Source organism: Stenella coeruleoalba (genome assembly GCF_951394435.1).
Source record: "Stenella coeruleoalba genome assembly, chromosome: 11".
NCBI classification, from domain to species: domain Eukaryota; kingdom Metazoa; phylum Chordata; class Mammalia; order Artiodactyla; family Delphinidae; genus Stenella; species Stenella coeruleoalba.
Window position 1 is genome coordinate 64,051,388 of NC_137157.1, and position 144,179 is coordinate 64,195,566.

A 144,179-nucleotide genomic window follows, 5' to 3' on the forward strand; every position below is an offset into this window, starting at 1 on the left:
CAAAGAAGATATACAGATAGAAAATAAGCACATGATGAGGTGTTCTTCATCGTATGTCATCAGGGAAATGCAAATTAAAACAAAAATAAGAAACCACTGGACACCCTTTAGAGTTGGCAAAACCTAAAATACTGACAATACCAAATACTGGTAGGGATGTGGGGCAACAGGAATTCTCATTCACTACTGGTGGGAATGTAAAATGGGATTGTCACTTTGGAAGACAGTTTGATATTTCTTACAAAACTAAAAATACTCTTACCATAATCTAGCAATCATGCTCCTTGGTATTTACTCAAAGGAGCTAAATACTTATGTCCATACAAAAACCTGCTCATGGATGTTTATAGCAGCTTTATTAACAATTCCCCAAATATGGAAGTAATCAAGATATCCTTCAGTAGGGAAATGAATAAATTGTGGTACATCCAAACAATGGAATATTACTCAGTGGTAAAAAAAATAGCAAGTCATGAGAAGACATGAAGAAACCTTAAATGCATATTACTAAGTGAACAAAACCAACCTGGAAAAGCTACATACTTTGATTACAAATGTATGACATTCTGGAAAAGGCAAAACTGTGGAGACAGTATAAAGGTCAGTGATTGCCAGGGGCTAGGGTAGGGGAGGGATGAATAGGTAGAATACAGAGGATTTTTAGGGCAGTGAAACTACTTTGTATAATACAGATGGATACATGTCATTATACATTTGTCCAAATCCATAGACTGTACAACACCAAGAGTAAACCTTAAGGTATAGTGTGTACTTTGGTTGTTCATGATGTGTCATTGTAGGTTCATCAGTTGTAACATCTGTATAACTTTGGTGGGTGATATTGATAGTGGAGGAGGCTATGCATGAGTGGGGGTGGGGATAAATGGAAAATCTCTGTATCTTCCTCTCAATTTTGCTGTGAACCTGAAAATACGCTAAAATATAAAGTCACAAAAATTATTAAAATAAAGAATAAATAAGTTAAAAAATAGTCTACGTTCAAGTGTTGGAAGTCTCAATATTGTGAAGATATTAATAGTCCCCAAAGTAATAAACTGAATCTCCACCCTAAGAATGTTTTATTAATAAACAAAAGAAGAAAACAAGGATACTTTATTGTGAAATAATTATGCTATCTTCTCAATTTTGATATAAAATAGTTAAAACCTTAAAATTGTAACTAAAAAGCAATAACAACAACAACGTGCTTGGAACATGCTGTCTTTTGAAATATTTTCCCCTAAAATCAAAAAGAAAAATTCAATTTATTTAAAAAAAATATGCTCATGTCTTATCATCAAAACATGAGGGAAATATAATTTAAAAGATAAAGGAAGATGATATAATTAATCAGGAGTAAGAGATAAAGCAGGGGTTTTTGGTGCTTCACTCACAACTCCTCAGATTTTACCTTCTGAACATTGAGGTACAGGTTGTCCTGACAGAGCCCACATTTGATCTAACATGTGGTGTCAGAAACAAATGCTAGAACAAAATAGAAATTAAAATATTTTGAATACTGAGAGGCAAAGAAAGTACCTTACTTCAGTAACTATCCCAGGGACTGGGACTACCACTATTGCAAATGTTTACTCTTTCTAAGACAGCAATATTTTAAATATCACTTTCTGAGAGATGCATCCATGTGTATATATGGCTTTGGCCCAACAAATATGGCAAAACATAGGGCCAAAATTACTTCTTGACAGATTATTTTTCTCATTTGTGTCTTAGTAAACAAGTCATGTCTTTCAGGCAACAAGCAAAGAGTGACTGGTATCCTGGTTACCATAAAAGCAAAATTTGCTCCATCTGCTTACCTTCCCCCAGGCCCCTGTATGTCTCTGTTATGGTCTTTGACAATGGTAATGTAGTTCTAATCGAACAATGAATTGAGTTTATTCAGTTTGCTTGAAATAACTTACCTGGTGCTAGCACAATTGTTTCTTCTAATAATATTTTAGGTGTTTGGCTGATGCTCTGATAATCTTATGGGTTTTATTAATTCTTTACAGTATTCAACAGTGGAGCCTATGAGAGATTAAATCAGCTTCTAAAGTTCAGAAATTCCACTGGATTTCATCTCAGGATACAGCTGCTAGACTTTACCTGAAACCACAGTCTTGTACAAATCCTACCCTATTCTGGATATAATGGATTCCCCTCACTTCCTTACTGATTTCTCCTAAGAGTTTTCTCCTTTAAATTATATACATATGAACACCCCTCTCAGTTTCTGTTTCTCAGGATCCCAACCTAAGACACCATCTAACCCTCAGTCAATCTTTCCAACCCCACCAGAGGGCAAGTTGTTACCCAATTGGTGAGTTAGGGAGAAGAAGCACTGCTCAACTCCACCTTTCTCCTCTTTCCCATTTGTCCATAGAGAAGGTACATGCTAGTTTATTCCTTTGGCCATGTGATAAAATTAGTGGAGCAAGTTCACCCTGTTGAGACATGTATGTTAACCTGTGCTATCTATGGTGGGATGCATAAATAAGCCTAATTCAGGGGGAGTGGTAGCTATACTTACAACTCAGTAGAGCATGTATGTGTGTGTGTGTTCCTTATGGTCAGTCAATGGGATGTCAAGCTCACTGAGTTATTCCTGAGTTTGCAAATGTTTTTCTCTGTGATTAGGCCATCCATATTTACTAATTGTTGTTTATGTAAATTAGTCTCCTGTCCTTCTACATAGACTGAGAGCTAGGAGTACTATCTTCTTCAGTGTTTACATTTCAAAGAGATAGTTCTCAGGACCTCGAGAAAGACAGGCAAGAAGCTGAGAGAAGATTTACATTCATTTTAAAGAGGCAGAGAAAGAATTTACAATTTCAAGTTTTTAAAGCAAATGTTCTCAGAAAAGGGAGATCAGGGCCAGCAAATGCTCTAAGAAAAGGGAGGTCAGGGACCTATATTCAGGAAAAACCTATTTAAGGTTTAGTCAAGCTGACTAAGGTTTAGTCAAAAACCTATTTAAGGTTTAGTCATTAAGATTATATTTGTCAACACACACATACTTGCATATAAGGAAACTTCTAAGATAATGAGGTCAAAAATTTGCTTCTGGCTGAACTCCAAGGAATTCAAGGAATCAACTCAGCTGTATCCTGGGCTTGCATGATCAGGTACCCACCCAAATTGTATTTCTATGTACTTTTCTTAGGATTCAGAGCAGCCCAAGTTTATAAGAATCTAAAAAAGGATTTTGAAATCTTAGACAGGGAGACTCCTGGCACATACACTAATATACTTTTTTTTTCCCCCCAATACTGTCATGTAGATAGACAAGAGCTTTTCTTCAGAGAAAAGAGTTGTTGCTCTTTTCCACCTGCATGGTTTATTGAGACATTCTGTTAACAGGTCAGAGCACCTAGAGGGCTCTCTCCACTGGGGAAGAGGAGAGCTAGGTCTGCCTTGGTATCTCCTGAGCCACTTATCTCTACTCTTTATCTCTTCCTCTCTGTGTCTCCTTTGCTCTGTACTTTGAGCTTTCCTGCAACTCTGCTCTTACAGTGAGATCATCCTTCCCCCATCCATCTCCGTCTCTCCCTCTTTGATCTGGTTTTTCTCTATTTACTAACATGCTCTGATCTGCCCTCAAAATTAACTCTTGTCCTCTCCTTGAGAATATTGAGGGATTAAAACTAAGGCAACGAATAACAAATAAGTCTGTCATAACCAATGTATGCTGAGCACCGCACATAAGTTATATAAATAACTTCTTAAAACCATATAAGAGAGGTATTACTATATGCCATTTTATGGATCAGAAAATTGAGATAAGGAAGCCTTAAAGACTTTCCAAAGATCATACAACTAGTAAGAAACAGAACTAGGACTTGATGACTTGACCCCAGGTATGTCTCAGGCCATAGGAAGAGACACAGGAGAGGTTCAGGAAAACAAAATCTATTGTACTCAGAGGTACTAGAAACAGTAGGCATGGCACACCACACAGGGCCATGTGGGGAAGCACCAGCACTGGTGAGGAGGCAGAAGGGGAGAGAGAGAGAGAGCGTGGCCTAGAGCCTTTACTGGGGTTTTCACTAGAAGGCAAGGCAGGGCAGGAACAGTTTGGAACTGGCTAGGTTGAATAATTTTGGGAGGCTCCGTGCTATAGGGGTGGTCCCTGGTTGCCTGGTACCTGGCCCTGGGATGGTTAAGGTAGACGAATATTGTTTCCTGGCTTGTAAGGGCTACATAGAGGAGATATGGCTGTGAATTGGTTAGTGTGTATATTAAAGGCATTCTCCATGCTAATTCCTTTGCTATCTCTCTAAGAATTAGCTATCCCTGATGAGAGGCAGACTCTCCACAGCCAGAAAGTTTAATGTCAAAATATCACATTATACAAAAAATTAAAAATATAAACAATACACTGAGCCAGCTCCTTACTGGCAGTTCTCAAAGCATATTTTACAAGCCAATTAAACATCTTTGTCACTGAATCTGAATGAATTCTGCCAATGTGTCTACTGATTGGCTCATTGGATTATGTTCACAGGTTAATTGGGACTTGGTAGCTAACAAGGGCTTGATTGCTGGGTGAAGAAACAATTGGAGAAAAGTCTCAGTCTCCCTTAAGTAATTAATTGCATCAGCCATAAGACAGGAAGGCCAGAATGAACCAGCTGACTGAGCCAACAAGTTTGAATAGTGATCTTGAGGCTGAGTTTGTGTCTCAGTGTCAGGTCAGAGCAAGCGAACCTGGGCAAGTTCTGGGTTAGCATAAGTTGGCTAAATCTGGTATGAGAACACAGAATGTAGCAAGGTCTGAATATAACACTCTTAAATAGAACTTAATTATGGATCTGTAGAGGGGAATAAGTAATCATGACCAATTGAGACAGGTGCCTTTCCACAGTAGAACATCTGGGGTATCTCTGGACTAACTTCCTTGTGCTCTAATTTCTAAATTTTAAAACTTTAACATATTTTTAAATGTTTTAACATCATGTGACTTTTCTAGGAGAAGAAGAAAAAATAACCAAAAAAATTCTCATCTTAATTAAAATAGTGCCAAGTCTCTGGTTTCCTTGTGTCCCTCCATCCAAGGATGTTTTCCTTCACACATTCAGCCAGCACCTTCAAAAACCTCAATTTCAAACACTCTCCTACCACAGTCACCTCTCTGTCTGATTCATTTAATTTAGTGTTCCTACACCAACCATTTTTCATATGCATTGAGAACACTAATCCTTTATGTCGACCACATTTTCATTTCATACCACTCATATCCTTACTTCTCTCATTACACAGGCAAGATTCATTCATTTAATCACCAAGGAAATTTCTTAACTCCATAACCCATCTCTCCTTTTATTACATCACATGTCTGACATAAATGCAATGACTGACTTACTCTCCACATATACCAAACACGAGAAAAATCACATAAGAGTGACCACTGGACTCAAATTTATAACCAAAAATCTGGACTATACTTCACCACTGCAACTAATCCAAAGTAGTTATTTCAAACACCAGTCTCCCCCTGCATACACCCACTGATGACTTTACCTTTCACCTAATTGACAATATAGAGGCTATAAATAGGAAACTCCCTACCCTTCCAGATACAAAAACTTGCCTGTATCTTTCTCCACACTCTTTGCTTTCCTTCCTCTAACAGTGGGTCAAGCATCCCTATTCCCAAGGTAAACTCCTCCACTTATTCTCTGGCTCCTATTGACATTCCCCTTTCAATAAATTCAGCCCTTCCACCTACATTAGCAACTTCTCTCTGCATCTGCAAATGCTGTAATCTATCATCTATCTAAACATTTTATTAAAGACTGAGCAGCATCAGCTTGATCTAGAGTTGAGGGTGTAGAATGTAAGAAAATCAAAGATACTATTGAGTCTAGAGAGTTAGTGAAGGTGGTTCAAAACTTGAACTTGGATCCCAGAGTCAAGAAATAATGTGTATAAAGGATTTAAGGCCCAGAGGAAATAGGCAAAAAATGAGGTTCAAAATGCTAATTTTATTCCAAGGGAAAGTTTCTTCTTTTTGAGAAACACAGCACCATCACCAAGTTCACCATCCTCAGGCTATCTGCTGACCCCCACATCCAGGCTCTGCGTTTTGTGCTATTCCTTGGGGTTTACTTCCTAACCCTGATGAAGAATCTGGTGATGCTGCTGGTGATCAGTGCTGATTCCCGTTTCCAGGTACCTATGTACTTCTTCCTAGGACAACTCTCCTTCCTTGATATCTACTGCTTCTCAGTCTCAGTGCCCAAGTTGCTGGAAAATCTCTTGTCTAAAAAGAAAGCAATCTCAGTAGCGGGTTGCATGGCCCACATCTCCTTCGTTTCTGCCTCTGAGGGCGTTGAATCCTTCCTGTTCCTAGCAATGGCCCATGACCACTATGTTGACATTTGTCATTCTCTGGTATTCAGTCAGGTGATGAGAAACCACCTGTGTGTGGGACTGCTGTTGGCCCAGTGGGGCCTGGGCTTTCTGGATGATCACATCAATATCTTTGGAGCTGGCTCTTTAGAGTTCTGTGAGACCCACACTGTCTCCTATTTCAGTTGTGAGCTGCCCTCCCTCTTCCCTCTAGCCTGCTCCACCAATCTCACTGTGCTGGCCTGGTCTTATGTCACACACAGCCTTGGAACTGTCCTCCTCGTTTTCTTCTCCTGTGCTCGCATTGTGTCTACCATTCTGAGCATCAACTCCACCACAAGCAAACACAAGGATTTCTCCGCCTGTTCCTCCTACCTCACTGTAGTATCTTGTCTAAGTCTTAGATTTTTCACTTGAGCAATTGGGTAAAAATGGTGGCATCACTTACTAAAATCAGCATGATTGGGGGAAATGCACAATAGAAGGGTGAAAATTAAGGATTTGATTTTTTGTTAGTTTGGCTAGTTGCATTTTGGCTAAACTGCTTAAGATGCTTATTAGACATTAAAGTGGAATGTCAAGTTGTACGTATTATTTTGACATTCTGGGGAGAGGTCAGGGCTAATATTTGGCATATATGTGGTATTTAGAGATATAAGAGTAACATAGAACATCTAAGGAAAATGAAGTGAAGAGGAGATCCTGGGAATGAGATCTGGAGCAGTCCAGCATTTCTAGTTCAAGTTGAGAATGACCCAGCAAGAGAAACAGGAGCAGCAGCCATTAAATAAGAAGGAAAATCAGGAAATTTTTGTGTCACAAAATCCAAGGAAAGAGAATGCTACAAGGAGGATAGAGAGGTCAGCTGTGTTGGATGCCACTGAAAATTCAAATAAGAAGAAAGCGAAAAATTACCATTGGGTTTTGCAACGTTGGTTTTAAAGGGGTTGACAGTATTGACAAGAGAAGTTTCAGCTAGCTGGAACAAGATGAGGAGAGAATGGCAAGTGAAAAAGTACAAAGAGCCCAAAAGGACATTTTTGATACCCCTTTCTTCCTACTACACAAGAGCACAGCTCCTCTTGTCTTCACTTCAAGACATTCTCTTCCCTTATAAAGCTTCTTTCTTGGGCTTCCCTGGTGGCGTAGTGGTTGAGAGTCTGCCTGCCGATGCAGGGGGACACGGGTTTGTACCCCGGTCTGGGAAGATCCCACATGCCGCGGAGTGGCTGGGCCCGTAGCCATGGCCGCTGAGCCTGCGCCTCTGGAGCCTGTGCTCCGCAACGGGAGAGGCCACAACAGTGAGAGACCCGCGTACCGCAAAAAAAAAAAAAAGTTTCTTTCCTTTTCTACCAGGAACCTTTCAATAGCCTTCAACCTTCCCGGTGGCCTCAAGAGCGTATCCTCTAGCCACATTTCCTAGACCACAAATTTAGGATTAAAGAGCTAGTAGACAGGGGACAGAAATAAGAATAAAGCAGAATAAGAGAAAAATCAAACTACTTGAGCCAGTTCCATTCTCCAGCTGAGCATTTAAGACTCCTTCTTGAAGAAATGGCTTCTCAGACCAAGTTCAATCTTGTTAGAGAATATACAGGGTAGAAATAGAATGGGAAGAGGAAGAGGTGCATATATTTTGTTGGAATTGAGCTTAATTAATTGCCGAATTTGAAGCAAAAGGGTAGAACTTGGATTGCATATTACCCCCCATAAAGATATTTTTCATTGAAAATATAAAAAACATATCAAAAAAATGTAAAATCAAGACAACTGACCATTCTGTTACTACCCAAACAACTCAGCTGTTTATTTTTCCATTGTTAATTCCACATAAGCCCCTATTGTGTGCATATTTTTATATAATTTAATGAATTTATACTAATCATGTATTCTGAGTTTTTATTAGATATCATGAATATGTTCTTTCTGTCTCTCCTCTATAATTATCACTTTAATCATTAGATAATATTCTGTCATTTGTTTCTACAAAAATAAAGTAGCTATTCTCCAGTTATTAGATCTTTTAGGTTGATCCTTGTGTCACTGTCTTGAAAATAACCCTGGAATATATATTTTCATACACAGTTTTTTCTCTTCTTTGAATCATCTGTTTAAGAAAAAATTTCCAAAAGAGAGAACTTAGATTTCATGTTGCCAAAATTATTGTACCAAATATAATGCTACCAATAATGTAAAAGGTCATATAAGACTCACCAAATCTTGCCAGCACTGGTTATTACAATTTAAAATAGTTTATTTCCATATAAATAGATGTAGAACAGTATCATCATCTGGCTTTAATCTGCAAATAGAGTGGAGGATTCCCATATATATTTCTAGTACATGCATAGGATTTTAGGCTACTCATGCATTCACCACTTTAATTTTGTCCGAGGAATTGCAGCAGCTCCAAAGCATGGCAGAGAGAACCTGCATACAGACAGGATACAGAAAGCTTCTAGAGTCGTTCAGTGCCAGATGATGAATCCCAAAGGGTAAATACTGTAGAAGGATATGGAAAGAGGGAAATTTTTAAGTATTGAGAAGACAATTAAAATAACAAAATGTGTTAGGTAGAAACTGGGGAGACTACCCTGTGCCCAGCAGCATGTTTAGACTAAACGAAGAAGAATCAATTGCCTTGTTAAAGATCATGAACTACGTAAGTTAGTTCTCATCAGAAATAGAGTTCATACATTAGCAAATTACTTTTGTTTTCCAATCAGTTTTATTCCATTATGGACATGTTGTTATCCCTACTTTTTCCAACGATGTAACCAATCCTCTCTGAAGTGAACTGACAAATCCAAGGTTCCCAAACTAAACCACCTGGTGTTGGAATTAGGACCAGAAACTCGACTTTAAGGCCTATTTCTATATAGTTTGTCATGTAGACCTTGGGAGATAACTCAAATGAGAAAACAGAGATTCAGATTCAGATTTTCCTCCTTGCCCAAAGTCTGACTGCCTGCACAGTAGCTGAGGCTCACGTCAAGGTCCTCTGACTCTGTACAGCCCCATTACCATCCATTCAGGAAAGCCACAGAGACCTCAAACTAGCCCCTTCCTTCAAAGAGGACACAGGCCAGAGTGTATGTAACATCTCACTGCCAGTGCAACTTATGGTCTTACCAGTGGGGTTGCCTATGGATCATATGATTATTTATTTCATTAATTCTTTTACTTATTCAATAACCAAAAATATTTTTATGATCTCCTATGTGTGGTGCATTAAAAATAGAACAAGCTTATGCAAAATCTAGGTTTGTGGTGTTTTCATACGTTTATTCTATAAACCTTTACTAAGTGCCAGGCACTGTGCTATAAGCTCTGAGGAGATGATGAAAAATACTGACATTGTCTGTCTTCACAGAACTTACTCAAAAATCAGACAGATGTGAAACAAATGCATTCAGTCACTTAGTAAATATATACTGAGCCCTTTTCACATGTTAGGCACTCTTTTATGTGCTAGAGATACAGTAATGACCAAAACAGACAAAATCTTTGAGTTTACATTTCAGTAGAAGAGAAAATTGATAATAAATGTATTTTAAAATAGCAGGTGCTGGTAAGTGCTGTGAAGACAAAGAAGGGTAATAAGACAGAGGTAGTCTGCAGGGAGTGGGGACAGGTTGAGGGAGGATGGGAAAAACTTTCTTACATACTCTAAAAAGGTTTTTTTTTTTTTTTTTTTTTTTTTTTTTTACAATTATAACTAGAATAATAAAAGAGAAACAAGTATACCAAAAGAAAATTACTGTGTCGGGATGGACAGTGAGGGCTTCCCTGAGGAAATGACCCTTGAACTGAGACATAATGGTTCTTAGCAGGTTAGGAAGAAAAAGAGAAATAGGGATGATGGGTGGGTTAGTGAGTGATGGATCTAGAGGAAGGAGTTATAGGTCACTTCCCCCTCCCTGGGACCCAGTCTCCTCACCTATAGAGGGCACTGGGCCTCATGACCTCTAGTGGACCCTTCAGATCAGAGAGGCATAGGTGCATGATTGACCATGCTGAATGAGTGCAGGGACCCTTTGTGAGTTTTTCTTTCTCTCTTTTCATTAAATTTTTCTGGTATATGAAACTCTGTCCGAGAGCATCTTCTCTTATGAGTGGGCTGTCTCTGTGTAAGCTTGTTGATGGTTCTTTAACTCATATATTCAGCCCAAATAATTTTCCTGAACTTCAGGACTCTAGCTTCAAGTGCCTCCTGGATGTCTCATCACTGTCTCATAGGCTCATCAAACACAACATATTCAAAACTGAGTTTATCATCTTTCCCGCAAACATACTTCTTTTCCCAGGTCACCTTTTTAATCAATGGGACCCCTCAGTCATCAAGGACAGAAACCTGAGAATCATTTTTTATTCACTTCCTTTTACCCTATCATCTAATGGATGATGAAATTCTTTTGGTGTTTTGTATGTTTGGTTGGTTTTGGGGGTTTTTGTTTCGAGAAGTATCAATGTACGTTCTTCTTTTTATGGTTGGTAGAATTCCCCAGAGAAGCCATCTGGTCCTGGACTTTGTTTGCAGGGGATTTTTTAAATTACAGATTCTACTTCACTTCTAGTGATAAGCTGTTCAAATTATCTATTTCTTCTTGATTCAGTTTTGGTGGACTGTATGTTTCTAGAAACTTGTCCATTTCTTCCGGGTTGCCCAATTTGTTGGCATGTAATTGCTCAGAGTATTCTCTTATGGTTTTTTGTATTTTGAGTATCAGTTCTCATTTTTCCTTTCATTTCTTATTTTGTTTATTTTGGTCCTCTCTCTTTTCTTCTTGGTGAGCCCTGCCAGAGGTTTGTCAATTTTGTTTACCCTTTCAAAGAACTAGCTCTTGGTTCTATTGATTATTTTTCTAGTTTTTTAATCTCTATTTTATTTATTTCCTCTCTGATCTTTATTATTCCTTCCTTGTGCTGAATTTAGGTTTTGTTTTTTCTTCCTTTTCTGATTCTTTTAGGTGGTAGATTGTTTATTTGATATTTTTTTCTTGTTTTTTAAGGAAGGCCTGTATAGCTGTGAACTTCCCTCTTAGGACTGCTTTTGCTGCATCCCATAGACTATGATCATCCCACAGAATTTGTATGGTTGTGTTCTCATTGTCATTTGTCTCAAGGTATTATTTAATATCCTCTTTGATTTCATTGTTGACCCATTGGTTTTTTAGTAGCATGTTATTTAGTCTCCAAATAATCATTTTTGTCTCATTTCTTTTTCTGTGGTTTACTTCTAGTTTCATGCTATTGTGTTCAGAAAAGATGCTTGAAATAATTTCTATCGTCTTAAATTTGTTGAGGTTTGTTTTGTGTCTATCCTAGAGAATATTCCATATGCACTTGAAAAGAATGTGCATTCTGTTTTTTTCTGATGTAATGTCGTGAAAATATAATTAAGTCTAACTGTTCTATTGTGTCATTTAGGATCTCTATCTCCTTACTGATTTTCTGCCTGGAAGATTTGTCCATTGATGTCAGTGGGGTATTAAAATCCTACTATATTGTATTCCTGTCAATTTCTCTCTTTATGTCTGTTTGTGTATTGATATTTGCTTTATATATTTAGGTGCTCCTATATTGGGTGCATATATGTTAACAAGTGTAGTATCCTCTTCTTGTATTGATCTTTCTATCATTATATAGTGTCTTTCTTTATCTTTCTTTTTGGCCTTGGTTTTAAAGTCTTTTTTTGGTCTGATACAAGTATTGTGACCTCCACTTTCTTGTCACTTCCATTTGCATGAAATACCTTTTTCCATTCCCTCACTTTCAATCTATGTGTGTCCTTTGCCCAAAGTGGTATCTTGTAGGCAATATATCATAGGCTCTTATTTTTTTTAATCCAGTCTGCCACTCTATGTCTTTGGATTAGAGCATTTAGTCCATTGGTATTTAAGGTAATTATTGATAGATATGTATTTATTGCCATCTTAAACCTTGTTTTCCAGTTGATTTGTATTTCTTCTAGATGGTTTCTTTCATTTTCTATTTGTTTTTCCTTTTGTGGTTTGATGGTTTTCTTTTGTATTATGCTTGTGTTCTCTTCTTTTTGGTTTTTGTGAATCTATTGTATGTTTTTGATTTGTGGTTACCCTGTTTTTCAAGTATGTCAACCCATTACTATATCTACTTGCTTTAGACTAGTAGTCATATAGGCTCAAATACATTCTAAAAAAAAAAAAAGAAAACGAAAACTACATTTTTACTCACCTCCCCCACATTTTATGATTTGATATCCTCTTTTACATCTTCATGTTTATCCTTTTGCTGTTCATTGTAGTTATCATTGCTTTCACAAGTTGTTTGTTTGTTTTTAAATCTGTGTACTGGCTTATTTAAGAGATTTACTTTCCAATTGTGATTTTCTCTTTTCTATAGATTGTTTCTTTTCTAAAGATGACCTTTCAATATTTCTTTTAAGATAGGTTTAGTATTGCTGTATTCTTTTAATTTTCGCTTGTCTGAGAAATTCTTTCTCTTCCTTTCTATTCTAAATGATAAACTTGCTGGGTAAAGTATCCTAGGTTGCAGGTTTTTCCCTTTCAGGGCTTTGAATGCAACGTTTCTGTATAGAATCAGCTGATAGCCTTTCAGGGCTTCCCTTATAATTAACTCTTTGTTTTTCTCTTGCTGCCTTTAGAATCCTCTCTTTAACTTTTACCATTTCAATTACAATATGTCTTTGTGTAGGTCTGTTTGGATTCACCTTGTTTGGGACCCTCTGTTCTTCCTGTACCTAGACATTTGTTTCCTTCTTTAGGTTTGGGAAGTTTTCAGCTATAATTTCTTCAAATACATTTTCTATCCCTTTTCTCTTTCTTCTCCTTCTGGGATCCCTATTATGCATAGATTAGCATGCTTTATATTATCCCATAGGTTTCATATCTTGCTTTCATTTTTTTTTTGTCTTTCTGTCTGTTTTGATTGGGTGATTTTCATTTTTCTGTCTCCCAGATCACTTATTTGTTCTTTTGCATTATTTAGTTTGCTATTAGGTTGGCTTTTGTCTCAGCAAATGAGTTTTTAAATTTTAATTGGCTCCTCTTTATAGTTTCTAGCTCCTTTTTACAGTGATCTGTATTTCTATCGATAGCCTCTCTTAATTCCTTCAGTATTTTTATTACCTCCTTTTTCAACTCAAGATCTAGTAGACTGGATAGGTCTGTTTCATTGTTCTTTCAGGAGGATTCTCTTGTTCTTTTAATTGGGAATGGTTCCTCTGCTTCTTTGTTTTATTTATATTTGTCTGACTCTATGAATTTTGGAGAAACAGTTATCTACTGTGGTCTTGAAGGGCTGTTTTTATATGGGAGCATCCCTGCGTAGCCTGCATGAGTCTAATATTTTTGGCATGAGGGCTGTTTTTAATATGGATGCCTGCCACGTGTTTCCTCAGTGTGTGCTGGCTGTTATCCCCTTGATAGGAGGTGTGATTGGTGTTGTGGTGACCAGAGCCTGCACCGTATGTTAAGCAGCACGTACTCTTTGCTAGGTGGCTTTCACAGCCCTGCTGGGGGCAGGGTCTGCTCCCCAGTTGGAGTAGAAGCCCCCAGATCCTTTTCTGAGCTGTGGTGTGAGATAGGCCCAACTGGAGTACTCCCACTGAGAGAGGAGTCACTGAGTATTCCTCTGCAGGAGCTGTCCACAGGGAAGTGTGTACGCTTTGTGGTGTCACCTGTCATCTGATGTGCAGGCTCACAAAATACACTGTTGTTGGCACTGACCTCAGCCCCATCTCAACCAGGGGAATGCAGGCAATAGGCCCAGATGTCCCTCAGGTGCTGTATTCACAAACCACCAGTGCAAATCTACCAGTACAGATCTGAGGAACTCAGGCATTGGGCCCATCTGTGGGAGCTATGGAATCAGCCCAGACCCCAGCCCCACCTCCACGTGCACGTGCTTGCAAAGCCCACAGCTGCTAACACTGGACCCACCCCAGCCACTGGGGCACCAGTAATCCTCTCGGATGTCCCACAGGCCCTGCGCTTACAAAGCCAGTGGTGTAAATTAACTGACTTCAAACAGCCTCTGGGACACAGCCCAAATTTCAGTCCCACCTGTGCATGTGGGCAACCCACCAGCGCTTGCACACTCCCAGAGCTCATAGAGGTGGAGCCGTGCCCACTGTGAGCAAGGTGAGAATGAGGCTGCAGTGGTGGAGCCCCGCCCCTCACCTCACACACCCATTAACAATGGGGCTTCTATGGCAGACCCGAGCTCCGTCCTGTATACACTCTTGGTTGTGGCCCAGATTGAACTACAGTCTCTTCAGGCTGTCTCTATGCAACAGACCCCAGTCCTATTCCTGGATCTGTCTGCTGAAGCATGAGTTTCAGCACCCAGCCCCTGCATGCACCATCAGATGCGTGTCTCAAGCTGGGCAGTGCAGTGAGGTGGCCAGATTGTCTGTGCTGCTCTCTCTCCATTCTGCCTGCCACAATCTGGCTGCTGTACTCTCCTCTGAGTCTCTGAAGCTCCCTGTCTGTCCCAGCTGATCTCCCAGCAGAGGAAGGGGGTTCCCAGGGTGAGAGAAACTTTCTCCTTCACATAGGAGACTTTATATGATGTGATTTTTCCTATACATGCTATAGATCACATAACTTATTAAATTAAAAAAACAATTATTTACTAGAGTATACAATTAAAAGTTATTTATATCAATATTGCCTATGCATGCCAATGAAATGAAATGCTAACAATAGAATTACATACTACAAATATTGACTTTTCTGATATTTATCAGTAATTTTGGTATTGTTTTATTAAACCATAACACTTGGGATTTGTATGTATCTTTTATAGAAGGCACTCAAAACACTTCATAAATATTGAATATCATTTTGGGTACAAGTGACAAATGCAATACCAGCCCACCTCCACATGAGACCTTATAAAATATAGGCAAGCTCCTTGAACTCACTATGTCTTTTTGCATCTCAAATCTTCCATTAGGGATCATTTTCTCACGTCTAAATTGGATCCTTTAGAATTCTCTTTAAGTATCCGTCTCTCAGTAAAGAAATGTTTTTGTTTGCCTGAAAATGACTTTATTTCCCAAAAGATAATTTTTCTGGTCATAAAATTCAACGTGTGGTCTGAGTTGAAGTTTCTATTTTCACAGAAAGGATATTTATTTCATTCTAATTGTTACCTGGGTGTCAGCCCCACTTTTTAAAATTGGAGTATAGTTGATTCACAATATTATATTAGTTTAGGTGTGCAGCATAGTGATTCACTATTTTCACAGACTATATACTCCATTAAAAGTGATTAGAAGATAATGCTTATAATTCCCTGTGCTATACCATATATCCTTGTTGCTTATCTATTTTATGCATAGTAGTTTTTTATCTCTTAATCCCAAATCCCTAATTTGCCACTCCCACCTTCCCTCTCCCCTTTGCTAGCCACTAGTTTGTCATCTATATCTGTGACCTGTTTCTGTTTTACATTTACATTCGTTTGTATGATTTTTTAGATTCCACATATCATACTGCTTGAGGGGTTTCAGACAAAAAACAAACAAACAAACCATGGCATGAATTCAGACCTCAAACTTTTCTGAGCACCAGCTGTAGTTAAGAATTTTCAAGAAATACCCTCCTCTTCATTTAACCAACTCCAATGTCAAAAGACCCAATTTTATCATGGCCCCTGTCCACATGGTGAATTATTCCTTATTTATGATTACACACATGTTGTTGTCCCTATTTATAACAATTATATAGTTCTTGCTATCTGCTAGGCATTCTAAGAACTTTATTTTATTTAATGTTTGATATATTTATATTTGTATAGCATTTTAAAAATGTTTTATTTTATATTGGAATACAGTTGATTTACAATGTTGTGTTAGTTTCAGGTATACAGCAAAGTAATACAGTTATACATATCCATATATCTATTCTTCCACAAATTCTCTTCCCATTTTGGTTATTACAGAATACTGAGTAGAGTTCCCTGTGCTATACAGTAGGTCTGTGTTGATTATCTATTTTATATATAGTAGTGTGTATATGTTAATCCCAAACTCCCAATTTATTCCTCCCCTCTCTTTTCCCCTTTGGTAACCATAACTTTGTTTTCTAAGTCTGTGAGTCTGTTTATATTTTGTAAATAAGTTCATTTGTATCACTTTTTTAGATTCCACATATGTGATATCATGTGATATTTGTCTTTCTCTGTCCACCTTACTTCACTTAGTATGATAATGTACACATCCATTCATGTTGCTGCAAATGGCATTATTTCGTTCTTTTTAATGGCTGAGTAATATTCCTTTCTATATATGTACCACATCTTCTTTATCCATTAATCTGTTAATGGACATTTAGGTTGCTTCCATGTCTTGGCTATTGTAAACAGTGCTGCAATAAACATTGGGGTGCAAATATCTTTTTAAACCATGGTTTTCTCCATATATATGGCCAGGAGTGGGATTACTGGATCATATGGTAACTCTATGTTTAGTTTTTTAAGAAACCTCCATACTGTTCTGCATAGAGGCTGTATCAATTTATATTTTCACCAACAGTGTAGGAGGGTTCATGCTTCTCAACAGCCTCTCCAGCAATTACTGTTTTTAGACATTTTTGATGATGGACATTGTGACTAGTGTGAAGTGATATCTCATTGTAGTTTTGATGTGCATTTCTCTAATAATATGCGATGTTGAGCATCTTTGCATGTGCCCCTTGGCCATCTGTATGTCTTCTTTAGAGAAATGTCTATTTAGATCTTCTGCCTATTTTTTGATTGGGTTCTTTGTTTTTTAGATATTGAGCTGCATGTGCTGTTTGTAAATTTTGGAGAATAATCCCTTGTCAGTCACATTGTTTGTGAATATTTTCTCCCATTCTGTGGATTGTCTTTTCATTTTGTTTGTGGTTTCCTTTGCTGTGCAAAAGCTTTTGAATTTAATTAGGTCCCATTTATTTTTGTTTTTATTTCCATTACTCTAGGAGACAGATAAAAAAGATATTGCTGCGATTTATGTCAGAGAGTGTTCTGCCTATATTTTCCTCTAAGAGTTTTATAGTGTCTTGTCTTACTTTTAGGTCTTTAATCAATTTTGAGTTTATTTTCGTGTATGGTGTTAGAGAATGTTCTAATTTCATTCTTTTATATGTAGCTGTCCAGTTTTCGCACTACCATTTTTTGAAGAGACTGTCTCTTCTCCATTGTATTATTCTTGCCTCCTTTGCCGTATATTAATAGACCACAGGTGTGTGGATTTATTTCTGGGCTTTCTATACTGTTCCATTGATATATGTCTATTTTTGTGCCAGTACCATACTGTTTTGATTAGTGCAGCTTTCTAGTATAGCCTGAAGTCAGGGAGCCTGATTCTTCCAACTCCATTTTTCTTTCTCAGGATTGCTTTTGCTATTTGGGGTCTTTTGGGTCTCTGTATAAATTTTAAGATTTTTTTGTTCTAGTTCTGAGAAAAATGGCCTTGGTAATTTGACAGCAATTGTACTGAAGCTGTAGATTCCCTGGGCAGTATGGTCATTTTGACCATACTGATTCTCCCGATCCAAGAACATGGTATATCTTTCCATCTGTTTGTGTCACCATTGATTTCTTTCATCAGCATCTTATAGTTTTCAGAGTACAGGAGTTTTGCCTCCTTAGGTAGGTTTATTCCTAGGTATTTTTTTCCTTTTTATTGTGATGGTAAATGGGATTGTTCCTTGAATTTCTCTCTCTGATCTTTTGTTATTAGTGTATAAAAATGCAACTGATTTCTCTGTATAAATTTTGTATCCTGTAATTTTACCAGATTCATTGATGAGCTCTAGTAGTTTTCTGGTAGCATCTTTAGAATTTTCTAAGTATAGTATCATATCATCTGCAAACACTGACAGTTTTACTTCTTTTTCAATTTGGATTCCTCTTATTTCTTTTTCTCCTCTGATTGCTGTGTCTACAACTTCCAAAACTATGTTCAGTAAAAGTGGGGAGAGTCAACATCCTTGTCTTATTTCTGATCTTAGAGGAAATGCTTTCAGCTTTTCACCATTGAGTATGATGTTAGCTGTAGGTTTGTCATATATGATCTTTATTATGTTGAGGTTTGTTCCCTCTATGCCCACTTTCTGGAGAGTTTTTATTATAAATGGGTGTTGAATTTTGTCAAAAATTTTTCTGCATCTGTTGAGATGATCATATGGTTTTTATTCTTCAGTTTGTTAATGTGGTGTATCACACTGATTTATTTGTGGATATTGAAGAATCCTTGCATCACTGGGATAAACCCCACTAGATCATGGTGTATGATCCTTTTAATGTATTGTTAGATTCGGTTTGCTAGTATTTTGTTGAGGAATTGTACATCTATGTTCATCAGTAATATTGGTCAGTAATCTTTTTTTGTGGTGTCTTTGGTTTTGGCATCAGGGTGATGCTAGCATCATAGAATGAGTTTGGGAGTATTCCTTCCTCTGCAGTTTTTTGGAAGAATTTCAGAAGGACAGGTGTTAACTCTTCACTAAATGTTATAGAATTCACCTGTGAAGCCATCTGGTTCTGGACTTTTTGGGGGTTTTTAAATCACAATTTCAATTTCAGTACTTGTGATTGGTCTGTTCATATTTTCTATATCTTCTTGGTTTAGTGTTGGGAGATTGTACCTTTCTACGAATTAGACCATTTCTTCCAGGTTGTCCATTTTATTGGCATATAGTTGCTTGTTATAATCTCTTATGATCCTTTGTATTTCTGTGATATCCGTTGTAAGGTCTCCTTTTTTATTTCTAATTTTATTGATTTGAGCCTTCTCCCATTTTTTCTTGATGAGTCTGGCTAAAGGTTTATCAATTTTATTTATCTTCTCAAAGAACCACCTTTTAGTTTCATTGATCTTTTCTATTGATTTCTTGGATTCTATGCCATTTTTATTTCTGCTTTGATCTTTATGATTTCTTTCCTTCTGCTAACTTTGGGTTTTGTTTGTTCTTCTTTCTCTAGTTGCTTTAGTGTAAGCTTACATTGTTTGTCATTTTTCTTGTTTCTTGAGGTAATATTGTATTGATATGAACTTCCCTCTTAGAACTTCTTTTGCTGTGTCCTATAGGTTTTGGATCGTCATGCTTTTGTTTTCATCTCTCCAGGTATTTTTTTTTTATTTCTCTTTGATTTCTTCAGTGATCCATTGGGTTTTGAGTAGAATATTGCTTAGCCTCCATGTCTTCTTGTTCTTTACAGTTTTTTTTTTCTTGTGCTAGACTTCTAATCTCATAGCATTTTGGTCAGAAAGTTGTTTGATATGATTTTGATTTTTTAAAATTTACCAAGACTTGCTTTGTGTCCCAGCATGTGATCTCTCCTGGAGAATGTTCTGAGTGGACTTGAAAAGAATGTGTGTTCTGCTGCTTTCAGATGTAATGCTCTATAAATACCAGTTAAGTGCATCTGTAGTCTAATGTCATTCAAGGCATTTGTTTCCATATTGATTTTGTATCTGGATGCTCTATTGATGAAAGTGAGGTGTTAAATTCCCCCACTATTATTGTGTTACAGTCAATTTCTCCTTTTATAGCTGTTAGCATTTGCCTTATATATTGAGGTGCTCTTATGTTGACTGCAAAGATATTTACAATTGTTATATCTTCTTCTTGGACTGATCTCTCTCTTTTTTTAAATTTTTATTTATTTTTTTAACATCTTTATTGGAGTATAATTGCTTTACAATGATGTGTTAGTTTCTGCTTTATAACAAAGTGAATCAATTATACATATACATATGTCCCCATATCTCTTCCCTCTTGTGTCTCCCTCCCTCCCACCCTCCCTATCCCACCCCTCTAGGTGGTCACAAAGCACCGAGCTGATCTCCCTGTGCTATGCGGCTGCTTCCCACTAGCTATCTATTTTACATTTGGTAGTGTATATATGTCCATGCCACTCTCTCACTTTGTCCCAGCTTACCCTTCCCCCTCCCTGTGTCCTCACGTCCATTCTCTAGTAGGTCTGCGTCTTTATTTCCATCTTGCCCCTAGGTTCTTCATGACCTGTTTTTTTTTAAGATTCCATATATATGTGTTAGCATATGGTATTTGTTTTTCTCTTTCTGACTTACTTCACTCTGTATGACAGTCTCTAGGTCCATCCACCTCACTACAAATATCTCAATTTCATTTCTTTTTATGGCTGAGTAATATTTCATTGTATATATGTGCCACATCTTCTTTATCCATTCATCTGTTGATGGACACTTAAGTTGGTTCCATGTCCTGGCTGTTGTAAATAGAGCTGCAATGAACATTTTGGTACATAACTCTTTTTGAATTATGGTCTTCTCAGGGTATATGCCCAGTAGTGGGATTGCTGGATTGTACAGTACTTCTATTTTTAGTTTTTTAAGGAACCTCCATACTGTTCTCCATAGTGGCGGTATCAATTTACATTCCCACCAACAGTGCAAGAGAGTTTCCTTTTCTCCACACCCTCTCCAGCATTTATTGTTTGTAGATTTTTTTTTCTTTTTTTTGCGGTACACGGGCCTCTCACTGTTGTGGCCTCTCCCATTGCGGAGCACAGGCTCCGGACGCGCAGGCTCAGCGGCCATGACTCACGGGCCCAGCCGATCCGCGGCATGTGGGATCTTCCTGGACCGGGGCACGAACCTGTGTCCCCTGCATCGGCAGGCGGACTCTCAACCACCGCACCACCAGGGAAGCCCTGTTTGTAGATTTTTTGATGATGGCCATTCTGACTGGTGTGAGAGGATATCTCATTGTAGTTTTGATTTGCATTTCTCTAATGATTAGAGAGCATTCTTTCATATGTTTGTTGGCAATCTGTATATCTTCTTTGGAGAAACGTCTATTTAGGTCTTCTGACCATTTTTGGATTGGGTTGTTTGTTTTTTTGATATTGAGCTGCATGTGCTGCTTGTAAATTTTGGAGATTAATCCTTTGTCAGTTGCTTCATTTGCAAATATTTTCTCCCATTCTGAGGGTTGTTGGACTGATCTCTTGATCATTATGTAGGGTCCTTCCTTGTCTCTTGTAATAGTCTTTATTTTAAAGTCTATTTTGTCTGATATGAAAATTGCTACTCCAGCTTTCTTTTGATTTCCATTTGCATGAAATGTCCTTTTCTCCTCACTTTCAGTCTGTATGTGTGCCTAGGTCTGAAGTGGGTCTCTTGTAGACAGCATTTATATGTGTCTTGTTATTGTATTCATTCAACCAGTCTATGTCTTTTGGTTAGAATATGTAATCTATTTAATTTTAAGGTAATTATTGATATGTATGTCCTTATTGCAATTTTGTTAATTGATTTGGATTTGTTTTTGTAAGTCCTTTTTCTTCCCTTCCTCTTTTGTTCTCTTCTCTTGTGGTTTGATGACTAACTTTAGGGTTGTGTTTGGATTCCCTTTTCTTTTTTTGTGTGTGTATTTATTGTAAATTTTTGGTTTACAGTAACCTTGAGGTTTTGATATAGCAGTCTATATATAAACAATATTTTTTTAAGTTAATGGTCTTTTAATTTCAGACACATTTCTAATATCCTGCATTTGTACTCTCCTTTTCTCATCATTTCTAGTTTCAATATCATATTTGTGTGTGGATGATTTCCTACATTTAGTGTATTTTTGCCTTTTTCAGTGAGCTTTCCCATTTGTAATTTTCTTGTTTCTAGTTGTGGGCTTTACTTTTTCTGCCTAGAGAAGTTCCTTTCACATTTGTTGCAAAGCTGTTTAGGTGTGCTGAATTCTCTTAGCCTTGCTTGCGTGCAATGTTTTTGATTTCTCCATCAAATCTGAATGAGAGCCTTGCTGGGTAGAATCTTCCTGGTTGTAGTTTTTTCCCTTTCATCACTTTAAATGTATCATGCCACTCCCTTCTGTACGGCACAGTTTCTACTGAAAAATCAGCTGATAATCTTATGGGAATTCCCCTGTATGTTATTTGTTGCTTTTCCCTTGCTGCTTTTAATATTTTCTCTTTGTCTTTAATTTTTGATTAATAAATGTCTTGACAAGTTCCTCCTTGACTTTATCTGGTATGGGGCTCTCTGCACTTCCTGGACTCGTGTGACTGTTTCCTTTCCCATGTTAGGGAAGTTTTTGCTTATTATCTTTTCAAGTGTTTTCTCAATCCCTTTCTTTCTCTTCTCCTTCTGGAACCCCTATTAATGTGGATGTTGTTTTATTTAATGTTATCACAGAAGCCTCTTAGACTGTCCTCATTTCTTTCCTTTCTTTTTTCTTTAGTCTGTTCTGTAGCAGTGATTTCCACCATTCTGTCTTCCAGCTCACTCATCTGTTCTTCTGCCTGATTTATTCTGCTATTGATTTCTTCTAGTGTATTTTTCATTTCAGTTATTGTATTGTTTATCTCTTTCTGTTTGTTCTTTAGACTTTCTAGCTCTTGGTTAAACATTTCTTGTATCTTCTCAGTCTGTGCCTCCATTCTTTTTCCGAAATCTTGGATCATCTTTGCTATCATTACTCTGAATTCTTTTTCAGGTAGATTGCCTATCCCCACTTCACTTAGTTGTTCTTCTGAGGTTTTATCTTGTTCCTTCATCTGGGACATACTCCTCTGCCATCTCTTCTTGCCTACCTTTCTGTGACTGTAGTTTCCATTTAACAGGCTGCAGGGTTGTAGTTCTTCCTGCTTCTGCTGTCTGCCCCATGATGGATGAGGCTGGGTTAAGAGGCTTGTGCAGGCTTCCTGGTGGAAGGGACTGGTTCCTGCCCACTGTTGGGTGGAACTGGGTCTTGTTCCTCTTCTGGGCAGGGCCGTGTCAAGGCATGTGTCTAGTGGGTAGCTGTGGGCTCAGGAATAGTTTAGGCAGCCTGTCCTCTGATGGCTGGTGCTATGTTCCCACCCTGTTGGTTGTTTGGCCTGAGGTGTCCCAGCACTGGAGCTTACAGGTTGTTGGGTGGGGCCAGGACTTGGTGAGAAAATGGCAGCCTCCAGGAGGGCTGATGCCAATGAGTACTCCCCAGAACTACTGCCACCAGTGTGTTTGTCCCCACAGTGCACCATAACTGCCCCCCACCTCTGCAGGAGACCTTCCAATACCAACAGGTAGGTCTGGTCCATGCTCCTATGAGGTCAGTGCTTTTCCCCCTGGGTTCTAGTCATATGAATCCTTGTGTGCACCCTCCAAGAGTGGAATATCATTTCCCCCAGTCCTGTGGAACTCCTGCAATCAAACCCTGCTGACCTTCAAATCCAAATGCTCTGGGGGCTCCTCCTCCCACTGCCAAACCCCCAGGTTGGGGAGCCTGATGTGGGGCTCAGAACTTCACTCCTGTGGGATGAAATGATATAATTATTTTCCAGTTTGTCGGTGCCCCACCCAACAGGTAATGGATTTGATTTATTGTGATTGTACCCATCCTACCATTTCATTGTGGCTTCTTCTTTGTCTTTGGATGTTGAGTGTCTTTTTTGTTAGGTTCTGTTGTTTTTAGTTGATGGTTGTTCAGCAGTTAGTTGTGATTTTGGTGTGTTCATAAGAAGAGTTGAGCTTATGTCCCTGTACTCTGCCATCTTGTCTCCACTCCCCGTCTCTAAGATCTTTATATATATTAACTAATTTAATGCTCTGAACAACCATATGAGATAGTTACATTATTATCCTTATTTTACAGATAAAGAAACTGATGCAAAGGGAGGGAAAGTGCCTTCTTCAAGGTCATTGGAAGAGCTGGGATTTAAACCCAGGCAGTTTGGACCCAGAATCTATGCTCTTAACTGCTAGGCTATAATGCTTCTGGATTCATTCCAGTGAAAGTGTAACATTCTCCCTGTTGGAGTTCTCCTATTAGGATCATTTCTATTAGAATTTTCCTATTAGACTCACTAGCCTAGATGGTCTCTACGTTTTATCTCCTGCCCTTGCATCTAGCTGGTTTGGGTAGATGCTTAACTTCTAGGATTTCTGCTTTCACTTCATTTGTGAACTGTGAAGAGCTAAAAATGTCATCTTGGCAACACATTAATTTTTTAAAATTCAGCTTGTTAGTTATTTAAACCAAAAACATTGTTTGAGTCAATTAGTGTACTATATTGTCAGAAGTAGAAGTCATCTCCTCAGTCAGTAATTCTTGATACTTTCTAATCCTACCACCCCAATTTCTGGCCCAGGTGTCTCTGGCTTCCAAATTTGTCACTGACATTTTTAGTATTTTATACTGAAAGGTAAGGAAGGTAAGGAAGATGTATCAGATGTATCAGAACCTCGTTTTCAATAAAACAATTTAATTAAATAAAAAAATCAATAACTGCATTATATTGAATTACAATACTCATACTAATTTTTTCAAAAATAGAAATTAATCCTTTGGTGTCAGCTCCTTATTTATTTTGGAGGTAACAAATTTACTCCTTCAGAGATAAAGGGTCTTGGTAAAGAACATAACCAGCCACATATCTTATTTAGAATATCTGATTTCCCTAGAACTTCATCTTTAAGAAGCCAACATCTGAGAAATATTTAGAAAGTGGAATTAAGACAACTTGATAACCCATTAGATCTGATGAATGAGGGAAAAGCAAGAATCTGGCATGCTTTAATTTGATTTGGGTTAATGTGAACTCTTTCATAATTATGGAACTATTAGACTTTTTGTCAGGTTTTTCTGTTACAAGTAATATTGTTCTTGACATCTTTGTGCCTAAATACTGGTCTGTATTTTAGGTTCTTTGCTTTAAAAAGAGTCCCAGAAGTAGAATCACCAGCTCAAATTGTTTAACATGATATCCACATTGCTCCTGGCCATACCTGGGCATGAAAGATGGAGTCACATAAACTATTTGGAAGGATTTGGCAGAGGGATGCTTGCTTTCATGAGCTACTATTAGATATGTGTTCCCTCCCTTATGACCTGCCTTCATTTACAGGAAACCCCAGGAGTGTTTATTGGTTCTCTAATCATGTCCTCCCAAGTTCCATAAACTTCCAAGAGCAGTTGAATGGGAGGTATTGAAATGGCCCTAAACCACTACCACTGATGTCAGTGCCTGAGAATATTTTGCAATATTCAGTATTCTGATCCAGAAAAGTGAAATTCTCTACTCACTGAGATCTTCTACTTAGGACAGAAATAGGTGTTTTTTCTTCATACTGATTCCACGTTTCTTGTTCAGGATTAGTCTTAGTGTTTTTTTATAGATTATATAAATGGAATCTATTTTTCTGTTATTGTGATTGTATTTCCAGTGATTGTTACTGGAAAACAGAATATATAATAGTGAAAACAATGATACCATATACATGATATTTCTGATACACTGACAAATATATATGTACTAGTAGTGTCCTGGGAAAATGCTTGGTGTTTTCCTTTACTCTTACGCTCACGCTTCTGTGACCAGATGTGTGGGTTTTTCCCCACACTGACCAATTCTGACACCAGTCAGCTGTCCTACAATTCAATTCAATTCTGATACTATCTACCTATGGTTAGCACAGACCCCAAAGTTTAAGGGCTCAGTCCCACACGACTGCCCTCCACCCAGACTTCAGATATCAATCACAATCCAGGTTGTCACCTGTGCTTCTGACCCACCAGCTATAAATCAGGGATTCCCATGACCCCCTCCTTGGATTTGATAATTTGCTAGAGCAGTTCACAGAACTCAGGAAGACATTTTGCTCACTAGATTACTTGTTTATTATAAGAGAATACAACTCAGGAATAGGCAGATGAAATAAATGCATTGGGCAAAGCATGTGGAAAGTGGCACAGAGCTTCCATGACCTTCTGGAGGCCACCCACAGGCATCTCCACAAGTTTAGTTAGCTGAAAGCTCTCTAAACCCCATACTTTAGGAATTTTTATGGAGACTGCATCATGTAGGCATGATCAGTTAACTCATTTTCCAGCCCCTCTCTCTTCTCCAGAGGATTGGGTAGGTAGGGCTGAAAGTTACAAGCTTCTAATCATGGTTTGGTCTAATGACCATCCCTCATCCAGGAGCCCACCAAGAGTTGACACACCTATGAGTCTGGAAATTGTAAGAGATTTAGGAGCTCTGTATCAGAGACTCTTATTGCTCAAGAAATTACAGTCATCCTCCCTTATCTGTGGTTTCACTTTTCATGGTTTCAGTGACCCACATTAAACTGTGGTCCAAAAATACTACATGGAAAGTTCCACAAATAAACAATTCATAAGTTTTTAACTGCACACCTTTCTGAGTAGCATTATGAAATCTCGTGCCATTCTGCTCTGTACCAGCCAGGACATGAATCATGCCTTTGTCAAGCTTGTCCATGCTGTATACACTACCAGCCCATTAGTATAGGAAAAATCATAGTACAGTTGACCCTTGAACAATGCAGGGACTAGGGGCATGGACCTGACACAGTAAAAAAAATCTGCATCAGCCTTGCATATCTGCAGTACCAAATCCATGGATTCAACGAATCAACTGCAGATTTTCTAGTACTATAATACATATTTATTGAAAACTAATTCTCGTATAAGTGGACCACCACAGTTCAAACCGTATTGTTCAAGGGTCAACTGTATATTTAGGGTTCAGTACTATCTGGGGTTTCAGGCATCCACTGGAATTCCTGGAACTTATTCCCCATGGATAAGTGTTTAAGAGCCTTATATCAGTAATTGGGGTCAAAAACAAAATTTTGGTAGAAACATGGGGGCAGACCAATATATATAATGTACATATTACATATACTATGTATTTGTTATTTCACAAGTATTTATCACACACACACACACACACACACACACTCATTTTCACGGTGTTGTTTCTCTAACCCAAAAAGTGTATATACCCATTTAAATAAAAAAATCTTTCAATATTATCAATCTTTTCCTGCATTATTTCATTATAACATTTAAAAATATGTCCAAACAAGAGGAAACATAACTTCCTTACCTTTATAACATATAATACTGTGAAACCAAATCAAACATATAAATTAAACATGTACAATATTACGACTCATAAAACTCCAAGTAACTACCTTAATGGGATGGATACTATCATTTGCTGTATTTGCTTGCTTTGTTTGGCCAATTTTATTCATTTGATTCTGAGCATAATGGTTTATCATTTGAGTCACTGTAATTATCATTATTTTTAACAACTGACTCTTTTTATCTCCAATGTGCTATTTTGATTAAATAGTTTAATGTTATTTCAGTGAAATACTGAATAAACATTGTTTAATTAAAAGACTTTCATTCATATTTAATAATGCAGTTACTGCTAATTACCTTTATTTTTTACTGCACTGTGATGTCTTTCACCCTTCACTTCACCCAAGAAATGAATAGTCATCAGTATTTTCTCTCAATTGCCTATAACAATTAAAATATCCCCTCACTGTGGAAAAGTCTTTTAACTGTAAATTAGCACTGTAACAGAGGAACACATTCTAACTAGTAATTAGGAAAATAATTAATCATTAATAAAACAACGGGAGAGGATTATTGTAGGGTTTCTACATTGAACATGCAAACCTAATGGCCGCCAGAGTGCTTAACATATCAAATTAACTTCCATTGTTATTCCTTCTCTGATCTGTGGGTTACATGTAATTATATTGCTTTTTCACCAAACATTTAAGGTTTTCTAGCTATTTTTATTGATTTGTACTTAAATTAGAGACCATCATGCTCTGTATTATTTCAATCCATTGGAAATTTATTTAGATTTTTAAAATATTTTTATTTTATCTTGGAGTATAATTGATTAACAATGTTGTGTTAGTTTCAGGTGTACACAGAGTGATTCAGTTTTACATATACATGTATCTATTCTTTTTCAAATTCTTTTCCCATTTAGGTTATTACAGAGTATTGAGCAGTGTTCCCTGCACTATACAGTAGGTTCTTGATGGTTATCTATTTCAAATATAGCAGTGTCCTGGCTTATGGTGAACTTTAGAAAATGTTTCCTGTGCATAAGAATGAAAACAGCATTCTGCAGTTGTGAGCTACAATGATTTGTGTATGTCAATGAAGTCAAGATGTTACTCATTCTTTTCCAATCTTTCACATACTTACTGGGTTTTGGTCTACTTTTCTATCAGATGGTTATTAAGGGTGGGGTTTGTCTATTTCTTTTTTTAGTTACATTTTTACTTTATATATATATGTATATATATTGAAGTTTTGTTATTAGGTGATCTATCAGTCATTTGTTGTTGCACAACAAGCATCCACAAAATCTTAGTGGCATACAGCAGTAACTACTTAGTTAGTTCTCACTCATGGGCATACAGATCAGCTGAGGTAGCACAGCTGCAGATTGGCTGGACTTGGTTCCTGGCTGTTATCTATTCCAAATGTCTCATTCTGGGGCTTAGGTTGAAGGGGCAGTGCCTTCCTGGGGCTGTTAGTTTCATCATGGAGGTTAGAAACTCTCAGAAAGACAAATGGAAATATGCATTCCCTCTTAAGGCCCATGCTCAGAGCTGGCAATCTGGCACTTCTATTTACATTCCATTGGACAAAGCAATTCATTCCCATGGACAAGCCTAACTTCAATGGAATAGAGAAGTGTATTTCTCTATGGAGGTGGTGAGGAAGGGTTAAGTAGTAGGTATTTGCTGAACAATGATCTAATCCACATGTGCTTACAATTAGCATTTTTATATGATCTTATTGGATAGACTCCTCTATCATTGTTAAATGTGTCTTATCTCCAGTAATTTTTTTTTTGCTTTAATTCTACTTTGTTATTAATATAGTTTCACCAACTTCCTTTAGGTTAGTGTTGCTTGATATATAATTTTCCATCCTTTTAATGTCATTCTAAGTGTCTTTATATTTCAAACATGTCCCTTATAAGTAGCATATACTGGAGTTTTGTTTTTTAATCCAATATGATCATCTTTATCTTTTAATTGGAGTGTTCAGTAGATTAACACTTAATATAATTATTCATACATTCTGGTTTAAGTTGACTATCTGACTGTTTTCTTTAAGTTCCATATGTTCTACGTTCCTTTTTCTATCCTTTTATTTCCTTGCTTTCAATTTACTAAGAATTTTTATTATTCTATTTTTCCCCTTTACTAACTTGTTAGATATAAATTTTTTTCACTATTTTTAGGAGTGGCTCCAGAAATAACATGTGTTCTTGTTTTATTCAAGTCTAATGTAGAGTAGTACTTCTGTTACTTTCTAAATAGCAGAAGGACCCTAGAACCTTTTAACTGCATTTCTTTTTTTTTTGCCTTTTATTCTACAGCTAGCATATATTTTGATTATATATATTATTTATAAACAGTTGAACCTTGAACAACATGGGTTTGAACTATGTGGGTCCACTTATACATGGATTTTTTTCAATAGGAAATTCTACAGTACTAAGCAATCTGTAGTTGGTTGATCCAGGGATGTGGGACAGCAGATGTGGAGGAACCCAACTGCATATATGTAGGGCTGACTATAAGTTATATGTGGATTTTCCACTCCACGGAGGGTCAGTGCCCCAACTCTCTCTTGATTCAAGATCAACTGTATATATATATACATATGTATATAACTTCTGTATGTAGATAACTGTATATATATATACATATATATAATATCACAAGATATTGTTGTTTTTTTAACATCTTTATTGGAGTACAAGATATTGTTGTTATTTTATTATTACTGTTGTTATTTCATGCAGTCAATATTCTTTCAAATTTACCCATGTATTTATCTTTTATTTTTTTATTGAAGTATAGTTGATTTTCAATGTTGTATTAGTTTCAAGTGTACAGCAAACTAATTCAGTTATTTATATATATGTATAGATATTCCTTTTTAGATTCTTTTCCATTTTATAGGTTATTACAAGATATTGAGTACAGTTCCCTATGCTATACAGTAGGTCCTTGCTGTTTACTTATTTTAGATATAGAAGTATGTGCACGTTAATCTCAAACTCCTAATTTATCCCTCCCTGCCCCACTCTCCCCACTCTCCCCTCTGGTAACCGTAAATTTGTTTTCTGTCTGTGAGTCTTTTCCTGTTTTGTAAATAAGTTCATTTGCATCATATTTTAGATTCCACATACAAGTGATGTCATACGATATTTGTCTTCCTCTAACTTACTTCCCTTAAAATGATACTCTCTAGGTCTATCCATGTTGTTGCAAATGGCATTGTTTCACAAGTCCAGGAAGCACAGAGAGTCCCATACAGGATAAATACAAGGAGAAACAAGACACATATTACAAGACACATAATACAAGACACATATTAATCAATATCAAAAATTAAATACAAAGAAAAAATATTAAAAGCAGCAAGGGAAAAACAACAAATAACACACAAGGGAATCCCCATAATAACAGCTGATCTTTCAGCAGAAACTCTGCAAGCCAGAAGAGAGTGGCAGGACATATTGAAAGTGATGAAGGAGAAAAAACTACAACCAAGATTACTCTACCCAGAAATGATCTCATTCAGATTCAATGGAGAAATCAAAAGCTTTACAGACAAGCAAAAGCTAAGAGAATTCAGCACCACCAAACCAGCTTTACAACAAAAGCTAAAGGAACTTTTCTAGGCAGGAAACACAAGAGAAGAAAAAGACCCATAAGAACAAACCCAAAACAATTAAGAAATTGGTAATAGGAACACACATATCAATAATTACCTTGAATGTAAATGCATTAAGTGCTTCAAACAAAAGACACAGACTGGCTACATGGATACAAGAACAAGACCGATATATATGCTGTCTACAAGAGACCCACTTCAGATCTAGGGACATGTACAGACTGAAACTATGGGGATGGAAAAAGATATTACACGCAAATGGAAATCAAAAGAAAGATGGAGTAGCAATACTCATATCAGATAAAATAGACTTTAAAATAAAGACTGTTACAAGAGATAAGGAAGGAAACTACATAATGATCAAGGGATCAGTCCAAGAAAAGATATAACAATTATAAATATTTATGCACCCAGCATAGGAGCACCTCAACACATAAGGCAAATGCCAATGTTCATAAAAGGGGAAACTGACAGTAACACAGTAATACTGGGGGACTTTAACACCCCACTTTCACCAACGGACAGATCATCCAGACAGAAAATAAATAAGGAAACACAAGCTTTAAATGACACAATAGACCAGATAGATTTAATTGATATTTATAGGACATTCCACCTGAAAGTGGCAGAATACACTTTCTTCTCAAGTGAACACAGAACATTCTCCAGGATAGATCACATCTTGGGTCACAAATCAAGCCCTGATAAATTTAAGAAAATTGAAATTGTATGAAGTATCTTTTCCAACCACAATGCTATGAGACTAGATATCAATTACAGGAAAAAAAATCTGTAAAAAATACAAACACATGGAGGCTAAACAATACACTACTTAATAACCAAGAGATCACTGAAGAAATCAAAGAGGAAATCAAAAAATACCTAGAAACAAATGACAATGAAAACACGACGACCCAAAACTTATGGGATGCAGCAAAAGCAGTTCTAAGAGGGAAGTTTATAGCAATACGCTCCTACCTTAAGAAACAAGAAACATCTCAAATAAACAACCTAACCTTAAACCTAAAGCAATTAGGGAAAGAAGAACAAAAAAACCCCAAAGTTAGCAGAAGGAAAGAAATCATAAAGATCAGATCAGAAATAAATGAAAAAGAAATGACAGAAACGATAGCAAAGATCAATAAAACTAAAAGCTGGTTCTTTTAGAAGATAAACAAAATTGATAAACCATTAGCCAGACTCATCACGAAAAAAAAGAGGACTCAAATCAATAGAATTAGAAATGAAAAAGGAGAAGTAACAACTGACACTGCAGAAATACAAAGGATCATGAGAGATTACTACAAGCAACTATATGCCAATAAAATGGACAACCTGGAAGAAATGGGCATTGTTTCATTCTTTTTTATGGCTGAGTAATATTCCATTATATATACTTATATACACCACACCTTCTTTATCCATTCATCTGTCAATAGACATTTAGGTTGCTTCCACGTCTTGGCTATTGTAAATAGTGCTGCTATAAACACTGAGGTGCATGTATCTTTTTGAATTAGAGTTTTCTCCAGATATGTGCCCAGGAGTGGGATTGCAGGATCATATGGTAACTCTATATTTAGTTTTTTGAGGAACATCCATACTGTTCTCTATAATGACTGCACCAATTTACATTCCTACCAGCAGTGTAGGTTGGTTCCTTATTCTCCATACCCTTTCTACCATTTATTATTGGTAGACTTTTTAATGATGGCCATTCTGACTGCTGTGAGGTGATACCTCATTGTAGTTTTGATTTGCACTTCTCTAATAATTAGCAATATTGAGCATCTTTTCATGTGCCTGTTTGCCATCTGTATGTCTTCTTTGGAGAAATGTCTGTTTAGGTCTTCTGGCCATCTTTAGATTGGGTTGTTTTGTTTGTGATATTAAGCTATATGGGCTGTTTGGATAGTTTGGAAATTAATCCCTTGTCGGTCACATCATTTGCAAATATTTTCTCCTAATTTGTAGGTTGCCTTTTCATTTTGTTTACAGTTTCTTTGCTGTACAAAAACTTTTAAGTTTAATTAGGTCCCATTTGTTTATTTTTGTTTTTATTTCCATTACTCTAAGAGACAGATCCAAAAAAATATTGCTATAATTTATGTCAAAGAGCATTCTGCCTATGTTTTCCTCTAGGAGCTTTATAGTATCTGATCTTATATTTAGATCTTTAATCCATTTTTAGTTTATTTTGTATATGGTGTTAGAGAATGTTCTAATTTCATTCTTTTACATATCCAGTTTTCCCAGCACCACTTATTAAAGAGACTGTCTTTTTCCCATTGTATATTCTTGCCTCCTTTGTTGTAAACTAATTGACCATAAGTGTGTGGGTTTATTTCTGGGCTTTCCATCATGTTCCACTGATTTATATGTCTGTGTTTGTGCCAGAACCATACTGTTTTGATTACTGTAGCTTTGTAGTATAGTCTGAAGTCAGGGCGCATGATTCCTCCAGTTTCATTCTTCTTTCTCAAGATCGTTTTGGCTATTTGGGGTCTTTTGTGTTTCCGTACAAATTAAAAAAAAAATTTGTTCTAGTTCTGTGAAAAATGCCCTTGGTAATTTGACAGAGATTGCATTGATTCTGTAGATTACCTTGGTTAGTATGGTCATTTTAACAATATTGATTCTTCCAATTCAAGAACATGGTATATATTTCCATCTGTTGTTTTGTCTTCAATTTATTTTACCAGTATCTTATAGTTTTCAGAGTACAGGTCTTTTGCTCCCTAAGTAGGTTTATTCCTAGGTATTTTATTATTTTTGCTGTGATGGTAAATGGGACTGTTTCCTTAAGTTCTCTTCCTTTTTTGTTGTTAGTATATAGAAAATCAGGAGATTTCTATATATTAATTTTGTATCCAGCAACTTTACTGAGTTCATTAATGAGTTCTAGTAGTTTTCTGGTAGCATCTTCAGGATTTTCTATGTATAGCATCATGTCATCTGCAAACAGTGACAATTTTACCTTTTCTTTTCCATGTTAGATTCCCTTTATTTCTTTTTCTTCTCTGATTGCTGTGGCTAGAACTTCCAAAACTGTGTTGAATAAAAGTGGTGAGAGTGGGCATCCTGGTATTGTTCCTAATCTTAGGGGACATGCTTTCAGCCTTTCACTGTGGAATATGATCTTATCTGTGGGTTTGTCATATATGGCCTTTATTATGCTGAGGTACGTTCCCTCTAAGCCCACTTTCTGGAAAGTTTTTATCATAAATTTATGTTAAATTGTATCAATAGCTTTTTCTTCACCTATTGAGATGATCATATGGCTTTTATTCTTCATTTTGTTAGTTAATATTATTCTTTAATTTGTTATCACATTGATTGATTAGCAGATATTGAAAAATACTTGCATCCCTGGGATAAATCCCAGTTGATTATGGTGTATGATCCTTTGAATGTATTGTTGGAGTCCATTTGCTAGTATTTTGTTGAGTATTTTTGCATCTATGTTCATAAGTGATATTGGCCTGTAATTTTCCTTTTTTGGTGATATCTTTGTCTTGTTTTGGTATCAGGGTGATGGTGCACTCATAGAATGAGTTAAGAAATGTTCCTTCCTCTGCAGTTTTTTGGAATAGTTTCAGAAGGATAGGTATTAACTCTTCTCAAAATGTTTGGTAGAATTCACCTGTGAAGTCATCTATTCCTGGACTTTTGCTTGTTGGGTGTTTTATAATCCCTGATTCAATCAGTACTGATAATTGGTCTATTCATATTTTCTATTTCTTCCTGCTTCAGTCTTGGAAGATTGTACATTTCTAAAGATTTGTCCATTTCTTCTAGGTTGTCCATTTTATTGGAGTATAGTTGCTCATAGTAGTATCTTATGATCCTTTCTTTGTATTGCTGTGGTGTTAGTTGTAACTTCTTTTTTATTTCTGATTTTATTGATTTGGGCCCTCTCCCTTTTTTTCCTGATGAGTCTGGCTAAAGGATTATCAATTTTGTTTATCTTTTCAAAGAACCAGCTTTTAATTTCTTTGATCTTTTCTATTGTTTTCTTCTGTATTTCATTTATTTATGCTCTGATCCTTATGATTTCTTTCCACTACTAACTTTGGGTTTTGTTTGTTCTTCTTTCTTTAGTTGATTTAAGCATAAGGTTAGGTTGTTTGTTTGAGATTTTTCTTGTTTCCTGAGGTAAGCCTGTCTCACTATAAACTTCCATCTTAGAACTGCTTTTGCTGCAAACTGTAGGTTTTGAATCATCATGTTTTCATTTTCATTTGTCTCTAGGTATTTACCTTTTCTTATTGATCTTCACTCTGTCTTGCTTCTGGCTTGATTCATTGTCCTTTTTCCTGAAGGACTGTTATTAAATGTGCTGATGATGAATTCTCCAATTTTTTGATTGTCTATAAGTATCTTTCTTTAGCCTTTTTTTTAAAGAATATTTTTACTGGCTGTAGAATTCTTGACAAATATTTTCTCCCAGTGCTTTGAGGATCACATGACTTTGTCCTTCAGCTTCCACTGAGAGGTTAGCTCTAAGTTTTAGTATTGCTAATTAGAAGGACTATATCATTTTATTCTAGCTGCTTTTGTTATTTTGGTCTTGGTCAGCTATTTCATTATATATTTTGTTGTGGAATTCTTTGTATTTATCCTGTTTGGAGTTTAGAGATCTTCTTAAATCAGTAGCTTGATGGAAGCTTGTGTCAGATTGGGATAATCTTTAAATATTGCATCTGCCTAATTCTCTCCTCCCTCTCCTTCTGTGCATTAGATGTTTCCACCATTCGCTACATGTCTTTTATGCTCTTCTCTATATCTTCTGTCATGTTTTTCTCACTACTTAAGTCTGGATATTTTCTTCCAACCCATCTTCATCAAATCTCTCTTCTGTTATATCTAATAGCTTATACATATCCATTAAATTATTAATTTGGGTTATTTTTGTTTTCTGTTCTAAAACTCAAATGTGGTTTTTTTTAATAGATTTCAAGTCTCCTGAAAATGTCCATTTAGTCATCAAATTTCTTAAACATATTAGTTATATGCGAGTCCATGTCAATATCTGGATCTCCTATGGATCTATTGCTTTCTAATTTTCCTATTATTTTCCAATCATGTGGTATTGCCTCCTGGCATCCCTGATTCTTTTTTTAAACTGAATTCTGAGCATTTTGTTTAACAAATTATAGAAATAATTTTACCCTATGTGATATTTTCTTTCTTCAGAGAAGATATAGCAATGAAGGTAGATGAAAGATAACCTTAATCCAATCAGATTTATGCTGCTTTGAAACTGACCATCAGCCTTTAATGATAGCTGGTCTATTTCCAGTTTATACTTACTCTCTTAGCATGTAGCTCTTCTGAGGTCCTAACTAAAAATCTGAAGTGCTTACCAGATCCTCTCTTCTTTGGTGGTGTTAAGCACCAATTTTTGTCCTCTCAGACTTATAGGACAATTAGCATTTCTGCTCAGATGCCACTTACTGTTCTGATTTTTAACTACTCTGCTTCTGATTTTGTGTTAAAAATCAATGGACGACTTAAGGCAGAAAGCAGTATCAAATGTCATCATAACTTCTCTTCAGTTATATTGATCCCTCAAATTTCAGCTGTTTTGGTACATCTCTGGTACTATCAAAATTCAAAAAAGTATATACTTATACATTTACATTTGCTTAATTTTTAAAGTTGTTTTGGGGAGGGAATTTGGTCTTCAATACACTAGTCTGCCATTACCAAATACGACATCAAATTTAATTGCTTTCACTTTAATTTGGCATCCTTGCCATAATCAGAATGCATATCAGGTGCTAAAATCAGATTCCACTATCCAAATGATTTAGAATTAAAATAGTTTTATATTGTTTTGATGTGAAAACAATTAAAAGTTGTTCTAAAGAAATACAGAAATATCCACTAGACCAGAGAAAAAATACCTGATCTAGGAGCTGCTGATAGGAATACTCCCGTTGAAATGGCGATTAAACAACCTAATTAGAGTCTCCTAATTTATGAACACTAAAGATAAAAGTCATAGGCTCAATGTTAGAGAAACAATATCCATGAGGAAAGTGGATTAGGGCTGCCTCTAATCTGAATGTACTCCAATTCCAATCCAACAACCTCTCTCTTTTTCTTAAACTAATCTGACATTCTCCTTGTCCCTTAATGACCATAATGTGATATCAATCATATTATCAATAAAAAAGCAAGTTAGGTGTCCTCCTTTCTCATCCTTAAAATGTCCATTTCTTACTCCTATCTTTTAACATACACTAATAATTCCGTAATAACAGGAAAAGAATAATAGTTTGAGTGGTCAGTCTTGTTTAGTATCTAATTGTAATAAAAAAAGCCTCTGATAATTCACTGTTAGTATGATGTTAGATGTCAGCATATAGCCCATGTTTTTATCAAGTTATAGTGATCCATTTTAGTTGTAAAGAGATATTATCAAAATAGATATTGAACTTTGTGGATTTTCAAAATTTATTGAGATTATTATATATTTCTTCTTGTTGGACCAATTATAAAATTTTCTAATATTAAAAGATCATTACATTCCATGAAAAAACCTATTAATTGATACACCATTTCATAAACCATTAAATTAACATGTATTTGAGAAGTGTTAACATATATTTATAATTAAAAGTGATTGATATTTAGGTTTCAGTATCTAGATTTTCGTAACTTAGTTATTTTTCTCAATTTAATTTTTTATATTGGAGTATAGTTGATTTACAATGTTGTATTAGTTTCAGGTATACAGCAAAGTGATACAATTATACATATACATATATCCACTCTTTTTCAGATTCTTTTCCTATGTAGGTTATTACAGAATATTGAGTAGAGGTCCCTGTGCTATACAGTAGGTCCTTGTTGATTATTTTATATATCGTAGTGTGTATATGTTAATCCCAAACTCCTAATTTATCCCTCCTACTGACCTTTCCCCTTTGGTAACCATAAATTTGTTTTTGAAGTCTGGTGAGTCTGTGTCTGTTTTGTAAATAAGTTCATTTGTGTCATTGTTTTAGACTCCACATGTGATATCATATGATATTTGTCTTTCTGTGTCTGACTTACTTCACTTAGTATGATAATCTCTAGGTCTATGCATATTGCTACAAATGGCATTATTTCATTCTTTTTTATAGCTGAGTAATATTCCATTGTATATAGGTACCACATGTTCTTTATCCATTCCTCTGTCAATGGGCATTTAGGTTTCTGCATGTCTTGGCTGTTGTAAATAGTGCATGTATCTTTTTGAATTACATTTTTTTCCAGATATATGCCAAGAAGTGGGATTGCTGGTTCATATGATAGTTCTATTTTTAGTTTTTTAAGGACCCTCCATACTGTTCTCCTTAGTGGCTGTACCAATTTACATTCCCACCAACAGTGTAGGAGGGTTCTTTCTCCACACCCTCTCCAGCATTTATTGTTTGTAGAATTTTTTGATGATGACCATTCTGACCAGTGTGAGGTGATACCTCATTGCAGTTTTGATTTGCATTTCTCTAATTAATTAGTGACACTGAGCATCTTTTCATGTGCCTTTTGGCCATATGTATGTCTTCTTTGGAGAAATGTTTGTTTAGACCTTCTGCCCATTTTTTGAATGGGTCATTTGTTTTTTTGATATTAAGCTCATGAGCTGCTTGTATATTTTGGAGATTAATCCCTCATCAGTCACTTCAATTGCAAATATTTTCTCCTATTCCATGGATTGTCTTTTTGTTTGGTTTATGGTTTCCTTTGCTGTGCAAAAGCGTTTGAGTTTAATTAGGTCCCATTTGTTTATTTTTGTTTTTATTTCCATTACTCTAGGAGACAGACTGGAAAAGATTGCTGCAATTTATGTCAAAAGTGTTCTTTCTTTGTTTTTCTCTAGGAGTTTTATAGTATCCAGTCTTACATTTAGGTCTTTAATTCCTTTTGAGTTTATTTTTGTGTACAGTGTTAGAGAATGTTCTAATTTCATTCTTTTACATGTAGCTGTCCAGTTTTCCCAGCACCACTTATTAAAGGATTGTCTTTTCTCCATTGTATATTCTTGCCTCTTTTGTCATAGATTAATTGACCATATGTGCATGGGTTTATTTCTGGGCTTTCTATCCTGTTCCATTGATCTATATTTCTGTTTTTGTGCCAGTACCATACTGTTTTGATTAGTGTAGATTTGTATTATACTCTGAAGTCAGGAAGCCTGATTCCTCCAGCTCCACTTTGTTTCTCAGGATTGCTTTGAATATACAGAATCTTTTGTGTTTCCATACAAATTAAAAAATTTTTTTGTTCCAGTTCTGTGAAAAATGCCATTGGCAATGTGATAGGGATTGCACTGAATCTGTAGATTGCCTTGGGTAGTATAGTCATTTTGATATTTATTCTTCCAATTCAAGAACATAATATATCTTTCCATCTGTTTTTGTCATCTTTGATTTCTTTCATTAGCATCTTATAGTTTATAGAGTACAGGTCTTTTGTTTCCTTAGATAGGTTTATTCCTAGGTATTTTATTCTTTTTGATATGATGGTAAATGGGACTGTTTCCTTAATTGCTCTTTCTGATCTTTTGTTGTTAGTGTATGGACATGCAACAGATTTCTGTGTATTAATTTTGTATCCTGCAACTTTACCGAATTCATTGATGACGTCTAATAGTTTTCTGGTAGCATCTTTAGGATTTTCTATGTATAGTATCATGTCATCTGCAAACAGTGACAGTTTTTTCACCTAGAATTTTATTAGTTTTAGATTTTACATTTAGGTCTATGAGTTGATTTTGCATAAGGTGTAGGGTATTGGTCAAGGTCTTTCTTATCTATGTATACATACAAATGTATGTGTGTATATATATATATATATATACACACACACACACATACACACATATATAATACATATATTATTTGCTTCTAAATGTCCAAATGTTCTAGCACATTTCTTAAAAAATACTGTAATTTCTCTGTTGAACTGTTTTGTAGCTTTATCAAAAATCCACTGACCATAAATAAAATGGTTTATTTCTGGACTCTCAATTCTGTTTCATTGATCTATATTCCTATCCTTTTGACATTATCATACTGTCTATAAGTCTTGAAATTAGGTAGTATGAGATCTTCAACTCTGTTCTTTTTCTAATTTTTCTGTTTGTGTATTTTAAGCTATTCTGGTTCCCTTGACTTTCCATATAAAATTTTTGTTTGTTTGTTCTTGTGGTACGCAGGCCTTTCACTGTTGTGGCCTCTCCCGTTGCAGAGCACAGGCTCCAGACGTGCAGGCTCAGTGGCCATGGCTCACGGGCCCAGCCACTCCGCGGCTTGTGGGATCTTCCCAGACCGGGGCACAAACCTGTGTCCCCTGCATTGGCAGGCGGACTCTCAACCACTGTGCCATCAGGGAAGCCCAAGAATTGACTTCTTAACAATGCTGAATCTTCCAATTCATGAATAGTGTATGTCTCTGCATTTTTTAAGATCTTTGGTTTTTCTCATCAATCTTTTGTAGTTTTTAGCATATACATTCTGCACAAGTTTTGTAGGTTAATACCTAAGTACTTCACTTATTTTTGATACTATCGTAGATGGTATTTTTTAAATTTTGAATTAATTGGGATTCCTTTTATTTCTTTTTCCTCTCTGATTGCCATGGCTAGGACTTCCAAAACTATGTTGAATAAAAGTTGTGGGAGTGGACATCCTTGTCTTTTTCCTGATCTTAGAGGAAATGCTTTCAGCCTTTGACTGTTGAGTATGATGTTAGCTGTAGGTTTGTCATATATGATCTTTATTATATTGAGGTTTGTTCCCTCTCCAGTTTCTGGAGAGTTTTTATCATAAATGGGTGTTGAATTTTGTCAAAAGCTGTTTCTGCATCTGTTTAGATGACTGTATGGTTTTTATTCTTCAGTTTGTTAATGTGTATCACACTGATTGATTTGTGGATATTGAAGAATCCTTGCATCCTTGGGATAAATCCCTCTTGACCATGGTGTATGATCCTTTTAATGTATCATTAGGTTCGGTTTGCTAGTATTTTGTTGAGGATTTGTGTGTCTATGTTCCTCAGTGGTATTGGCCAGTAATCTTAGTTTCTTGTGGTATCTTTGTCTGGTTTTGGTATCAGGGTGATGGTGACCTTGTACAATGAGCTTGGGAGTATTCCTTCCTCTGCAATTTTTTGGAATAGTTTCAAAAGGATAGGTTTAACTCTTCTCGAAATGTTTGATAGAATTTGCCTATGAAGTCATCTGGTTCTGGACTTTAGTTCGGTGGGAGTTTTTAAATCACAGTTTTAATTTCAGCATTTACTTGTGATTGGTCTGTTCATATTTTCTATTGATTCCTGCTCAGTGTCAGGAGATTGTACATTTCTAAGAATTTGTCCATTTCTTCTAGGTTGTTCATTTTATTGGCATATAGTTGCTTGTAGTAGTCTCTTATGATCCTTTGTATTTCTGTGATGTCAGCTGTAACTTCTCCTTTTTCGTTTCTAATTTTATTGATCTGATCCCTCTCCCTCTTTTTCCTGATGAGTCTGCCTAAACGTTTATCAATCTTTTTATCTTTTCAAAGAACCAGCTTTTAGTTTGATTGATCTTTCTATTGTTTTCTTCTCTATTTCATATATTTCTCTTCTGACTTTATTCTACTAATTTCGGGTTTTGCTTTCTCTAGCTGTTTTAGGTGTAAGCTTAGGTTGTTTATTTGAGATTTTTCTTGTTTCCTGAGGCAAGATTGTACCACTAAAAACTTCCCCCTTAGTACTGCTTTTGGTGCATCCATAGGTTTTGGATTGTCGTGTTTTCATTCTCATTTGTCTCTAGGTATTTTTTATTTCCTCTTTGATTTCTTCAGTGATCCATTGATTCTTTAGTAACATATAGTGTAGCCTCTACGTGTTTGTGTTTTTTACAGTTTTTTTTTTCTTGTAGTTGACTTCTAATCTCATAGCATTGTGGTCAGAAAAGATTCTTGATATGATTTCAGTTTTCTTACATTTACCAAGGTTTGCTTTGTGTCCCAGCATGTGATCTATCCTGGAGAATGTTCCATGTGCACTTGAGAAGAATGTGTATTCTCCTGCTTTCGGATGGAGTGTTCTATAGATATCAATTAAGTCCATCTGGTCTATTGTATCATTTAGGGCCTGAGTTTCCTTATTGATTTTTTTCAGGAGTCTGTCCTTTGATGTAAGTGGGGTGTTAAAGTTCCCCGCTATTATTGTGTTACTGTCAAGTTCTCCTTTCATAGCTGTAAGCATTTGATTTACATATGAGTTACTCCTATGTTGGCTGCATATATATTTACAAGTATTGTATCTTCTACTTGTATTGATCCCTTGACCATTATGTACTGTCCTATTTGTCTCTTGTAACAGTCTTTATTTTAAAGTCTATTTTGTCTGATATGACTATTGCTACTCCAGCTTTATTTTGATTTTCATTTGCATGGAATATCTTTTTCCATACCCTCACTTTCAGTCTGTGTGTGTCCTTAGATCTGAAGTGGGTCTCTTGTAGACAGCATATATACAGGTCTTGTTTTTGTATCCATTCAGCCAGTCTATATGTCTTTTGGTTGGAGCAGTTAATCCATTTGCGTTTAAGGTAATTATTGATATGTATGTTCTTATGGTCATTTTGTTGATTGTTTTGAAGTTGTTTTTGTAGGTCTTTTTTTTCCCCTTCCACTTTTCTTCTCTTGTGATTTGATGACTATCTTTAGTGTTGTGTTTGGATTGCTTTTTATTTTTTGTGTACGTATCTATTGTAGATTTTTGCTTTGTGGTTACCATGAAGTTTTGATATAGCAGTCTATATATAAACAATATTGTTTTAAGTTCCTGGTTTCTTAATTCCATATGTATTTCCAATATCCTGCATTTGTACTCTCCTTATCTCATGATTGTTAGTTTTGATGCCATATTTGTTTGCAGATGATATCCTACCTTTCCTGTATTTTCACTTTTACCAGTGAGCTTTTCCAAATTCATAATTTTCTTGTTTCTAGTTCTGTGCTTTTCTTTTCCACCTAGAGAAGTTCCTTTAGCATTTGTTGTAAAGCTGGTTTGGTGGTGCTGAATTCCCTTAGCTATCCTCTTCTGTAAAGCTTTTAATTTCTCCATCAAATCTGAATGACAGCCTTGCTGGATAGAGTATTCTTGGTTGTAGGTCTCTCCCTTTCATCACTTTAAATATACCATGCCACTCCCTTCTGGCTGCAGAGTTTCTGCTGAAAAATCAGCTGATAACCATATGGGGGTTCCCTTGTATGTTATTTTTTGCTTTTCTCTTGTTGCTTTTAACATTTTCTCTTTGTCTTTAATTTTTGATTAATAAATGTCTCGGCAAGTTCCTCCTTGACTTTTTCCTGTATGGGGCTCTCTGCACTTCCTGGACTTGAGTGAGTGTTTCCTTTCTCATGTTAGGGGAGTTTTCAGTTATTATCTCTTCAAATATTTTCTAAGGCCCTTTCTCTGTCTCTTCTCCTTCTTGGACCCCTATAATGTGAATGTTAGTGCATTCAGTGTTATTCGAGAGGTCTCTTAGACTGGCCTAATTTCTTTTCAGTCTTTTTTCTTTATTCTGTTCTACAGCAGTGGTTTCCACCATTCTATCTTCCAGCTCACTTATTCATTCTTAGGCCTCATTCATTCTGCCGTTGTTTCCTTCTAGTGTATTTTTCATTCCAGTTATTGTATTGTTCAACTCTTGGTTTGTTCTTTAAATCTTGTAGCTCTTTGTTAAACATTTCTTGTGGGGAATTCCCTGGCAGACCAGTGGTTAGGACTCCATGTTTTCACTGCTGAGGGCCTGGATTCAATCCTTGGTCAGGGAACAAAGATCCCAGAAGCTGTGCAGTGTGACCAAAAAAACATTTCTTGTATCTTCTGGTCTGTGCTTCTGTTCTTTTTCCAATATCTTGGATCATCTTCACTATCATTATTCTGAATTCATTTTCAGGCAGATTTCCTATCTCAACTTCACTTATTAGCTCTTCTGGGTTTTTATCTTGTTCCTTCACGTAGAAAATATTTCTCTGCCATCTCGTTTTGTTTAACTCTGTGTTTGTAGGCTCCATTCTGCAGGCTGCAGGATTGTAGTTCTTCTTGCTTCTGGTGCCTGCCTCCTGGTGGGTGAGGTTGGTCCAGGGGCTTGTTCAGGTTTCCTGGTGGGAGGGACTGGTGTCTGCCCACTGGCGGGTGGGGCTGGTTCATGTCCCTCTGGTAGGCAGGGCCATGTCAGGTTGCATGTCTAGAGGTAGCTGTGGGATCAGGAAAACTTCACGCAGGCTGTAAAGGGTGTGGCACTGTTCACACTCTGTTGGTTGTTTCACCTGGGGCACCCCAGCATTGGAGCCTGCAAGCTGTTGGGTGGGGTCAGGTCTCAGTGCCAAAATGGCAACCTGTGGGAGATCTCATACTGAGTAATATTCCCTGGGGCCTCCACCACCAGTGTCCTTGCCCCCACTGTGGGCCATAGCCAACCTTCACCTCCCCAGTAGCACCTCCAAGACCCGTAGGTAGGTCTGGCTCAGGCTCCTATGGAGTCACTGCTTTGCCCTGGGTTCCAGTGCATGTGAAACATTGTGTGCACCCTCCAAGAGTGGAGTTCTGTTTCCCCCAGTTCTGTGGAGCTCCTGCACTCAAGTCCCACTGGCCTTCAAAGCTGAATGCTCTGGGGGCTCCTCCCCTGATGCCAGACCCCAAGGCTGGGAAGCCTGATGGGGGCTCAGAACTTTCACTTCTGTGGGAGAACCTCTGCCATATAATTATTTTCCAGTTTGTGGGTCACCCATCCAGCAGGTATGGGATTTGATTATATTATAAAAAGCACCCCTCCTACCATCTCATTATGGCTTCTTTTTTGTCTTTAGTTGTAGAATATCTTTTTGGTAGGTTCCAGTCTTTTTTTGTCAGTGGTTGTTCAGCAGTTAGTTATAATTTTGGTGTTTTGTGAGAGGAGGTGAGCTCAAGTCCTTCTACTCCATCATCATGTCCTTGTTCTATTTATCATACACTCAAATCGTTTGCAATGGTGTTGACTTTCACTTCATTTCTTCTGTCAAAGACTGAAAAAATATGTATAAGTTTGACACCAACATTGTGCCTCTGGATGTATTTCATGGTATTACCATGTTTTTGCTTCATTTATTTTGAAACTGAATTTTGTAGCCTTAAAAGATCATGAAAGTTTTGTCTTCACTGTGGGTTATACCTCTTATCATTATATTATAATGATATTATAAAATGGAACTCTTTTATAGTTTAATGTTTTTTCTTTGAATTTCACTTTCTGTGATGTTAATATTTCCACCTTGTTCTTTCTTTTTTAGAAGTCACCATGTATATCTTTGCCCATCATGGCAGCTTTAATGTTTCTGTATCATTTTGTTATATGCTTAAAGCACCATATCATTAGATTTTTGTTTCTTAAATCTGTGCCTTTTAATGAGGTTACTTAAAACTTTGTATTTAATACCACTGTGATTTTTACATACAGTTATAAATTATGGGTTTAATTTATTCAACTGTCTTATTTGATCATTTTTGTTGTAAACTTCCTTTCTCTACTTTTATTTTTGCCATAAAAATAGACAAAAGAGCTAAAGTTCATCAAGCTATCAGCCAGCAGTGTTCTGTATACTATTAAAAAAAAGTCTTTATTCATTATAACATCCTTGTAAGGTAGAAGTTCCATTTTTAAAAACGAAGATACTGAGTGTGTCTGAGACCATTAACTTGCCTAAGTCACTTAGCCAGTAAGTGATGGAGTCAGGATTGATGTCCAGTACTTCTTCAGTACAAAATGAAAATTCATGACCAATCTCTTTCCCTTTCTCTCTCCCCCCCCCTCAGCTTCATTGTTTTATCATCTCTAGTGAATTGGAGCATATAGCTTGTGACCTTCTGATTATAAAATGGTCTACTGAGCATATGATGCAGTATTTCTTTTAAGAAACAAACCATGGAAAAATATTAAAGAGGGTTTTTAAGTGAATTTACCTATTGTCAAATCAAAAGGGTGATTACTTAGAAGACCAGATATTAAGCAGTTACTGAGAAACTGAAAGCAGTTCTGATGGTACTAAAGAGAGAAATAGTAACTTGAAAGTATGCAGGGGTGAACAGAAAAGTACCAACACAAAAAAGTAGGAGAAAAATCAGAAAGTTTCCTGATTAGACAAGTAGAAGCCAGGAAGAGGGGAAAGTAAAAGGGTACCAATAGGGACTTTGGTTGGAGTAATGCATGAGCAAATACACGTGGCATCAAACAGGCAACTGCAACTGGGTGACATGTTTCATTGTAGGACCAGAGCTCGGGAAGAAGAGAGTGCCTCCCTTTGGCTGATGATGTCAGGGAAGAACAATAAGTACTGGAGGCCAGAATAATATTACCTGGTGTACCCTATCTGGCAGCATATGCCCACATAAAATCAAATTTCTCCATAAAGTATGGAGCTCAAGCCCTAGAAGCTGCTGCTACTTCTCCACAAAGCTATGTAGTTGGGAACCTCAACTGCAAAGTTCATAAGCAAAAGAGCAAAAAAAAAAAAAAGTATATATAATACACAGACAAGCTCTACCCACCACCAGTCCCTCCCATCAGGAAACTTGCACAAGCCTCTGAGATGGCCTCATCCACCAGAGGGCAGACAGCAGAATGAATAAGAACTACAGTCCTGCAGCCTGTGGAACAAAAATCACATTCACAGAAAGATAGACAAGATGAAAAGGCAGAGGGCTAGGTACCAGATGAAGGAACAAGATAAAACTGAAGAAACACAACTAAATGAAGTGGAGATAGGCAACCTTCCAGAAAAAGAATTCAGAATAATGATAGTGAAGATGATCCGGGACCTCGGAAAAAGAATGGAGGCAAAGATTGAGAAGATGCAAGAAATGTTTAAAAAACACCTAGAAGAATTAAAGAACAAACGAACAGAGATGAACAATACAATAACTGAAATGAAAACTATACTAGAAGGAATCAATAGCAGAATAACTAAGGCAGAAGAACGGATAAGTGACCTGGAAGACAGAATGGTGGAATTCACTGCTGCGGAACAGAGTAAAGAAAAAAGAATGAAAAGAAATGAAAACAGCCTAAGACAGCCTCAGGGACAACATTAAACACAACAACATTCTCATTATAGGGGTTCCAGAAGGAGAAGAGAGAGAGAAAGGACCAGAGAAAATGTTTGAAGAGATTATAGTCAAAAACTTCTCTAACATGGGAAAGGAAATAGCCACCCAAATCCAGGAAGTGCAGCAAGTCCCATAGAGGATAAACCCAAGGAGAAACACGCCAAGACACATAGTAATCAAATTGGCAAAAATTAAAGACAAAGAAAAATTATTGAAAGCAGCAAGGGAAAAATGACAAATAACATACAAGGGAACTCCCATAAGGTTAACAGCTGAGTTCTCAGCAGAAACTCTACAAGCCAGAAGGCAGTGGCATGATATACTTACAGTGATGAAAGGGAAGAACCTACAATGAAGATTACTCTACCCGGCAAGGATCTCATTCATATTCGATGGAGAAATCAAAAGCTTTACAGACAAGCAAAAGCTAAGAGAATTCAGTACCACTAAACCAGCTCTACAACAAATGCTAAAGGAACTTCTCTAAGTGGGAAACACAAGGGAAGAAAAGGACCTACAAAAACAAACCCAAAATGATTAAGAAAATGGTCGTAGGAACATACATATCGATAATTACCTTAAATGTAAATGGATTAAATGCTGCGACCAGAAGACACAGGCTTGCTGAATGGATGCAAAAACAAGACCCATATATATGCTGTCTACAAGAGACCCACTTCAGACTTAGGGACACACACAGACTGAAAGTGAGGGTATGGAAAAATATATTCCATGCAAATGGAAATCAAAAGAAAGCTGGAGTAACAATGCTCATAACAGATAAAATAGACTTTAAAGAATGTTACAAGAGATAAGGAAGGACACTACATAATGATCAAGGGATCAATTTAAGAAGAAGGTATAACAATTATAAATATATATGCACCCAACATAGGAGCACCTCAATACATTAGGCAACTGCTAACAGCTATAAAAGAGGAAATCGACAATAACACAAAAATAGTGGGGGACTTTAACACCTCATTTACACCAATGGACAGATCATCCAAAATGAAAATAAATAAGAAAACAGAAGCTTTAAATGACACAATAGATCAGATAGATTTAATTGATATTTATAGGACATTCCATCCAAAAACAGCAGATTACACTTTCTTCTCAAGTGCGCACGGACCATTCTCCAGGATAGATCACATCTTGGGTCACAAATCAAGCCTCGGTAAATTTAAGAAAACTGAAATCATATCAAGCATCTTTTCTGACCACAACGCGATGAGATTAGAAATGAATGACAGGGGAAAAAACGTAAAAAACAAACACACGGAGGCTAAACAATACGTTACTAAATAACCAGGAGACCACTGAAGAAATCAAAGAGGAAATAAAAAAATACCTAGAGACAAATGACAACGAAAACATGATGATCTGAAACCTATGGGATGCAGCAAGAGCAGTTCTAAGAGGGAAGTTTATAGCTATAAAAGCTACCTCAAGAAACAAGAAAAATCTCAAATAAACAATCTAACGTTACACCTAAAGGAACTAGAGAGAGAAGAACAAACAAAACCCAAAGTTAGCAGAAGGAAAGAAATCAGAAAGATCAGAGCAGGAAGAAATGAAATAGAAACAAAGAAAACAACAGCAAAGATCAATAAAACTAAAAGCTGGTTCTTTGAGAAGATAAACAAAATTGATAAACCATTAGCCAGACTCATCAAGAAAAAGAGGGAGAGGACTCAAATCAATAAAATTAGAAATGAAAAAGGAGAAGTTACAACAGGCACCACAGATATACAAAGCATCCTAAGAGACTACTACAAGCAACTCTATGCCAATAAAATGGACAACCTGGAAGAAATGGAAAAATTTTTAGAAGGTATATCCTGCCAAGACTAAACCAGGAAGAAACAGAAAATATGAACAGACCAATCACAAGTAATGAAATTGAAACTGTGACTAAAAACCTTCCAACAAACAGAATTCCAGAACCAGATGGCTTCAAAGGTGAATTCTATCAAACATTTAGAGATGAGCTAACACCTATCCTTCTCAAACTGTTCCAAAAAATTGTGGAGGGAGGAACACTCCCAAACTCATTTTATGAGGCCACCATCACCCTGATACCAAAACCAGAGAAAGATACTACAAAAAAAGAAAATTACAGACTAGTATCACTGATGAATATAGATGCAAAAATCCTCAACGAAACACTAGCAAACAGAATCCAACAACACATTAAAAGGATCATAAACCATGATGAAGTGGGATTTATCCCAGAGATGCAACTTTTCTTCAATATACTCAAATCAATCAATGTGATACACCATATTTACAAACTGAAGAAGAAAAACCATATGATCATCTCAATAGATGCAGAAAAACTTTTGACAAAATTCAACATCCATTCATGATAAAAACTCTCCAGAAAGTGAGCATAGAGGGAACCTACCTCAACATAATAAAGGCCATATATGACAAACCCACAGCAACCGTCATTCTCAATGGTGAAAAACTGAAAGCATTTCCTCTAAGATCAGGAACAAGACAAGGATGTCCACTCTCACCACTATTATTCAACATAGTTTTGGAAGTCCTAGCCACGGCAATAAGAGAAGAAAAAGAAATAAAAGGAATACAAATTGGAAAAGAAGAAGTAAAACTGTCACTGTTTGCAGATGACATGATACTATACATAGAGAATCCTAAAGATGCCACCAGAAAACTACTAGAGCTAATCAATGTATTTGGTAAAGTTGCAGGATACAAAGTTAATGCACAGAAATCTCTTGCATTCCTATACACTAATGATGAAAAATCTAAAAGAGAAATTAAGGAAACACTCCCATTTACCATTGCAACGAAAAGAATAAAATACCTAGGAATAAACCTACCTAGGGAGACAAAAGACCTGTATGCAGAAAACTATAAGACACTGATGAAAGAAATTAAAGATGATACCAACAGATGGAGAGGTATACCATGTTCTTGGATTGGAAGAATCAATATTGTGAAAATGGTTATACTACTCAAAGCAATCTACAGACTCAATGCAATCCCTGTCAACTTACCAATGGCATATTTTATGGAACTAGAACAAAAAATCTTAAAATTTGTATGGAGACACAAAAGACCCCGAATAGACAAAGCAGTCTTGAGGGAAAATAACGGAGCTGGAGGCATCAGACTCCCTGGCTTCAGACTATACTACAAAGCTACACTAATGAAGGCAATATGGTTCTGGCACAAAAACAGAAACATAGATCAATGGAACAAGATAGAAAGCCCAGAGATAAACCCACGCACCTATGGTCAACTAATCTACGACAAAGGAGGCAAGGATATACAATGGAGAAAAGACAGCCTCTTCAATAAGTGGTGCTGGGAAAACTGGACAGCTACATGTAAAAGAATGAAATTAGAACACTCCCTAACACCATACACTTAAAATAAACTCAAAACGCATTAGAGACCTAAATGTTAAGACTGGACACTATAAAACTCTTAGAGGAAAACATAGGAAGAACACTCTTTGACATAAATCACAGCAAGATCTTTTTTGATCCACCTCCTAGAGTAATGAAAATAAAAACAAAAATAAACAAATGGGACCTAATGAAACTTCAGAGCTTTTGCACAGCAAAGGAAACGATAAACAAGACAAAAAGACAACACTCAGAATGGGAGAAAATATTTGCAAACAAATCAAGGGACAAAGGATTAATCTCCAAAATATATAAATAGCTCATGCAGCTCAATATTTAAAAAACAAACAACCCAACCCAAAAATGGGCAGAAGACCTAAATAGACAATTCTCCAAAGAAGACATACAGATGGCCAAGAAGCACATGAAAAGCTGCTCAACATCACTAATTATTAGAGAAATGCAAATCAAAACTATAATGAGGTACCATCTCACACCAGTTAGAATGGGCATCATCAGAAAATCTACAAACAACAAATGCTGGAGAGGGTGTGGAGAAAAGGGAACCCTCTTGCACTGTTGGTGGGAATGTAAATTGATACAGCCACTGTGGAGAACAGTATGGAGGTTCCTTAAAAAACTGAAAATAAAATTACCATATGATCCAGCCATCCCACTACTGGGCATATACCCAGAGAAAACCATTATTCAAAAAGACACATGAACCCCAGTGTTCATTGCAGCACTCTTTAGAATAGCCAAGTCATGGGAGCAACCTAAATGCCCATTGACAGACGAATGGGTAAAGAAGACGTGGTACATATATACAATGGAACATTACTCAGCCATAAAAAGGAATAAGACTGGGTCATTTGTTGAGACATGGATGGATCTAGAGACTGTCATACAGAGTGAAGTAAGTCAGAAAGAGAAAAACAAATATCATATTAACACATATATGTGGAACCTAGAAAAATGGTACAGGGCAGGGAAGAAATTGAGACACAGATTTCAGGGCAGAAATTGAGACACAGATGTAGAGAACAAACGTATGGACACCAAGGGGGGAAAGCTGCGTGGGGGTGGGGGTGTGATGAATTGGGTGATTGGGATTGACATATATACACTGACGTGTATAAAATTGATGACTAATAAGAACCTGATGTATAAAAAATATAGACAAAAAAGCCTAGGGCCTATGTGAAGAAAATAAAAAATTATACTGTAAGCAAAAAGAAAAGGCTGAAACAAAGAAAAGGTAGAACAAATTGTAAAGCTTACTGCCAAAGTAATATTGACATATTGGTGAAAAAACAACTCCAGCTGAAATCTCAAGGGAATTTTTCAAACTATAAATCCAATTACGAAGTGAAATTATAAGAATAAATGAAAAAATAACATAAAAGTATAAACATTAGAAACCAGCATCGTTATATATTAAAGTATATACCGTATCTACAGTCATTAGAGAGTGTGGCACTACTGTAAAAACAGACACATCAAAGAATAGAATAGGAAACCTAGAAATAAAAGCCAGTGAATATAGAAATTTAAGACAGGTTTATAAGCTCTCATCTCCAATTCCAAAATCTCCAAAAATCTCTAAAAGCCAAACTTTTTTTTCCAGAACTAGTTTGGAGGAAACACTGGAAGTTAATTGATATGAGGCTATTTGTAGACTCTTAAAATCCCATGTAGAAGGGGTACTCAGAAGTTTCATTATAGAAATAGTAATATGTTTGACTACAGGGTGCAGCAGAGGTGTTATATAATATGTGGTATATTCCATATAAATTTTTTCTGAAGGATTGGGGTAACATCAGAAATATACTAAAATCTAGATGGGTGAGTAAAATTTTCACTAATGTGGACTTTATGTCTCAGATGAAAAGTTATCTAAGTCTTAGTGTTTTTACATGTAGAAAACTTTAAAGGCAATATATTTTATTACCCAAGGAAGGGTGCCAAATTCTATTATATTTTTAAGGCTTCTTATGGAAGAAAGAAGGTTATTAATTGTTTCTGCTCTATTTTAAATGGATAAATGTGAGTAGTTCTGCATATAAACTGAGTGGATATGCTTGATGGAAAGGGAGAGACAAGGGAAGTAAAAGAGCATGGTTGATTCAGAGAGATGCTCAAAGAGAAGGGTTAAGATGGAATACAGAGCAGAGAGAAGCACTCACCAGAGGTGAAGGAGAAGGGCCTCCTTCCCGCGCTGGAGGGGAGAAAAGAAGAATAACTCCATGTGTGGGGATTAGGGAGTTAGAGATCGCCCATAACAGGAACAGGAACATGTCCTCTGCCAATTATCAGCTGAGAGTTAGGAGTGTGAGGTTAAAGGAGCAGGGAGCTTCAAGAGAGTAATGAAATGACTGAACTTGTCACAGTGAGAAAGGAGAGTATATGTACTTGGTTGAAGAGAGAGAGAGAGAGAGAGAGAGAGAGAGAGTGTGTGTGTGTGTGTTTTCAGAATGCTAGGACTATCAGGGAATAAAGACTCTAAGCAGAGTCTCACACACTGGAGTTCACCTGGTCCCCTAATAGTAAAGCCATTTATAGCCAGAAGCATTCTGCAGTCCTGTGTCCTCCACTGGCCACAGCAGGACTAGTAGCTTGTCCCTCTCTGGACTGAGAACCACTTTGGCTCTGGCTACTGCTGCCTCTCCCATGGGCAGTGAACTGGTCCTGGCTCCCAACAGTTCTTACTCAACATCTGTCTCCAGGGCTCAGCTGGCACAAGATTACCAATGAGTTGATGAAAAAAGAGATATAAGTCACATAAACTGGGCAGGCGCTGTCCTCAGGACTGAGGGAGACAAAAGGAGAGGAAAATGATAAGGAAGAGTACCAGATTCTCTTAGCTGAGACCAAAAGACTCAAATCAGCGCAACTGGATACTGGGACACTTTAGCCTTAAAGAGTGGATCTTTTATAGATTAAAAAGTCCTATTCACTGAGTGTGACTCAGATCGTTGTCCCACCAAATGAATAAGTATTTGTTTCTCTCCAGGGATAGGATATCTAAGAAACCATGACAAATCTTAGCATTATTGATGAATTTGTGCTGCTATGATTGTCTAGTGACCCGGATATCCAGACCATGCTCTTTGTTCTCTTCCTGGGGATTTACCTCCTGACCCTGATAGGGAACCTGATGATGATCCTGTTGATCAGGGCTGATTCTCACCTCCACATGCCCAGGTACTTCTTCCTTGGACATTTATCTTTCCTAGACATATGCTACTCTTTAGTCACTGTGCCCAAGATGCTGCAGAATTTCCTATCTCAGAAGAAAACCATTTCGGTGTGGGGCTGCATTACCCAGAGTTTCTTTTTCATGATTTCTGGAATCACTGAGAGCTGCTTGCTCTCTGCTACGGCCTATGACCGCTATGCTGCCATGTGTCACCCTCTGCTCTCCACCGTGGTCATGAATAGACCTCTCTGCACTGCAATCGTTGGTACAGCATGGGTGATGGGGTTTCTGAACTCACTAGTGAATAATCGTTGTGTTCAGAACTTACAGTTCTATGGTCCCAATCTCATCTCCCATTTCAGTTGTGAACTGCCTTCACACTTCCCTCTGTCCTGTAGTGATACCACACCTAACACCATCCTGCTGGCTAGGTTTTTTGCATTTCTAGGACTTGTGACACTTCCCCTGATTCTCTTCTCTTACTCAAAAATTATTCTTGCCATTCTAAGTACCTCTTCCTCTAAAAGCCAAGGTGAAGCCTTCTCCACCTGCTACTCCCATCTCACCATGGTGCTCTTGTTCTATGGGACGGCTCTATTCAGGTACATCAGCCCCTCTTCAGGACCAGTACTGTAGTGAGTTATCTCTATACGGTATGGTGTGATCACTTCCTTATTAAACCCTCTCATTTACAGCTTCAAGAACTAGGAGGTAAAGGCAGCTCTGCAGAGGATGCTGAGGCAGCAAATATGTGTCTCAGGGTAAGAAACCTCAACATGATGTTTGTTCTATAAGAGAACCAATCTACAAGGGCTGAGAACTTTGTAAGCTTAGAGCTCATGTATAACTTGATTTTTAATTAAATTCAACTGTTTTTATTTCTTATTCAAAGTTAAGTAACTTCCAAAAGATAAGCAATATAGTCAGAGAAGTATTTGGCCCATCCTGGGTTTTAGGGGAAAGGTTCACAGACATTAGCTCCTACCATAGCCTTTGGAAACTAATCCAGAAAGAATGACTTCACTACAGTTGAGGAGGCTGAACCAGAACAAAGACTCTGACAAGAACTAAGATTCTGAGCCCAGGACTTTTACCTGTGGAGTTACACAAAGGAACCCATTAGTAGAAGGGCACAGAACAAGTAAACTACACGCAGACAATGCTCCAGGATAAGACAGTTCAGCACCCTCCATTCACCTGACCTGGTGGCACCATAGGCATCAAATGGCATGTGTGCCTGCAAATAGTCAAAGAATAGTGAACACAAAGAATGAACATATTAAATGTCCATGAACAGGTGACTGGATAAAGAAAATGTGATATATACATACAATGGAGTATTATTCAGCTTTAAAACAAGAAGGCAATTCTACAGTGTGTGACAACATAGATTGAGGCCATTGTGTTAAGTGAGAGAAGCCAGTCGCAGGAGAAATACTGTGTAGCTCTACTTATATGAGATATCTAAAGCAAACTCACAGAAGCAGAACGCAGAATGGTGGTTGCCAGGGACTAGGGGAAAGGGGGAACTGGGAAGTTGCTACTCATTGGGTATAGAGTTTCAGTCAAGAAGATAAAAATAGTTCTGAAGATCTTCTACACAGCAATATGCATATAGTTAACAATACTGTACAGTTAAAATTTGTTAAGAGGGTAAAATTTATGTTTTGTGTTTTTTACCACAATAAAAATAAATATATATATAAGAAGATTGAACATATTGTTATGCTAAAAATTGATTTTTCATTCTGCTACAGCCTCTTGCCTGAAGGCATACATTATAAAATGCAGCATTTGTATTTGATGTATAAACATTCTGTAAACAAAAAAAAGCAGAAGTAAATTAAAGCAAATTAAAACATCAAGAGAGCATTATTTTTATATTTATCTTAACATAAAGAAATATCAAGAAATACAATGATAAAATGGGCACACAGATATGTGTATACATTGTTGACCATGTTTTATTTTAGCTAAACCTTTCATAAATCAATCTAGTTATATGTATCAATGTTAAGAGTTATAACATGATCATACAGGTTTTAAAACACCACTGTTATTATAAGTGAAGAAGTTCTTACACCTTCCCCTAAATGAAGATGCACACTGTCCCACTAGTCATTGTAGCTACCCTGGCTAAATTCATCACTACACATATTCCACCACAGTATCACGAAATAATCTGTTCCTTAAAGATCAAACTGCGAGTGACATCAGCAAAATGAAGAAATAGGAATACTCAATCGTTGTTCCCCCATAGAAACAGCGATGTAAAAATTATACATGAACCAAAATACCTTTATGAGAATTCCAGATTCCAAATAAGAAGTTTCAGCACCCCAGATAAGCACAAAAACCAAGAACAGCCACGCTGAAATGGGTAAGAAGAGCAATTTCACTTTAACTGCATTAGCCCCTCCCTGCAAACTGCACAGCCCAGGGCCAAGAGAGATCTCCTCAGCCAATGACTTCTCCCATGGTGGGGAAAAGAGATTAGAGTGTGCGCTCAGCCTCCGAGCCTTTCAGTGCACTCACTCCCCAAGGGTCCAGGTCCTGTCTCACCTCACACCAAGTGCTAAAGGAACTAGCATAGTCCAGATGCCTGGGGCAGCTAAGAACAAAGGAAAAGCAGAGGGTGGCTTCCTACAGCTAGCAAGGATCTTCAAGATTGGGAAAATGTGCAGAACTGAGGCTTCTCCCTCAGAAGGGAGGCAGAGGAGTAGGGCATGCCTCCAATGTCTTTACCTTTCAGGGTCCTACCCACGGCACTAGCTTCTGTGTAGCCTCACATCAAGTGCTGACAGAACCAGCAAAGTTAGACACCAGAGGGAATGAGAGATTACAGCCTCCATTAAAAAAAAAAAAAAAGGCTGGTCATCTGGAGCAATTTAGAGTGTCTGTGTCTTCAAAAAATGCAGACATCAGCACAAAGCTACAAGGGACTCGACTGATCTTTCAGGAAAATATAACATAGTCAAAGGAGAAAAATAAATCTCTAGTAACTGACCCTAAAGAAATAGAGATCTATGAATTTGCTGACAAAATTCAAAACAATCTTCTAAAAGAAGCTCAGTGAGTTACAGTAGAACTCAGTCAATTAAGCGAATTCAGGAAAATGATATATGAACAAAATGAAAAACATCAATAAAGAGATAGAAACAATAAAAAGAACCACTCAGAAATACTGGAGATGAGAGCAGATTGGTGGTTGCCAGAAGTGGGGGATGGGGGTTGGATAAAATGGGTGATGGTGTCAAAAGGTACAAACTTCCAGTTATAAAATAACTCCTGGGGATGTAATGTACAGCATGAGGAATATGTTAATACCCTATTGTATACTTGAAAGTTGCTAAGAGAGTAACCTTAAAAGTTCTCATCACAAGAGAAAAAAAAACGTAACTCTGTGTGGTGATGGATGCTAGCTAAACTTATTGCGGTGATCATTTTGCAATGTATACATATATCGACCATTATGTTGTACACCTAAAACGAACACAATGTTATATGTCAATATCTCAATTAAAAAAAAAAACCTCACCATTTAAAAAATGACCATAAAGATACAGAAAAGGAGAAAAACTGGCAACAACACTATGGATTTTAAATGAGAGAGGAACAGTTGCTAAAATCCAGGTGGAATTTCAACCAACTGTTTCATTGATGATGGACTGAAAACATACTTTTAAACTACTTTTCATGAGCCCTTCCCTCTGAAACATGACAGATGTCAAAACCCAGGGAAAATTTGGCATCCCCTACCCACACTGTCTGCATTTAACTCCAGTATGCAGGTACTCTGCTGACCATAAACAAACACCTACTGAGGCAGAGAGAACTAAAGTTCTATTATTTACCTTCTCTTCCACCTCCTAATCTCATTAGCATCTATCTCTCCTTTAATTCAGAAACAAGTCCCAGAAACAACACAGCAGAAAGAGGGATTCTGTGGGTCAGAAATTGGAAAGGGCACAGTAAGGATGACTTTTATGTGCTTCACCCCATCTGGGCTTCAGCTAGGAGGAGTCAAAGGCTTGGGGTGACTCAACAGCTGGGAGCTGAGATTACCTATATGCTCCTTCAGTCACAGAATCTGACACATAGGCTGGGAGGACTTGATGACAGAGAATGCCCATCAGAGTGGTTTGGCTTCATCACTGCATGGTACCCTTTGGATAGTCAGACTTATGCATGGCATTCCTGGGCTCTGAGTATGAGAGTTCAAGAGAAGAAGGTAAAAGTAGCATGGACTTTTCTGGCCTTACCTAGGAAGTCATCCAGCATCACTTCTACTTCACTCTGATTACAAGTGAGTCTAAGCCCACTCAGATTTGAGGTCAAGAGCAGACCCACTAATCAGTGAGAATGTCAAAGGAGATACTGCATCATCTTTAGAAAATAGAATCTGCCATACCCTGTAAAAGAAACTAATAAAATAAAATAAAAATACTGGAGCTGAAGAGTGCAATGACTGCAGTGAAAAATTCAACAGCAGACTTAGAAAAAAAACAGAAGAAGCAATCAGTGAACTCAAAGACAGAGCATTTAAATTATACAGCCAGAGGATCAAAAAGGAAAAAGAATGAAAAAGGTGAAGAAAGCCTAAAGGGCTCAGGGAACTCCATCAACTGAGCCAATGTACACATTTTAGGAGTCCTGAAAGAGAAGAGATAGAGAAAGGGGCAGAAAGCTTATTTAAGGAAATAATGGCTGAAAACTTCCCAGATGTGGAGAGAGAAATGGGCATCCACTTTCAGGATGCCAAAGGATGTCAAATAGAAGAAACCAAGAAGTCTATACTGATACATTATAATCACATTTTCAAAGATAAAGAAAGAAATTTCAAAGCAGCAAGAGAAAAGCAACTCATCACATATAAGGGAACCCCATAAGGCTATCAGTGGATTTCTCAGCAGAAACCTCTCAATCCAGGAAAGATTGAGATGATATATTCAAAGTGCTGAAAGAAAAAAATTAACAACCAAGAATACTGTACCCAGTAAAACTGTTCCTTAGAAATAAAGGCAAGATAAAGTCTTCCAGAAAAACAAAAGAAGAAATAGAAAACCTTAACTGGCCAATATAAATAAAGAGATTATCAGAAAAAGTAAATAACCACATTAAAAAATGGGCAACAGAACTGAATAGACATTTTCCACAGAAAACATACAAATGGTCAACAAGTATATGAAAAAGTGCTAAATATCAGTAATCATCAGGGAAATGCAAATCAAAAACAGTGAGATATCACCTCAAACCTATTAGAATGACTATTACAAAAACAAACAAAAGATAAAAAGTGTTGTCAAGGATCTGGAGAAATTGGAACCATCTACTCTGTTGGCGGGAATGTAAATTGGTACAGTGGCTGTAGAAAACAGCACTTATATTAGGTGCATATTTGTTTATGATTGTTATATCTTCTTCTTGGATTGATCCCTTGATCATTATGTAGTGTCCTTCTTTGCCTCTTGTAATAGTCTTTATTTTAAAGTCTATTTTGACTGATACGAGAATTGCTACTCCAGCTTTCTTTTGATTTCCATTTGCATGGAATATCTTTTTCCATCCCCTCACTTTCAGTCTGTATGTGTCCCTAGGTCTGAAGTGGGTCTCTTGTAGACAGCAAATATATGCGTCTTGTTTTTGTATCCATTCAGCCAGTCTATGTCTTTTGGTTGGAGCATTAATGTAGAACAATGTTAACTCTCATTTGGGAAAAAGGTTTAGTTACCCATTATGTAGTAAAGTTAATTCGGCCCAAAATTGTACTATTAGGGATTTATCCTAGAGAAACTCATACACACTGTACCAAAATAAATGTACAAAAATGTTCATGGTAGCCATGTTTGTAATAACCAAATATAGGAAATAACTCATGGACACGTACAATAGAAATTAAAAGATAAATTCTGATATATCCATACTGTGAAGTGAATACAACCAAAGAAAATGAATAAACCTTTTCACATGAAGTAGCATGGATCAATCTTAGATATAATATTGAACAAAATGATACATAAAACATTATTCCATTCATATAAAGTTCAAATAAAGGCAAACAGGACTATATTATTTAGGGTTGCACGTATAAATGAAAAAACTATTTAAAAAGTAAGGAAGTCAGTAAGAATGTTAGGGCAACCTGTATTATCACTAAGAGGAGAAGGAACAGGGTTCTTGTAGCAGAGTTGTGTACAGTCCCAGTGCTGGTAATGTACTATCTCTTAACCTTTAAAATTTTTTCTTGTACAGTGGTCACATAGATCTTTGCTTTACAATTATTTGTTAAATTGTACATATATGTTGTGTGTACTTTTCAGTATATATGGCATATTTTACTTTCTTGAATAAACTGTAAACAACAAGATAAATGGTGAAATACTAAAATAATTTCTATTAAAACCAGATATTGGGCAGAGATGCCTGTTTTCTCCACTATTTCCTAACATTGTTTTGAAAGTTATAACTAATGTAATAGACATGAAGATGAAATACTTAGAATAATTATAAAATACCAAATTACTTATTTTGTATGCACATGATATGATTATATTCTTGGACTCAATAGGCTGAGGGTTGGGGGGAAGAATGAGAATTAATAAGAGAGATTAATTTGGCAACACAAAAAATAAATACACAAAAAATAGTCTTTCACTATCCTATTAATAATCAATTTGAACTGAAAATAGGAGAAAATCCATTCACATTAGCAACAAAATCAAAAAATAACTAGTAATAAATTTAACCAAAACAGGTATAGAATTTGTATGACTAAAACTATATTTAGTGTCATAAAACAAGATCTGTATAAAAATTTCTGAAAACAAATGTTTGTAGAATTACTATCCTTTTGTTTAAGCTTGATCAAATACACCAGGAAAACCACCTGGACCTTGGGTTTCCTTCTGATTTATGGTTACAAATTCAATTTATTTAGTTGATATGGGACTACTGTGGTTTCCTATATTTTCTTGTAATTTGGTAATTTGTGTCTTTCAAAGAATCTGTCCACTTCAACTAAATTGTCAAATTCAACTAAATTGGCATAAAATCATTTATAACATTCTCTTATTAGGTTTTAAGTCTGTGAAGGATCTGTAGTGATACACTCTTTTATTCCTGATACTGATAATTTGTCTTTTCTCTTTTTCTCTTAATCAATCTAATGGAGGTTTATTAACTTTACTGATTTTTTAAAAAAGTTTTTGGTTTAATTCATTTTCTTTATTGTTTCTTATTTTGTTGACTTCAACTTTGTTTCTTTATATTTATTTTCAGTCTACGTTGATTTTTTCTGACCTCTTAAGATGGATTTTAGACCTTTCTTCTTTTCTAATATAAGCATTTAATTTCCCTTTAAGTATTAATTTAGCTGTACCCCACAAATGCTGATGTTTTCATTTTCATTCAGTTAAAAAATAATTTACTATTTCCTTTGTGGTTTCTTCTTTGACCTCTGGGGTTATTTGAAAGTGTGTTGTTTGACATTTAACTATTTTGGGATTTTCCATATACTTTCAAATATTGATTTATAATTTAGTTCCGTTGTGATCAATTTCCTTAATGGATAATCATAGTTCTAGCTTCAGACTGTTCCATGTGTATTCAGCTGTTGTTGAATGGAGTGTTCTATAAATGTCTACTAGATAAAGTTTGTGGTTATGTTATTCAAGTCTTCTATATCCTTACTGATTTTCTGTCTACTTTTTGTATTAATTAGTGAGAAAGGAGAGTTAAAATAAATTCACAAGTATCATTGAGAATTTGTCTATTTCTTCTTTCAATTCCATTAGTTTTTCCTTCATTATTTTGAAGCTCTGTTGTGTCTTCTTGGAAAATTGATTTTTTTATTATCATGAAGTGTCCTTATTTATCCCTAGTAGTATGGCTTGTTCTGAAGTATACTTTTCCCTATACTATGGCTTGTTCTGAAGTCTACTTTGCCCTAGATTTCTATAACGCCTTCACTTTCTCATAATTGTATATAATGTTATATCCTTTCCCATCCTTTTACTTTTAAACTAAGGCAAAGGCTGCCATTGCCAATAAGAGTGTGCACACATAGAGGGAAAAGAGTTGACTTGAACTCCAGACCTGCCTCTGACCAGGGCAGAAGCAACCTTTCCAGTGTATGTGTCCCTGCCTACATTTGGGAGGAGCAAAACTAGTTCCAGGGTGGAGACCACCAAAGCCTGTAGGAGAAAAACCAGCTTAATAGTGTAGCGCCAGGCACTGAGGCCCCAACCCAGCCTCTAACTAAGGCATATACACAGAGGAAAAAGTGAAACCAGCATAGAAGTGCAGTCCCTCAGGCCCCAGCCATAACCCAACCAAGGCAAAGACTACCATCACACCCAGGAGAAATACAACTGCTTCAGGGGTCCTGCTCCAGCACCTTGGGCCCCAAACCTGCCTCCAACAGGGTGGTAATAGCCATTAAGCATAGGAAAAGTCCTGATCACACTTGGCTCTGGCTCTAGCCCTTCAAATCCATCCCTACTTCCCACCAAGGTGGTGGTTGCCAGCAGAACCCAGGGTAAGATGTGGCCCATGCTCACTTCATATCCAGCTCTCCTACCAAAGCCACTGGGCACATGCAGACTACATAGGGATGCTCCCACACAAGGAAATGACTTCAAGACTGAGATAGGTAACTGCTTCACCTAATTTCATAAAGAAAGAGAAAGTTAAAAACAAGATGAGAAGACAAAGGAATATGTTTCAAACAAAAGAACAAGAAAAAAACCACCCTAATGAAACAAAGATAAGTAATTTACCTGATAAAGAGTTCAAAGCAATAGTAATAAGAATGCTAACTGAACTTGGGAAAAGAATAAATGAACACAGCAAGAATTCTTAAAAAGAACTAGAAAATATAAAAAAAGAGCCAGTCAGAGCTGAAGAATACAATAACTGAAATAAAAATTACACTAGAAGGAATTAACAGCAGCTTAATGATACAGAACACACAAGTGATCTGGAAGATAGAATAATGGAAACAACCTTATCAGAACAGCAAAAAGAAAAACACATTAAAAAAATAAGGATAGTTTAAGGGACCTCTATGACAATGTCAAACATACACCAAGAAGGAGAAGAGAGAGACAAAAGGGGGTAGAAAATGTATTTGATGAAATTACAGTTGAAAACTTCCTGAACCTAAAGAAAGAAATAGATGTCCAGGTACAGGAAGCAAAGAGAGTCCTAAACAAGATGAAACCAAAAAGACCCACACCAAGACATGTCATAATTAAAATGCCAAAAGTTAAAGAGATAATTTTAAAGGCAGCAAGAGAAAAACAAAGGGTCACATACAAGGGAACCCCCGTAACGCTATCAGCTGATTTTTCTGCAGAAATTTTGCAGGCCAAAAGGGAGTGGAATAATATGTTTAATGTGCTGAAAGAGAAAAACCTACAATCTAGGATACTCTACCCAGCAAGGTTATCATTCAGAATTAAAGGAAAGATAAAGAGCTTCTCAGACAAGCAAGATCTAAAGAGTTAATCAAAACTAAACTGACCTTACAAGGTGTTTAAGGGTCTTCTTTAACTGAAATAGAAAAGACTACAACAAAAATAAGACATTATAGGAAAGGAAAAATCCCACATGTAAAGGCAAATATATGGTAAGGGTGGGGATCAACCACTTAAATAAGTTAGTACAAAGATTAAAAGACAAATTGTAAAATCAACTATAACTACAATAAACAGTTAAAGGATAGACACAAAGGTGTAAAACATGATATTGAAAACACAAAACATAGTGGGGGAGGGTAAAAATGTAGCGCTTTCAGAATGTGTGTGAACTGAAATAACAAGATTAAAACGAGTAGGTAAGCTATAATAGGTCAACATATATGAACTCTATGGTAACCACAAATCAAAAACCTCCAATAGATACATAAAAACTAGAGAGAAAAGAATACAAGCGTACCACTAAAGAAAATCATCAAACCACAAGGGAAGAGACTAAAAGAAGAAAAGAACAGAGGAGAACTACCAAAACAACTAGAAAACAACTAACAAAATGTTAATAAGTACATACCTATCAATAATCACTTTAAATGTCAATGAACTAAATGCTCCAATCAAAAGAAACAGGATGGGTTGTTTGTATAAAAAACAAGACCCATCTATATGCTGCTATAAGAGACTTATTTCAGAGATAAAGACACAGAATGAAAGTGCAGGGATGGAAAAATATACTCCAAGCAAATGGAAACAGAAAGCTGGAGTAGCAATACTCATGTCAGGCAAAATAGACTTTAAAACGAAGTCTATAACAAAAGACAAAGAAGGGCATCATGTAATGATAAAGGCATCGATACAAAAAGAGGATATAACACTCATAAACAAATATGCACCTAATATAAGAGCACTTTAATATAAAACAAGTACTAACAGACATAAAGGGAGAAATTGAAAATAATACAATAATAAGAGGACACTTTAACACCCCACTTACATCAATGGACAGATCATCCAGACAGAAATCCACTAAGAAAACTATGGCCTTAAATGACACATTAGACCAGTTGGACTTAATAGATATCCACAGGGCATTCCATCAAAAACGGCAGAATAAAACAAACAAACAAAAAACAGCAGAATACATATTCTTTTCAAGTGCACATGGAACTTTCTCTGGGATACCTCACATGCTAGATCACAAAGCAAGTCTCAACAAATGTAATAGGATAGAAATTATATCAAGCACATTTTCCAACTATAATTGCATGAAACTAGAAATCAATCACAGGATGAAAAATGGAAAAAACACAAACAAGTGAAGACTAAACAACATGCTACTAAAAATCCAACGGGTCAACAAAGATATCAAAGAGGAAATTAGAAAATAGCTTGAGACAAATGAAAACAAAAATACAACTTTCCAAGTCTATGGGATGCAGTAAAAGCAGTTTAAGAGGGAAATTTATAGTGATATGGGCATACCTTAAGAAACAAGAAAAATCTCAAACAACTTAAACTACCACCTAAAGAAATTAGAAAAAAGAGAAAAAACAAAGCCCAAAGTCAGGGGAAGGAAGGAAATAATAAGGATCAGAGAGGAAATAAATAAAATAGAGACCAAAATAATAGAAAAGATTAATGAAACCAAGAGTTGGTTCTTTGGAAAGATAAACAAAATTGATAAGCCTTTAGCCAGGCTCATCAAGAAAAAAGAGAGGGCCCAAATAAAATAAGAAATGAAAGAGGAGAAATTACAACCAATATCACAGAGATACAAATACTACAAGCAATGTATTCATGTAGTATTCATGAGAAAATACTACAAACAATTACATGCCAACAAATTGGACATACTAGAAGGAATGGATAGATTCCTAGAAACATACAATCTTCCAAAACTTAACCAGGAAAAAACAGATAATCTGAACAGACTGATTACTAGTACTGAAATTGAATCAGAATGAAAAAAACTCCTAAGAAACAAAAGTCCAGGACCAGAGAGCTTGAAGGGGAAATATACCAAACATATAAAGAAGAGCTAATACCTATCCTTCTCAAACTATTCAAAAAAACTGGAGAGGACAGAATACTACCAAATTCATTCTATGAGTTCACCATTACCCTGATACCACAACCAGACAAAGACACTACCAAAAATAAAGAAAACTATAGGCCAATATCCATGATTAATATATATAAATCCTCAACAATATATTAGCAAGCTGAATTCAACAATATATAAAATGAATCGTACACCGTGATGAAGTGGGATTATTCCAAGGGTGCAAGGATGGTTTAATATTCACAAGTCAATCAATGTGATACACCACATTAACAAAGCAAAGGATAAAAATCACATGATCATATCAATTGACACAGAAAAAGCATTTGGCAAAATTCAACATCTCTAATGATAAAAAACCTCAACAAATTTGGTATAGAGGGAACATATCTCAACATAGCAAAGTCCATTTATGACAAAATCAAAGCTAGCATCATACTCAATGGTGAAAGCTGAAAGCTTTTCCTCTAAAATCAGGAACAAGACAATGATGCCCACTCTCACCATTTCTATTTAATATAGTATTGGAAGTCCTAGCCACAGCAATCAGACAAGAAAAAGGAATAAATGGCATCCAAGTTGGAAGGGAAGAAATAAAACTGTAACTATTTGCAGGTGACATGATGCTATATATAGAAAACCCTAAAATCCCTACCAAAAAAATTTAGAATAAATGAATTTAGGAAAGTTGCAGGATACAAAATTAATATACAGAAATCCATTGCTTCTCTATACACTAATAATGAGCTATCAAAAAGAGAAAGCAAAAAAGCCCATTCAATATCACATCAAAAAGAATAAAATACCTAGGAATAAACTTAACCAAGGAGGTGAAAGACCTGTACTCTGAGAAATATAAGACATTGATGAAGGAAAGTGAAGATGATACAAATAAATGGAAAGACAGCCATGTTCATGAATTACAATTAGAAAAAGTAATATTGTTAAAATGGCCATACTACCCAAAACAATCTACAGATGTAATGCAATCCCTATCAAAATACCCAGGACGTTTTTCACAGAACAAGAACAAACAATCCTAAAATTTATAGGGAACCACAAAAGACCCTAAAATAGCCAAATCAATCTTGAGAAAGAAGAACAAAACTGGAGGAATCATGCCCCCTGACTTCAGATTATACTTCAAAGCTACAGTAATCAAAACAGTATGGTACTGGCACAAGCACAGACACATAGATCAATGGAACAGAATAGAAAGCCCAAAAATAAATCCATGCACTGCGGTAAATTAATCTATGACAAAGGTGGAAAAAACATACAATGGGAAAAAGACAGTCTCTTCAATAGCTGGTGCCAGGAAAACTGGACAGCTACATGTAAAAGAATGAAATTAGAACATTTTCTCATGCCATATACAAAAATAAACCCTCAATTTGGATTAAAGATCTAAATGTAAGACCAGAAACCATAAAACTCTTAGAGGAAAACATAGGCAGTACACTCTTTGACATAAGTCTTAGCAATATTTTTTATGGATCGGTCTCCTTAGGCAAGAAAAACAAAAGCAAAAATAAACAAACAAATGAGACCTGATTAAACTTAGAAGCTTAGAAAGCATCAACAAAACAAAAGGAAAACCTACCGAATTTGGAGAAAATATTTACATTGGTATGTCTGATAAGGGGCAATATCTAAAACATGTAAAAAGCTCATACAACTCAATATCAAAAGACCAACCTGATTAAAAATGGGTAGATTGCCTGAATAGACATTTTTCCAAAGAAGAGATACAGGTGGCCAACAGGCACATGCAAACATGCTCAACATCACTAATAATCAGGGAACTGCAAATCAAAACCACACTGGGTTATTACCTCACACCTGTCAGAATGGCTATCAGCAAAAAGACAACAAATAATAAATGTTGGCCAGAATGTGGAGAAAAGGGAGCCCTAGTACACTGTTGGTGGGAATGTATATTGGTACAGCCCCTGTGGAAAACAGTATGGAGTTTCCTCAAAAATAAAAATAGAACTATCATATTATTCAGCAACTCCACTCCTGGTTATATATCCAAAGAAAATGAGAAAACACTAATTGGAAAAGATATATGCACCCCAATGTTTATAGCAGCATTATTCACAATAGCCAAGATATGGAAGCAATCTAAGTGTCCACCAACAGATGAATGGATAAAGAAGCTGTGATTATATATATATATATATATATATAAAATCATACATACACACACACACACACACACACACACACACACACACACACACACAATGGCATATTACTCAGCCATAAAAACGAGCATGAAAATTTGCCATTTGCAACAACATGGATGGACCGGAAGAGTATTATGCTTGGTGACATAAGGCAGACAGAAAGACAAATACTGTATGTTTTCACTTATATGTGGAATGTTAAAAATAAAACAAATGAATGAATATAACAACACAGAAACATACTCAGAGGTACAGAGAACAAACTAGTGGTTACCAGTGAGGAGAGGGGTGAGGGGAGAGGCAAGATAGGGGAAAGGGATTAAGAGGTACAAACTAGTAGGTATAAACTAAATAAGAAAGGCAAATATATTGTACAGCACAGGGAGTATAGCCAATATATTATATTTACTTTAAATGGGGTAAAATCTATAAAAATATTAAATCACTGCTGTACACCTGAAACTAATATAATATTGTAAATCAACTATACTTCAATTTAAAAAAAGACAACAAATAACTAAATTAAGAAACTATACTATGTCAATGAGAAATCTGCTTAGAGTAAGTTTGTGCACTATAAAATAATGGCAATTTGAGATTACACCACTTTGAAGCCGTCTGCCTGTAACATGATATTTCACAAGTGCTAGAATTCCCTGGTGATCCTGTGGCTAGGACTCCGTGCTTCCACTGCAGGGGGCCTGGGTTCGACCCCTGGTCAGGGAACTAAGATTTTGCAAGCCTCACAGCATGGCCAAAAAAAAAAACCAAGTGCTGTCTTGACCCAGTCTTCCTGCCATGACTGAAACCCTCTATTCCACTTAACCTGCAATTTGTCAAATCCCCATCCCAACTACTTCCCTTATCAGGCTCTAACATTACTGGGTTATTTCTTTTTCTTTATTTTTTTGGCTGTGTCAGGTCTTAGTTACGGCCTGAGTGGTCTTCGTTGCAGCCTGCGGGATCTTTGTTGTGGCTCGCGGGCTTCTCTCTAGTTATGGCCTGCAGGTTTTCTTTCTCTAGTTGTGACGCATGGGCTCCAGAGTGCATGGGCTCTGTAGTTTGTGGCATGCAGGCTCCAGAGCACGTGGGCTCTGTAGTTTGTGGCACGCAGGCTCTCTCGTTGAGGCGTACGAGCTCAGTAGTTGTGGCACGCTGGCTTAGTTGCCCCACGGCATGCGGGATCTTAGTTCCCCGACCAGGGATGAACCCGCATCACCTGCATTGGAAGGCGGATTCTCTACCACTGGACCACCAGGGAAGTGCCCACTCTTGGGTTATAATACATATATACCCAACTGCCAGAGGCCCCCTTCTCCATACCTATACCGAGGGACAGCCCCTTCTTTCTTAGGCCTGAAGAATTATTCAAAATACCCAATACCCTAGAAGCCTATGAAACCTAGCTACTCCTGTTTGCCATACATAAGCATTTCCTGCAGTTCCAGCTTACTGTTACCTATCCCTGGGTGCAAATTCCTGTGTGGCCCTGTGTGACAGCCTTGTCTAGTTTGGAGCTATAAGTAACAAAGAGTTCTGCCTTTCATCTATCTGTCTTTGAGTTGTGTCCCATCATCAAAAAAACTTTAAATCTTATGAAACATCTAGTCTTACCCTGACTGCAACACCAGCTGTCACTAACTGACAGCTGCCTGTACTTGGTTCACTATTTACACTGACTACAAATTATTTCTGCCAAGTAGTGCCAATTGCCAACTTCTTGCCTTTAAATAGTGCTTTATAAGTTTTATACCATATGCCTATATTTTTCCTTAATTTAGTCCTCACAACAGCTTTTAAGGAAAAAATGGCATGATATTACACCAATTTGATTGATGAGGTTAAGGCTCTAATCTGTCACCCAGAGGCAAAGCCAGAACTAAAAACAAATCTTCTGGTTCTTAGTTTAGTGCTATTTCTAGCACAACTTTGTGCCCACCATTCAATTTAGCACTATCTTTTAAATTAAAATTTTCCTATTTAAAGAGTACACAAGAAACTGTTAACTCCTTGTAAGGCCACTCCTTTCCTCCCCCTCAATATCAAGGACAATAGGACTTAAGGGTAAGCCACAGAACTCCCTAAGCCTTGACACCATCACCACCATTGCCAAGCATGATTTAAGGGACCTCGGAACTCTGGCACTTCTGGAAAGACAGCCCCTCTAGCCTTAACTCTGTCCACAATAGGATTGGAAGAGGGTCCACAAGTGCAGCACACTTCTAATGAGATCCTCATTCTACCACACACACCTCATCTACTCACTCCCAGCCAACCCTTATACCTTACCTCACCACTGACAAGATGACTAGACCAGTCCCAAGAAGGGGGCTATAATTAGAACTGATTATCCACCTACCCCTGAGAGTACTAATCCCCTCATGTCCTATATCTCTGCTTACAACACAAGAATCCTTGGCCTCCAGATCATTCCTCATCATAGAGATTCTTACCCTATCATAGTCCTCTACACTGCCTAATTTGAATTAGACTCTAACCCCCCAAATAACATCTAACTCCTTCCACTGTGACCTCTGGAATTCAGGATTTGTCATCAGTAAAATCAAGTAAATATTCTCTTTGCTCTTCATTGCTGCCTCAAGTACCCACTTTCCTCCTTCCTCCCTAAATAATGTCCTGATCCTTTGAGACATCAAGCCATACCACACACTACCCTTCCTTGTTATTATCACCTACCATAGTCCTGGTCATTCTCCTTCTTTCATTAAAGACTCCCTCAACTAGCTTGCTATCTCACTCTCCATAACCCCATCATCATTCCTGGTAATATCCATGTGGACGATCCATCTTATGGCCTGGGTTCAACTGCACAAGTATGATCATTAAAATACTGAAACATTTTCATAGCCACTAGTGCCTCCAAGACCCTGCATAGCACGATAGCCTACATTCATTTTGATGGATCCATGCCTACCCCTAGTACTGGCAGTTAAATATTTTGATTACTATCCCTGCTAATACCAAGCCTCCCAGTTCTTTGACTTTTTCTTACCTTAAATGATCTTGTCTACCACCTCAGTCACCCACTTTCACAATCATATCCTATATCTAGTTAGTACCAACAACTGCAACCCCCATCCTAATCTCCAGTTAAAGCATCCTACTCTGCCACCTACACCTTCAGCTTCAACCAATTTGTCTACCTCACTGTGACTCAGGAATAAAATTTATCTTTCATCCCATCTTTGCTCTGTCCCACGCTACTGAAGTCTTCTTTTCACCCATTATGCAGCTTCAATTCCTAAGTCTTATCATTTACTCTATTCTTACTATGTATTAAATTGTCTATTTTGTCAACTGAAAAAAAGTGCACAATGTGAAAGTTGCGAGTTAAGTTTTATTTGGGGCAAAATGAGGACTATAGCCTGGGAGACAGCCGCTCAGATAGCTCTGAGGAATTGCTTCGAAGAGGTGTGTGTGGGGGAGGTCAGTATATATGTGATTTTGCTGAAGGGCGATACGTGCAATCAAGCACACATTTTGGCAGAAGGTTACTGCTGGTCACAAGAAGGTTGCTGATAGTCACAAGGCGTAGATGTCTCCATTAATGATTTTAGTGCTTTCCTAGATATGAGAAGATGCAAAAAATTGGGCTCATTAAAACCTTCTCCTAAAAATATCTATCTGAAGGCCTGTTCTGTCAGTTTTTCCCAGAGCACAGAGTGCCTCATTCCTGACCTCCACCCTGAACCCCTTTTAGGGTGTATTGAAGGTCAGCAACTACAGTGGCTAGTGACCTAATCCTTGTAGAGGCAGATGGCGAGTGACAATTTTTTTTTTTTTTTTTTTTTTTTTTTTGCAGTATGTGGGCCTCTCACTGCTGTGGCCTCTCCCGTTGCGGAGCACAGGCTCCGGACGCGCAGGCTCAGCGGCCATGGCTCACGGGCCCAGCCACTCCGCGGCATGTGGGATCTTCCCAGACCGGGGCACGAACCCATGTCCCCTGCATCTCAACCACTGCGCCACCAGGGAAGCCCAACGATTGACAATTTTAAGGTGGCAATTTACATCATCTCATTTACTCTTCACAACAACCCTACAAAGTAGGTATAATGATTTTCATTTTATTAATTAGGAAATAGGTATATCTACATAAATCTGCCCAGGATTATAAAAATAAAAAGTGAGATTCTACGATTTTAAATGTCTGAACCACTATTTCCTTAAAAATAAACTAGGGATAAAGATAATTTATCTATCTCCCTGAGTTGTGAAGATCACATGTACAAAAAAGCATTTTGTAAATTGTGAAGTGCTCTACAAATACCAGTTTTAATTATCGACTACTGACTAGGGGACCCTTACCCTTTCTTTCCACAGGAATCCTAACCTGACACTTCCCTCAACCTTCCTCTTTCTTTTATAGTCCTAGACATAGTGGACACAAACAGCTGCACTGCCCTGTTGGTAGAAAACTCATCTCTGACATCAAGCTTCAAAACTTTGAATGGAAGAAAAGCAGTGTTATAAATGGTGATTAGACTCTAATTAGCAACTGGAGGTATGGTTTATTATAGCGGAAAAGGTTTTTGTAAGCCAAGCTGCTAATTCATTGCAATCAACTGACTAATAAAGAAACTCTTATAACACAATCCTAAACTGGTGAACACCTGCATTATATGTTTTTATTCAAACCACAGCAGAACAAGAGTTCAGAAATGAAGGAGCTAAGGCTGACAGGCAAGAGACTGAGTCTCTTAAGGTCTTTTGAAGTCCAAAGGAGAACTTGGAACCTTAAATGATTGTGACCTCTCCCTGAGCCCCAGGAAGAACACAGCTGTGTCCTGAGGAACTGTACTGCACACACTAGAATCTGGCTTTGGGTCCAACTCATCCCATTCGGTCGTTCTGAACTCTATCAACAGGGCAGCCCTGGATGACCAAGTTTCCTTAGAATGATATAATTGGACCCACCAGGTATATCACTTCCTTATAACACTAAATATAGTGACTCTCTATTACTTGATATGGCAAATTAAAAATCCTTGACCCACTATTCTAATCTTTCTATCAATTTCCCCATTTCTTCTCTACTCTAGATAGGCATGTCCACACCTGTGTGTTCTTCACCCCACAGCAGGTACACTTCTGCCTTCTGATTCTACCCAAGATGCTGTTCCTACATTTTGCCCTCAAAGCTGATCTTGAAACTCTTCCACCAGAAAGTCTTAAAAAGATGGAATCACCTGCCTGCTACTCACTGCATATTTAATTACCCCACCTTACACAGGAGTTTGGACTTGTCCATATATTACTGTGAAAGGTAAAGTACCACTCTGGTGACAGGTGCACCAGATTATAAGTCTAAGGCCAGGGTTCAAGTCCTAATTTTGCCTTTTGGCTCACTGGATGCTCCTAAACCCACGCTGAGATAATATCTGCAGTTTGCTGATTGAAAGCTAAAGAGATGGCACATTAAAGCTAATAAGCTAAATATAAAGGTATTTTATATTTTTTTCCCTGTGATGTTAAAAAACAAAGTTCTGGCATAAAGTAGATGTTTATTAAATATTAATGACCCATTATTGGGCCATCAGGCCAAAGATGACTATTTTGCCTCCTTTTTCTTTCCTCTTTTGATATAATCTGCCAGCTCTCCCCAAATCTCTCTTTCAAGTAAAGACAGCTTGGTTATTTAACTTAATTTAATTATATGTGTGACAGAGGCAATGCTAATTGTTCATCAAACCCCATTTCCTTTTCTACTGGGGTGCACACACTGTACAGCCACCCTGCAGTTAGGTGGAACCATATGAGCATGCACCTTAGTCATGAATTCTGGCTAAGGAAATGTGTGAAAATGATGGAGAGCACTTCCAGGGCTTGTCCCTGATATCTCCAATATGTCAGCCACAGCTTTCCTCCTTTATCTGAGGCCCACAGATTGGATGATTCCAAGGCAACAGGGGATGGTAGAACCACAAGATAGAAGAAACCTGGTCTTTCCATGATTGCAAGGAGCAGACACCCCACCCACTGGCTCCAACAAGCCTGCTACACACTGTGACTTATGTGAAACATAAGCTTTTATTATGTTAAACCATTGAGACACTGGTATTGTTAACATACCCAGATTAACATACCTTGTATTTCTCACCTGTGGAAACATAAATGCAAAGAACCCCTGGACTTAGTTCCAGGACCTGAGATACAAATCCTGGCTTAACACCTCCCCCAAATACCCTATGATCTGCTCTACAACATGGTCTATACCCTTCCTCAACTGCATGTCTAGCACATTCTCCTCTTTTTTTTTTTTTTTTCTGGTACGCGGGCCTCTCACTGTTGTGGCCTCTCCTGTTGCGGAGCACAGGCTCCAGAGGCGCAGGCTCAGCTGCCATGGATCACGGGCCCAGCCGCTCCGTGGCATGTGGGATCTTCCCGGACCGGGGCACGAACCTGTCTCCCCTGCATTGGACTCTCAACCACTGCGCCACCAGGGAAGCCCACATTCTCCTCTTTTTCATTAATGGAGACCTCCCCACTCTTCTCTCCCTCAAGACTTCTGTCAGGCCTATCTCTGACCTCCCACCCATACATGTTTACTTCTTTGCTCCTAGTGCAAAGTATATTCCTCTACTTCAGCATTTGTCACATTTTATTGCAAATATTTGTTGACATGTGTTTCCACAGACTGAGTTCTTGAATCCACAGACAGACAATTCCTTTGGGACCTTTGACTTCCAGGATTTAGTTACAGTGCCTGGCCCATAGCAAAAAATAAATATATATTAAAGGAATGTTTGTCACCTATGACCTTAAGTGAGTCACTTATTTTTTAAGTCTATAAAATAAAATTGTACAGAATTGTTCAGATGATGAAGTAATGAATGTGATTTGTAGATTATAAACAGATTCTAACAGTAATCTGTTTATTCTGTTTTGTAGGCCCTTTCTCATCTTTTCCAGTCAAATCTGTCTAATGCTTCGAGGTAGCTTTGTCCAGTAGAAATAAAATGTAAGCGGCAAATATAAACACCTTAGTACCCATAATTTTAAAAGTTGAAAGAAAGAATCAACATTGTGAAAATGACTCTACTACCCAAAGCAATCTACAAATTGAATGCAATCCCTATCAAACTACCACTGTCATTTTTCACAGAACTAGAACAAAAAATTTCACAATTTGTATGGAAACACAAAAGACCCCGAATAGACAAAGCAATCTTGAGAACGAAAAACCTAGCTGGAGGAATCAGGCTCCCTGACTTCAGACTACACTACAAAGCTACAGTAATCAAGACAGTATGGTACTGGCACAAAAACAGAAAGATCAATGGAACAGAATAGAAAGCCCAGAGATAAACCCACGCACATATGGTCACCTTATCTTTGATAAAGGAGGCACGAATGTACAGTGGAGAAAGGACAGCCTCTTCAATAAGTGGTGCTGGGAAAACTGGACAGGTACATGTAAAAGTATGAGATTACCCAATAAAGATGTTAAAAAAAAAAAGTATGAGATTAGATCACTCCCTAACACCATACACAAAAATAAGCTCAAAATGGATTAAAGACCTAAATGTAAGGCCAGAAACTATCAAACTCTTAGAGGAAAACATAGGAAGAACACTCTATGACATAAATCACAGCAAAGATCCTTTTTGACCCACCTCCTCCTACAGAAATGGAAATAAAAACAAAAATAAACAATGAAACGTATGAAGCTTAATGAAACGTAAAAGCTTTTGCACAGCAAAGGAAACCATAAACAAGACCAAAAGACAGCCCTCAGAATGGGAGAAAATATTTTCAAATGAAGCAACTGACAAAGGATTAATTTCCAAAATTTACAAGCAGCTCATGCAGCTCAATAACAAAAAAACAAACAACCCAATCCAAAAATGGGCAGAATACCTAAATAGACATTTCTCCAAAGAAGATATACAGACTGCCAACAAACACATGAAAGAATGCTCAACATCATTAATCATTAGAGAAATGCAAATCAAAACTACAATGAGATACATCTCACACCAGTCAGAATGGCCATCATCAAAAAATCTAGAAACAATAAATGCTGGATAGGGTGTGGAGAAAAGGGAACACTTCTGCACTGCTGGTGGGAATGTGAATTGATACAACCACTATGGAGAACAGTATGGAGGTTCCTTAAAAAGCTACAAATAGAACTACCATATGACCCAGCAATCCCATTACTGGGCATATACCCTGAGAAAACCATAATTCAAAAAGAGTCATGTACCAAAATGTTCATTGCAGCTCTATTTACAATAGCCCAGAGATGGAAACAACCTAAGTGCCCATCATCAGATGAATGGATAAAGAAGATGTGGCACATATATACAATGGAATATTACTCAGCCATAAAAAGAAATGAAATCGAGCTATTTGTAATGAGGTGGATAGACCCAGAGTCTGTCACACAGAGTGAAGTAAGTCAGAAAGAGAAAGACAAATACGGTATGTTAACACATATATATGGAATTTAAGAAAAAAACGTCATGAAAAACCTAGGGGTAAGACAGGAATAAAGACACAGACGTACTGGAGAACGGACTTGAGGATATGAGGAGGTGGAAGGGTGAGCTGTGACAAAGCGCGAGAGAGGCATGGACATATATACAGTACCAAACGTAAGGTAGATAGCTAGTGGGAAGCAGCCGCATGGCACAGGGATATCAGCTCGGTGCTTTGTGACCGCCTGGAGGGGTGGGATAGGGAGGGTGGGAGGGAGGGAGATGCAAGAGGGAAGAGATATGGGAACATATGTATATGTATAACTGATTCACTTTGTTATAAAGCATAAATTAACACACCATTGTAAAGCAATTATACCCCAATAAAGATGTTAAAAAAATAAAGTATTAAAAAAAAAGTTGAAAGAAGTAGGTGAAGTGAATATCAACAATACATTTTAGCCGAACATATTCAAAATATTGCTTATTAGCTATTGTACATTTTGTTAATTAAGTCTTCTAAATCTGGTGTGTATGTTACAACACACCTCAATCCGGAGGCTGGTGGCTCCCGCAAATTGGACAATGCAGGCGCAAGGCCGACTTCAGACACACGTCTTGGTGAAGTCAACCTCGTTCAGAATTAGTGACTCCTCCTCAACGCTCTCTCCAGCCCCTTATCATCACCCTGGCTATCCTGAAACCTAGAAGGTGAGCTCCTTGAGGAATTCCAGACCGTTGTCTCGAGAAATCTCTCTCACATCGATCGTTGGCATGTGAGGATAGGTTGTTAAATGTCGAGGTAATTAATGAACCTGTGTGCAAAGGACCCCACGGGAGGCCGCGTGGCCAGGACGGAAGATGGTCAGTCAGGGAGAGGGCGGGGTCGAGCCGCCAAGGTCGGCCGGGATCCTGGCGCCTGGGCCCACGGCGTCCAGGGGCGTCGGGCGCCGAGATGCAGGTCCGGGCCGCCTGGGGGCCCTGGAGGCGCAGCCCGTCCCCCGCCCCGGCCCCCACGCCCCTCGGCGCCGCCGCGGCCGCCGAGCCCCGGAAGCGGGCGGGGATTTCCTGTGCCCGCCCCGCCCGCGCCCGCTGGGCCGCCGTCTCCGCCTGTCGCTGGCTCCGCGGCCGCCGGCTCCGAGGAAGCGAGGGCAGAGGGGAGGGGCAGGCGGCGTCCGGGAGGGAGGCACCGGGCCACAGGCCAAGACGACCGGGGTGAGTGGGGCCGGGCGGAGGGAGTCGCGGCTGGAGGGAGGGACGCCTGGCTTCCCGGGGCGGTGAGTGGGGCCGGTCACCCGTGGGGGCGGGGAGGAGGGTCGTCGCGGCCTCTGGGTCGCTGCCATTCTGGGGGGATGTGGGTCGGCCACACTGACACTCTGTGCTCGCCCCTCCCGTCTCCCCGTCCCCCCATCGTCGCTGTCAGGCCCCGCGGGTTCGCACCGCTGTCACCGCTCGCAGGTTACCCCGCGGCTCCTTTTTCTTCACTTGCTCATGCCCCAGTTCACGAGAAACCTGTTTTCTGACCTCACTTCCCCTGCTCCAGCTCTGCCTCTCTCGGGTTCTCTGAAATCTGACCCTCTCCAGGGGCACTGTGACAAGGAGGGCAGAAGCAACCTTACTCTGGAGCGGGCGCCCGTCCCGCCCACGCCCCGCCCGGGACAGGGGCCAGGCTTCTCTGACAGCGCGACTGTCCCTGTGTCCTTGGACTACTCATTTCGGTAGCATGGCCCTTTCTCTATCCAACAACACTTGCTGCAGAAACCAACTTCTGCAGGTGCTATGCCCCCCAGATATGTGAGGAAAAGGGGGAAGTGAAAGTCTTAGAACCCCGACTCCAGTAGGCCTGGGATCATCCTGGAGCCGGGAGAAACCAGGTTAGGGCTGACACCTTAACTGCCCAGATGCTGGCTCTGAGAGAGCAAATATTTTAGCAAATGCAGTTTGAGGACAAGTACCTGCCCCCTCCTTTGCTGATATTTCTGCTAGCACTTCCACAGGTTTTCTGTCAGTGGTCTGGAGAGGCTCACATCTGGCCTGTGAAAGAGGCTTCCTATCAAGGGACTCTGCTGCTGGAGAGATGGAGAAGTGGGTCTCAGAGGTGTCCAGATATTTACCTAGAGGTAAAGTCCTGAAAGAGGACTTTCAAACGGAGCTAGAGAATGAGGAAGACATCTGGTGAAGAGAGGGAATCCATGCTTTACATGTTAAAAGTTAAGTGAATACAGGGGCTGGAATTCAGAGGAAAAAGCTAAAATGGAACTTTTCCTTTATTGCTTTATTGGGAATTGTCCTTTCTCATGAGAATTCTCTGAAAAGGAAACCTTGTAAGCTGGGAATCAGTCCAGGATGCTCCCATGAGGCCCTGAGACATCTCTGGACTTCTGAGATGAAAGGGAAATTTGTTCCCTTCCTGTGCATTGAGCTTAGAGTTCCCACCTACCTCTTTTGTCGAAGACAAATAGGCAAGAAAATAAACAACTTGACAGTTGTCATTACCAATCCTGGGCTCCTGGATTCTTGCAAATGTTTTTGGGTGGATATGAGTGAGCCAGAACAGTTACCAAGGTTCTGACCTGTTTTTGGAAGACTTTCACTGGCTCTGACTGCTTGGGCAGTGAGTAAGAATCACAAAAATATGACGTTGCCAAGCAAAAAGGGACTCTTCACAGTCTCATAGGCTATTTCCCTGCTGTAAGGCAGGGAGACCGCTATCACAACACAACCTGTCCTGCTCCTAAGATGTCCAGAGCAAAAAGCCTTCAACCAGGTCCTATGCACTGCAGGATTATTAGGAATGTTTTTTTAATCTAACCTAAATCTCTTCTCTTGCAATCAAGAGAAGAGATCTACATAGAGATAGAAAACATCTCTTCTTATTCATTGGCAGCATCATTCATCAGCCTTCTTCCCTAGTCAAGAGAAGACTATGTCCACTGTTTTGAACTTTCCCCCAGTGTACATATTTCCCATCCCTTTCTTCACTTTTGTTTCTTCTGATGGAACACACTCTGGCTTGACCATACGCTTCTTTAAAATTGAGTACATTTTTATAATGAGATCTGACTGGTTCTATCCTGTGTCTCAGGTTCTTTCCTGTGTCTTAAATCACAGGGCTGTTAATTCACCCCAGGGTCATGTTAGCAGCACCTGCTTCCCCTTTTCTACCTAGTCCAAACCCTTTCTTTTTTTCTTTTCCCAATCAGACATTAGCTCCTCACTGACCAACAGTTTCTCTTATCTTTTAGGGTTGCTTTAGAGTCTTATACTTGCTTTCCAAGTTATTGATCTTTCTACCATATTTACTACCAGTTCTCATTTTCTGCAACAGAGTGACAAGTTATATGTCTGTCTGTTGAGGCTTGTCCTAAGTAAGGCACCATTTGGTACAGCCTCATAAAAAATACACCCTTTGACTAGGATTTCTACCTATAGTAATCATTTCATTCTAAACTAACTGATGAGAATGGGATTTGTGGCAGAAAATCTTATGTGTAATTACATCTGTTTTTGTTGAGTGCAAGTCTGTTTGCATCCTGTCCTGCATATTTCCAGATTGCTTACACTCAGTGGTTGAAATTTCCAGTTAAGTATTTTCAGTTGTTGAAATTAATTGATAGCTTTTGAATTTCCAGAATTGTTCTTTTTTTTTAAAATGAAGTTCTTCCAGCCCCAAAATAACCATTTGTGACTTTGCTATGTAGCACCTGCTCTTTTCTGGCTCAGCTTCAATTGATTGGAACACATCAAGCTTTTAAAGTTCATCTTTCATCAAGCTCCTCCTATCCAGTGTCATCTTTTATCCCTGGGCTGTTCTCCATAACTCCCTTAGGAATATCACCCCTTTCCATTTTCATGGGCGTAACTGATATGAATTTGTTCCAGGTCACAATTTGGGTTTGTAGCAAAGATGCTTTCAGAACAGACTGCAGCCTTGGGGACAGGATGGGAGTCAATGAGTGTTCAGCTGGATGGAGCAGAGCCCCAGGTGGAAAGGGGAAGCCAGGAGGAGGGGCCATGGAGGACAGCACCAGGGCCACTGGAGCACCTGTGCTGTGACCTTGAAGAGGAGCCACAGTCGCTTCAGGAGAAGGGTGAGAGCCCGGAGGGGGTGTGTGTGGGAAGCACAGTGCAGAGAATAGTCTTCTAATCTCTGTTGAAAAAGTAGAGTTAAAAATCCCCAAATCGCCATGGACTGACTGCACAGCATAGTCAGTACCAGGACTAGGTCACAGAAATATAAGGAACTTCTGGACTCTGGTCACAGAAATACTAATATAATGAACACCTGGATTCTGCAAACCATGTAACTGGGCTTCTCCCGTTTCTTGCATAATCACTCCCTCCACGTGCTACATGGTTAGTGGTAACAAATATGGGAGACAAAGGAAGTGACAGAAACACTGACTGCTGTTGGAAAACACACTCAGTAAAATGCACTTTACAAGATGAAAATTACATTCAAATAATATAAGTTCAAACCACAGCTAGTCGAGTAGAAATGGATGAGATAAATACTCTACTAACAACCACTCAGTACCCTTTCAGGATATTTTGAGGGAGGGTCTTTTCTACTACATTTATGCATTGGAGTCTTACCAATGGGTATAAATATAGAAAAAAAAAGTGACCCTTAAGCCCCTCTAAAATAGGGCCCAGGCTCTAACTGGGAAAGATGGATGCCCCATGTCTAATGGTTCCTCTCTCCCCTCACCAGCTCAGTCGGCTCCCTGGGTTCCTGCCATTCCCCAGGAAGGGAGCACTGGAGATTGGGAGATGGCAGCTGCACTGCTTGCAGCTGGATCACAGGTGGGCTGTGTTCTTCCTTTGGCCTCTCTCAGGGTTTTCTCAACGCTGCCTTTCTACAGCCTTTGCATCATTCCATTGATTTGTCATTTCACATGACCACTAATGGTATGTCCATTTTATGTCTGAACAGATTCTGTCCCTTTCCAAGGGGCTCATAATACCCTTTTAAAAAATGAATGGAGGCATGATGAGAAGAAGGGAATTCCTAGAGGTTAGGTGTTTTTTTTTTTTTTTAATGGATGGCTGTGCTATCCACAGGGGGAATTTAAGAATAATTCATTAATGTCCTTTAAGAAATGAATCTGGAAATATTAGGAAAAGAGGACCTGAAGGAAGCTTAGAAGAACATAAAGTAGACAGGATTGGGTGGATGATAGAGCATTTATGGAAAAGAATAGAAGATAGAAAAATGTAAAAAGGGGCAGAGCCAGAGAGAGAAAACAGGTTTAGACTCAGAAGGCAAGGGGAGAGCCGTGGGAAGACAGTAATAATAGTAGTAGTAGTATCCATACTCCCAAAGTGCTTACCATGCTTGCTGTTCTCTGAGTGCTTTATGTATATTAATTCATTTTACCCTGAGAGAAACTCAGTTATCCCCATTTTACAGATGAGAAAATTGGACAGGAAAAGATTAAGGCACTTGTGTAAGGTCATACTGCTAATAAGTGGCAGAGCTAGGAGTCATTTGGCTCCAGAATCTGGGCTCCTAACTGCCACACTATGCTGCCTTAAAAGACAAGGATATGGCATAATAGGGGAAGGGGGCAAGAAAGAATATTTTCTCTATATTCTTTTGTGCTGATAGGAAAGGAAAGGTCAAGTGGAGAAAGGAGGAGCTAGGACACAATTTCTACAAGGAAAAGAATAAGGCCGGTGAGAAGAGACTGGGCAGACACCTGTAACTAAACAGAGGGACCAAAGAGTTTGTGGTGCCTCCAACTTCTCATGGTCCCAATTTGGGAAAATCCTCTACAGCCGTTTTCCTCACTCATTCACAGACCATTACCTTTACCCCTTTCCTCATTTCCTCTTCACCAAAACCATGTGCCCTGCCCAGGGACCTCTGGGCAGTTCTTTTTCTAGACACTCTCTTGCCCTCTCCCCTCTACTACTACCTCAGCCTTTTATACTGAGAACCCATTTCCCTTAAGGAACAGCTGCTGACAGATGATGCTACATTTTGTTTCAGGGCCTGGTAACCATCAAGGATGTGTCACTGTGTTTCTCTCAGGAGGAGTGGCGGAGCCTGGACCCTTCTCAGACAGACTTTTATGGAGAATACGTCATGCAGGAAAACTGTGGGATAGTAGTCTCTCTAAGTAAGCATGACCTTCCCCAGCCACTAAATGACTGTGCTCTGGGAGAATGGAGTCGTCTGCTCCAGGGCTGTTGGAGAGCGTCTATTTGGGGTTCTTTTCTAGGCAGAGAATCTGTCTAAGCTTCCACTAGAGAAAGAATGCTAGAGTTAATTCAAAGGGAATGGAAGTAAAGTGTCATATTTTTAAAAACAACAAAATGATGTGAATTATTAGAGAAGAGAACTTTAGGCTCTTCTTGGTTGGGAATTGGGAGGTTCTTTCAAAGCAGAGAGAAGGACATCTAAGAGATGGAACTGAGTCCTTGGAAACTCAGAAACCACCTAGGGAAAGATGGGAGTGTAGGTGGTGAGACAGCTGCAGTAGGGCTAATTAAGTGAAGTTATGACCAGAAAAGACAGTGGGACTGGAAGTATTTGAAATTTGAGTGGAAGAGAGCACTCATTGGGAAGAAAGTATGATTTTCTGAAAGAAAGAAGAGGGACTGAACAGAAACGGGAGGGGGGAAGAGGGAAAGGCTTGTATCTGGCCTTCTATCTTTTCATGTTTTAATATTTCTCTGCTGATGTGGTTGCGCTGTGTCTTAGCTGCGGCACACGGGATCTAGTTCCCTGACCAGGGATCGAACCGGGGCCCCCTGCCTTGGGAGCATGGAGTCTTAACCGCTGTACCACCAGGGAAGTCCCCTGGCCTTTCTTTTATCTATAGAGTTCCAGGGAATAATCTAGGAAACAGCTTTTTTCAGAAATGAGAATTACGGTTGAACTAATTGACATCTCTGTTTTCCTTTCCCATGGGCAGGATTTCCAATTCCCAAACTGGACATGCTTTCTCAACTAGAAGGAGGGGAAGAGCAATGGGTTCCTGACCCCCAGGACTTAGAAGAGAGGGACATTCTGAAGGTCACATATACAGGTAATGACGTAGAACACACTCAGCCACGGCCTTCACCCCTTTTGGAGTTTCATCATTACACGGCCCTCTAATCCGTCCTCTGCCTCAGAGAGTTACAGTACTGAAAGGTTTAGAGATCTTTTTCTTCAAAAGCAAGACGGTGTAACACAGTGGTTTAGAGGGCAGGCTCTGGAGCTAAACTTTGTGGATCTGAATCCAGGACCATACCTGTGGAACCTTGGAAAAGTAATTAACTTATCTTTGGGTTCCTCATCTATAAATTATCGTGAGATTTAAATATGTAACCATAGTAGAACAGTACCAGCCACATAATAAGCACTCAGTAAATGTTAATTGTTGTGGTTGTTCAACCTGCCACCCATTGTGGAAATGCCTTCCACAGCGTCTCTAGTGCTGACAGGTGGTCACCCAGCCAGTGATGATTGTAGCACGTTTCTTAACTCTCTCCATCTATGCTTAGGCAGGAAGATGGTGATTAATAGTTTTTTTTTAAGTGCTAAATAAATAACAGTAATAAATAAGTAACAACAATAGCATAGACCATTTACTAGTGCTTACTATATGCAGGCACTATCTGTCTTATAACATCTATCTTATAATGATTCCCATTTTACAGAAGAAGAAATGAAAGCCTACAGAAGTTAAGTGGGAAAGCTGAGATTCGAAATTGGGTATCTGTCTCCTAAGCCTAGGCTTTTAACCTCTGTACCTCTTGCACTGTCTTATACAACATTAAAATCTGTTCTCTCAGCCTTTATGGGGTGAGGTTTAGGCCCTAATAGGCATCATACAACCTCACCTCTGACTCAGGTCCTGGGGTACTCCCTTGTGACTCCCCTCTTGGGGTCGGTATTTTCCCTTTTCCACAGGAGATGGAAGTGAGCACGAAGGGGATACCCCTGAACTAGAAGCAGAACCTCCCAGAATGTTATCTAGTGTGTCTGAAGATACCGTTCTCTGGAACCCAGAGCAGGATGAGAGCTGGGATTCCATGCCCAGGAGCTCCAGAGGCATGCTCCTTGGCCCACCATTTCTTCAGGAAGATAGCTTCTCAAACCTTCTGTGTAGCACAGAAATGGATTCCCTGTTAAGACCGCACACGTGCCCCCAGTGTGGGAAACAGTTTGTGTGGGGCTCCCACCTTGCCAGGCACCAGCAAACACACACTGGGGAGAGGCCCTACAGCTGCCTCAAGTGTGAGAAGAGCTTTGGGAGAAGACATCACCTGATCCGACACCAGAAAACCCACCTACATGACAAACCCAGCAAGTGCTCTGAGTGTGGCAAGAATTTCCGATGCAACTCCCATCTGGCCAGCCACCAGAGAGTACATGCAGAAGGCAAGTCCTGCAAGGGCCAAGAGGTTGGAGAGAGCCCTGGGGCTCGGAAGCGGCAGCGCGCTCCCCCAGTGCCGAAGTGCCACGTGTGCACTGAGTGTGGGAAGAGCTTTGGCCGACGGCACCACCTCGTGAGACACTGGCTGACGCACACCGGGGAGAAGCCCTTCCAGTGCCCGCGCTGTGAGAAGAGCTTCGGCCGTAAACATCACCTGGACAGGCACCTGCTGACCCACCAGGGACAGAGTCCCCGGAGCAGCTGGGACAGAGGGACATCTGTCTTTTAAAATCTGTTTCTGTTGCAGCTGTGGTCACATCTTTCAACCGGTGCTACCAGGAGTCTCTGCCAGAGCTGACCCTCTCCTGCACCCCCGTGGCCAGAGTCATGAGTCCCAGTCCATCCCTAGAAAGATGAGGTTCCAGCATTGGCCAGAGTATTTCTCACCAGTTCTATGAGATGCCACATAAAGTAGAGTTCTTTGGGCAAAACTTTTGGGAAACAGTGCCTACTGCATGGGCTGATATTCAGCCTGAGCCCATTCTCCAGGGTACAGTGGTACCAGCAGTTTTTGGCTAAGGCCCAAACTGCTTGGATTGGTTGGTTGGAGCTTATGCCATACCAGTCATTAAATATTTTGAGTATCACCCTTCCGTAACATAACTATTCTCTCTCTCTCTCTCTCTCTCTCTTTCTCTTTCTCTCTCTCTCTATATCTATATCTATCTATCTATATATATACATATATATATATATATATATGAAGAGAAAGACCATATTGGCATATTAAAGGCTCTGAAAATTTATGCAGTAGAGCAAATGGTTAAGCCTCTTTTAATGCAGTGTTTCCTAAATTTATTTGACTTCAGTATCCTTTTTATCTCACATCCCACAGAACTGGTGACTCCATGAAACATACTGGTGAACACTGGGTTAGAGAGTAACGAGGAAACAGGAAAGAGATAGTGATCAGGCACCCAGAGTCCCCTTTTTTATCCAGATGAAAGCTGAGGGGCCGACCTTCTTATTGTGTGGGCCCATCATCCTTACACCGATCATCTGAACATACATCCACACCTCTCACCCAACCTGCTGAAAAACAGAAACAATAACCTTCTCACCCCTATTCCTGCTCCCTTCACCCTGCGTATACATATATCCAGCTGAGAGACCACACTACAGTGCTAAGAGGTGGACCTTATACCCCCAAGTAACCCAGGCCCACACAGAAGAAAAATACTTTATCCCCTTGAACAGACCCCTTTCCTCTTGACGGTGTCTTTATGTGTCTGTGTATCTGTGTGCAGGGTCTTTGAAGAGAGCATGCAAAGTGCAAACTGTATAAGCTAGATGTTCTAGGGGCTGTGTTCTGGGGATGAGGGTAGTGGGGATTGTAAGGATTTTTTTGTTTTGTTTCAAGATAGTAAGTAAGCTGAGTGATCAAGGGAGCCCTAGTGGAAAGGGTTAAGTTGTGGGAGTTGAGATATAAAGCCTTCCCCAGTATCACTGAGATCAAGACAACTGTGGATATTTAAGTCTAGGTCTGAATCTCTGGGCCACAGATTCTTTTTGCCAAAGTGGAGAGAGAAAGAGACATCCTCAGTGAGGTGAGCTGTTTCTTAATTGATTTTAAGCAAGGTACATATAGAAGCTTTGTGCTTAGTGGATTTTTTGGTCTTGTTTGAAGTGCTGCGAAATTAAGGCAGGAGTCACAGTGCCTGCAGGTTGTTATCATCACTCTTGTTTGACCTTGACTGCCTCATCAAGGGGGCAGAGTTATTCTTGTGGATCTCATTCCCCTAAACAGAACTTTAGGGGAAATGGCTGTGGCTTAGCTATTCAGCTGATGCAGGGTAATGAGCTTTCTGGTTGATTTTCCTCCCAATTCTGGAAAGGTGTCTGCACTAAGACTCTTAACTCCAGAACTTGCATAAGTATTCTAGCATCCATTAGTTGATGAGTTGGTCATTGTTTCTCTTTGTTGATGATGTGTTAATACCAATCTTATCATTTAAAAATTACCTTGTATGTAAGAACAGTTTGGGGTTAGGGAGGGAGAAAAGCAAAGAGGATGGAAGTGGGATATTTTCTCTTTAATGCTTAGATTCCGGTTTTTCCTTAACACACGTTTCTCAACCACAGTTGGTGGAATTAACCAGAGAGGCAAGAGGAAGTTAGCTGCAACAGTCTAGTTTAATGACTGTTCCACTTGCTTAGGAAAAACTGGGTGAATCATAGCTCCTTAGAGTCCTGGGCCCAAATGGAGCCAAAAATAGGGTCATTTTGCTCACTGGGCTTCTTAGAGTGGATATGACTTGAGCAACCCAGCCCCTACCTCCCTTCTACTCAGAGCAACCTTCCCTCTTTGCCCAGAATGTACTTCTCTTGCTTATGTTCCTATGAATAGAGCAAAGTGGCCAGCCCTTTGTAAGGCATCCTTGTCCCAGGTCCTCAGAGACAGGAGCATTTTAGGATCAGTATTAGGAGATGCCCCAGGGCACAGGAAAATATTGGGTTCCACTGGCAAAACTGGACTATGCCATTTCTTTTACCCTCCCACTATGCCTCATTCATTAATACACATCAGCTCTTTGTGAGCAATGGTTCAGTACCTGTTTTGGATCACAGGCCCTTTTGAGAATCTGATAAAAACCAGAAACTCACTTTTGAGGAAAAAAAGATCTTAGTAATTCACTTAGTTTTGCATACACATTTAACAGGTTCAGAGCTCATCCATGGAGTCACTAAACAGGGGTCACAGAAAGGGAGTCACCCTGACCCAATATGGTCATTATATATTTGTGTCAAGAATTACAAGGCAAGGATCACTAAACATTTTAAGGACTAAGATACCAGAGGCAATAGGATATAAGGAGTGTCTAGTCTTTAATGACTTGAAGGGTAGTGCTTACATTCTACTCTATGTTTTTTAAAAAATTCATATGACATGCTGACAAATCCAGCTCCTCACGAACCTTGTTTTAAAGACTTGTATGAGGTGACTGTCCGTACCATCGGATCATGCCTCTTAACGACCAGGTGTTAACCTCCAGCCTTTGATCTGTTTTAGTAATTGTAAGGTGAGAAAGTGAAGCCCCCAAAGTGTAGGTGCACTCATAGCACCCAACTGAAAGGCAGCATGGCGTCTAAGGGCATTCTGCAGAAGGGGCATCCCTTTAGGTCATTTCTGCTGTACTGCTGTCTTCTCTACCTCTGTCCAACACCACTTCCCTTGGACGAAAAATAAAATAAGCAACAGCCATCAGCTGGGCAAAGAGATTTGAGTGGTTTTTCCCACAGGGAACACTCCCATCTTCCTCCCAACTGCCTCTGTCACATGTCTACCCTATCCTATCCCCTTTAAATAAAAAATATCTCCGTGTTCTCTCTGAGCAAAATGTAAAATAGGGAAGTCCATCTTTAGGGACCTGTCACCTTTTTCCCTCTGTGTGGTGCCTCTACCCTATTCAGAGCCCAAGTATCCTTGCCTTTCCACCCCATCAGAGTATCTCTGCAAAGAATCCCTTACAATGGAGATTGTAACCAAAGGGTTAGCTTTCTCAGAACTATCTACATTTTAAACTGTAGTTCTGATAGTGGAAGTGGAAAAGGGAAAAGATTTTCCCTTGTTAAAGTGATGTTACGCCTTCAGGGAGCAAAGGGGTGATGACTGGGGACAAAATCCTCCCTTTTCCAGCACTCCTACAGTCAAACCACTGTTTCCTATTTCCATCAAGGGCAAGGTGAGCCCTGACTCAGAACCAGAGGTTCCAGAAGACAAGTTCTTTCCATCTCTGTTCAGTTGAGTACACTGGATGGGGGTGAGTGGGGTTGGGCAACAACGGAAAAGTGAAATCTATTCCCTTAGGCCCCTTAGAGATCCTGAGATGGCAAAGTTTACTTCTATTCCTCAGAGTGCTGTACTAGGCCATGGATCTCAAAATGCAATCTTCGGACCAGAAGCATCAATATCACCTGAAACTTGTCTTAGAAATGCAAATTCTCACCCTGGACAAACTGAATCAGAAACTTTGGGGATGGAACCCAGGAATCGGTCTTTTAACATGCCTTTTAACCAGGGTATTTGATGTAGGCTTAAGTTTAAGAACCACTGGCTAGGAGATTCAAATTCCATTTTAATCAGTGGTTCCTCACCGTCTTCAAATAGGGAGAGATGGAATCTTCACACCCCTGTTCTCAGATTTATTTTCTGCAAAATCCTAGGCTAGTTGCTCCTCAGTTCAATTCCTCTCGAGTCCCAAGTTATTCCCCCACCCTTAAGTCAGTGAAAGAACTGGGTTAGTCACCAATTTCAGAAACTGTGGTGGGGTAACTACCAAGCTGTTGTAATTGGTTGGGGCTGGAGCTTCTTAAATGGGTATTGAGAATTCATGGGTCTAGAAATCTGAAAAGACAAAAAGGAGCAGACACCTCAAAGAAGGTAAATCCAATGTAAAACCGAAAAATCCAAAGAAATGGTCCTCCTTTGTTAGTTATCTGGTCCTTTTTCAGGCCTAATAAGTTGCCCTGGAGGTAGGCGGGGTGGGCATTTAGCACAAAGGTAGGGAGTAAGGCCATCTGTCCCAAGCCCCTAAGGACCCACGTATTCCTACCCCACAATTGCACTGGAGACCAATAAGGGGCCATGCAGAGGATTCCTAACCATGATTTGGCCAACCCAAATCATGGGCAAGGGCAGCAGGAGTATTAGAGAGCCCCCAGGACATAAGAGGAAACCAGGGTCATTTAGTAAGATATGACACAAGCAAGATTTGAACCTAGACTCTGTTTACTAGGTAGAGGTTGTAACCAATTAAGCCATGGTACCTATGTCAAAACTGCTTCCTCCTGCTTTGAAGATTCTGTCCAGTTCAGGCTACAGGAAGGGATCTGTCTTGCAGGCCCTGGCCCTGATACCTCCTCCACCCCCTCTCCTAGACATACCCATGAAGATAGTTGCAAACCTGCCACCTCTGTGGGGCTCTGCAGCGTCAGAAGGTTAGAGTGAACCCAGGTTTCTTTAGGGGAGGCAATCAACCCCTGTCTCCTAAGGCAGAGAAGGGTGGCTACAGCTTTCTTCAATTCCAGGCCTCAGGCTCTCCCTCTCTCCTTTCCTGCCACAGCCTCCATCCAGTAAGCAGAGCTCTTCCTCCACTCTTCACTCCCACTTCTGTTTTTCAGTTGGTTTGGTTTGGTTTGGCTTTCTGTTTTGTTTTGCCTGGGGAATGCCACACCTTTCCAAGGGTATTTGTTCTTCCCAATTCCTCTCCTTCTTCCATTATAGTTTCTCACTTCACGTTTCTAGCCAATTCCATTCCATCGTGAGCCCACTTGCTACCTGTCCCTCTGCCTATTGTCGCGTTTCTTTTCTGTCATCTTCAAGCCTAAGTAGAGTCCATTGCTCCTATTTCCCACTTTCTTCCCTCAGATTCTTGGCTTGGCTGTAGCATCTCAGCTGCCATCTCCCCACTCTACCTCTCTCTCTCATACACATCTCCGCACATCTGGGCTTGGCCAAGGTTGCCTGTACTGCCAAATCCAGGCTCTTTACTCCCTCCCTACAGGCTCTTCTGCCCTTGATGAAGTTTCCATTTTTGGCGTGCTTACTACGCCCCAGGCACTGGCTGTCCCAGGCCTGGGAGACTGAGTATGGTGATGGCCCCTGTACTTAGCATGTTCCTCAGCCGACCCCTCCACTGCCACCACTTTCCTGCCACACCTCAGGACACTGTGCGCCAAGGGACCCTCTTCCAGGCAACTCTGGGGGTGTATGCCCACTGGCCATCCAGCCCAACAGCCTAGTGCCTGCCAGATTTCTAGCTATTGTCTGACTTGGTTCCCTCTGATGGACAGTGAACTTCCCATTGATTACCCAACCAGGGACCTTCATCTGTATCTTTAGAGATCTATAATACAGTATGATCCCTGTCAGTTGAATAAAGGATGTATTGGCTGTGTCGCTGACTTCCTTTCTCCATCCTCTCCTCTCCCTTCCATTCTCAGCTCTTCTCTCCTGATAAAAAGGCTGCAGCAGAGTGGGAAACACCAGATGGCTCCAGGGGGAGTCACGCAGCCATGCAGGAGCCCCCTCGCTGCCCCTCCCAAAACACACACCTCAAGATACCACAAGTTAGGTCTCCCCACCTCCCTCCTAGTGTCTTGGCTCCCAGATGTCACTCCCAACAGCTAGGGAGGCAACCCATTCTGGAGCCTCAGGGAGCAGAGTGCTGAGCAGGCCGGGCCAAGGGTGAGCTGAGTGAGGGCCTAGCACATGAATTTAAGGACGCCTTCCATCTCAGGGTCGTTTAAGGGCTGATCCACTCTTGAGAGACCCTTAGAGTGCTGAGCCTGAGTCTGGAGCCTGAGGTGGTGGTGGTGACTGAACTGACCCCCTAGACAAATTTGCAATTATTGGAGGTTTGGGGGGAGCCAGAGGAAACCTGCACAGATGGGGTTAGACAGGAACTGGGTCCACCAGATGCATTCACCTTTGAGGGTGAAGAGGATGGGCATCTGGTAGAGGGTATCAAGAGGACAGGGTAAGAAACAGTGTGGGGAAGAAACATGGAAACCTGGCCTGGGTAAAACCACCATCCTGTGACCCACTGACATGGCCTCTCACCCATGGAGCTTCACTGGGGTGGGGAGAGGGAATCACTTTGCAGGCATTGGGTGCAGCCCAAAGGCTTTGCTCTTCTTCATGGGAGTTGCCTTCAAGAGCTTCAGTCCTACTGCTTAGGGGGTGATCTGCCTCTGCAGCTTTCTTAACACCAGCCAGGCTGTTTTGCTACCTGCCTCGTACAGCATATGTTTCATTATTTTCTTGCGTTCACTCTTACTTCCCCCCCCCCCCCCAGGCACTTGGAGTAAAACGTTTGACATGTCTGATCTTTCCCCTAACCAAAAAGGGGAAGAGGGAAGGAACTGACAGAGGGAGGAGAAACAGAACTGTGATTGTTCATTGATGGGCCTGTTCTCTCAGCCAGTTCCAGTGGTCGACTGAAATCCTGACTTCCTTCTACTTACTCTCCTATCAGTGTCTTTCCTAGCATTGACAGGACTCATGCTGACACTCCGTCAGTCTGCAGTTCCTCTCTTCCAAATTCTTTGGCTTTTTTAAAGTCCTTTCCAGCATGGTGTCCATCAATTAATTCCCCAAGCAACCTGTCTTCCTGTCCTTGCTAGGCCCTTAGGTTTTGGCTGGATCTGCAGCCCAACCAGACAGCCTTGCCATGTTAGAAGTCCTCAGAGGAGAAAGAAGAATAGGAGAAATCTATTGCTTTGAGACCACTGACAAATGGAAATATTTTCATGTTCTGAAAACACACTCCCCCCAATGTGTTGGAGAACACTTTTCCCTACAAGAAACCGCTAAATTATTAAAACACTCAAGTGTATAAATGAATTCTAAACTTCTGACCTTTCCCTACATAAAAAAAGATGTAGAGCTAATGAGTAGATGGTGAGGCCCCACTCAACATCTATAACTGTAGTGAAGAGAGCACTGGGTTTGCAGTTAAAAGTCAATTTCTAAATTGTACATTTTCTAAACATTAGCTTTTTAATTTAAAATCTAAGAGATTGTAGTGAAGTAAAATGAAATAGTGCATGCGAAAGTATAAACCACCTTATAAACGAAAAAGCTATAACTGACAATTATGTGGAAATTTCTACCTTCTTTTTGAACAAGTTACAATTTATACGAATCTGAAAATGTGTTAAATGAAACACATTTCTATGTGTTTCCTACAATTCCCATCACCTTCCCTCACAATAGAGAACCACTTAGATTTTTTGTGTGTAATCTTCCAGAGTTTCTTTATACAATTGCAAAGAGATATGTTTTCCTTCATTTTACACAAAAGGTAGTCTGTATACTCAATGTCTTGAATTTTTTCCACTTAATTTATCTTGGGGAGCTTGTCATAACAATACATAGAGAATCTCCCCCTTTTTGTAGCTGTATGCTGTTTCACTGTATTGAAGGTTCACAGTTTAACCAGTCCCCTAGTGATATTTCCATTAATATCATTTAGTGCAATGCTGCAGGAAATACCTTGGACATAAGTCTTTTCCCAAATGCATTAATATCTAAAAGGTAAATTCCTAAAAGTGGTTCCACTGGGTCAAAGGACATCTGAATTTGTAATTCTGAAAGCCAAATTTCTTCCACTGGGGTCATGGAGATTTACACTCCCACTAGCATTGTATGTGAGTGCCTGTTTCCCCACAGCCTCACCAATGGAGTAGGTTCTTAAACATTTTAGATTAAAAATGCTGTCTTATTGTTTTAATGTGCATTTCCCTTATGAGTAAAGTTACACTTTTTTCATGTGTGTGTGTGTGTGTGTGTGTGTGTGTGTGTGTGTGTGTGTGTGTGTGTGTGTGTGTGTGTGTGTGTGTGTGTGTGTGTGTGTGTGTGTGTGTGTGTGTGTGTGTGTGTGTGGTATACGCGGGCCTCTCACTGTTGTGCCCTCTCCCGTTGCGGAGCACAGGCTCCGGACGCGCAGGCTCAGCGGCCATGGCTCACGGGCCCAGCGGCTCGGCGGCACGTGGGATCCTCCCAGACCGGGGCATGAACCCGCGTCCCCTGCATCGGCAGGCAGACTCTCAACCACTGCGCCACCAGGGAAGCCCACTTTTTTCACATTTTTAAAGGCCATTTGTATTTTTTTCAACAACTATTGAATATTTGATGCTAGAGGACATTACAACTCTAAGGTCCAACAATTTTCTGATCATCGTTACACTAGGCAGTTGAGATAAAAGAAGAGCAAAGAATTGATGTCAGGGATGTCCTATTTGCTCTGACCAAGGTTAAATACCCGAATATGCCACTAGAATGTGAGCACTGAAAAGTGGGGATTATGTTTTATCCATCTTTAGTCCCAGCAAAGGGTTTAGAATCTCGCAGACACTTAGTCATTTGTGAACAACAGGGATGAGATGAGTTATTCTTAGGAATTTCTTCCACAGAAGTATGGTCTAGATAATCTGGATAGCCTACCTATGAGTTAAGGTCATTTCTCATATTTCATCAGAACCACCCTAAAGCTTATAAATGAAAAATAATCTGAAATGACCATTGTTAGCTATGTAAGTTATATAAGTCTGGCACTTAATAAATTTGATAAGTTTACTGAGTGAATGAAGTTTGCTTAAATGAAGAAATCATCATAATACAAACAGAAGCATGAAGATTCTTAGGAAATCTAGAAAACAAATTGTTGTCAGTGTCCTTCCCATCCTAACTTAGGGGAAAAGGATTTCTAATTCCAGACCATCTTGTTCTTTAGGTAAAAACATCCTGGGACTATGAAGGAGCAATACATCTGGCTATCACAAGAGCATTTGATTAATTTTGTTCTGTGTTCAATAGACAATGTTTCTCATTACCTCTTTTCAGGTCTCTATTTTCTGACTGTTTGCTTCATTCTGCCACTCACAGACAATTCAAGTGCACAATAAACCTAACTACAGCAGGGGCAGATTTCAAAGTTCAAATCATCTATTGATGAGATACACTGCAAGCATTTTGCTGTTACACTGTATAGGCTTAAAGCAGTGATTCCATTTAAGGGTGTGAGAGTGAATATCAGCATCACTTAAGTCTGTTTGTTTTAAATACAAATCCTGTTCCCCCTTGTAGAAGATATCAGACTTTCCTGGGGAAAGACTGGTCAGGTATACCCTAAAAAAACACTGATGTTTACTTCCCTAGGCATCATTTCTGTGTCCTGTCATGGCCTATGGCCTGAGAACTACTCTCGCACTGTGCTTAAGCCCTGCTTTCAGAACCCAAAGAAATCGTACATTTGCTCCAATTTGGTATATAATGCTTAGTACATGTTGTTTTTTTAAGAAGAGCAAAGACCTAGCTATTCATTATTTAGCCTTCTCTGTCTTATATTTCTGATATGCATTCTGTATATCTTAATAGTTTCCTCTCCAGGAGCTATTACTTTCCCAGTTGATAATTCCCTTAATGCATTTTGTCAATCAAAGCATATACCATGATGTCTAAGTCCCTCTTATCATTTTGCTGACACTTAATATCACCTAAAATAATCCTAGTCCAATTCCAACTTTTTTTTACAGAGAAGGAAACCAAGACCATGAATGATTAAGTGAATAACTCAGCTAAGGTCAGAGTGGCAGAACTCTGACTAGAATCCTGGTCTCATTAAGTACTGATCCAGTGTAGTTTTCTGCTGTAGCACATTATCACTCCATCACAAATTAGTTATACTCATATTTAACTCTCTGTGATAAGCACCTACCATGTGTCAAGCCTTGTGCTAGCTTTCACACACACTGTTACTTAACTAAGGATTAACATATGAGACATATTTTCTAAGTTAAAACAATTATCAAATCAGGGCAAAAACTACCAACCCATTACAATCAATTTTGGGAGAAGGGATTTTTTCCTAAAAGGAATTTCAGGTAAGAACACTTTGGATCAGTGGGACCACTTAGCCTAAAGGCTGTCTATTCTTCTCTTGCCCCAGTGATCCCCACACTTCTCTCCTTACATGCCCGTCCCCCCAGAACTCAATATGTATTTGCTAGGGTATCTAACATTAATTCAACACTTCGTCTAATCCCATGAAGTTGCTGGCTTTCTTCTACCTGTTTTCTTTCCTTCTGAAAGGCGTTTTCTTGGCTCCTGCAACAGGAACCGAATCTCAACTCCTTTTTCTCTCTTCACCCGTCAAGCTTCTGCTACAGGTCTCACCTCAATACCCACCCTTTCCCTTCCAGGTGCGGCAGAGAGGAAACAGACACAATGTGGTGGAAAGGTCTTGTAAATAGTTTTGCCCATTTCAGTGAGTATGGAGCTGCTCTCATTGGAGCCTGCGGGGAAAGGCATCTGTGCCCGGAGGAAGGGAAGTTGCTCCCGCACTATGGATTCCTGGCTGCATTCTGAGGACCTTCAGATTTAACGGAAGTCTTTGTGCGAGCAGCCCTTGGGTCACGAGTCCTCCCCCGCCTATTCGAAGCCCTGTCGGTTTTAACGGAGGTTGGCTTCTGGATGGTACATTTCACCGGCTTCTCCGGGGCCTGTTTCTTTGCTTCCCTGGGCTTCGAGCGTGGCCTCTTCTTGTCTGGGGTCCTGGGCCTGATGTCTTCCTTCTCGGTCCGTCCTCTCCCCTCGTCCACTGCCTTGGCCCTCCCTTCCTCCTTGGCTCTGGAACTCACCGGTTCCCTGGCCCTTGGCCTTAGCCTCCTCATCCTCATGTCTGCCCTCAAGCTCTGTCTCCACACTTCCTGGGCCTTCTTGGCCGCCCTGCGTCTCCCGCAGCGCCTGCGTGGGCTCCGCGTCCAGAGAAGGGTTCTCCTGGGCGAGCGGACACCCTCCTCCAAACTCTGGCGTCCCGGCTTTCTCTTCGACTTCATAATCTTCCAGACCCTGAAGCAGCCAGCGGCGTCGCTGCCGCTGACCCGGAGGAGGGTGCCCTTCACACGAGACCCGGACCCTTCGTGCAAGTGGTGGCCGCAGTTCCTGCTCACTCTGTAGCCGGCATTTCTGAGCTCCTTTTTGAGAGCTGCCAGAGTCAGCCCTTTGTGTGCAGCGATGGCTTGGAGCAACAGCTGGGACACTTTGAGCACGGAGAGCGGGCCCCGCCTCGGCGGTCCCCCGAGGACGTTTTCCGTGGTCTGCTGGGTTTTAACGTCAGCACCTTGGGATTCGCCCATGGTCTCGGCCCCCTCAGCCATGGCCCCGCTCCCACTTCCGCGGGGCCGCTGGCTTTGGACCTCACTCACCAAGGTGTGAGCTAAGGCTGAGGCTGGCTGGGCCACGTCACAAAGGCCGGTATGTCACGTCCTAGTAAGAGGGCGGCAGACTCCAACCAGGTAGCGGGTCTTTCTCACGTTTAATAGCTAATCAGACGCCACTTCCTTCTAGGTCTAAACCAATCCGGATTTTCAGAGCCTATGCAGACCTAAAGAATCACCTTCATAATGTCCAGGGTTTTGTTTCCTGCTCTTATGTTGATACTTCTCATTGATCTTGATCTCAGCTGCTTTCTGAAGGTCACTATTTTTCCTGTGGTCCTGCACGCCATCTACCCACATTCTCCAAAGTGAGAGAAGTTGCTCCCAACCATCCACAAGTAATACGATGCCTTCAGAAAGTAGGTGTAGTAGTCTATACAACACAACCCGGCCGAGAAACTCCCACTTTTAGGTCCCACCAGATAGATACATGCAGTCATATCTCCCTGACTCTCTGCACGGTCGATTTTTTGCAAGACTATGAAACAAAGGAAGAACCCACTGTGGTCTCTCTATCCTAAACATAATTCCCACACCTAGGAAGTTCAGATGCTTCATTCAATTGGATTGGAACAATCCAGATTCCAAATAGCCTAAGAACATTGGTCTAATCATTATTCTCCGAACAGACTTTGTGCTTTTCTGCTTCTTGTCCTGATTGCCTATCCCTTCCCTGTCCAGATAAATCCTGCTCATCTTTCAAAGTCCTACTAAATGCTTCCTTCACTGAAGCCTCCTCAGACTCTTTCAGTCAAATAATTTCTCTCCTTTTAACTCCCACAATTACTTCTGCAATCCTATACTGTTTTTTCTTTATCTTAAATTAATTTGGTATTAGATGGTACAATGTGGCACAATATTTAAAAAAAGAAAAAAACCTGCACCTGGAAAATATGGATACATATCCTAGCTCTTTAATAGCCATATGACATTAATAATCCCTTAATATTTTTGAATCCTACTTGTTTATCTAAAAAAATAAAATAAAAAGGCTTAATAATCCCTTCCTACCAATATCACAGAATTATTGCAAAGATTCAAAAGAGGTGATGGTAGATAACAAAGGGCTACTCAAATATAAAGCATAAAATTAGCATAAAGTTATTTTACTCTGAATGTTAATGTCTTTCCAACTAAATAAAAAGGTCCTTGAGAGTCAGACAGTCTTTGAATTTCTATGCCCCATGCTGTACCTAACACTATCCTTCATTATATATAGCAGGCATTTGATTGAGTCTGCTTAAGTTCCTTGCTGGGGAGGAGGCTTTCTCTGGATTCAGAAGGAAACTCCCAGAAAATCAGGAGAAAAGAGCAGGATGAATTTCAAAGGACTGGAAATGAAGGCAACCAAGGAAGCCAGTTGCTCAAGGACCTCTTATTCTGGACACAGTTTAGCTGGGAATAATTCAAAGAATACGTCAAATTGCAAAGCATATCATACTTTTCCAGAGAACATTCACATATAATCTGCAGTCATAGGCTAGACTGTGGCATTGTTTCTTCCAGGAATCAGAGTTCCAGGAAGTTGCTTAGACCAGTGCTTCTTAAACTTTAATGTGCACTTACTTCATAAAGTACAGATTCCAATACATTAGATCTGGGATGGATCCAGAGATTTTACCTTTCCAACAAGCTCCCAGGTAGTTCCTGGTTAAAACACAAGTGTTGGGGGGTGGGGGAGAGTAGACAATGAGAAGGGAAGTGGCAGGAGATGAGGCTGGAAAGGTGGGTTAGGGCCAAGGTGTGAAGGACAGATACAATAATAATGACACAGATGTCAGTGGTCACACAGTAGTACATGGCAGAGTTTGGATTTAAACCTAAGTCTACTTAATTCTAAGGCCTGAGCTCTTAAAACTACTATGCTAGGTTTCCTTTTCTCCAAGGTTGACCCTCCCCACCCCCTTATACATCTCCATTATAGACTAGAGGGAAGTTTATAATCACAGCTCAGAATCAAGAGTATCTATAAGCACTCACTGTACCTTCTCCCAATCTTTTAATCAGGGCAGAGTACTGTGACGCTGAGGATCTCCAGGGGCAGGGGCTAACACATCAGCACAGGGACAGTGCATCAAGGAAGAGTTGCCAGATGGAGAGGCAGAACCACATGGTGCTGATTTCTCCCATTTGTGGCTATTCTTCATGGCTGCATAGGCCAGTGGTCACAGGATGGGGCAACCACCAGAGAAAAAAAGAAACAAAAGCGTTTGCTTTGAGAATAGGAGGAAAGTCAATGAAGTCTGACCTTCAAATCAGCTGACTCCAGGTAAAAACAGGTTGGCTGTACATAATGGTATCATCACAAAAGAAAGACAAGAACCAGATCAAACAACCATGTTTATTGATACCCCTGTGATTAGAAAGGAGGCCAACTGGAAACCTTTGGGAGAGGTTGAAATCAAAGGAAAAGAAATACATGAAAAAAATATCAAAAACACCTATGGCAAAAAAGAGCAAACATTTTGATTTATATATAACCATTCATTTCACATAGATTTCTGTATAAATATGCTGTAAGTAATAGAGGAATAACCAAAAATGGGAGGTAGGAAACAAATGCCCCACCACCACTCAGCTGGTTCAGAGGGCAAGAAAGCCAGTTGACATTTTCCATAGCACCAATCCCTCCCTCTTTAGAATAAATCTACTTGCTAACCCCCATTATCTGACACCCCAAAAGGAAAAGATACTTCAGGAAAAAATGATTTCTTCAGGAAAACAGTCAGTGCAAACCAACATCATACCCCCAATCAGGAATTACCAACCCCAGCTGCAGAAATATAAGACTGAACTATCCCTTCCAATTTTAATAGTCTATGATTACAAACTAGAATTTATCACCTAGAGAGGACAGCACCACCCTGTTGTGAGAAAGAACAATAGCTCTTAATTTCTGGAAGTCCTGGGGGCTGGAGGTGGCAGGGGGTGGGGGGAGAGGAAAAAGTATACTTGGGAATAATGTCTGGTCGTAATCCTTCTGCTTCAAGTTCCAGAGCAAGATCATTTTGTCCTTGGTTGGAAACAAGACCCTTCCTCTAGGGTAGTCATGCCTCTATGAGGTGTCTATAGAGTATCTTCGTTGATTTAGACAATAAGCAACCTTTAATTACTATACTAAATTCTAAGAACATCAAGGTTTTATTAATCTCATTCCCTCATACAGAGTTATATAACTCTAACGTCACCAAGGATAACTCCATGTCAGAGCACAGCAAAATTTAGTAGCACACTCTGATCTAACCTCAATCTATATCTCACTGCCCTTCCCTGATCCACAGGCCTGGGGTTCCCAGGGGCTAGGTCTTTCTGACTCAGTTATCTTGCACTGATTTGATTTATCTCTCCCCAAACTGAATGACAGAAACCTGTTCAACAATCTATTACAACTGACCTTAAACTGCTAGCTCTTTTTTTGCAAAAGTAACTTGCCATCTCATTTTGTTTTATATTCTAAAACCCTTTTCCTCTCCTGAACTATTGTGCCTTCCACTTTAATGCAAAGAACCCCACAACAGTTATCTGAGCAAATAAGCCCACTAGTCCACTCATGGCTTTCGGGAGGACTAAAGTGGTTTCACAAAAAGGAATGCAAAGATAAAATATCAAGATTCCTTAAAAGCATGGAGACAGTCTGGCAATTGGACATCATCATTTTAATCCTCAGCCCAACTGTTCAGAAGTGAGTACAGAGAATCTAGATCCAGATGATCTTACTGGAGGGCCAGGCAAACCTCTCAGCAATTAGCCTGCAGATATGAAGATCTGGTCTCCCTAACCCCTCCCAAGAAGCTCTAAGAATACCCATCCCCACATACATAAAATCTATATCCCCCCAAAAAATGACAGCAAGAAAGAAATATGGGCTTTGGTATTACTGAAATCTAACCCAAACAAAGATATGCTATACAAATTAAGTCTTTCATCCAAGGCTTATTAATAGTTAAGTCTTTCCATGAGTCTAAAATATGGGACATCTAAGAACTGTTCTACTACAGTCAGTTACATCTCAAGCTGAAAACCCATTTCTCTGAGGATTTATACTTTCAACATGAGGCTTGGGAAATCGTAAGACACAGTCATACTGCAGCCCCCCAATAACACTACATCCTGGGGATCATTCAATTCTGTTATCATAATTCCCAGCCATCCACCCCTTTTCAGATTCCCAGAATATTGTACAAATGAAGCCAAAGCAGAAACAGAAATTTGCAAAGTAGCAATCATTTACCATGTATATGTTAACTCCTATGGTCCGAGAATTAAAACATCTCATACCTACATGCCCAATTTGATATACCAATCCCACCATGAAGAACTTTATTTCTATCCTAATCTCTAAACACCTAAAGTTCCACAAAACTGAATTCACTTATTAAAAATTGCTTTTTTTTCCATGCTAAAGAATACAGCCAAAAGCAGGCTTTATTTGCATTCCCATTTAACAATACACATTCTTGTATTATACTGTATAACTTCCCCCAATTTTTTCTTCAAAATTCCAGTTCTAAATATTTCAATTCAAAAAACAATTCTCGGGCTTCCCTGGTGGCGCAGTGGTTGAGAGTCCGCCTGCCGATGCAGGGGACATGGGTTCGTGGCCCGGTCCGGGAAGATCCCACATGCCGCAGAGTGGCTGGGCCCGTGAGCCATGGCTGCTGAGCCTGCGCATCGGGAGCCTGTGCTCCGCAAGGGGAGAGGCCACAAGAGTGAGAGGCCCGCGTACCACAAAACAAACCAAAAAAACAATTCTCCATTTCCTGGGAAAATAATACCCATTTTTAAATTTTAACACAACTACTCTCCCATGGATTTTTGTCAGCCTTTGATCCATCTAGGGAAGAAGAGCTACTATTTATTGAAGGCCTATGGACCAGGCATTACAATTAGTTATAAATTATCACTAATTCTTTCAACAACACTGACAAGTGGATAATATTATTCACATTTACAGATGAGAAGGTAAATGGTGTATAAAAGAAAAATTTCAGAATGAGAATTCTCCACATCTCACAAGTAAACCCAACAAGGATCTCAAATTTTCCTCTTCCACCTAGGGAAGAGAAATTGCAGCACCATCTCTCTTTTCTTATATCATTTCACTAATCAAAGCTTTGAACAAGCAATACATATTCTCCTTTTCCTACCATAATTTCTACCATACTAGCTATTCCAGTTACCAGTTTATTGCCTCTCCACCAAATTCACCCTTTGTTGTGGGATATGTGAAAATGGATCTGGGCCTTTTAAATACTTTCCCTTTTCCAGCTGACATGATGTTAAGCCTTGTCAGTAGAGGGCACTGGAGAGACACTGCAGGAGGAAAGGGTTTTTCCTCCTTTACTCAACACAAGAAAATTCCTACTGGTGAGAAATGCTGTGAATGTAATTAATGTGGAAGATGTTTCAGTACTACTCTTAACTTTCTATGCATATGGGAATACATAATGAAGGGAAACCCTAAGAGTGTAAGAACTATAGGAAGGCCTTTGGTTATCACTCATCCCTTTGGATACATATGAGAATTCACACTAGAATAGAACACTATGAACATAAGTGTGTTTTTGAGTCTTTAGCATTAGATCTGTCCCTGGAGGGCATGAGAATTCATACTGGGTACAATCCCTATAAATGTAATTGATATGGAAAGGCTTTCAGTGTAAATTCTACCTACACTGCACACAAAAGACTGGTGAGAAACTCTATGAATGCCATGATTGTGAAACAATCTTCAGGAAGCACTCATGAGAACTCACACCTGAGAAAACCCTATGCTTATAATCAATATGAAAAATCCTTCAGGAGTAGCTTTTCCCTTATTGTGTAAAACAGAACACAAAATGGAATTCACTGACTGTGGGAAAGCCTTCAGTGCTACTTTATCCCCTAGGAAACATGACAAACCACATCAGAGAAAAGCCCTATGAATGTAATCAGTAGAGAAAATCCTTCCACTGAAGTTCTTTGCTCACTGTGCATAAGAGAGTACTCAGTAGGGAGAATTCCTATGAATGCAATGAGTGTTGAAAAGCACTTATTGATCTTTCATCCCTTAGACAATCTAAGAGAATTCACACTGGACAGAAATCTTATGAATGTTACCAATGAGTAGGGGGCAATTTCTCTATCCTTAGGTAATGGATGAGCAGTCACACCATGGAGAAACACTTTGAATGTCATCAGTGTGAATGAGCCTTCTATTTTGCACAAGATAAATAACACAACAGGAATACATAAGGAATGCGTATCCCTCATCTTTTACACTGGAGAAAATTTCTTTAATGTAATTAGCAGGGCCAGGTTCTTGGGCATGTGACTAGTGCAGTCACACAGGGCTCCATGTGTGAAGTTTAATACTGAGGTTGCTATCTTAAAATTCTTAATAACTTTATTTTTGAATTTGTGTCTGGTAAGTGAAATTGTATGGGACAATTAAGCATGAGCTGGAAGCCTGGAAGCTCATGCATGGTCTTGCCTCATACCACCCCCTGCCTCTTGGGGACAAATTCTCTATATCAATATATATGAGAGTTCTGAAATTATTTTTACAGCTAAGTATTATACAAAAAAGTCTCCTTTGACACTAATATACAAAAATATGCCAAAAAGAGGTGCAACTTTCTCTACAAATACTAAAAGAAATAAATACATGGACCTGTGGACCTAGGCTAGAAATCTGGATTATCTACCAATACTACAACTGCAAGACGGCTACAAACTTAACAGATTAAAGAACTAACTTTACAAAGCACTTAAACTGATTCAGAAGTTATACTATTAAAAACATAGAATTCTACTATTCATATTATGTGCTAGAGAATCATTTATCTAGCATAAACTGACACAAAACAGCACATGTTGGAAACAAATCCCACATATTTCAATCCCCACCCTCATCACCACCAGAAGTAGTTTTATCCTTCAACAACTACACTGCTCTTCTAAAACAACAGATATGATGGTCCAACACTCAAGGATAACTCCAACTTGAAATCAACCCAAAGTTTTCATATATAAAATACTTGGCAAGCTTTTCCTCTTACACTGGATTCCTGTTGGCCTATCAGATTCCACCTTTCATAGATTTCAGGAAAACCGAGATACTCTTTCTTTGCCACTCATTTCCAATTTCCCTTATTGGATGCTTGGGAAACATTCCCCTTTATAGTTCCTGTCCCACTTTCTTACATGCTTCCTCCTTCAACCATCAAAAGAGTAAAAGTTATGGTTTAAACTTATTTTTTAACTATTTTTAAAACCAATAGGGAAAAAGCCTCTAGGGTCTCTGTCAATAAAGTATGTTTAAACATTAGCAAAAAAATTAGGTTTCAAGATTAGTATCCAAAGGCCTTAATTATCCAAAAGAGGGTAAAATCACATTCATTTCATATATCAGAATTCTAAAATATGACTTTCCAGAAGAAAAGGACCAGGCTACAGATAAAATACCTAGTCTGCTGAGAACTATTATTTCGGCACTTTAAGAACTTTCAGATACAGCTGCTCCTTTTTCCTAATCTACTAGTTGCTTTTATCAAGCGATTCTTCATATGTTCCTCACCTGTGTCCTTTCGCCAGGATTCAGTTGCCTTAAGATCCTTAAGATACAGTACCAAGTCTCTTTGTGCCTGTAGCTGGATAAGGTTGAAGAAGGCACCTTGAGTCCTAAAAAATTGAAACAATATGTTAGATAAACTAATTCTGCCCTGTCTGCAGCCTCTGAACTTCAACAGTTATTTTTCTTTTCAAATAATATTTATATCCTATTTTTCTGATTCATATAGGTGCATTATTAAGAATGTGGAAAATACAGAAAGTGCTACAGATAAATAAATAAATAGGGGCTTCCCTGGTGGCGCAGTGGTTAAGAATCCGCCTGCCAATGCAGGTGACACAGGTTCAAGCCCTGGTCCAGGAAGATCCCACATGCTGCAGAGCAACTAAGCCTGTGCGCCACAACTACTGAGCCTGCGCTCTACAGCTCGCATGCCACAACTACTGAGCCCACGTGTCACAACTACTGAAGCCCGCACGCCTAGAGCCCGTGCTCCGCAACAAGAGAAGTCACCGCAATCAGAAGCCCGCGCACCGCAACGAAGAGTAGCCTCTGCTCGCCGCAACCAGAGAAAGCCTGTGCGCAGCAACGAGGACCCAATGCAGACAAAAATAAAAATAAAAAATAAATAAATTTATAAAAATAGATAAATAAATAAGAGTATTCCTAAAGGAGCCTTAAAAATGAAAGCATCTACTCTGAAGAAGTTAGGGTAGGCCTTTTTTAGAAAGAGAAAATTAAGGACAGGGAAAGAATGCCCAAATAAATTAAGACTCCAAGGAGGACTGCTCCTCCCGTGGTCACAAAGATGTAGGGGTTTTCAATCCATAAAAGACAGGGAAATTTTCTCAAAGAAAATTTGAGAAATTTTCTCAAAAAAGTGAATCTTCCTCCTGTTCGCTTTACCCGCACTGATTACATAATGAATCTCCATCTGCCTCTTCCATTCCTTCCACAGTTGTTTATCATTTATACATTCTCAAAGGCATAAACTAGCAGTAACACTGGGAGTTAATTTTAATAACACTACTTGTCAAAACTTGCTGATGGGCAGGAGAATGAGGTAAAGAGAAAGCGTGAGTGCTCAAGGCCACTACAAGCACGCTAAATGGAGAGCCTGTAGTGGGAAAGAACATCAAAAAACCGTCAGAAAACCTCCATTAACGGGTCTTCTAAAACCCGGTTTCAAAAATTCTTAATCTTTCTCACCTCCAGAAGCGAGGGGTCACAACAGGAAGTCCTGTGAGTGATGTAGGCAGAAGGCTTGCCAGGGAGGTTGCGGGGCGCTCAGGAGCTCAGAGTAATCCACATTAAAACGATGGTTTCCAGAAAACCTCCTTCAGAGAGAGGGTAGAACCTCCCGGAGCTGCCCCGCCCACAGAGGAAGGTAACCCAGTGCCTTGAGGACCGGGAAACCATGCGCCCAATAGCAGTGAAGTCCAGTAATTAGGGCAGTGCTTCCCCTCCCAGGAACCACTCCTTCCCCAAAGGTGGGGGGGGGGCAGGGAAGCAAACGTTGGCCAATGAGAGCAGCTTTCCCCTGGCCCCGCCCCTGCTGTGTTCCCACCCTTTGCTCCGAGGCGGTAGGTAGGAGGCGCCTCAGAGCCTAGAACGGGAATTGTGAAGGGAATTGGTAACCGCTGGCGAAGAGCACGTGCCGAGAGGGATACCCGGAGCAAAAAAAAAGACGAACAGTTAAGGCGTGAAAAGTCTCTATTAGGGTAAGGCCAAAGAGCAAAAGGAACGCAGAGAACAAAGGTTACTTCGCTAGGCCGGGGAGAGGAACACGCTGGCCAAGTGGACAGCTCAGGAGACTCCTGAGGTGAGGAAGAGTTGCTTATCAAAGGACTAGGCTGGGCAGAGAAAAGGAAACAAGGCATTTAGTCAGAATGAATGGCGTGGGCAGAGCCAGGAGACGGCCTTTCCCCAGCGCTTAGAGATTTCTGAATAATTAACGAAAATACCCTTTCCCTTCCTGCGTTTCCTCCGCCTTTTGATGTTCTTTCCCACTACAGGCTCTCCATCTAGCGTGCTTGTAGTGGCCTTGAGCACGCAGGCTTTCTCTTTACCTCATTCTCCTGCCCATCAGCAAGTTTTGACAAGCAGTGTTATTAAAATTAACTCCCGTATTACTGCTAGTTTATACCTTTGAGAATGTATAAATGATAAACAAGATACTTGTAAATATATCTTCAGGAGAATTTCGGGTTTTTTGTCATGCTGGGAACTAATTCTCAAACTATATATATTAGAATCACTTGAAGAGCCTGTTAAAAAAACATTGCTGGGTCCTACTCCAGAAGTTTCTAGTTTAGTACATTTAGGGTTAGGCCCAAGAATTTGCATTTTGTTTGTTTTTATATAATTAACATATAGCATTATATGAGTTTCAGGTGTACAACATAGTGATTCTATATTTGTATATATTGTCTAGTTACCATCTATATAGTTACAAAATTGTTTTTCTTATAATGAGAACTTTTAAGATCTACTCTTAGCAACTTTCAAATATGCAATGCAGTATAATTAACTCTAGTCACCATGCTGTACATTACAACCCCATGACTTAGCTATTTTATAACTGGAAATTTGCACATTTTGACCCCCTTCACTTATTTCACCCACCCACACCCCCCACTTCTGGCAACCACCAGTCTGTTCTCTGTATCTATGAGCTTGTGCTTTTTTTTTAGATTCCACAGATAAGTGAGCTCATATGGTGTTTATCTTTCTCTGTCTGAGCATAATACTTCCACATCCATGCTTGTTGTCGCAAATGGCAAGATTTCATTTCATTACTCAGCCATAAAAGGCTGAGTAATATGCCATTGTGTGTGTGTGTGTGTGTGTGTGTGTGTGTGTACACATGTACATACCTCATCTTCTTTATCCATTCACCTGTTGATGGGCACTTAGGTTGCTTCCATATCTTGGCTATTGTAAATAAAGCTGTGATGAAATTAGAGGTGCATATATCTTTTCTAATTAGTGTTTTCGCTTTCTTCAGATTAATTTCTAGGAGTGGTATTGCTGGAACATATGGTAGTTCTAGTTTTAATTTTTGAGGAACCTCCATACTGTTTTCCATAGTGGCTGCACCAATTTAAAATACCAACAGCAGTGCACGAGGGTTCCCTTTTCTCCATGTCCTTGCCAATACTCATTATTTCTTGTGTTTTTGGTAATAGCCACTCTGACAGGTGTGAGGTGATAGCTCATTGTGGTTTTGAGTTGTATTTCCCTGATGATTAGTGATGCTGGGCATTTTTTCTGTACCTGTTAGCCATCTTTATGTCTTAATAATTTGCATTTTTAATAAATTCCCAGCTGATGCTGTTGCTGTTCTGGGAACCACATTTTGAGAACTACTTGTCTAGCATATCTAATTAGTAAAATTTATTGAATTTCAGGCATTCTACTAAATGAGTGGTTTATTTTACATGAAATTCTTATAAAAACTGTAACAGAGGGCTTCCCTGGTGGCGCAGTGGTTGAGGGTCCGCCTGCCGTTGCAGGGGACACGGGTTCGTGCCCCGGTCTGGGAAGATCCCACGTGCCGCGGAGCGGCTGGGCCCGTGAGCCATGGCCACTGAGCCTGCGCGTCCGGAGCCTGTGCTCCGCAACGGGAGAGGCCACGGCAGTGAGAGGCCCGCGTACCGCAAAAAAACAAAACAAAAAAAACAAACAAAAAAACTGTAACAGATAGGGGTTAATATTTCTCTAACAGCAGAAGAAACCTGACTGAACATAATGACTGATATTATTCATTCTCAGAGAAGGCTACTGGAGTTTACAAAAAACACACCTCTCCACCTTCAGGCCAGCCACCAGCTTCACATTCTTCTCTGATCTAAAGAATAAACAGTCACAGAACACTATTGCCCTATGGTTTAAAATACCTGTGCAGATAAAGACAGGCATATACACTACTGGGACAGAATAGAGAGCCCAGAAATAAACCCTCCCATACAGTCAAATGATTTTTTTTTTTTTTTTTTGCGGTACATGGGCCTCTCACTGTTGTGGCCTCTCCCGTTGCGGAGCACAGGCTCCGGATATGCAGGCTCCAGACGCACAGGCTCAGCCGCCATGGCTCACGGGCCCAGCCGCCCCGCGGCATGTGGGATCCTCCCAGACCGGGGCACGAACCCGTGTCCCCTGCATCGGCAGGCGGACTCTCAGCCACTGCGCCACCAGGGAAGCCCCAGTCAAATGATTTTTGATAAGGGTGCCAAGATCATTGACTAGAGAAGGATAGTCTTTAAACAAATAGTGCCGGTAAAACTGTATATCTACATGCAAAAGAATGAAGGTGGACCTTTACCTAATACCATATACAAAAATTAATTCAAAATGGATCAAGGACCCAGATGTAAGACCTAAAATAATAAAACTCTTAGAAGAAAACATAGGACCAAAGCTTCACAACATTGGACTTGGTAATGATTTATTGGATATGACACCAAAGGCATGTAACAAAAGAAAAAATAGACAAATTGGACTTACAAAAATTTTTTAAATTTGTACATCAAAAACCACTATCCACAGAGTAAAAAGGCAACCTACAGAATGGGACAAAATATTTTCAAATCGTATATCTGATAAAGGATTAATATCCAGAATATACAGAGAACTCCTAAAATTCAACAACAAAAAAGCAAACAACCTGATTCAAAAATGGGCAAAGGACTTGAATAGACTTTTCTTCATAGAAGATATAGGAATGGCCAATAAGCACATGAAAAGATGGTCAACATCACTAAGAATTGGGGAAATGCAAATCAAAACTGCAATGAGATACAGCCTCACACCCATTAGGGTGGCTACTGCTGAAAACAAACAAACAGAAAACAAGTGATGTGGAAAAATTGGAGCCCTTGTGCTCTGTTAGTGGGAATATAAAATGGTATAGCTGCTATGGAAAACCGTATTGTTCTTCAAAAAATTAAAAATAGAATTACCATATGATCCAGCAATTCCACTTTTGTGTATATATCCAAAAGAATTGAAAGCAGGGTCTCAAAGAGATAGTTGTATACCCGTGTTCATAGCAGCATTATTCATAATAGCTAAAACATGGAAGCAATCCAAATGTTCATTGATAATAAATGGATAAGCAAAATGTGGTATATATATCTAATGAATATTTTTCACCCATAAACAGGAAGGCAATTCTGACATATGCTGCAACATGGATGAACCTTGAGGACATTATGCTAAATGGAATAAGCCAGTAACAAAAAGACAAATACCATATGATTCCGCTTATTTGAGGTACATATTAGAGTTGTCAAAATCATAGACAGAAAGTAGAATGGTGGTTGCCAGGGGTGAGTGGGAGGGGAGAATGGGGAGTTATTGTTTATAGGTATAGAGTTTCAGTTTTACAAGATGAAAAAGTTATGGGGTTGGATGGTGGTGATGGCTGCACAGTAATGTGAATGAATGTATATATAATACCACTCAACTGTACACTTAAAAATGGTTAAGATGGTAAACTTTATGTTATGTATATTTTAACACAGTAAAAAACATTTGTTTACATACCTTTGCTGAACTGTGTTCCCTAGGAGAGTAGCTTTGGGCAAATTATTTCACCTCTCCAAGCCTAGGTATCCTCAAAATGGGCAGGTTGACTACAGCAGTGAGACCATCAGGAACCCTAACTTGTTACTATTTTTCCTCCTTGGGTCTCATGCTTTGAAAGATTCTGTCTTGTAAGGTACATACCATATTTATTAAGAAACTGTTTTCTATTTCTTATTAATTAAAGAAATTTTTGTTTCTGATTAGCATAAGATAAACATGATTGCCACCCTGAGTTGCTATGTCAGTCAAAACCAAAAAACAAGGTTTGATTTAGCATGCACAGACTTAGGTAGCTATGTGATTTCTATGAGAACATTTGAAATATTGAAAATTGTTTATGAATTCCTACAGATTTGGAGACCACAGGCTTGACATCCCAGAAATGTTTGATTTTCAAGGTTATTCTTCCTAATACTATGATTCTCTGAAGGTCTGGCTTCCTATAGGCTTAGTGCTGACATAAGGTTATGGAAACTTGTACTACATCAATTATAATTGGCTTGACCAAGGCTTGAGTCTGTAGGATAATTCCATAGATATCTCTGTTTCTTTACTTTGGCCCAGAGATGAAATAGGAATGAGAAGTGAAAATGGAGTTCAGAAAAATGAAATTCAGTTTATATCAACACCTTGCTTGGGATCTGGAGCCCAGTTCCAAGAGTCAGAGCACAAACTTCAGCCACAAAGCCTGGCTTGCACTGTTGTCATGTTTAAAAGCATAGACCTTGGAGTTGGGCCGACTTGGGTTTGAATCATAGCTCTGTCACTTATTTGCTGTGTGACCTTGGGGAAGGGACTTAAACCTCTCAATTTCATCTACAAAATGTAGATATTTTGAGGAATAAATAAGGCTAATATTTCTAGAGCGCTCAGTGCTTTATAGACAGTGTTGTTATCATTTAAGAAAGCAAATACAGTAGTCTTTTACCTTAGCTCTTAATATCCTCCATCTCATTCAACATGTGGAAATCATAAATTCTCCTCTACTTTGAGACCAGTTTCAAAATATACCTCTTCATGAAGTTGTTCTGATTTCCCTCAATATAATATAACCTTTGCTTCTGCTTAAAATTCAAGCATTTTGTGCCTCATTAGTGTGCTCCTTTTGTCCCTCAGTAGATTATAAGCTCCTTGGCACAAATACTTCCTAGAACCTAACACATTACCTTGCATATAATATAGGGTCAATACATGTCTAGTGGAATTTATCACCAGTTACTTTTATATTTATGCTGTCTACGCTCTTCAGCCAAAAGCTACAGGAACACCTGCAGTTAAATTAGTTGAATCTATTACTCATTGTAGCAAGGTAGACACACACCATGGGAAGCTGTGCGGTGTCTCAGTAAGAGAATGTTAGCAAAAACTTATTCTGGGATTTTGACTTTGATAATTTTGGGGAGAGTCTAAGGAAGCGGACATTCTAGATTTGGTGGTGTCAAAAAGCAGGGACAACACTGTGATTGGATATATCAATAAATTTTATCTATAGGGAGAGGAAACTAGAGCAAAGGTATATATATAACATTTACTATAATGGTAAAGAAGAAGCAATCATTCATTTAGGTGACAGGGAAATATTTGGTATTTTGTGGGGTTGTTGAATAATCTTATCTGAAGTGGATGTTCTTGTGAGATTGTTTATGTCCAGGGACAACATAGCCTAGCTGTATCAAATCGGTTCCTGGATATTAAGGGTAGTTTTTTTTTTCTTTCTCACCACATTTCACTTATAAAAACCTCATTTGATGTTTCTAATTCAAAAATTATAAAAGGTAGTTTTGCTTTGCTCTTGTTGTTGAACTCTAAAATTTAGGCTATCACAAATAAGTGTTGGAGGACTCTCTAATTGGTCTTGGAACTAAGAAAAATTTTTCCTTTTGGGAACTTTCTTCTCCCCTCAAAAGTTTTGCATTTTGAGCAGTATAAGAACTCCTTGATATACATGTAGATAGAAATATTTTATTACCCTTGATTAATTAACCATGGTCATAACATAAAGGTTTTAAAGTGACCTTGGAGTCAGGCCATCTAGGTTTATTTCTCAACTCTGACACTTGCTGGCTTTGTGATTTTTAGAAAGTTGTTTAATTTCTCTGTTCGTCAGGTTTCCTTATCTATAAAATAGGTTTAATAATACCTATGAGACATTGTTGGAAGGATTATATAAGATAACTCATGAACTCTACTAGAAAATAAGCCCAGTGAAAGCAAGAATCTTGTCCAAGTTGTTAACCACCCTATTCTCACTAGCACAGTGCCTACTAGCACATACCAGGTGCTCAATAAATATTGGTTAAATGATTGAATGTAAAGCACTTATCATGGCCTTACAACATATTAAGCATTCAAAACTGTTGGTTATTATATTTATTGTTATCACTATTATTATTCTCATAAGGATATGAGAATATCCTTTTACCCAAATGAAATTGCCCATTCATCTCATTCTCTAGAGCTATACCAGCAATGTAGGTATAATACTGTTTGGATCCAGTCATATTACCGCAGCTGTACTTTGCTTATATCTTTTAATTGGGTCTAAACTTTTGATTATGCTCATAAGCTTTCTACCATCAAGTTTAACCTGCCATCACAGTGTTATATAGTGAACTCCTTCAGCAAACCCACTGAAGCCCTTATTCTTACCCCTCTCTATAAAACCATTTCAAAGTCTATGTGGCAGTTTCACTTGGAGCCTGACCCTTACCACACCATAACCCTGAAATATGTGTGAGCCCTGCTCTTATGCCTCTTTACCAGTTGGACTTCCTTAGACTTGCTTCTTGGTTACATTTTCTATTCTCTTCTTATTTATGGTGGAATTACTTCCATAAGCTCAGATGATATCTGCAACCGTGGGATACACTTTTGTCAAAATTTTAAAAGGCCTGGAGTTTGATCATATTCTTCTCCAAGTTCTGTGTTAATTATTAAATAATGGCTCATGGTGAGAGGAAATGATATATTTGGTTTTGAGCATTTTGCATTTGAGTTAATAAAAGGAGATATTCCAGAAGGAAGTGAAAATATGAAAATTAAGCTTCAGTGAAAGTTAAGCATATAGAAACAGTTTTAAATATTTTATCATGAATAGATTTATATCCTATTAGTATATTACAAATTTTTCCCTAACCTCATTCCTGAAATCTCACCCAGTCCTTGACCCTATTTGGCAAAGCTCAGAATTGGAATAAAGCCAAGGATTTGGGTAAGGCTTAGTGATAAAAATAATAGGGCCTGATGCTTGGTAATTAAAAATAACAAAAGCTTTATAAATCAGTATTAACATGTCACCAGGGTCACTAAATCAGTTTGGAACATGGCAGCACCTGTGCATAAGAGCAACCAGATTTTAAAATGGGTCATGGAGTGTGGGTACTTTTGGAAAATCTTGTTTTTCCTTGTGAACTCTTCTCTGCATAGGGACTATTTTTTGACAATCGTTTAGCCAGTCCAGCTAGTCTGGATTAGTACTTGCTGACGTGTTGTAGGCTGCTACATTTTTTAAATGTTCCTATTCATTTCTAAAAGAAATGCATACTAATTAATCACAGTTTGGAAATACTGAAAATTAGAAAGAAGGGAAAAAATTTCCCATAGCCCCTCCATCTAAATATACTATTCGTATTTAGGAGTATTTCTTAAATCTTTTTTTTTTCCTTTGGAAATTTTTTTTAAAATAGAATCATACTGATGTATAACTATGAGTGCTGCTTTCCTTATTAAGTGTTATGTCATAATTGTGTTCCTATGTTGCTACTTAGAGCCATAAATATTGACTTTCAAGTGTTTTTTTTAAAATTAAATAACAAAGTTAAATAAGATCAAACTTAAACTACTGTGAATTATTCCTTTTTGCCAGTTATTTAGGTTTTCCAGTTTTTACTATTATAAACATGCTACAATAAATATCCTTTTATATTCCTCTTTGTGTACATGTGCATATAATTCTCTAGGAGAGATTTCAAGAAATGGAATTCCTGGTTGAAAGGTACTTGCGTATAATATTTTGGTAGATATTGTCAAATTGCCATCCAAAAAGCCTGGACCAATTTAAATGAACACCAACAGTGTTTTACTGTTTTAATTTGCATTTTCCTATTGGTGCAGTTGAGCATCTTTTCATGTGTTTAATTATTCATTTTTATTTTTTCTTTTGTGAATTATTGTTCTTATACTTCCCTAATGTTTTATTGTGTTGTCTATTGTTTTGTTATTGACTTCTATGAGAAACAAAAATGACAGGTGTCAGATAGAAGGAGCTAGCCTGCAACTAGTACCTAGGCCCAGGCGTTCCCTACTTAATATAAACAACTACAGAGAATAACCAGTGTCAGACAAGGTTATTCTGTGATTCCAATGGAGCAGGACAACAATACAACCGTTCGGAAATTATCTGAGCACAGATAAAAACAAGAACACTGTACAAATCACAAAAATTGACCAAACATCCCCTTCTCCCAGGGAACAGGAGGGCCTGCTGCTGCTTTACCAATTACAGCTTCAGCTCCATTCGGTTTCTGTCACATCCTAGATAAAAATGAAGATATCCAATCATAGAATTGCCCCGATTTCTGAAAGACTCTCCGCAAATGTAACACAAGCCCAAATCACAAAACAATCCCCTCTTAACCCCATCTTACGGAAATATCCCCCTTGTTGCCCATGGTGTGCAGTCTTCCTTGCTGCAGTAAGTATTAGACTCAACTCTGCTTGCCTACTGTTGTGTTTCCTGGTACTTTTGGCTGGTGGGCACAAACATCTGGATGTTGATTGCTCTCGTGCATGACACAGATATTTTTTTCCTTGTCTGTCTCTTGTCTCTTAACCTTGTTTATGGTATTTTCTGTTATTGATAAGTTTCTAATTTTATGTTGTCAGTTTTTTTAATTAATTTTTCTTGGAGCATAGTTGCTTTGCAATGTTGTGTTAGTTTCTACTGTACAGCAAAAGGAATCAGCTATACATATACATATATCCCCTTTTCTTTTGGATTTCCTTCCCATTTTGGTCACCACATTGCATTAAGTAGAGTTCCTTGTGCTATACAGTATGTTCTGTGTTGCCAGTTTTATCAGTCTTCTCCTTGATGACTTCTTAGTTTTGTGACTTGTTTCCCTGCCTTAGATCATAGAAAGAGTATTAGTATCCTATATTTTCTTTTAATACTTTTACTTTATTTTTTTTAATGTTTAGCTCTTTAATCATCTGGACTTCAATTTCTTTTTTGGACTTTAATTTTGTGTACAGATAATGAGGATTGAAGTTCTTTACAAATATAGGTCACTTCAGAACTTAATTCACATCCATCACTTTCTCTGGACGGCTTTCCTTGACTCTCTCCCCCTCCATTTTAATGGTGGTTAGGAATCTTTGCCTTTTGTTCCCATTCCACACGTCACAACAATCATCGCTTCTGTCTTAGAATAGTTTGCAGGAGAGCAAGGGCAGCACTTTATTTATTGTTTTACCTCCGTGTCTAATGTGTTGCCAACATAGGAGTTTAATAAATATTTATCGATTGACTGTCATCTTTACTTCGTCTCCTAGAGAACAAGGGCCAGATCTTATTTGATGGGCCTCTACCGGTGTTTGTTGATCTGAGAATGAAAGAAAAGAGAAATTTTTGTCCCTGGGCTATTTATGTTGCCTTGGTAACGGGGCGGGCCTTTCAGGCCTGCAACTGCACTTGTGCATTACAATTGGATAAAAAATTGACTGCTTATCTCATTCTTGTTAACAATTTTCTCCCCACCTACTACACTTAAAACTAAAATTATGCAAGCTGCAGGAATAATTTCCATGAAGATTCGCCAAAGCCCCTTTTGTGGGGCTTTGGCTCCTCCTTCTTGTCTTAAGGCTGAGGGGACGCACGCAGCGGACTCCCGTCCTCAAAGGACGACGGGCATCGAAAAGAGGGACGATGTGGGGTCCCGGGACTACCAAAAGAGGTGGAGAAAGACTGGGCGCCTGGAGTGGGTGAAAGCCAAAAGCTCCCGTCTTGTTGCTCACCCCTTTCCGGTACTCTGAAGGCTGGGTGGGTCTAACTTGTCAATACTCCAATCGCGGAGTTGGGGGAGATAGGGGGCGGAGGAGAATCTGGTGCTAATGGTCAGAGCATGCGCGCCCCCTCAAAAAGCTGTTCTGAGACCACAAGCGGAGCGGTGGTTTCTGGGAAATGTAGTCTCAGAGCCTCCTGTGTCCTGGGGCTGATGTGGAGCCTGAGAGGCCGCTAAGCCTCAAGATGCTGTCGTGGTCATTTGCCTCTGAAGGAAAAAGGCTACTGTGCTCCTTATTAATGAGACAGAGAAGAATAAGAAATAGGTAGAAAGATAGCTATAGACAATCTGGAGTAGAATTTGGCAGCCTCCTAAGTTTCACCCTCCTGAACAGGCCCTACTCTCCTTCAGTCTCTTGCCTTGGAACCGCGGAGTGTTCCAGAATCTGACTAGGACTTTTATTTTGTTCACCCAAGCATTAGGTGTGGAAGTGAGGATGTGTTTAGTTTTTGTTTCTCCCTGAGAGTGCCAATTGGAAAGCCCCAAATATGTGAAGGTGCTCAGCACAGTGCTTGGCACAAAAAGCTAGTAGATATTGGTGTTTGTTTGTACCCTAACATGGTAAAGCGCTCTGGGAATAAAAGTATTACCCATTATGGGTTAGGACCTTGGAAGGGAGCAATATATGGTGTGGGTCAGAGGCTCCACGGATCTGCCCTTGTCCATTGCTTGACTACTTACAGTAGGTCTTGGCCAGCTCTCTCATTTCACAGAAGAGAAAACAGAGATAAAAGGCCCCGCCCAGGGTTCCACCACTGTATAGCAAAAACATTGAAACTAGTACCCAGGGCTCTCCCTCCAATGACTTAGCTCTAAGTGAGCCAATGAAGTATGGAAATCAGCTTCTCACACCTCCGGGGGTGCATAAAGGCCAGGCAGGCAGTGTCAGGGAAAGGTAATGTTAGAATCTGGGTTTTCTGCCTAGACAAATGGAAGCCTCCTGCTCTTAGGGAATATGTTGTGTAGCTTGGCTCTTACAAAGAGAGCTTACCCTTCCTTTGAGCTTCAGGACAGGAGGATTAACTGTTTGAATCCCCAGTGACAAGGAACTTGGGACACATGAAATTAGTAAAGTGGACATATTCAGTTGTATCACACAGTCCGGCCTAAGCTAGATTATCCTTTCCATTTCCTGTCTCTTCCTCATCTTAATGATTCTTATCAATTCTAAACTAACCTCTGAAATGATGGGTTTAGAGGGTTTCATTCTTTCTTTCCTAGATAACTTTAGAAATTGAATTTCTAATTGAGTGATGACCCCCAACATGGAAAATGGAAAGAACAGAGGCCTTGGTCTTAGAAAAGCCTAGATTCAAATCGCAGCTCTATCATTAAATCTGACATAATCAAGTTACTTCTCTGAGTTTTCTCATCTACTAAATGGGGATACAAATACTTCATAAGGCTGTGGTAGATAGTCTTGAAAAAAAACCTCACAAATGAGATTTTTATCAGAGTAAAGCACTAACACATGGTAGAAAGCACACTGGTTTCAAGGGTTTTGAACTTGGCTTCTCTCTGGTCCCCAAATGTCCGTGAATTATAGTTGAAGAACTAGAAAAGCAGGATACACAAATAAACGCTTTTAGAGGAAATCCTGGAAGAAGATCTTTCTCCCTGAGGGAACAGTGTATGACAGAAATTTGGAATGCTATCACATAGACTGAGATAGTGTTTAATTTCCATATAGCTCCTGTATTCACAGGGCTGCACTTCTGAAGCCTGTATCTCTTTTCACCTGGGAATAAAGGAGGCCTAAGGAGGCCAAAGACCTGTATGCAGAAAACTATAAGATACTGATGAAAGAAATCAAAGGTGACACAAACAGATGGAGAGATATACCATGTTCTTGGATTGGAAGAATAAATATTGTGAAAATGAATATACTACCCAAAGCAATCTACAGATTCAATGCAATTCCTATCAAATTACCAATGACAGTTTTCACACAACTAGAACAGAAAATTTTACAATTTGTATGGAAACACAAAAGACCCCAGATAGCCAAAGCAATCTTGAGAAAGAAAAACAGAGCTGGAGGAATCAGTCTCCTTAACTTCAGACTATATTACAAAGCGACAGTAATCAAGACAGTATGGTACTGGCATGAAAACAGAAATATAGACCAATGGAACAGGATAGAAAGCCCAGAGATAAACACACGCACCTATGGTCAACTAATCTGTGACAAAGGAGGCAAGGATATACAATGGAGAAAAGACAGTATCTTCAATAAGTGGTGCTGGGAAAACTGGACAGCTACATGTAAACGAATGAAATTAGAACACTACCTAACACCATACACAAAAATAAACTCAAAATGGATTAAAGACCTAAATGTAATACCAGACACTATAAAACTCTTAGAGGAAAACATAGGCAGAACACTCTTTGACATAAATCACAGCAGATCCTTTTTGACCCATCTCCTAGAGTAATGAAAACAAAACCAAAAATAAACTAATGAGACCTAATGAAACTTAAAAGCTTTTGCACAGCAAAGGAAACCATAAACAAGACGAAAGGACAACCCTCAGAATGGGAGAAAATATTTGCAAATGAAGTAACGGACAAAGGATTAATCTACAAAATATACAAATAGCCCATACAGCTCAATATTAAAAAAGCAAACAACCCAATCAAAAAATGGGTAGAAGACCAAAATGGACATTTCTCCAAAGAAGACATACAGATGGCCAAGAGGCACATGAAAAGCTGCTCAACATCACTAATTATTAGAGAAATACAAATCAAAACTACAATGAGGTATCACCTCACACTGGTTAGAATGGCCATCATTTAAAAAATCTACAAACAATAAATGCTGGAGAGGGTGTGGAGAAAAGGGAACCCTCTTGCACTGTTGGTGGGAATGTAAATTGATACAGCCACTATGGAGAATAGTATGGAAATTCCTTCAAAAACTAAAAATAGAACTACCATATGACCCAGCAATGGGCATATACTCAGAGAAAACCATAATTCAAAAAGACGCATGCACCCCAATGTTCATAGCAGCACTATTTACAATATCCAGGACATGGAAGCAACCTAAATGTCCATCAACAGAGGAATGGGTAAAGAAGATGAGGTACATATATACAATGGAATATTACTCAGTCATAAAAAGGAAACAAATAGTGCCATTTGCAGAGACATGGATAGACGTAGAGACTGTCATACAGAGTGACATAAGACAGAAAGAGAAAAACAAATATAATATCGCTTGTATGTGGAATTTGGAAAATGGTACAGATGAACTTATTTGCAAAGCAGAAATAGAGACATACAAGTAGAGAACAAATGTATGGACACCATGGTGGGAGGGGGGTGGGATGAATTGGGAGATTGGGATTGACATATATACACTGTTGATACTATGTATAAAATAGATAACTAATGAGAACCCACTGTATAGCTCAGGGAGCTCTTTTCTGTGCTCTGTGCTGACCTAAATGGGAAGGAAATCCAAAAAGGAGAGGATACATTTATATGTATAGCCGATTCACTGTGCTGTACAGTAGAAACTAACACAACATTGTAAAGAAACTATACTCCAAAACAATTAATTAAAAAAATAATAATTAAAAAAAAAAGCTGGCTTCCCCCTGGCCTGAAGTTGTTCTCTGAGCTAGGTAATGCCTTTAGGGCCAGGCATTGGAGCCAGAAGGGTACCTGCAGTGAAACTCAGGAACATTGCCCCCATGGAATCAGAAGTTCAGCCTAAGTGGGATCTCTTTTGGCCCCAATATTTTCTGCCATAGCTTCTTTGGATTAGTTCTGACTCAATTCTGGCAGCTATGCCTTGAGTTCAGGTCAGAACCACACCAAGGAACAATTCTGCCCAAGAATATCTAGTCCTGGGTTCAGTAGCAGCATCCAAAATGTGGTGAAGAATTTGTGACCATGACATAAGAGAAAACTTGCAGAAAGAGTCCTGGAAGCTCACACAGTAGATGAAATGGGGTACTCGTATTAAGGGGGGGTGCGGGGCTAGAAGGGCAGAGTTGGAGAAAAGGAATGGAGCTCATTGCCTCTTTGTTTTCTGTAAGGACACATACAAATACAGTATGAAGAATACTTGTAAATGTTTTTGAGAATTTTCTCCCAGAAAGGAAAACAATGAACAGAGAGGAAGGAGTTTATGTTTGGGCCAGTACCCTTCCTTCATGTTACGAAGATTTATATTTCTTTTGGGCCCCTAATCTTTTGAGAGAAGAGGTTAGTGATTCTTTCCTGAGGCCCATTAGCCCCCAGTATTGACTTGTTTCTTTGCTTGAAGTTATTAAATATTGAAGCACAGCAGAGGTCATGATAGGTATGAATGAAACTAGAGGGCAAGTAGAGTAGTGACTGGAAGGTCCTGCTAACTCTCATTACCCTGTATCTTAGTAGATCCTAGCTCAAGCTTTAGGCCAGAAGTTTTTGGAAATTTCTTTATTCTCCTTAACAACCCCTGAAAACAGGACTTTATTTTCTGTTTTCCCTTCTCTTATTCTATTCAAAAGTCAGGTCACTTTTTTCAAGAAGCCTCAATCCTGAATGCTACAGCAAACAAGGAATGGTGTTCAGGTCACAATCCAGAAATAGGATCAGAGAGTTCTTTTGGTGGAGTTAGCATCACTGAGTTCCCCAGTAGCGAAAACTGTACCATAACCTGAAGAAGAAGAGGAGTCACAACATCTGTATCCCAGATTAGAGGAAGAGGGAAGGCCTAGGTAAGTGAGTGGAAGTTTCAGAAGTTTAAGCCCGATATGGACTCATGGGACAGAGAACTGTTTATGACCTCTATCCTTTGTCCCCACCCAAAACTTTTTAATCTCACTTTCTGAGAAGCATATTCAGATTGGGACCAACCAAACTAACTTTCTAGAATCAATTTTATGGAGAGTGGATCTAGATTTCAAATTAATGATAAAAAAAGCTACATTTCAGTTTTCATTTTCTTAGGGTCGCTAGTAGTAGTACCTTTGGGGAGATAGACCCTCTTGTAATGAAAAAAATCAAAATATTGCTTTTTTCTAATTACTTTCTTTTATGGATCATCCACCTTCCTAGTTTCCCTCTCTTCCTACTGACAGTAATACTAGACTGGAATATGGCATCCCTAGTTTTCTTACAGTCAGGTCCTCAGTTTTTCTCTGTTCTTAATTGAGAAGATGACAGACTAAGTTAATGATTCCAAAATCATAGTGCTGGGAAATGGGGACTGCAAGGAAATTTCGGTGATGAAATTTGACAAAAAGCTTCAGTAGTGAAGCTAAAGGAGATGATTTTCTGATAGTTTAGAGTGTGTGTTCGCTTATATGTGCATGTATTTCTGGAATATGATTTCAGAAAGGTGCTAAAAGAGGAAGGATGGTCCTATGTGTACCCATCCTGTGATACTAAGCTTCCAGGTTATGGTTATACAAACCTTTTCTGTAGAGGGCCAGATAGCAAATATTCTTTACTTTTCTGGCCACAGTCACTGTCATAACTACTCAGCTCTACTAGTAGCAAAAAAAAAAAAAAAAAAAAAAAAAAGCCATGGGCAAAAAATAAACAAGTGAGTGTGAACGCCGTAATATGAATTTCATATAATTTTATGTGTCATAAAATATTCTTCTTTTGATTTTTTTCAGCTGCTTAAAATTGTAAAAGCCATTCTTACCTCATAGGTCATACTAAAACAGGTGGCAGACTGATTTTCCCTAAGGGGTATAGTTTGCCCACCCATATTCTATGTCCATGAGATTTCTTTGTGCATTTTGGGACATAAAGAGGGGAGTGTAAGCTGTGGGCATTTACAAGGGGAGAGCAAGCTGGATATTCAGAGTGAATATCCAATTTATATATAGGCCAAAATCAGGTATTATGGCCTCTCTTGGAACCCAGGAATTTTAAATATTACTTTTGATTTTGATTAACATAATACACGCACTAAGTATAAAGAGTTATCAAATAGTACTGAAAGACTTAGTGTAAATATAGTGACTACCCCGCTCCTCTTTGCTTCCCCAAGTCCTCCTCCTCAGAAGCAACAACTTCTGACTCCTTTTCTAGCTGTGTCTTCTGGCTTTTATACATCTCCATTTACTTATCTCCAAATTTCTAATCTTATTCATTCATTTATTTTTGACATTGTCCTTTGACATCCTATTTTGGTAGATAGGAATGGTAGAGAGAGGATTTAGCTCTGGTGTGCTTCCATCCTCTCTGGCTTTTCCTTCCCCATCCTCCCAGTGGAGTTATAGTATAGTTTTTTATTAATCAGTATTCAGTATTTATATGATTATTGTCTGTCCAGATATGTCTATCATATTATTGTAAGGTACTAGGATTACATTCTTATGTCTTTTCCTAAAGTACATGGGGAGGGGGAAGGGTAAGCTGGGACGAAGTGAGAGAGTAGCACTGACATATATACACTACCAAATGTCAAATAGATAGCTAGTGGGAAGCAGCCACATAGCACTGGGAGATCAGGTAGGTGCTTTGTGACCACCTAGAGGCGTAGGATAGGGAGGGTGGGAGGGAGATGCAAGAGGGAGGGGATATATGTATACATATAGCTGATTCACTTTGTTAAGCAGAGACTAACACAACATTGTAAAGAAATTATACTCCAGTAAAGATGTTAAAAAAATAATTGCTTTGTTTTTTTCGCAGTTTTTACATAATTTTTCTTTTACCGATTGCTATTTCTTCTCATATCTTCCAATAATCTCTCACTATAATTTTCCACAAGAGCAATTTTATCAGCTAATATATCAGTTCCAGAGTGTGTGTGTGTGAGTCTATGGGGGATTGAGAGAGAGACAGACACACAGACAGATACTTAAGACTCTTCCAAGAGATTCATTCTGCCCTGATTGCTTTTTGGTCCTGCTCTGAAACTATGATCCTGGGACTTCCTTTTACTGCCATCCTAGGAATTCCCTTTGGCTTTCTTCTGATTTGGATTCCCTGTTTCCTGGATCTCATGCCTTTGTGTTTTGGGGGGGGGGAATACACTTACTGGTAGCTTTGTGAAGATTAAAAAATGGAATAATGACAGGGAATGGGGATGACAGCCCTTAATATGTATTTTTTTGAGTGGCACTGCTCTAATCTGGTACAAAATTCTCATTTTAGGATATCTCTTCATCCTTGGGGATTTCTTTTCACCTCTCACTTCTGCTGGATCTCCTGTCTTCTGCATCCCATATCTTCCTCTTAGTTTACTCCCTTTTTTTGAAGTAAACTGTCCTCTAGTATCTACTGAGAAAAAAGTGCAAAGACGATAAATGTAAGAACTTGCATGTCAAAAATGTGTTTATTATACCCTCTCATTTGATTGGTAGTTTCACAGGATACAGTATTTTAGTTTGGAAATACTATTTTTCTTTGCTATTTATCCATTGTTTTCTAGATTCTGGAGTAACTTTTGAGAAGTACAAAACCATTTGAGGTTTATGATTCTTTTTAACTTATTATTTCTATCCTATTTTTCCATATTTCTATCTATCTGGAAGCTTATAGAATTTTCTTTGTGCCAGTGTACTATAATTTTACAGTGGTGTACTTCAATGTTTTTTTATTTTCTTTATCACAATGATAAAGAACCCTTCAATCTGAAAATTCATGCAGTGTAAGAAACTGTTAGGTTCTAAGAAAAAAAAAATTATCATGGTGATGGTTTTCTCCCACGTGGTAGCCTCTTTGGCTCTTTGCCTTACTTCCTGGGAGATATCTTTAACTTTGTTTTCCAATTCTATTGAAATTTTCATTTCTGTTATCATATTTAATGCTAAGAGCCCTTTCTTTGTTTTCTAAATATTCCTTTTTATACTTGCTTCATGGATGCATTTCATCTCTCTGGGTGTTGTCTTTGGTTTTCTTCTCTCTGCATATTGTCTGTTTCTTCTAGCTGCTCTTTTTTTTTCTATTAGTTTGATTTGGTCTTTATCTTTCATATTGAAAGCTTTCCCCATTTGCCTAGTAATACTTTGTTGCCTGTTCATATTTACAGTGGAAGACGAAAATATGGATGAAATTCCAAGTTCTTTGCTGGGACTTGTCAACTTTGAGGGTTTTTTAATTGTTTAATTTGGTTGGGTCTTTGGTTAAGAAGCCCTGATGTCAATACATTTAGGCCTTTCCTCTTAGGCTGCTCTGATTCCTCAGAGAAGACTCTTCCAGTCTTCTACCTGGAGGCTTAAGACGTGGCTGTCAGCATCTGGAAGTTAAGGTGGGAAAGAGATCTGGGCCTCTTAGCATTTAGGAAGCATATGTTTCTTTAATCCCTCCTATTTTAAGCATAATATTAATGCTTTCAAGTAGACCTAGTGTGTCTGAGACCAAATCACTGCTTCTTCTCTGCAAAGAATAAACTCCCAATTTTCTGCTAGGGTGAGTGAGAGATGATCTCACAACAGTGTGCAATGGGGAAAGGGATGAAAGGATTGAAAAGTTTTTAAGGTAGCTTTCAACCAGTTCTTCCTATTTTAGCCTTTACCTCATACCTTTCACTCCCAATTCCAGAGGATTTTGCAGTAGACATCAGTTTATTCTCAGTTCCATACCCCTGCCTAGCTACTGGCCTGGAATTTATCTTTCTTAGCTCTGCAAAATCAGATACCACACATCTATCTACCTTCAGTTTCCAAAATATATTGTTGCTGTTTTATCTTTTGTTTACTCTGTAGGTTTGTATCTTTTGAAAAAAAAACAAAACAAAACCCTCTTTCCTATAGTTTATGCAAGGTTTAGGAGAGAGCAAAATTAAATGTTTGTGTTCAGATTACAGTCTTCTGGCTCCCATAAACTTTGACCTCTCTGGTTGGCCCTCAGTTAATTCACTAACAATATGTAGAATGCCAGTTCAACAAAAGCAAATGGCCAGTTTGCCAAATTGTCAATTCACCAAATCATCATTTCAACAAATTTACCTCTTTATTTTAACTATATACTACTATTTAAAGCTTTTTAAAAATTATTTGTTGCCTAACAGCGTTTTAAATAATGTTTTGTTTTCTTTACCCCATCTCTTGCTACTATAGCTAGATTTTGAGGGACAGATAGAGGAAGAGATTAAAGATCATAAAAATAATAGAGTAATAAGAATGTATTCTGGAATATAAAGACTTCTCGTGATTTTATTTAAGAATATATTTTTCATGAGTATATTTTAATAATTACTTAAGTAGATTCTATTTATTAGGATAAAAGTATTTGTTGAAAAATTCTTATTAATAGAATATTAATGTTCTATTATTATATAATAATTAATGCCAATAAAGTTCTTCTTTGGGCAGAAATCCTTATTTTTTAATGTATTTTTAAATTCTTGTTTAAGAATTCTTTCTCAGCAGATTATTTCATAATTGATGCTAGATATAATAAGCTATCTTGAAAGCAAAAAGAGAAGTTCAACCAGAAACTTATGCATTTGACTTCCTCTATGATGAAGTTTTTATGAATCCTACTATAGAGAATTTTGTTCCCTATACATGTAAAACGAAATTCAGACTCCTTCCCTGACCTACACTCCCTGCATGAACTGTCCTCTGGACACCTGTGCCACTCCTCTCCACTTTGCTCGCCCTGCTCTAGTCACAGTAGTCTTTCTTATTTCCCTCTTAACACTCAGCACTTTGTGTTCTTTCTGCCTGTAACCCTCTGTTCCAAAATCTTCATACTTGCTCCATCATATCATTCTTTTCTCAGGTCATTCCTTGAACACCCAATATAAAGTAGTATAGCATTTATTATTATCTGAATAATATCCTGTTTGTTTACTTATTGATTTGATAGTTAACTTCCCCTTCCCCTAGAATCTACAATCCGTAAGAGCAAGGGACTTGTCTGTCTTCTTCACTGCTACATCTCCTGCATCTAAAAGAGTGTCTGGAGCATAGTAGATGCTCGATAAATATGAGGCTGAATCTCAAATGTTTAAAGTTCTAGAATACAGTGGTCTAGAAGCCCCCTGATACATGGATAAAGGAGGAACCCATATGACACACACATATAACAGTGTGTGAAGACTTAAGTGTATCTTTCTTCCAGAAAGAATGGAGGAGCAAAATTCCTCAATCAGAAGAGGGACTCAAGCAGGAGACCTGCTGAGATATTGTTTCACTGGATAATGATTTGTGCTGGCTTTTTTTCATTAAGCAAGAGCTGACTTTAATTTTATATAAAGCAGAGTGAATGGCCCATAAGTAGAAAAGGAATTACAAGAATTTAATGGAAATAATTGAGCAGTGATCTATCATTAAGAGGAAGTCTATGCCAATAGGAAGTCTCTGCCCCTTCTGCTCACTTCTGTCTTTCCTTAAAAAAACTTCTTACCTTCTATTTGGCTTTCACCTCTTTTGCTTGTTGCCTACCCTTTTCCTTTTAACTAGACCCCTTTCCATCACTTACACAATAACTTCTTGGGTTATAAAGAGAGATTTGGTTTCTCTGTTAAACAGTGCAGGAGTCAGGAAATACTACCACATTCCTCAAGTATTAAATCTCAAATTTACTTACCTTTGTGCATTTAAAAAATTTCTATAGACTTTTGCCTTTCTACTATTTGAAGAAAACATCCAGCTAAGGAAAGAAAAAGTGAGGAATTTTTTAATGGGATACTACCAAGGTTATGGGCAGACTTCATGTGGGGGAATGAATGGTAAATCTTGCAGGATAGTACTAGACTGGCACTTTATCTAATATTGTTCTTCCTTCTGAAATTTCATTGGGCCTATTCATGACTGACCTTATCCTAGACTTAGAAATAAGAAGTGACAGAATGGGAATCGTTAATTAGTTGAGTCAGTGTCTAGAAATTCCTAGTATAGGACTTTCTGGTAAATTATGAGTTAGCAGGTATTGCTTAGGCTCAAGCCTTAAATGAAGGCTTTCTCTTTTCTCTGATCCCCAGCTCTAAATTTTGGGACCTATACTCCCAGGTGTGCTTGCAAAGAGGAAATAATAGTGTGGCTCCCCAAGAGGAGCCCTAAGTCCACTTATGCATTTAGCTCTATGTGGAAGAGAAATGTTAATAAGGGTAGCTGGCCTGCCCCCTAGGGACTAAGGTCAACGGAGGCAAGAAGGCAAGAAGGTGCCTGGGGACTTTAGAGCTTATATAATTTCCATGGTTTCTAAAGCTTCATGCATAAATGTGAAAACAGGCTGTTTTTTCACTGATGATGCATACTTGCAATAACAACAACCATTTAATGGACCAGTGGAATATATTGTGGAAGGAAAAGGTGATCAAGATCCCTGCAAACTAAATTATGAAGTAGGGCTGGAGAGTTGGTATATCTCTGAGGTAGGACAGTGAAGGTGTATTGCTTGCCTTGTCAACTGAAAGTGAACTGCTTCTTGTGGTCTTAACTAACAGGTATCAAGAAAAAAGCATTTGGTTAAGCATTGAAACCACATCTGGTACAGAAGCTGCAATTGGAGTCACCACCTGATAAGCTTATGATAATCCACTCTCATTCTCCAAGATCCATCTGCCTTCTGCACAGGCCACATAGGAGAGTTGAATGGGGATGTAGTGGGACTCACCACTCCTGCATCCCTCAAGTCCTTGATGGTGGTACTAATCTTTGCAATCCCTCCAGCAGTATGGTAGTGCTTTTGGTTTATGATTTTCCTAGGTAGAGGCAGTTCTAGTGGCTTCGACTTTGCCTTTCCCACCATAATAGCCCTCACTCCGCAAGTCAGAGAACTAACGTGGGAATTCTGCCAAGCGTGTATTCTTATTTTTTAGTAATCTTTTATTTATTTATTTGTTTATTTTTATATTTATTTTTGGCTGTGTTGGGTCTTCGTTTCTGTGCGAGGGCTTTTTCTAGTTGCTGCAAGCAGGGGCCACTCTTCATCGCAGTGCGCGGGCCTCTTCACTATCGCGGCCTCTCGTGTTGTGGAGCACAGGCTCCAAATGCGCAGGCTCAGTAGTTGTGGCTCACGGGCCTAGTTGCTCCGCGGCATGTGGGATCTTCCCAGACCAGGGCTCGAAACCGTGTCCCCTGCATTGGCAGGCGGATTCTTAACCACTGCGCCACCAGGGAAGCCCTAAACATGTATTCTTGAAATGGAGAAATAACCACACAATAGGTTTGGTGACCCACTGCGCCCTCTCTGAGATGGATCTGACCTAAAACTTCATTGATCACCTAACTTCTATAAGCCTGTATTCTGCCTGGTGGACCACAGTGACATTTTGGGTTTCCTGGAATTTGTGTCAGTTCAGAGTCAGTGTCCAGTAGTCCCTGAAAGGTTTGATTATTTCATTTTCTTCAGTGCACAGTAACTCTGATAAAAGGCCATAAGTCCCTTTGGGGAAGGCCGGGAGAAAGATTAACAGTATAAATTTCATATATCTCAAGAGGTTTATTATGAGGAACTGGCTTGTATGATTATAAAGGCTGAGAAATCCCACAGTCTGCCATCTGCAAGCTGGAGACCCAGCAAAGCTGGTGGTATAGTTCTAGTGCAAGTCCAAGGGCCTGAGAATTGGGGCACCAATGATGTAAGTCCCAGTATAAGGGCAGGAGAAGACCAATGCCAAAACTCAAGCAGTCAGAGAGCACAAATTCTCCTTTCCTCTGCCTTTTTATTCTTTTCAGGCTCTCAACAGATTGAATGATGCCCACCCACACTGGAAAACACAATCTGCTTTACTCAGCATACTTATTCCAATGCTAATCTCTTCTGGAAACACCCTCACTGACACACCTAGAAATAACATTTAACCAAATATCTGGGCATCCTGTGGCCTAGTCAAATTGACACATAAAATTAACCATCATACTTCCATTGCCCCCTATTACCCTACTAGCTCAGGTTACCGCAGCAAGCCTCTTACAATCAGACATTTCAAGGCAAAATGTAGGCACACATCTCTAGGAACATATAAATATGACAAGATCCCTACAAAATTTGGTGGCAGCTCATCAGTTCCACCATTCTGTGAGCATCCAATCAGGGATTTACACACCTGCTTCCCTTTTCTAAATACAGCCCCCCAAATTAACTGGAGGTTTTCTTGGGACCTCCCTCCTCACTTGTCTGGGGTGGTGGTGGAGGAAGCTGCCCTGTCCTCTATGAGAAAGAAGAAGCTGCTTAGGGTGAGAGTAGCTGGAGGAGGAACTAGAGCAAGCAACCCCAGGCCTGGGCATATATACCCTGAGAAAACCATAATTCAAAAAGAGTCATGTACCAAAATGTTCATTGCAGCTCTATTTACAATAGCCAGGACATGGAAGCAACCTAAGTGTCCATCAACAGATGAATGGATAAAGAAGATGTGGCACATATATACAATGGAATATTACTCAGCCATAAAAAGAAACGAAATTGAGTTCTTTGTAGTGAGGTGGATGGACTGAGAGTCTGTCATAAAGAGTGAAGTCAGGGCTTCCCTTGTGGCGCAGTGGTTGAGAGTCTGCCTGCCGATGCAGGGGACACGGGTTCGTGCCCCTGTCCGAGAATATCCCACATGCCGCGGAGCGGCTGGGCCGGTGAGCCATGGCTGAGCCTGCGTGTCTGGAGCCTGTGCTCCGCAACGGGAGAGGCCGCAATAGTGAGAGGCCCGCGTACCAAAAAAACAATAATAATAAAAGAATGAAGTCATAAAGAGAAAAACAAATACCATATGCTAACACATATATATGGAATCTAAAAAAAAAAAAAAGGTCATGGAGAACCTAGGGGCAAGACGAGAATAACGACACAGACCTACTAGAGAATGGACTTGAGGATACGGGGAGGGGGAAGGGTAAGCTGGGCCAAAGTGAGAGAGTGGCATGGACATATATACACTACCAAATGTAAAATAGATAGCTAGTGGGAAGCAGCCACATAGCACCGGGAGATCAGCTCGGTGCTTTGTGACCACCTAGAGGGGTGGGAGAGGGGGGTTGGGAGGGAGGGAGACACAAGAGGGAAGAGATATGGGAACATATGTATATGTATAACTGAGTCACTGTTATAAAGCAGAAACTAACACACCATTGTAAAGCAATTATACTCCAATAAAGATGTTTAAAAAAAATAAAATAGAATAAAATGGTGCCCCATTGAATCTCGAATAAAACGGATGCTAAATGGAATTTTAATGGGCATGTGCAGCAGTTTTTGTATTCTAATAAAAACCATTATTGATTTTCAAAAGTGGAAAAAAATATGCAAGGATCTCTCTCCTCTCCAATTCAGATGCCTTGCTCTAGATCATGTTAAAAAGTTTTTTATTAATTTCTGAATTTTTGTTCTGATTTTGCAAGGCATTGTTGGATATTAAAAAACAGACCCTCTTTCACTTTTAGGAATTTTTCATACAGAAATAGTTGTTTGTTTACCTGTGTCAAGGATATGTGTTCATTTACTTGTAACAGTGAAAGTTTAGAAAACTAATTATCCAACAATAGGAGAATTGTTCAATAAATTATGATTCATCTTTGGAGGCAGTACATGTAACAGTGGTTAAAAGCATGGGCTCTGGAGCTAGAAAGTCTGTCTTCAGAGTTTTGCTTTACTGTTTACTAGACGTGTGTCTAAACCCCAATTTCCATATCTATAAAATAGAGATACACTAATCCCTACCTAATATAATTATTGTGTGACTTTGAATACATTTTTTCTCTCTGCTTGATCTCATTTTTTCACCAGTAAAATAAAAGTAGTAATAACTACCTGGAAAGAAAATAATGACTGTGTAAGTTGCCTAGTTTAATGTCTGACATAAATAATAACAACAACAGTAATAATAATATCTCACATTTATTGCACCCTTGTAATATGTGAGTCATTGTTTATGTACATTGATGGATTTAATCTTCACAAGAGATATGTGACATAGGTATTATTATTACTTCCATTTTGCAGATAAGAAAACTGAAGAGAGGTTAAATTACTTGCCCAATGTCACAGACTTTAATAAGAGTTAGATACTCAGTGTGGCATAGCTGCTGTTTAACAAATAAGTCACAGTATTGTCTGTCAGAATACTTTTAGTTGAACTTAATATAAATTCAACCAAAAGTGACACAACAATGAATACATTGTTAAATCACATAACAAGGACTATAGAGATGGATGATCTGGGGTTGGTTAATTCAGCAACATTATCAGAATCCCAGGTGTTTGCTAAATCTTTCTGCTCTGCCATCTTCACTTAGTGTTGGTTTGCCTTCTTAGTCTGGATGCCCACATGCTTCCAAGATAGCTGACATGGTTCTGGGCATCAGATGCAAGAAAACTACATTCATAGGAGCAAGAAGTGTCTCTGTGTTTGTGTCCCTTTTAAGAATGAGGGTGATCTTCTCAGAAGCCTCCCAGGAGGTTAGCCTCACATAGTTTTTGCCAGAATTGTATCATACAATTATACTTAAAGTAACCCTTGGCAAAGGAAATAGGATAACCATGTTTGGTTTAGGCTAATTAAGATTGACCCCCTGGAGCTGGGAAGGGACCCAGCTACCTCTGAAGCATTTGGTTGTTAGGAAGAGGGGAACAAAATTAGCCCTCTATTAGAGAGAATGAAGGGGGCCATGTTGTTCACATTCTTATTTAATTCTTTCCCCTTGAGTGTGGACTAGACCTACTGACTTGCTCCTGATGAATACAGTACAGGAAAAATGATAGTGTGTCACTTCCATGATTAGGTTATAAGAGACTCCAGCTTCCATCTGGCTGGGATTTTCTCTCTCTGGATCTTCTTTAGTCTTTACTTTGATGAAGCAATGTAAAAGGCCCACATGGCAAGGAACAGCCTCCCAACAAGTGCTAGGGAGGAACTGAGGCCTCAGGCCAACCATACAAACATTCATGACACTAAATAAATATCCAGTGTTCTAGGTAGCTTCCTTTTGCCATTACAACTCCATTCCTCACTCTGCTTAGTGCTCCCAGAGGATGATGTGTATGGTCTCCATCATAGGCTTCCTTGCCCTCTGGCTTCCATTTAGGTTCTACCATTTGGCTAGAGATGGGAGATAGAACAGAGTAAAGTCTGGGTATTTATTCTCCCAGCAACCTCTCTGTGAATGTGACCTTATTTGGAAATAGGGTCTTAGCAGATGTAATCAAGTTAAGATGAGGTCATACTGGATGAGGGTGGACCCTTATCTAATGACTGGTGTCCTTATAAGAAGAGGGAGATTTGGACAAGAACACACAGGGAAAATGCCATGTGATGATGAAGTAATGTTTCTACAAGCCAAAGAATGCCAGGGATTGCCAGCAACCACCAGAAGGAGAGCTGTATGGAACAAATTCTCCCTCAGAGCCTCCAGAAGGAACAAACCCTGCCAACACCTTGATTTTGGACTTCTAGCTTCCAGAACTATGAGAGAATAAATTTCTGTTGTTTTAAACTACCCAGTTTGTGGTAATTTGTTATGGCAGCTCTAGGAAACAAATACACTGATCAGTGATTTTTCTTTGGTGTTATGTGAGACAATCATAACTCTGTGCTGAATGGCTCCATTACCATTTTAATGTGTTTTTCCTTATTATGATAGCAATACATGCTATTGAAACTATAGAAACATTTAAGGAAAAATAACAAGTAGGAAATATTATCTATAATACTTCCATTGTTCTCATTTTGGTATATTTCCATTTATTCCTTCCCTAAATGTGATTTTATATAGCCTTTTCATATTACATATAGAATTCTTCATCCTGACTTTTCACTTAAAATTATAGGTAAATAGGTATTCATGGAGTAAACAACTCATAAATATTTTTATGACTGCATAAAATGTCATTATATAGGTGGTCCATATTTTATTTAACAGTTTATCTATTGTTGAATAATTGGATTGCTTTTACTTTTTTGTTATTGCAAACAATCTGTGATACAGGGTAAATAAGATGAAAGTCTTGTTTCCAGAGGAATTTAATCTGTCTATGGTGATTGGGATGGATTAGAGAAATGCACAGTTAACAGGGATATCCCAAAATCAGAGATCCGCCTTTCCTGACTAACCCAAAAGAGACTGCAAAGGAAAGATTTGTGGTGGGAGTAGAGAGAGTCTTCCAGGAACAGTCTTTAAGTTACTTAGCAGGGACAGTTGTCCCTGGAGTTGCCAGGCTACTCAGGATGTTCAGAAGAAGATCTGCAGGGACATCTCCTGGACGTATGCCCTTTGCTCACTCCTTTAATAAATCCCAGCTGCTCCTGATCCTCTTTAGGCTGTCACTCAGGGAGTTCCTGTAGGCATCTTCTTAACTAACCTCCTGAGACTCATTTAGAGTAAAAGCAAAACTCAGTCTGGCCTTAACTGGTCTGAAGTAAAGCTGCCTGTTGGGATGTCCACACTTGGAACCTCTGGGAATCTCTAAGTAACAAATGCTAATGAGGCCGTGAGGGTCTCAGTTTGATTCTACCTTCTCTTCCCCTTAAACCTATTCCCACACACACCAAAGGAGGGAAGAGACTGGCTGGGACCCAAGTGCCTCCTCAGAGTGTGTTCAAGACTATTACCAGGTTTCCCCAGGGAGAAAAGTTTGCAAGTTCAAAGTAATTTCTATTGGCCTTACTGGGTTGTGCTGGGAAATGCTCTGTATTATAATCATTTGGGAAATAACAGGCTTTTTACTCAAGATTATTAATTCTGGAAAGAGGTCAATCCATTATTTGTATCTTTCTTTGGTCTCCCTCAGAAAGTGAAGCATGGCAAGCTCATGCCCTGGGCAAAGAACTTTTGTAATGAGATTGGAAAACTTTCAAGAAGCATGAGCCCCTCCCTCCCCTCATCCTAGAACAGGAAAATGTTCAGATCATCCCTTCATCCTTTCATTCAAAACATATATTCAGTCTACTATTTGCCAAGTCAGGTGCTGCATATTATGGGAGATAGATGAATAAAATATACTCTTTGCTTTAAGATAGGTAAAAATCTGACAGGAGAGAGTAGTTGTTCAAAACAATCACTACAAGAGTTAGAGAATGTTACGTACCACAAATTAGGCACAAACAAAAATCAGAGATCGTTCAGCCATGGAACACTATACTCAATTTCTTAATAGAGAGATAAGGAGAGGCCTCAGAAAGGATTGGACATTTAACCTGGGTCTAAAAAGTTTCAAGTGTTCTTTCTTTTCTTTCCCCATGGCCACTGCACTGGATAACAACTTCATTATTTCATTTATTCATTAATACACTCATTTATTCAACATTTTTTTTAAACCTACAAAGTACCAGAGTCAAGGCCAGGTGTGGGGATACAACAGTGAGCAACACAGAAATGGTTCCTGCCTTCATTGTGCTTACACTCTAGTTGAGGAGATAAGTAAACCAACAAATAAGAGTTATGATAGAATCAAACAAAGAGCTAGGTAGAGAATAGCAGGGGGACAGACTTTAGAGAGGAGGGTCACAGAAGGCCTATCTGAGAAAATGATACATAAACTAAGACTTAAGGGATGATGATAAGCATTCTAGAGAGATTGAACAGCATATGCAAAGGGAATGATACAGGAAAGAGCTTGGAAATTTTTTTCTGAAATAAGACTCTTGTGGCTGGAATATAGTGAATAAAAGAAGAAACCAGAATGAGATGAGATTAGAGAGATAGGCAGAAGGAGGATAATACATGGCTTCCAATGCTGTTAGGAGTTTAAATTTTATTCTAAGTACAATAGAAAGTCTTTTTTTAAGTGAGTGAACAATGCAAACAGATTTACATCTTAAGATCAGTCTTGCTGCAGTGAGGAATATTGACAGGCGAAGTGTAAGAGTAAAAGTGAGAAGACCAGTTAGGAGACTCTTGGAGCCCAGGCAAGAGGTGATGGTATCTTAGATTAGCATGGCAGAAAGAAAATGTATGGACTCTATGTACTTTGACAAAAGATTCAACAGGATGTCCTGATGGAGTAGATGTGAAGAGTGAGGAAAATGGAGGAATCAAAGGAGACTCCTAGGTTTTTGGAATGGCAATTGCATAGCTTGATTTAATAGACTAGTTTCTATCTCCTTGCAATAGGACAATAATCCCTATCCATCATCATGTGACTATACATTTCTACCCATTGAATCTAACTTGACTAAGTGACTTTCTTTGACCAATAGAATGTAGGCAGAAGTGATAGTATGCTAGTATCCTCGAGGTCATCTCATAGTCACAAAGAACTTCTGTTGTCAGTTGTTTCAAGAAGAAAAGAGAATTAATATCTTTAAAATATCCATACTACCCAAAGCAATCTACAGATTTAATGCAATTCCTATCAAAATACCTATGACATTTTTCACAGAAGTAGAACAAATAATCCTAAAATCCATATGGAAACACAAAAGACCCCAAATTGCCAAAGCAATCTTGGGAAAAAAGAACAAAGCTGGTGGTATAGTCCTCCCAGATTTCAGACTGTACTACAAAGCTATAGTAATCAAAACAGTATTGTACTGGTACCAAAAAGAAAAAAGAAAAAAAAAAGACACATAGATCAATGGAACAGAACAAAGAGCCCAGAAATAAACTCACACACCTATGGCTAACTAATCCATGACACCGGAGACAAGAATATACAATGGAGAAAAGACAGTCTCTTCAACAAGTGGTGCTGGGAAAACTGGGCAGCAACATGTAAAAGAATGAGATTAGAACATTTCCTCACACCATATACAAAAATAAATTCAAAATGGTTTAAAGACCTAAATGTAAGACATGAAACCATAAAACTCTTAGAAGAGAACATAGGCAGAACACCCTCCAACATAAATCATAGCAATATTTTTTGGATCTGTCTCCTAAGGCAAAATAGCTAAAAGCAAAAATAAACAAATGGGACCTAACCAAATTTTAAAGTTTTGCACAGCAAAGGAAGCCATTAACAAAATGAAAAGATAACCTATTGAATGGGAGAAAATATTTGCAAATGATATGACCCATAAACTGTTAATATGTATACAGCTCATATTAACTCAATATCGTAAAAACAAAGAACCCAGTCAAAGAATGGGCAGAAGACCTGAATAGATATTTTTCCATAGAAGACATACAGATGGCTAACATGCACATGAAAAGATGCTCAACATCTCTAATTACTAGAGAAATGCAAATCAAAACCACAATGAGCTATCACCCCACATCTTTCAGAATGGTCATCATTAAAAAGTATACAAATAACTGCTGGCAAAGGTGTGGAGAAAAGGAAACCCTTGTACACTGTTGGTGGGAATGTAAATTGGTGCAACCACTATGGAAAATAGTATGGAGTTTTCTCAAAAAAACTAAAAATAGAACTACTATATGATCCAGAAATTCTACTCCTGAGTATACATCCAGAGAAAAACAAAAACACTAATTTGAAAGGATACATGCACCCCAATGTTCATAGCAGCATTGTTTACAGTAGCCAAAATACGGAGGCAACCTAAATGTCTATCTTTATGTTATTGATTTCTAGTATAATTTTGTTATTATCAAGTAACATAATTTGAATGATTTAAGTTCTTTAAAATTCCTTATTTATTGCCCAGAGTAACGTCTATCTTGGTGAATTCTCCTTGTCCATCTGGAAAGGACATGGTATTTATATTGTTAATGCTAGGTTCAGTGTTCCGTAAATGTCACTTTGGTTAACATGAGTGATAGAGTTGTTCAGATCTATTATATTTTGGGATTTCATCTACTTGTAGAATTGATTACTGTGACATCTCTGACCGTAATTTTGTAGTCTTTTTCTCCTAGTTTTATTTACTTTTGCCTCAGGTATTTTGGAGTTTTTTTTTAGTAAGTTATACTTGACATACAATATTATATTTGTTTCAGATGTACAACAAAGTATATAGGTTCAGTATTTTTATACATTATGAAATAATCACCACAATCAATCCAGTTACCATCAAGCACCATACAAAGTTGTTACAACATTACTGACGCTATTTCCTATGTGTACATCACATCCCCATGACTTATTTATTTTATAGCTAGAAGATTGTACCTTTTAATCTCCTTCACCTGCACCCATCTTTCTTCTGGCCAGCATCAGTTTGCACTCTCCATCTATGAGTCTCTTTCTGTTTTGTCTTGTTTGCTCATTTCTTTTTATTTTTAAGATTCCACATGTGAATGAAATAGTACAGTATTTGACTTTCTCTGTCTGCCTTATTTCACTTAGCATAATACCCTAAAGGTCCATCCTTGTGGATTTGATTTGCACTTCCCTGATGATTAGTAATATTGAGCATCTTTTCATGTGCATTTGTATGTCTTCTTTGGAAAGATGTCTATTCAGGTCCTCTGCCCAATTTTTAATTTTTTTTTAGTTGTATGAATTCTTTATGTATTTTGGATATCAACCACTTATCAGATACATAGTTTGCAAACATCTGCTAGTTGCTATCTTCTACATATTGTTGGTGGTTCCCTTCAGTGTGCAAAAACATTTTAGTTTGGTAGAGTCCCATTTGTTTATTTTAGCTTTTGCTTCCCTTGCCTGAAGAGACAGATCCAAAAAAATATTGCTAAGAACTATGTCAGAGACTGCCCTGCATATGTTTTCTTCTAGGAGCTTTATGATTTCAGGTCTTACATTTCACTCTTTAAACCATTTTGAGTTCACTTTTGTATATGGTGTAAGAAAGTGGTCAAATTTCATTCTTTTGCATGTAGCTGTCCAGTTTTCCCAACACCATCTATTGAAGAGACTGTCCTTTACCCATTGTATATTTTTGCCTCGTTTGTCAAATATTAATTGACCATATAAGTGTGGATTTATTTCTGGGCTCTCTGTTCTGTTCCATTGATCTATGTGTCTGTTTTTGTGCCAGTACCATACTGTTTTGATTATTATATCTTTGTAATATAGTTTCAAGTCTGGGCATGTGATACCTCCAGCTTTGTTCTTATTTCTCAAGATTGCTTTGGTTTTTGTGGTTCCATACAAATTTTAGGATTATTTGTTCTAGTTCTGTGAAAAATGCCATTAGTATTTTGATAGGGATTGCATTGAATCTGTAGATTACTTTGAGTAGTATGGACATTTTAATGATATTGATTCTTCCAATCCATGAGCACAGTATATCTTTCCATTTGTGTGTCATCTTCAGTTTCTTTACTCAGTGTCTTATGCTTTTCAGAGTACAGGGCTTTCATCTCCTTGGCTAAATTTATTCCTAAGTATTTTATTCTTTTTGGTGCAACTGTCATTGAAATTGTTTTCTTCACTGCTCTTTCTGATAGTTTATTATTAGTGTATGAAGATGCAACAAATTTCTGTATATTAATTTTGTATCCTGCAACTCCACTGAATTCACTTATTAGTTCTAATTGTTTTCTGGTGGAGTCTTTACAATTATATATATATAGTATCATGTCATCAGCAAATAGTGACAGTTTTTTCTCCTTCCTTTCCAGTTTGGTTGAATTTTTGAGTTCTCTTGCCTAGTTGCTCCAGCTAGAACTTCCAATACAATGTTGAATAAAAGTGGTGAGAGTAGGCATCCTTGTCTTGTTCCTAATCTTAGAGAATTGAGTTATGATGTTAGCTGTGTGTTTGTCATATTGGCCTTTATTGTGATGATATATGTTCCCTCTGCACCCACTTTGTTGAGAGTTTTTATCATACATGAATGTGAATTTGTCAAATGCTTTTGCTGTACCTATTGAGATGATCATATGACTTTTATCCTTTGTTTTGTTAATATAATGTATCACATTGATCAATTTACAGATGTAAAATCATCCTTGCATCCCTGAAATGAATCCCACTTGATTGTGGTGTATGGTTTTTTTTAGATGTTAACTTCAGTTTTCTAATATTTTGTTGAGAATTTTTGCAAATATGTTCATCAAGGATTTTGGTGTTAATTTTTTTTGCATTGTCCTTGTCTGGTTTTATAATCTGTCCTCATAAAATGAGTTTGAATATGTTTCTTCTTCAATTTTTGGAATAATTTGAAAAGGATAGGTATTAAATCTTCTTTATAGGTTTGGCAAAAATTCACCTGTGAAGTGTTCTAGACCTGGAATTTTAGGATGCAAGTTTTCTTATTACTGATTTAATTTCATTACTAGTAATCAGTCTGTTCAGATTTTCTAATTCTTTATGATTCAGGCTTTAAAGATTATATGGTTCTAGGAATTTATTCACTTCTTCCAGCCTAATTTGTTGGCATTTAATTGTTCATAGTATACTCTTATAATCCTTTGTATTTCTGTAGTGTCCATTGTAATTTTTCCTCCTTAATTTCTGGTTTTATTTATTTGGGCTCTCTTCTTTTCTTGGTGAGTCTGGCTAAAGGATTTTTTATTTTTTAAAATTTTATTTATTTATTTTTAACATCTTTATTGGAGTATAATTGCTTTACAATGGTGTGTTAGTTTCTGCTGTATAACAAAGTGAATCAGCTATATATACATATATGTCCCCATATCCCCTCCCTCTTGCATCTCCCTCCCACTCTCCCTATCCCACCCCTCTAGGTGGTCACAAAGCACCAGGCTGATTTCCCTGTGCTATGCAGCTGCTTCCCACTAGCTACCTATTTTACATTTGGTAGTATATATAAGCCCATGCCACTCTCTCACTTCATCCCAGCTTACACTTCCCCCTCCCCTTGTCCTCAAGTCCATTCTCTATGTCTGTGTCTTCGTTCCTGTCCTGCCCCTAAGTTCTTCAGAACCTTTTTTTTAATATTCCATATATATGTGTTAGCATACAGTAGTTATTTTTCTCTTTCTGACTTACTTCACTCTATATGACAGTCTCTAGGTCCATCCACCTCACTACAAATAACTCAGTTTCATTTCTTTTTATGGCTGAGTAATATTCCATTTTTTATATGTGCCATACCTTTTTCTTTTAACATCTTTATTGGAGTATAATTGCTTTACAATGGTGTGTTAGTTTCTGCTTTATAACAAAGTGAATCAGTTATACATATACATATGTTCCCATATCTCTTCCCTCTTGCGTCTCCCTCCCTCCCAACCTCCCTATCCCACCCCTCTAGGTGGTCACAAACCACCGAGCTGATCTACCTGTGCAATGCAGCTGCTTCCGACTAGTGATCTATTTTACGTTTGGTAGTGTATATATGTCCATGCCACTCTCTCATTTTGTCACAGCTTACCCTTCCCCCTCCCCATATCCTCAAGTCCATTCTCTACTAGGTCTGTGTCCTAATGCCCATCTTACCACTAGGTTCTTCATGACCTTTTTTTTTTTTTCTTAGATTCCATATATATGTCTTAGCATACAGTATTTGTTTTTCTCTTTCTGACTTACTTCACTCTGTATGACAGACTCTAGGTCTATCCACCTCACTACAAATAACTCAATTTCATTTCTTTTTATGGCTGAGTAATATTTCATTGTATATATGTGCCACATCTTCTTTCTCCATTCATCTGTTGATGGACACTTAGGTTGCTTCCATGTCCCGGCTATTGTAAATAGAGCTGCAGTGAACATTTTGGTACATGACTCTTTTTGAATTATGGTTTTCTCAGGGTATATGCCCAGTAGTGGGATTGTTGGGTCATATGGTAGTTCTAATTTTAGTTTTTTAAGGAACCTCCATACTGTTCTCCATAGTGACTGTATCATTTTACATTCACACCAACAGTGCAAGAGGGTTCCATTTCTCCACAACCTCTTCAGCATTTATTGTTTGTAGATTTTTTTGATGATGGCCATTCTGACTGGTGTGAGGTGATAACCTCATTATGCATTTGATTTGCATTTCTCTAATGATTAGTGATGTTAAGCAACCTTTCATTTGTTTGTTGGCAATCTATATCTTTTTTTTTGGAGAAATGTCTATTTATGTCTTCTGCCCATTTTTGGATTGTGTTGTTTGTTTTTTTTTGATACTGAGCTGCTTGTAAATTTTGGAGATTAATCGTTTGTCAGTTGCTTCATTTGCAAATATTTTCTCCTATTCTGAAGGTTCTCTTTCCGTCTTTTTTATGGTTTCCTTTGCTGTGCAAATGCTTTTAAGTTTCATTAGGTCCCATTTGTTTATTTTTTAATTTCCATTTCTCTAGGAGGTGGGTCAAAGAGAATCTTGCTGTGATTTATGTCATAGAGTGTTCTGCCTATGTTTTCCTATGAAAGTTTTATGATGTCTGGCCTTACATTTAGTTCTTTAATCCACTTTGAGTTCATTTTTGTGTATGGAGTTAGGGAGTGTTCTAATTTCATTCTTTTACATGTAGCTGTCCAATTCTCCCAGCACCAGCATCTTATTGAAGATGCTGTCTTTTCTCCATTGTATATTCTTGCTTCCTTTATCAAACATAAGGTGACCATATATGTGTGGGTTTATCTCTGGGCTTTCTATCCTGTTCAATTGATCTATATTTCTGTTTTTGTGCCAGTACCATACTTTCTTGATTACTGTAGCTTTGTAGTATAGTCTGAAGACAGGGAGCCTGATTCCTCCAGCTCTGTTTTCCTTTCTCAAGATTGCTTTGGCTATTCAAGGTCTTTTATGTTTACATACAAATTGTGAAAGTTTTTCTTCTAGTTCTGTGAAAAAATGCCATTGGTTGTTTGATAGGGATTGCATTCAATCTGTAGATTGCTTCAGGTAGTATAGTCATTTTCACATTGTTGATTCTTCCAATCCAAGAACATGGTATATCTCTATATCTGTTTGTATCATCTTTAATTTCTTTCATCAGTGTCTTATACTTTTCTGCATACAGGTCTTTTGTCTCCTTAGGTAGGTTTTCTCCTAGGTATTGTATTCTTTTTGTTGCACTGGTAAATGGGAGTGTTTCCTTTATTTGTCTTTCAGATTTTTCATCATTAGTGTATAGGAATGCAAGAGATTTCTGTGCATTAATTTTGTATCCTGCAACTTTACCAAATTCATTGATTAGCTCTAGTAGTTTTCTGGTAGCATCTTTAGGATTCTCTATGTAGAGTATCATGTCATCTGCAAACAGTGACAGCTTTACTTCTTCTTTTCCAATTTGTATTCCTTTTATTTCTTTTTCTTCTCTGATTGCTGTGGCTAAAACTTCCAAAACTATGTTGAACAATAGTGGTGAGAGTGAACAGCCTTTTCTTGTTCCTGATCTTAGAGGAAATGGTTTCACTTTTTCACCATTGAGAATGATGTTGGCTGTGGGTTTGTCATATATGACCTTTATTATGTTGAGTAAAGTTCCCTCTATGCCTGCTTTCTGGAGGGTTTTTATCTTAAATGGGTGTTAAATTTTGTTGATAGCTTTTTCTGCATCTATTGAGATGATCATATGGTTTTTCTCCTTCATTTTTTTAATATGGTGTATCACATTGATTGATTTGCCTATATTGAACAATCCTTGCATTCCTGGGATAAACCCCACTTGATCATGGTGTATGATCCTTTTAATGTGCTGTTGGATTCTGTTTGCTAGTATTTTGTTGAGGATTTTTGCATCTATGTTCATCAGTGATATTGGCCTGTAGTTTCTTTCTTTGTGGCTTCTTTGTCTGGTTTTGGTATCAGGGTGATGGTGGCATCGTAGAATGAGTTTGGGAGTGTTCCTCCCTCTGCTATAATTTGGAAGAGTTTGAGAAGGGTAGGTGTTACCTCTTCTCTAAATGTTTGATAGAATTCGCCTGTGAAGCCATCTGGTCTTGGGCTTTTGTTTGTTGGGAGATTTATAATCACAGTCTCGATTTCAGTGCTTGTGATTGGTCTGTTTATATTTTCTATTTCTTCCTGGTTCAGCCTTGGAAGGTTGTGCTTTCCTAAGAACTTGTCCATTTCTTCCAGGTTGTCCATTTTATTGGCATAGAGTTACTTGTAGTAATTTCTCATGATCCTTTGTATTTCTGCAGTGTCAGTTGTTCTCCTTTTTCATTTCTAACTCTATTGATTTGAGTTTTGTCCCTTTTTTTCTAGATGAGTCTGGCTAATGGTTTATCAATTTTGTTTATCTTCTTAAAGAACCAGCTTTTCATTTTATTGTTCCTTGCTATTCTTCATTTCTTTTTCCTTTATTTCTTGTCTGATGTTTATGATTTCTTTCCTTCTGCTCAGTTTGGGTTTTTTTTTTTTTCTTTCTCTAATTGCTTTAGATGTAAGGTTAGGTTGTTTGTTTGAGATGTTTCTTGTTTCTTGAGGTAGGATTGTATTGTTATAAACTTCCCTCTTAAAAGTAACTGCTTTTGCTGCATTGCATAGGTTTTGGGTCATCGTGTTTTCATTGTCATTTGTTTCTAGGTATTTTTTGATTTCCTCTTTGATTTGTTCAGTGATCTCTTGGTTATTATGTATTGTTTAGCCTCCATATGTTTTTATTTTTTACAGATTTTTTTCCTGTAATTGATATCTAGTCTCATAGCATTGTGGTTGGAAAACATACTTGATACAATTTCAGTTTTCTTAAATTTGCCAAGGCTTGATTTGTGACCCAAGATATGATCTATCCTGGAGAATGTTCCATGAGCATTAGCGAAGACAATGTATTCTGTTGTTTTTGGATGTAATGTCCTATAAATATCAATTACATCCACCTTGTTTAATGTATCATTTAAAGCTTGTGTTTCCTTGTTTATTTTCATTTTGGATGATCTGTCTGTTGGTGAAAGTGGGGTGTTAAAGTCCCCTACTATGATTGTGTTACTGTCAATTTCCCCTTTTATGGCTGTTAGCATTTGCCTTATGTATTGAGGTGCTCCTATGTTGGGTGCATAAATATTTACAATTGTTCTATCTTCTTCTTGGATTGAGCCCTTGATCATTATGTAGTGTCCTTCTTTGTCTATTGTAATAGTCTTTATTTTAAAGTCTACTTTGTCTGATATGAGAATTGCTACTCCAGCTTTCTTTTGATTTCCATTTACATGGAATATCTTTTTCCATCCCCTGAATTTCAGTCTGTATGTATCCCTAAGTGTGAAGTGGGTCTCTTGTAGACAGCATATATACGGGTCTTGTTTTTGTATCCATTCAGCCAGTGTGTTTCTTTTGGTTGGAGCATTTAATCCATTTACGTTTAAGGTAATTATCCATATGTATGTTCCTATTACCATTTTCTTAATTCTTTTGGGTTTGTTATTGTAGGTCTTTTCCTTCTCTTGTGTTTCCTTCCCAGAGAAGTTCCTTTAGCATTTGTTGTAAAGCTGGTTTGGTGGTGCTGAATTCTTTTAGCTTTTGCTTCTCTGTAAAGGTATTAATTTCTCCGTCAAATCTGAATGAGATCCTTTCTGGGTAGAGTAATCTTGGTAGTAGGTTTTTCCCTTTCATGACTTTAAATATGTCTTGCCACTCCCTTCAGGCTTGCAGAGTTTCTGCTGAAAGTTCAGCTCTTTACCTTATGGGGATTCCCTTGTATGTTATTTGTTGTTTTTCGCTTGCTGCTTTTAATATTTTTTCTTTGTATTTAATTTTTGAGTTTGATTAATATGTGTCTTGCCATGTTTCTCCTTGAATTTGTCGTCTGTGGGACACTCTGTGCTTCCTGGACTTGATTGACTATTTCCTTTCCCATATTCAGGAAGTTTTCAACTATAATCTCTTCAAATATTTTCTCAGTCCCTTTCTTTTTCTCTTCTTCTTCTGGAACCCCTATAATTCGAATGTTGGTGCGTTTAATGTTGTCCCAGAGGTCTCTGAGACTGTCCTCAGTTCTTTTCATTCTTTTTTCTGCTCTGCAGTAGTTATTTCCACTATTTTATCTTCCAGGTCACTTCTCCGTTCTTCTGCCTCAGTTATTCTGCTATTGATTCCTTCTAGAGAATTTGTAATTTCATTTATTGTGTTGTTCATCATTGTTTGTTTGCTCTTTAGTTCTTCTAGGTCCTTGTTAAACGTTTCTTGTATTTTCTCCATTCTATTTCCAAGATTTTGTATCACCTTTACTATCATTACTCTGAATTCTTTTTCAGGTAGACTACGTATTTCCTCCTCATTTTTTGGTCTGGTGGGTTTTTACCTTTCTTCTTCATCTGCTGTGTGTTTCTCTGTCTTCTCATTTAGCTTACCTTAATGTGTTTGGGGTCTCCTTTTCACAGCCTGCAGGTTCATAGTTCCTGTTGTTTTTGGTGTCTGCCCCCAGTGGCTGAGGTTGGTTCAGTGAGTTGTGTCATCTTCCTGGTGGAGGGACGAGACTAGTGCCTGTGTTCTGGTGGATGAGGCTGGATCTTGTC

At 38.6% G+C, this 144,179-nt stretch overlaps 2 protein-coding genes, 1 long non-coding RNA gene and 1 pseudogene across 7 annotated transcripts; 2 read left to right on the plus strand and 2 right to left on the minus strand.

Annotated features, from left to right (window-relative positions):
• Positions 1–8,565: 8,565 nt before the first annotated feature.
• Positions 8,566–104,932, minus strand: LOC307193750. Its single transcript, XR_013830396.1, has 4 exons — positions 104,671–104,932; positions 103,468–103,571; positions 23,549–23,635; positions 8,566–8,856 (listed from the first exon to the last, which is right to left on the minus strand). It is a non-coding gene; the product is annotated as an uncharacterized lncRNA (long non-coding RNA).
• LOC307193749 (olfactory receptor 5BS1-like) lies at positions 53,421–54,350 on the plus strand (annotated as a pseudogene). Its single transcript has one exon. The product of its transcript is annotated as an olfactory receptor 5BS1-like (transcript).
• Positions 76,825–90,104, plus strand: ZNF641 (zinc finger protein 641). 4 transcript variants are annotated; one of them, XM_079936379.1, is made up of 6 exons: positions 76,825–76,968; positions 79,636–79,844; positions 80,468–80,559; positions 81,749–81,878; positions 82,677–82,790; positions 83,660–90,104. In XM_079936379.1, the coding sequence occupies exons 2-6, from the start codon at positions 79,661–79,663 to the stop codon at positions 84,412–84,414; spliced, it is 1,275 nt and encodes a 424-aa protein (XP_079792505.1). In that variant the 5' UTR covers positions 76,825–76,968; positions 79,636–79,660; the 3' UTR covers positions 84,415–90,104. The 4 variants fall into 4 exon arrangements, with proteins under 4 accessions (XP_079792505.1, XP_079792503.1, XP_079792502.1 ...); XM_079936377.1 differs by having other exon boundaries at positions 76,845–76,968; positions 81,791–81,878; XM_079936376.1 differs by lacking the exon at positions 76,825–76,968 and adding an exon at positions 77,020–77,527.
• Positions 95,031–96,216, minus strand: H1-7 (H1.7 linker histone; the record flags this gene model as incomplete). The annotated part of the gene is made up of 1 exon (XM_079936526.1): positions 95,031–96,216. The coding sequence occupies exon 1, from the start codon at positions 95,844–95,846 to the stop codon at positions 95,031–95,033; it is 816 nt and encodes a 271-aa protein (XP_079792652.1). The 5' UTR covers positions 95,847–96,216.
• Positions 104,933–144,179: the final 39,247 nt, after the last annotated feature.

Excerpts from the sequence above, each read along its gene's own strand:
- ZNF641 (XM_079936379.1), top strand. The coding sequence starts at position 79,661 with ATGCTTTCAGAACAGACTGCAGCCTTGGGGACAGGATGGGAGTCAATG. Across the intron at positions 81,879-82,676 it reads TGGGATAGTAGTCTCTCTAA|GATTTCCAATTCCCAAACTG; the intron begins GTAAGCATGACC and ends TCCCATGGGCAG. Across the intron at positions 82,791-83,659 it reads TCTGAAGGTCACATATACAG|GAGATGGAAGTGAGCACGAA; the intron begins GTAATGACGTAG and ends CCTTTTCCACAG.